The 117,936-nt window shown below is 35.8% G+C and overlaps 1 protein-coding gene and 2 long non-coding RNA genes across 3 annotated transcripts; 2 read left to right on the forward strand and 1 right to left on the reverse strand.

Annotated features, from left to right (window-relative positions):
- Positions 1–12,160: 12,160 nt before the first annotated feature.
- LOC149797302 (uncharacterized) lies at positions 12,161–21,666 on the forward strand. The gene is made up of 4 exons (XR_016421512.1): positions 12,161–12,262; positions 13,600–13,772; positions 14,295–14,362; positions 21,460–21,666. It is a non-coding gene; the product is annotated as an uncharacterized LOC149797302 (long non-coding RNA).
- On the reverse strand, positions 12,758–14,484 carry LOC149797303 (uncharacterized protein KIAA1958-like). Its single transcript, XM_089960389.1, has 2 exons — positions 13,508–14,484; positions 12,758–13,019 (listed from the first exon to the last, which is right to left on the reverse strand). The coding sequence occupies exons 1-2, from the start codon at positions 14,275–14,277 to the stop codon at positions 12,794–12,796; spliced, it is 996 nt and encodes a 331-aa protein (XP_089816515.1). The 5' UTR covers positions 14,278–14,484; the 3' UTR covers positions 12,758–12,793.
- A 15,476-nt stretch (positions 21,667–37,142) lies between the features above and the next one.
- LOC149797304 (uncharacterized) lies at positions 37,143–97,395 on the forward strand. Its single transcript, XR_016421513.1, has 5 exons — positions 37,143–37,417; positions 40,529–40,571; positions 83,181–83,282; positions 90,991–91,074; positions 93,923–97,395. It is a non-coding gene; the product is annotated as an uncharacterized LOC149797304 (long non-coding RNA).
- Positions 97,396–117,936: the final 20,541 nt, after the last annotated feature.

Raw genomic sequence — 117,936 nt, forward strand, 5'->3', positions numbered from 1 at the left:
CGCGGGGTATGGTTCTTGTGCAAAGAGTGGAAGTTTGGATCGTTGTATTCCTTGCAGAGACGGAGGAAGTGAGAGGGAAGGATCTTCCTCCTGTTTTTTTCTTGCTTGCTTCTTCTTTTTCTTCAGGTATCGGGGAAGGCTCACGATGCGCAACAGTAATAAAAGCCTGTTTTTTTCTTTCCTTTTTCTTTTGTTCTCGTATTGTTCGTTGCAGTTCTCGGTTTTCTGTCAGCGCTATTTGTCGTTTTTTTCGTTTTTGTTCCTCTTCTCTTTGCTTTTGTTATTTCTCTTCCTCTTGTTGTTCTTTATGCACCCTATTATAAATTGTTATCCCTTCCGAATAAATTTTATAATCAGTACTTGTTTTGTCTATACGATCATCTCCCACTCGATATTTTTTATACAACCCGTCATACCATGTGGCTCTATCTACTTTAGTATATTCGGGTTTTGAAATGTCACCTCTGGAATTAAATCTTTCGGCAGCAACTCACCAAAATTGGCTTTATCCCGCGTTGTTTTTAACTTATAACTTCGATTTTCTTCTATACCCGCTTCAGTAAAATTCTCCCTAAAATTGATTATCCTTTTTTTCTTTTTTGGTTTTTTAACAGCACCTACAGTTTGAGGTTGCACGGCAGCTATTTTTTTCAGCAGTTTCTTTTAATACCTGACTAAGACTTTCTTGTTTCTCTCCCGGTTCTTTTTTAGGCCCCCTAATGGGAGTTAAAACCTATCCAGTAACCGCAGTAACGGGTTTAAACAACTGTTCCGTTTCCGCTGCGTACTCAACTTGTGCTTCCTGTCGCGATTGCACATTTTTTTTTAACTGCTCTTTTACAGGTATATATTTCTTAAGTGCCTCTCCTCGCTCTCTGGCTAGTTTAGCTGTGTAAGATTTTGAAAATACCATTATTTGGTATAGCAATTTTTAATTCATAGCAGTAGGGAATGCGATATTCTCAACTTGTCACCGAATAATCGCGCACGTTCCTTCGACCCCCCCCCCAAAAAAAAAACCAAAAAAGAATAAGAAAAAACCATCAGTGGTAACAGGTTAGCCAATTTTTCATTGACAGAGTTGTCTTACGCTGAATATCGCGTTTTTTTATAAACGTTTTTTGTGATCTCGTAGGAAGTCTTATTTTGCGAAAATACGGGTGAACCATTTAGAGGTTGTTCTCCCTCCCTGCTGTTTGAGTCATATCCCTTGTAAATTTACGCAGGCTATGTTTTGTTAAACGCGATGATACTTTTTGTCTTGTCAAAAAAACAAAATCCTGAAGATTCCATTCCAAACAAACCCTGTCTAATAACCGCAACAAAGGAAGGACCATATTTTAATTTCGTCAAATCCTTACACAACAAACAATAATCATACTATTCCATTCATGAATCTGTATTGTCGAATAATCTGGGGTTACTCTTTGATTAATAATAATAATAATAATAATAATAATAATAATAATGACAAAAATGATACTTATAATATCTTTTTGTAAAAGATAACTCAATGAATAGTCTAATCGTCCGTAAGACTTTATTTCCTTATACCTTAATATTTAATAGGCTACCAAATCATTATACATATACCTATAGATATAAATAAACCTATTTATTTTTAAAATGTCATCGTCATATACCCATCCATATGTATGCACAATAGTGTGCGTATCATTTTCTCACGTCCTTAACACACACACACATACACACACACACATGCACGCACATAAAACACTATTACTTGATATTTTTAGTGTGACAGTTCCTCGGCCGGTACTCCAACCATACATTCTGAATCTTTGCAACACAACATTAAGGAAAAATATTAATGCAAAAGTTTGTTTCTTAGAGGTCAACTAGTTAAGCCAGTACTCTTTTATACATTATTCTGTAATTTTATATTACTTCGGCACCACTTCTTTGTATTCTTATCGTTGCTGACCTCCAACAAGCTATGGGTCATATATACTGAAATAAAAGTCATTTGGTTACTGATTGTATAGTCTTATAACGGTAGTATTGTATTTTAGGGCTTGTACTTATGATTACAAAAGTGACAAAACTCTTATTCAATAGTTCCCAATTACCTTTAAGATTACCTAAACGACAGGGTGCTGGGGTGTACGTAGATGATGCTGGGGTAAATTCCACAGTCCATGAACCAAACATAACAACGTAAATGATATTAACATGCCTTCAACTTTGTTAAAATTGGTTGCTTCCAGACAAGACGAGACGAATTTATAATAAATCGATTAAATGATACACCATCGTCATAAAGTCTCTGACACTATTTGAATTCGAGAGGTTGTGAACTTTGTAAGTTATTGTTACGGCGCACTTAATTTAAACAGGCTGATTAAATACTTAAGTGCCTAAATACGGTACAATATATGGTCGATAAATTGAGATCAACATGAAATTGTATCAGAGTGCACTTACTCGATTGGGTAGAAAATATTTATAATAAGAGTGCCTCCCAAGGAGTCTTAAGCTGCCCCTTTTAGATTAAATGACCACAATAAACCTCCTATAGGTCCCAATTTGGGTTCATCAAAAAGAACGCTCCAAGTGCTGATTAAATCGTCACCCATATCTCATATCATAACACAGAAATAATTTAGGCGTCTTCATTCCGGCTGCTATAGTGGCGATGCACTTGATTAAGTAGTTAATCCGTATGGATATGATGGCTATGTTTTAAGGACCTGCTTTTTGTCCCCCAATACTGCAGACATTACCCAATTCTTTTGTTTTACTTTTTCTTGTAAAGTTCCCCGCAAAAAAAGACTCAATTTCTAAGTGAAAAACAAATTTCGGAAAAGTGATCCAGTCTACGCGTTACATGCACCCATTGCACATTGACATATCTACGCGTATTATTAACAGTTGGCTCTAAGTAATCAACGGAAAGGAAAACAAATTGTGTATAGTATATAAAATGAAGCGCTTGTAAGTTGATTCTTGTCTTCTTGCAAATAAATGGATATCACTTATAAGACAATTCTTCATAGATGTTTGCTCAATTAACACGAATTGTGTGATACTAATGACATAGGAAATTATGTTTTTTAAACAATCCTCGCTGATCAGTGTAAACAAGATCGCATAGCTGTTTTGCAAAGGTTGATACATAAACAAAGTTCTAAAATTGATAAACTAGGCATCCAGTTCGATGAATTTAATCAAATTTCCTAGATAGAAGGTGTACATAAACGTTTTGAAACTCAGGCCTTAAAGGAAAATCTGCCTTGAAACTAATTGGTGGAACAAAATAGCACGCAAAGATGGCAAATGTACCAACTATCATATCAATGTTTCGTGCGACAATTATAATACCTCTATCAGTCTAAAATAAACCATCAGCTAGACTAAATTTCATCTCTGAAACATGATTCCGAATATTTGGAAATATCAGCATTAAATCACAAATGTAACAAATAAGTGTTAAAAGCTAATCATATACATTGCTTAAGATATGCTGATTTCTTATATGAACCGATTGCTCCCCTCTCTTTTATTAAGTTAAGTAAATCTTTTCTTTTTGTTGAATTTACTGATATTGCTTTTGTACTTAAATCACATGAATCACTGGAAAGGAGAAGTTAATTTTCTTTAGATATTCTTTGAACTTCCACGCTACGTTTGAGACAATTATCAAATATGTCTAGATGTAGTATCTAAGTAAACCAATATGTTTGTTCACACAAATTCACCAATTCAACGAAATTTCACCTCGATATGATCTGGAACCTTGTTTATTTAAAATCGCGTGCGATTTGTGTTGTGATAAACTTTATGGACACACCCAACACGCATTTTAACCTAAGAACCGATCGAAAACAATACAGCACAAGCGATTGTCATTGGAATGGTCTTTGCACCAAATTCATCATCATAATCATATCATTTTGCTAGGCGCTGATATCGTGCGAGATCACAATATTAAATTTTGTAGGGAAAGAAAAATCTATACGGTCAGTGGGAACAAAGTATGAGAAAATCAGTTACCTTACTTAATCATTTGTATAAAATACTGGAGGATTGGGAGAAGGAACAATTTTCCTCCTCCAAATCCAGCGGAAGTCATATTGCCGCGTCCTTGAGAAGCTGTCGAACGAGCCAGAAAGATAACTTGTTGCGCTGCGGTAATAGGTCACACCAGTTCTAACTGACGTCTTTGGGATGAAATATCACTGTTAGAAGCTGGTAAGACTCGACTTTGACCTGTAGCTAATAACAGTCACGAAACAAATAAAGTTTCAGCTTCATATTTTGACTTTATATAAGGAATGCATACATTATTTTAAAATAATGATATTTTTGTTATTTCCTAAACAAACCTTCACATTCGTCTCTTAAAGAAAACAATAACTCATCAGAGGAACCCAATATTTCTCAAATGATTTCAATATGGAATACATGCAGTACCCTTTATGTAACCTGGTCAATCTTGTTTAGAAGTTGTGTATTTTTCTTTGTTTCGTTGTTTCCAACGTGGTCTTTTTTTCTGATCTTAGCGACAAACCTCGCTGTAGAAACTACACAGGGGCACATTTTACAACCAGGTAAAGTTAGGTCAAACTTGATAGTGTGCTTAGAATCCCAGTATTATTACGCCATAAATGATAACGATTTTTTCGCGCTTTGCAGTGCAGAGAGGCCACAGCAGAAAGATACCAATAGACCAAAACCTCCATCTTGCACGGCTGAAATTTGCTTAAGACACCGTATTCTGAAAGGTGAGTAATTCTTTTCTTGTGCCTACAATATTTTTCTCTTATATGATGTAGCTGCATAGCGATGGCTTTGAATGCTGTAGTTATTTCTTCCCGCGAAATCGAGGTTCTGTATATTAAACAAGAGATGATGATTGCAATCCAGTCTGGCGAAGCAATACGGCGCCCTGTGCGATGCAGACATGTGACATTCCCACCACAAACATCTCCACCTTCATTTAATATTCGCTGATAAGAAAGCTTGTAAGACTTTTATGTAAGGGTATGAACATATACAAGGTTTTTCATAAAAAGAGAAAAATATAGGTTTTGTTTCATTTTAGCTTCCTTTTCCGACTTTTGCAGCCCTTTTCTTTTCCGATTTTGCGCACCTCTTTAAACGGCGTTATGTGCAAGCGCACTGCTTGCATATAGCTTGCACCAGCCCTAACTACAATGATAATGACCGCAGGAGCGGTAATGAGGTTTTGGCGAAAAATAAAAATATTAATAATAATAATAATGCAAAAAGACAATGATTATAAAAGTGAATTTATTATGGACTTTTGAAGTTTTTAACGGCAATATCATGCTCATGGAATGAAAGATTGTAACACATATAATCAGCTAATCCGGGCTGCCTTGCTCGAGTACTAATCCTGACACCTTTAAACTGCGAACCAATCACTCTTCTAACTGAACTAACGCGTTTTCCTATATAAGTGGTGTTAAAAAAATAATTACTTACACTATCTCATGCAGCTATATCTGGTTTCATGGTTAGTATCTCCCCTTGAAAACACCAGAGGGCATATCGGTGCAACTCACTTCCGGATAGTTCAATAAATTAAGATGGCAGCTGTAGATCAAGAAAATGTGACATCCCGCTCAAATTATGCAAGCAAGATAGATATCTCTCTATCTTAAAAAGAAATTCTATTAATATTTGATCAAATGTTTTTACATCTTTTATTTATATTTTCACTAACATGCGCCCATTTCAGAATTTCAGTATCTTTCCATTACTACCTTATGATCTAGTTTGTATTATTTGATTGTGCGAAAGTGTATCGCTGCGTAAAACGTTCTTGCAATTTATCTTGCTTGAAGAATAACGAAAATAGTTTTATGTTTTACAGCTTCAATCATAGCAGTTAATAGAGGTTGGACTGCAACTGCGATTACTTTTTCATTTCCTTCTTCTTTTTTTAAACATTCCTGCTTGACTGGATTCATCATCTAAGGGTGTTGTTTTACAGGCTTAGAATCTACAATTTCAACATCATGGTAGATTTTGTTTGTACTAGATGAAACATCTGGTAACTGCTTCAAATCATTTGTATGTGTATCTAGATGAGGGTTTATTGTACAGATTATTTAATATTTCAGAATTTAAAAACTGGTTGAAATAACGCCACTTATTTAAATCGTCACTGTGTGGGATAGGATAACTACATTTACTGAATGATGTATATGGCTCTTTCGATACTCCTTTAATATATTTGTATGACTGCTGGCGGAGGGATTTTAGTTTCTGTCTCTCACGTGTGTTGACATAATTTAAATCACTTCATAACTTTAGAAGAACTATAGTATCATATCTGAAGAGGATTTTTAAGTACTGTCAAGAGAGATAGGTCTTTATCTCCCCGTTGATTAGTTCTTGCCTTTGTAGTTTTAGCCTGCCTTGTTTGTATTTTTAGTGAGTACACTAGAGATTACATCTTGCTACTTCAAAATCAAAGACATAATTTAAAATATTAATGTTGGTATATACTGTAAAAATAGTTTTTTCTTCTAACAATTTAAATGGTCTATGGACAATAAGTCCACAAACTATTTAAAACAACTAAAATTGGGCAATTGACAAATAAAACAAGATCTACAATATTTTGAAAGAGCACTTTTAATTTCTGGCCGATACAATGGTGTAAGATTTTGTGAAAGGATTTATTAACTCCTATATGACAAGCCAAGGAAGTTTCGTGAGCTAAACTAAGAATTTTCTGTCTATACGACTTAGGACAACAGTTCTATAGCTCGCTGACCACTCGTCACCAACGGATAAATCAGCTGATTTCCATTCTCTCATAAGGACCCTATTTTCACAAAAAAGAAAGTACATCTGCAGAATCAGCTTTGCTAACAGCCCTCTGAAATAGAAAGGAGATCGCAGGATCTTTTGCTTTTTCGACAAGTGATTTTTGTTTGTCGCCCAGATTAGAAATAAGAGTATTAAAAGGGAAACTCATTTTTGATCAGTATATTTTGATTGATCATGAATAGGAGTAAACTTTATCTCATCAAAAGCATAACCAATACATATGTCAGCCAGAGGAATAATTTCCTGATCAACTTAATTCTCAAAAGATTTTTTTGACATAGCTATAGTAACTTCACAATCAATGAATACAATCTGCATTTCATTTTCAATTGGAGAAACAATAAGTGATACATAACCTATCGACATGAAAGGTTCATAATTCTCCATAATAAAATAAGATTGGTTTGCTTGACCGTACAAATGAATTGTTTTCAATACTTGACAACGATCTTGCCATCTGAAAAACCAGCACATTTGGAATAGCGCTATCTTTATTATGTTTCTTATTTTGTAATCAGAAATAAAATGCCTTAATTTACAGCAATAAGTGCACGTAGGAAGAAATAACGATATCTGATCAGTTTTATCAAACGTTTGATTCTTACAAGGTGTGCCAGACTGAAAAGTGTAAATAATTGCTTGAGCCTGATGTGGTTTCTTACTGGTTTCGTACTAATCATCTGATGAGATGAAGACTTCTTAATAAATTAAATTTCCTGAGTCAAAGGATATTCGTCATAAGAACGAGCAGCAAAGTATCTTATCTGTGTTCATTAATGAAATTTTTTATGTCACTATGGACACAGTTATTGAACTCTTCAATTTATATGATTCGTTTAAGTTTTGTCATACACTTTATCAATCTTTTTAGACTTACACCAAATGTGAAACAGCGTTTTTTTGTCCCTAGTAAACTCAAACTGTGTTTGTCTACTTTCTGTTTAGCTATTTTTGAAACTCTATCGAGATGCATCAGGTACAAGCTCATAACCCTTCTGAAACTCTATCGACATGCATCAAGTACAAGCTCATAACCCTTCTGAAACTCTATCGACATGCATCAGGTACAAGCTCATAACCCTTCTGAAACTCTATCGACATGCATCAGGTACAAGCTCATAACCCTTCTGAAACTCTATCGACATGCATCAGGTACAAGCTCATAACCCTTCTGAAACTCTATCGACATGCATCAGGTACCAGCTCATAACCCTTCTGAAACTCTATCGACATGCATCAGGTACCAGCTCATAACCCTTCAAGATACATGTCTTGACCAAGTCATAATCAGCACGTCCTTCTACGGAAAGTGAAGTAAAAAAAATCATGAGCCTCATCAATACGTGCACTTTCTAATAATAAAGTAAGGCGCTCTCATGGCCATTTTAAATTCTCGGCTATTTTATTTAAAACGTAAAATGTATCGATATACATCTAATTCTTTAAAAACGGTAATTAGTCTAGTATATATTTTTCGTGAGTGTGTTGTTTTATGCTTGCCAGTTCTAATTGTTTTAAATTTAATTCCATTTTCATATCTGTTTGTTCTTCTTGGATTTGCATCATCATTTGCCGATCTTCCTTTGCTCATTTTTCCTTTTGTATATGCAATTCATCTGCATCTTTCTTCTCTTTCTATTTGCATTGTCATTTCGATTTATTTTCCTTCTTTTTGAATTTGTCTATCTCATTCCTCAGTTCACTTAGATCATAAAAGTTTCGTTTACAGCTTCTCTAGTCTGATTTCGAGTCAACCTTTATTTATTTCAGATTCATGCTATTATGTTTATTTATCATAGATCAATCAGAATCGAAAACAATATAATCGTTTTCTGTCTGTCTTAGAGGGTACCAAAAAGATTTTTACAAGCTTAGAAAATTAGTGCCTTTCAGATAAAGAATAATTTCAAAATTCAAGCAAAATTTCCCCTTGTATGAATTTTTACTGATTGTGCGGAAGAAGCCACCTTCATTTGAACTATCTTAAACAATAAGTTTCATATTTGGACTGAGAAGGTAGTGGTGAGCAGCTCTTAACTAGAGTGGTTCCATCTAAGCTTTCTCTCGAAAATGTTAATATAATCGGAGATTTATGTGTCGGCTTCATATTCTAGAAACATACAAGGAGACTCTTAAATCTCCGATTCCGTGTGACAAATTTCATCAAATTCTTTTCATAGGGAAAAACTTCCATAGAAACAAAATAGCAAAGAACGGTCCATGTCAAAATCCTAAGAGGAGGGTATGTTAAAGCCCATAGGCGGACATCTTATGTAATTTCGCTTTATGGGCATTTAACAACTACGATAGATTTAGCCTGCCGTCTGCTCGAAACTCTCGACATGAATTTTGTCTGAACTTTGTGCGCTGTTTGATCAGATGCATGGCCAAAAAAGTTACAAAGAAGGGATAACACTAAAATAAATTAAAAGTTCGCTATAGTCCAAACCGATGACTGAATATTTCTTCTCTGCTTTATATAGCCGGTACCTAAAAGGAAACCCTTGTTTGTTAGATTTGGCTCGACTACTTTCACCGCAGCTTATTTAATTGGTCGAATTTGACCTTTGGTAATATTGCCAACAGATTTACTCAACTGTTATTTGCATTTTGTCACTGTGTGAAGGGTGAATAACTTCATGAAAAAACATTAGTGTGTTTGTCATAAAACAAACTTTAATATTCCTCTCTAAATGATAGCAGTAGTTGGTTTGAAGAACTCAATAGTTAAGTGATTTTATTATGACTAAGTAATCAATCTGATGTCGCCGTTGTGCTCACCTGGTGGGGAATATATCGAGTACACATGATATAAAGCACAGTCTTTCACTTGCTAGCTTTCTAATCATTTAGTTTGAGAAATATTTTGTTCTCAGTAGCAATATAAACAAAAGTAGCACATTCTTGTTCCACGTAATTGCTTTACATGGATCCTGAAATATTCCCAAACTTACCTACATCTGAATGTGGTACTCTTCTTCCAAACATGTCTGTATTTAGTTTGTTCCCATTGTAGTGTGTTTTGATATCTTAATGACAAACCTTGCTGTAGAAAAAATGTACAAGGGTGCTATTTGCATTGTTGTGTGGTCAAAGAAGATATAGAGACTCATCAAGCATGGATGAAGAAGATCAAATAATACGTTTTCTGGGAGGGGACAGTTACCTTTTGTAAAAACGTTATTATAATTTTTCTTTTATAATATGTGGCGTCATTGCGATGGCTTTGAGTGAGTTTCAAATCATTATTTTCTTTCAATTATTTACTTTCCGCGAAATCTGTAATTCAAATAAGTGGATGATGATGATGATGATGATGATGATGACGGTGAGGTGTAATTATCGTAATGAAGGTGATGACAATAAGGGTTTGGGGAACGGTAATAATACCAAGAAGAAGAAGAAGCTAAACAAAATGCGTTTATTATAATAGTGATTCGTTTGGGGGCGTCTGTTTTTTTCTTTTTCTTTTTTCTTTTATTCTTTTACATTAACTGCATTTTATTATTAAATGACGGTATCATTATCAGGAAATGGTAATAAATACTTTTCTCAAGCTCACGCAGAACAGCCGAACTAGTCTGTTCTGGCCTAGGCGATTATCAAACTTGCAACCCTTAAATCACAAATGCAACGCTATCACAACTGAGATACTGCAGATTCCGCACACTAATAACATCTGACAATGACCAATATGATGATTATGTGTGCACTTTTTATAATAACACTAATAGATTAACAGTACAATTTAGGACTAAATAAAAAGGATGCATTTCCACTATGGAAGCATATAGCAGAGAAACTGGATGAGAAGAGAAATGGCGTCGTTAGGGTGGAGGTACTAAATAATAGACATAAAGAAAAGAAAACTACACGAGGAAAACTATTATTTTGAATATTATTGTTTACACTGCAAGACACCAGCACAGTTAATTTCAGATTTTAAAAATAAATTATTGCGTGTTTAATCCACCAAAGTTAGGATTAACGACAGCAGGATCAAATAATGCAACGAATCACACTTTTTCAAAGTAAAATAAAGTATACGTTCCATGGATGTGTCGAAGAAGATTAAAGTATTTGCAATTATACGCGTGCTATGGAGTCTAAGTTTCAGAACAATATATGGAGCGAACCATGCAAGCGCTATATGGAATAACTTAGCAGGCCAAGAGACAATCAAATATGTTTCGTCGATAAAGAATTATCAGAATAACGGCAGGGGCAAGTCGTAAGTGGAAAAAGAACGAGGCGTAGCCGAAGAGACTCCCGTCCCACTTACTCCCCACAAAAGTGGAATGAATGCAAGATAACCACAGAGTTTCCGAGAGGATGCTGTCTTCTTAGTTGGATAGGAACTTTCGAATTGCAACAGCTACGAGCTTTGCCATTGTGCCTTAATCTTGGACTCCGTCAGACACAACTCTGCTTGTTTAGCCCAACAGTCACCCTCACGATAATTAATGATCCACACCTGAACAAAATTATTACCAAAATATGCCAAACAGGCACAAAGAATATATAGAGGATATTTGCTTGAAACGAGTGAATAACGGATATATTTCATCGAGTGGATGAAAAACTCAGTATTTTCACGAGTGGCGAAGCCACTCGTGAAAATACTAGAGTTTTTCACCCACGAGATGAAATGTATCCGTTATTCACTCGTTTCAAGAAAATATTCTTTTTATTTCATGCTCACATACTTTTGGCTACCTAAAGTTTGTGACACAGTGAATTGGCAGATTTCTTACGGTAATGTCAGCTGTTTACCGTACATGTTCTGCTGTGCTAAGTGTACCTGCGCACAAAATTAGTTCCACATCAGATTCATTAAAATTAACTGACATTTCCAGAATAAAAAACTTCAATTTTCAAGGATAACAGGCAGTGATTATTAATAAGAATACAACCACAAGTAATTCATCAATGTATAATTTTTTTTTATTAGCGCGCAAGAAAATATTAAAAAAGTTAAACCAAAGTGAAATTGACGAGACGCCATTTTTTAACATTCGAATCGGTGATAACGGTTAGTGAATGAAGTTGAATTTGGCTAAAATAACAAGAGTACAGGATCATGTGAGAAACTTTAAAACATATATGCAGGATCTAGTGGACATTTCAAGTGTATTTTATTCACTGTCGGTGTCACTGGAAATAATACGTCTCCATTTCCTCGGCTGTGAAGACACACTCCCGCTGCTCCTCGCATTTTTACCACTGACGTACTGTGTAGTCTGTGAAAGCGACTGAGTTTCGCTTCTTTGCTGAAAGTGTATATGGACGTCGCCGTGAATAATTGCATTTGTAAGAATACCAGGGAATTCATGTCCAGGAATTGATTGACATTCTTTTGTAGAGGAGCTGACGGTCGCTGATGCCATTGGTGGGGCTGTTTCACGTATGGCAGGCTGGAGGACATATGATAATTCAGGTACTTTAGACAAAATGTTTGAAATATTTCTATTTTGGACAGGGTTTAAGTTACTGTAGTTATTTAATGAGTTGATGTTTTTGTGTCCTGATATTTGAACTATTTGATTCGCTGGAATTCCTTCATCACTGAGCTTCTGGATGAGGTGTATCCGAACACTATAAATAGAAAGTGTAAATTGTAAACCGTATAATTACATGTATGCAAGTGGTATGTACATGCACGTGTTCATAGCTTACAATAGTTTTACATTTTTCTTTACTTACACAGTTTCACCAAAGTACTTGCTATGATACAGGTTAATTGCATTATTACTGTATTTTTTAACTTGTTACAATTGTCTTCATATTATGCTAAGGTGCAGATGAAAATTTCAGATTAGCAAAGGTTATCTATGATATTTTTAATTGAACAGGATTACTTCAATGAGAATGCATCTACTTAAATGTAATGACATTTGCATGTGATAAATAAGTATTTAGAATTTACCTGTAAGGAGTTATACGCTTGTCAGTAGGAGAGAGACCTGTATCAGTCATCATTTTCTTCATGATCCCATATAACTTGTTGATCCCCATTGGTGTCTTTTTGTACCAGCACTGTCCAGGTTTGGGGTTTGCCACATTTATTGAGAGGAAAAAAGGGACTCTCAGAGACATTCATATCAGCAGGACGCTTGTTTCTATAAAGTTTGTGAAGACCTACAGGGTCTTTCTGAGGTATGTCAGGTATGGCATATGCTCTTGGTTTTGCTAGTCTGAAAAAATAGAATGAATGACTTCATTAGATTTTATTCACTTGTACACATGTACAATCATTTGTCTTAATGACAAATTAAAAACTTGATTGATTCAAGGATGATGCATTATTTTCTTTTCAGATCTCTTCAACTCGTTCAGCTTTTACAAGGATAATGAACTGAAACCTATGCTTGCTAACTTGAGTTTTTTGGGGTACTTTGCTATTTGATTTGAAGTATACCAGGAACTCAATAGCCAGCATAGTGTTTAATGTGCAGCACTGACATTGAGTTTTGACACTTCTTGTTACATCAGAGTGATGGAAGAAAATAAAAGGTTATTTATGTTTTCTAGCAGGTAAAACTTTTCAAACTGGCTTGCTTTATACACTAAGCAAATTTTCAGAAATGTATGACATTCATTCTTTTTACATTCATGGTAATTCTATGTTTTAATTATTTTGACATTATTCAAAGTATTTGCAAGGATCCATAACATTCTTTACCTTATATTTCTTTCATTCACTCCGGTTCTTGTTTTTGTCTGTCTTTCAGTATTATAAACAATATACTCCTGGTTGCTGTCATCTACTTGCAGGGAGATGTCACCCCACTGCAGGTTGTGTGTTTCCTTTCCTGTCCGCATACCAAAGTGCATGGTACAGATGAGCCACATTGAATGTAAAAGAGCAGTCGGATTGTCAGCACCCAGAATCTTAGCCTCATACATCTTCTGTAGGTCCTGGTCAGAAATTGGGTCTGATGCCCTCGGTTTGTTGCCTTTTCCCAGCTTCTTTAGATCCTTCAGCTTCATTTTTAGAACAGATCTACTCTTGTCAAATTGAATGTCATTTATTATGGATACACCATACAACTTTGTGCGTAGATAGCGATCAATTGATGATATCATAGCTCTAAGTGATGATGGTTCAAATTCATCACCTCCTTTTTTCCTGACAGATAAGATGAAATGAGAAATGTGTTGGTTTAGATCTGTTGGTGGGATAAACTCTGAGAATCTTTGTTCCCCTTCACTCTGAAGAAAAGCGATGAACAATTTCAAGTCACCTTCAGTTTTTTTCTTAGTGTTGATATTTGCCTGTTCTTCCAAGAAAACATCCACATCTTCAGAAGTCACTTTCTTAAATCTGTCACATTGAAAGAAATTTTTTGGCTGTATCATTTGAAAATCTATTTCTTGAATATTTTCATCATCACTTGTCACATCTGACAGTAATAGTTCCACTGCAATTTCATCAGTACTCAGTTTTTCCATTTTAATTTTGGTTGCAGACGCCACAGAGATGACAATGACATGTACATTAGGAAAAAGTAGTTCACTGACAGAAAATGAAAGGGAGGTAAGTATGTTCCGACCCAAAAAAGTAGTTCCTGTAGTGAAAAAATATTGTCATTTTTTCACTACAGTGAAATATCAACATTATTTTAATTAGAAAATCAAGTAATTCACTGCTTAGCATAAAATAAATGTATATATAGACTGACATTGGTTAGATAGATCGACACAATATTATTTATTTCTACCTCGTACCTATTTGATGTAGAGAAAAGGTAATAAACTCGTATATCGTATCTATTTTAATCTAGAAAAGAGGTAATGAACTCATATATTTTGACTAATTTACTGATCTTTTGTAATTCAGGAAATATATTTTAAATATTCTCTAAGTAGACAAACGATAATTCTCAATATTGGTTGTTATATCTCACAATCATTCTTTCAAAATCTTGTTGTGAAATCTCCTCATCGATTGGATGCGTCTATTTACGTTGAACAAACAGATCAAACAAAATTAAAGAAACACACTTATTGGTATATGGAAAGGTAGATTGAAAATGCATGATAATGTCAAAAGTGATTAATATCTGTGAGTGACGGGCTAAGTAAACTGATGATAAATGATGGGAACTTTCATCAAGCTCTGTATACTTGTATCACTGTGAAGAAGCTCCATCAGTTGATCCTCTCCGGTTTTAAAGTTTTTCGTTCGCTATTTTGCTTTAGATCATGATTTTACGCTGTATCAATACGTATTTACGATTGTTCGTTCAAATGTTGTAGAATAACGTTTCCTTTCCAAGAATCGCGGGAGGACAGGGTCATAGTTTGTCGTTAGAGGTACATATTTCATGCTAAAGTCAGCCCGTTAAATTCATATAACAAGTTGCAGAAAGCTTTCCCAGGCACGCAATCGTATCACGTATCACGGTTTGACAGCAGAGTATATCTGGTTTCATTTCAAGTTCCTTAAACGTGTTCATGTCTAGATTAATTATAAACATGCTACTATTATGACATACGTACTTGCCTAATATAGTTATGCAAGCTGAACCAAAGCTGTATTTGTCGCAAACAAAATATAAATCTCAAATGTCTGTAATACACAGTGAACACCCTCTCTACATCTGTTTGTAAACACACACACACACACACACACACACACACACACGGCAAAAAGGGGAGTTTCAGTTTACATTGTAGATGAACATAGGTTAAAACTTACGGAAAATATTCAGCTGTTGCTATCTCGATGTAATAGAGATATTGAATGGTGGTATTTTGACTGTAACCTAATAATTTGTCTTAGATTCGTGGTATAGACGCGAATCAAGGTGTGCAATGACACATAGGTGCTCATGCAGAAAAGTCGAGTCAGGTGAATGATGATGTTGTTTTTGCTGCTTATTCTGCTGCTGATGCTGATGACGATGATGACAATGAGCATGAATAACAATCAGTGTCACTTGCTGACTCAAAAGGAAGCAATAGATACCCGAGTCAGTGGGATTTATAAACTGACGTAGACATTTTATTACGACGCTCCACTATCTAAAAAAGTTGAAAATGAATTAATACAGTTACATGTAAATAAACATGCAAGCTATCAATACAAAAATGGAATGCAGATAGATTAATAAACTGATGGATACATCATGTATCATGCCGTAAATGGCGATTATGATATGTTTGTGAAGTGATATGTAAACTGATAATAAATGAGGGACATTTCATCAAACTCTGTTACCATCTTCCACATGCCCTGTCAGTAAATGCAGTCAATCCATTACCCAGGACAACGTTACAATCGTGTCCCGGTCTGACAACCGAAGATAACTGATTCCATTTCAGGCCTCATACGCGGATTCCTGTGTAGATTAATCACGAACACGCTGCTATATACAGATATGATATATGTTGTGGACAATTAAGTCTTTAGTTCAACGAGTTTACACAAATAAACAAGTTGTTCAGTCCACACTAGGAGCTGCCGATTACTAATTGTTCCTATGATACACGGTTTTCGGTCGAACATTTTCCGCAATAAATATGCCCTGCAACATGGTAATTCTTTTGAACTGGTACAGAGTGGAATAAAATGAAATCAAAGATAGAATTTAGTTCAGTGACAAAGTATATTAATAATGGAATTTATTTCACTCACATATAGAGAAAGAAAGAGTGTTTAAAACTCTTAGGTGTTTAATAAAATCATCATAAAACAAATATATGTATTAATACACTTGGCATGAACAAGCACAAACCAGATATAGATTTTGATCTAGAATAATAATGAACGATACATGCGATTATCGTGCTGACGCAGTTAGAGTTAATAATTGCCTTGCTTAAAGACACGGTTCTCAACCTTGCCTTGGCTGGGCATGATTCAAACAAGCAACCTTCAGATCGTGAGTCTATCACGCGAACCATTAAGCCATTGTAGTTGCAGTGGGGGATGTTCGGAGTGGGTCTTGTCATGAGTCAGTTTATGTGCTTGCCATTTGTCTACAAGAAAACAACTGATCGGAGGTCCATGGGAGAAAAATATATTGTTATAAACCTTAATTAAGATAAAACAAATTGTCAACTCACACATGTATCAAACATGTGAAAATTATTCCTCCCGTTCAGTGTTCTATACTTAAAATTTTCCTTGCATCGCCTGTCTTAGGCTTTCTATTAGTTGCGATAAACCCGAAACAAACCTATCGCCATAGCCAAATAACCCTTATTCAAAGGTATAACATTTTATTTAAAGATACAAAAAATAATTTACATAGCATTGGAAACAAATCTAGGTTTCTTAATTATTAAAAATTAACCGTAGCCATATTAAATAATAATTTGTAACATTTGCACGCTCTTTAGGAACAACGCTGAACTGCCAGGGTATAAGTGAAAGGCCATATCAGAGAACTATAGATGCTATGAAACCCATATTTCGTTACATAATGGTATCAAAAAACCAGCGCTACTTTCATAAATTCACTGTCAGTCAATCTTTCTTCCAGATTTTAAATAAACTGGCAAAATTCGTCCAGTACAAAGTGTGACAATTTGTACCTTGAGGTGCCAAATATATCTTTGTTTGAAGCTATTTGATTCTGCTTATAGCTGAATTATGAAAGCGATATATTAAATACTGTAAGACCAACAAGATATCTTGCCTAAAATTATCAGCAAGGATGAAACCTTCCTACGGTCAGAGGCTGTACGCGTTATACTAAACGAACAAGCGCGCCATAGAGCGATGGGCTGTTTTGACACTGCACTGACATATGTGTCTCTGGGAACCGGTGTGCCCGGGATTAGAGGATTATTAACTATGTTTTGCTACATTTAAAATCAGAGTTTTTACGCCAAAGCCTGACTTTTGTGCCAGCACTTCAGTGTTTCATTCTTTACGGATTTTAAGGCCGAACTATAATGTCTGATTGTATACTGAAACATTAGTTGTTCTTCGTTATTTTCTTTTCTTACCTCTATAGTAGTGACATTAGCAGAGGTATTAGTTGTAGTACAGGCAGCAGCAGCATTTATTTATTATTTCTGAAGGTCAAGCATGGAATTAAGAGGCATAAATTCCTAATTTTAGCAACATTTATTTAAAGATAAAGAAAATTCATCATAAATGGAAGCATACTATTGTTGTAATATTTTAACTCTGAAAGGTTATCAAGTTGGAATACCTAAGTTATTAATTTGAAGCTGTTGAAAAATGAAACCAAAATAGCAATCAAAGCAAAGCAGAGAGTAATATAACGTTGTAGTATCCTATAAACGAATTTGTATGTAAACAAAATCTTTATTCTTCTGGAAATAAAATAACTTTTGCATGTCTCTAGACATACATTTGTGTTGCTTCTGACGATAATTGCCTATGCTTGAAACATACAAATGAGCTAAATATGAATTTATAAAATCACACAATTGCAAATAAAAGATCATTCACGTTTATCTTAAAAGTTAGAACTGTAGGACTCACTTCTTGTAGGTCTTGTTCGACTTCTAAAGTTGTCCAAGTTTGATTGTAAAAGCAACTGTTAATTGTTTCCGTATGTCCCCAGTCAAACACCCATTAAAGGTGACCTAATAATTAATAGAGTAAGCCTCCATTTTCTTTACCATCTGCTTCCAACATGCTCAGAAATTAAATTGCATCTTGGCCAATCGTACTGATTCAACAAACTTAGTTCGTCTACACTTTTTAATGATTCTCCACTGCACACAAAACGGTAGGATCCAGATTTGTAAAGATGTTGGACAGCACAATAATATTATAACTTGAGTTATAATCATTCATGTTTATTACTTTGTGTACTGCTACTAGTATAACAGTCCGACTTCTAAGCACAAGAATTAATCTGTCCGTTAAGAATTTTTTTGCACTTGAATAACATCTACTTTTTATCACCTATTTGCTAAGTACAAAACCTTCCAGTAAAATCCTGATTGATCTAAATCACCTAGACCGCAAAGAATTTTAGCATCCGCAGCGTTTAGGATCTACAAATCATCGGATGATGCAAATATTTCTGTTAAGAATACGAAACTGTGTGTACAAATATAACCATGGCTGGCAAATGGGAATGGACCGTTACCTGCCGCTTAAATGTATTTCATTACTGTACTTGGTTTAACAAAAGTACAAATATCGACAGTACGTACGTATGGACATACATACATACATACATACATACATACATACATACATAATAATGAGGACTTTGTATAACGCCTAATCTTTAAAAGCTCTAAGAGCTTTACAACATTAGACAACACCTATAAGATAAAAAAAACATAAAATGATATGATTACAAAAACAAACACCATGAAATTAGAAAACATTTATAATAAAAAAAACATGATGAGAATATTTAAGGTAGGAAACATTATTAGGTCTTTAAGTTTGTTCTTGCAGTCGAAATAAGTGAGGTTTGAGAGCCCTCTTGAATGTGATTACTGTGTCTTTGTGTCTAAGTTCAGTGGGCAGTTCATTCCACGTTGCTGGACCCTGGTATGCAAAAGAACGCTGTCCATATGACTTTGTTTTCATAGTGGGAATAATGAGTATAGGATTGTCAGAAGAGGAGCATAATTATCTTGATGGTGTGTACACATGGGTGAGGTCGGATAGGTATGTTGGACTAGTGTCCGACAGTGAAACGTAGCACAGAGAACAAATTTTGTGTTTGATTCTGGATCGAATGGATAGCCAGTGTAGGGTACAGAGCAGCAGGGAGGTGTGCTCTGATCGTGGTATTCTAAGTATGATCTGAGCAGCTGTGTTTTTAACTTTTTGAAGTTTCTGGAGCAGATATTGAGATGAACCAGACATAATTGAGTTACAATAGTCCAGTCTTGAAGTACTAATGAACACACAAGTGTTTTAGTGGCATCAACTGAAAGATATTTGCGAATTGAGCTGATGCGTCTCAGCTCAAGATATGCAGCCTTGCATATGTTCATGACATGTTAGTGCAATGTTAGAGTACTGTCCAGAGTAACACCTAGGTTTCGTACTGATTGTGTGAATTTAATGTTGATGTTGCTGATATGTATTGTTTGAGGTAAAGGATGTGAATGAGAAACTCTTTGTGTTGTGATCAGAAACATACATACATACATACATACATACATACATACATACATACAGACATACATACATACTATTACGTAGTTTTAATTTTGCATTGTGTGTTGGATTTTGTTAATGATTATATATTATCTTTATAATTTGTATTGTGTCATTGAGCTTCATATATAATCGAGGGCTAATATCGTGTAAAATAAACATGTATAATTGATTATGAGTTCTGGAGACAGCCTTGATTAAGATTTTAAAATTTTCTAGAAACACAGCTTGTTTGCTGTCGATGCACATATCCATTAAGTTGACAGTCAGCCTGGTTCTCAATTTATGTTAATGGTTTTATAGTTACGGTTGATTATATGACAAGTACTCGGTTTTACCTTAACTTCCAAAGTAGAATCAGTCTTATTGTTGTGCTCAGCTTTTATTTGAGAAGATTTATATATTTGAAATATTCACTGGAAATGCAAAGTGTTCATTAATACTTCTTGGACTAATTCAGTATTTTGGGTTTATTGTAAATTCATTCAGGACATTTTAGATTATATCACTGTGTTACATTTGACCGCAAAGCAGCGTCGTGTCTGGATTTGATAGCATTAACAAGCAGGATAGACTGATTACTTACTTTGAAACGATAAGGATGCTGCAACTAATATAACTACCAAGCAATTATTTGAATTCTTAAGTCTTTTTAGTCATTCTAAGTCTTTAAGAATTCGCCAGATTGATAAATCGTTGTTTGATTCTCAGTTAATAATAGTGATTAGGAAAAACGAAAGAATAGGCCAAATTACCATTAATCACGATAGGCCAAAATATTTGGAGTGTATAACATGAACACGTATGCTAAAAAGAATTATAGGGATAATCTTCACGTGTATCTTTCATATCCTGAGACAAAAGATCTAAAATCATTTTCTGAAAACCACTAAATCACTAAAGAAACAATTCCTTCAAATTCCGCCACCCACCCAACCCGCACAAACACACACACCGAAAGTTGCAGTTAATAATGTTTCCTTTTGCTTCAGTAATGAGAAAATAAAACGAATATTATACTTCGTTTACAGCAACTACTGATTGTAATGCTTCCCTCCCAATGTTTTTTAAAACAAAGATGTTTTGCTGAGAAAATTGCTGTGTTATCTCCACCTGTACTTTTAGATTTATTCATGCTGGGAAACGGCGATGCAAATGAAATATATATATAATTCGACGACAAATATATCAATGATATTGGATGTTTCGAAACATTTGTTGAAGTCATGAATAGTGTCAATGTGAATCACATCTCTCTCTCTCCAATAATTGCTTTAATATGGGTTTTTGCTACAATGTTGCCATGTTGAGATATTTGTATCATGTATATATATGGGGATAGAGCCAAGTAAGTTGTTTCGTGTTTGTGCCCTACCCATTCTTTCATAATGTGTCGATAAAAAACATGCTTCAACTGAATTAAATACTACCACCTAAAACGATTATTATGCTTTAGAAACCTCATCATTGTTTAATGGATTTGCTGCTTTTATGTATGGTCAGTTCTTATTTATTTGCAGATCAAAGACTGAAAAGTCTATAACATGTAACATATCATAAAATACCTGAGAGAAATGCTGTCGGAAAATCGACGTTTCCTGCTTCAGATTGTCCCAACATTGCAGCTAGATTGAACTTGAGTAGCATTCACATTCATCTATTTCGGGTAGAAAGCCGGGCTGATGTTGATTGCTTTGATTTAGATGTTTCAATAATAAATCTCATTTCATTCACCAGTTGAACCTAAGACTGTATGGTCAAGCAGCCCTCATATCAAGACAGGTATATTTTAAGTTTTGTAGTTTGGAAGCGGTCACCTTGCGGATGAGCCAGTAATTTGTGCCTATTTCATAAACAGTGACGGAATTTTAAGAATTGTGCGCTCTTAAATTGAGATCGCTAAAATAAATCCTGTAAAAATGTATCATCTGCTGAATCAAGTGTGGTATTTTTATTATTTATTAAAACTTATTGACCGCACCTATTACGAAAGTTGTTAGAGCGTCGGCTTCGGATGCGGGAGGTAGCGGGTTCAAAACACCAGTCGAGACACATCAAAGACATACAGTGGTAGTAACAGCTGCCTTGCTCGACTCTCAGCATTAAGAGGTTATTGATAGAACTTGTCGGTATGGAGTCAGGCTAATGTGACTGGACGAGACATGATAGTACATTTATGCGGCATGATCGCCCACCAGTATTAGTAATCACTATAAACTGCGATACTGCAGACATCCTAGCGATATGACTGAACTATTCTTAAAGCTACACTAACATTTTATTTAACTGACTAGAAACTTAAAAACAACTGGGACAGAAAAAGATGAAAAGAATGACTTTTGTGACCGACAATATGTATATAAACGAAGTAGTGATGTAAATATTTAAGAAAGGAAAAATGGATATGCCTCTTCTGCTGTCCCATATTATAGCTACCAACGGATCAAATACCTCTTGGATTACAAAAATATATTTCTGTTTGCATACAAGCCTTGCAACCATAGATTTTCGTATGCTACAAGTAGTATATGCGATCTTAATTCAGAACGATAACCGATTTCCTACATACTTCCTAGAATGGCCAGGAATTACACATAAATAAGGCATCATTCCGAGGATATCTTTCAATTGTTGGAGTATCGAAGGACAAGTATCATCAACAAAATTTAACAGCATTTATCTCAGCAAATATGATAAATTAAGGTTAATATTGGCGTCTTTGAGATTATTTTGAAGTTTGGAGTTTGGAATTTTGCTCAAATATAGTTGTCAACATTTACCTTGTCTGCTCAAAGCCTCCGTCAATCGGTAGGCAATGTTTTTATACCTCCATGTACTATGTTTGTAAATCTAACACATGGAAACTCACACATATATATTTTCTCGCACACATAAAGATCATTGATGTTTTCCAAATTAGAATTAATAATCTTGGTGTCACAATCTTAAACACAACCTGACCGATTGGTGGATTTTTTGTCACAGAGGATGGGGATGAGTGATTAAATTCTATTTTCAACAGTCATTTTCACAAGGTCCTTAATAAAGTTTCGTAACACAAGGAAGAGGAATGTAATTAGCCAGGGTACCAAGCCATTAGATGACCTATGCTAGCTGATAAAGGTTCCCTCCAATAATCATGGCTAACTCACCCCACGTCACCAATCTGAAAACTGCTCGTAATTTCTGTTATAGAATGCAAATATTAGGTGAATTGATCAGATTAAATTTATATAACAAATGATAAAAAATATATTTCTATTCTAAACCATTTGGTCTAATTCCTTCCTTGCCTTCATTTGGCATATCTGTTACACCAGTAATTTCTGATCAAACTTATAATGATATGTGAAATTCGAATTATTAATATGGGATGAGTGACTTTCGAAGTAACGTCAAAAAGGAATGTATATATTGCTTTGATATGATTGAATAGGAGAATTATTTACTTTGTGACAGTCTCAAAATCATCGGATGCAGCTATCATAGGACCTCTGATATATAATAAGACATAATCAGCTGGATTAAACAAGTTTAGCTTAAATATTACATTCATGTCAGGTCAATATCTAATATAAATGTAATATTGTTAGCTATTATGAAATAGATAGATAATCGATTGATTTATATCCCTACAAATTTATTTTGGCATAGTTCCTAAAGTTGGTTATGTTCAGTCTTAACACGCCATAAACCACTGGGTCAAACCTGAAGATGCCATTTTAAACATACCCAGAATAAGAACCCGAGCAAAGAAAGGGAAGTATTTTTATTTCGTAATCGCCATTTTTGCGCCATTCATGGACTACGTCCAGCATTAGCATAATGATCACATAATAGAATTAGGTGACATTTGACTACCTTGGTACATAGAACTGCGGCTGATCAGACACTAGCATTGCACTTAAATTCAAAAAGAAACAGAGCGATGGAACACTTGTACAAACAGTCAGAGTGAATAGGTGGAAAAACAGGTATTGCCTTCAGAATATATGCTGCTTGGGAAGGGTGACCAATAATGGTTGATTTGTAAACAAGTTTGTTTGTATGTATATATGTATACACTCTCTAATGGTATCCTAAACTAATAGGAGTATTTGTATGTGTCTTATTTATTGATGGTTCATAAAGACTTGGACACCAACAAATCAAATAATAACAGTATAAAGATTTTTCGTCCTTTGATTCCAATAGTCTTTCCTGAAATCTGCTCAGCTATGAAAACCATACATACATACATACATACATACGTACCCCACACACAGATATAGATACATAGATACATACATACATACATATGTACCTACATACATACACATATGCATGCATACATACACCGCTCCGGTTGCTTAAGTGTTTACAGCACCCAACTCGGATGCGAGAGGTCGCAGGTTAGATCCCCGGCAAAATCATACCAACAACTTATATAAATGGCCTTAGAAGCTGCATTGGAGAGCCGCATTGAGACACTAGTGTTAGGATTAGGTGGACTGGTGTTAGGGGAACGAGAGTGGGTGGGACATGATGTTACATGTCTGTGGCATAATGCATCAGTGATAGACATCACTATAAACTGCCACGCTGCAGACATCATTGCTAAAGCTGCATTAAAACATCAAAATCATACATACATACATACATACATACATACATACATACATACATACATACATACATACATACATACATACATCAAAACTTAAATACACTCATACATACATACATACATCAAAACTTAAATACACACTAGGGTATCATGTGGATTTGTGCTATGGCCGGCTGTGAAATAAAGCCAGAAAACATGTGGGCCCATACACTCAAAGCCTTCATCCATTTTCACACATGTGAATACTACCCTGTCAGGAACAGATACAGCAGTCAGCCATCTTGACCCCATATTTATTGTATCTTTGTTTGTTCATTGAAATTAAGTCTACATCAGATGTTAATGTGCTTATATCTCTATTTGAAATACAAAGACAAGAAAAGAAGATGTGAACAGGACATTTCCAATAAGGAAGGGATGAAGATGGTACAATGCACAAACATTAAGAATTTAAGGAATGCATGTATTGAGGAGATAAAGCATTCAGTTGACAGAGTTATATCTAAATCACGCATAACATGTTCATGATATCTGCATTTAGGTAATGTCTTTATTGCAACCTTAAAGAGTGTCTCCGACAATTATAAACGAAAGGAACTTTTTTCCAAAAGGTTTGATCCTGTTCACAACTTTGGTACATTTGCAATGGGAAATGTATTTGCTTGCTATCTAACAAGTGATTGGGTGAAAACGTTTAGATAGAATAATGTAGCATGTTGATAAATTATATTAGTATTATGTACATATATTACACAAACGGTTGGTTAGTCATATATTGTTTGAATATATTTTATAAAAACTTATATTTTATTTACATACACATGGATAAAAGAAATAATTTAAAACAAAATAGTAGCCAACTGATAGTGACAGAAATCGCAAATTAATTGTGTTTACTGTATCCAGCAGAAAATGTTTGCAATAATTGCTTGTAAACTCGATACTGAAATAGGGGTGACAATGGTGAAAAGAAAAAGAGTGAGTAATAAACTGAATCCTCAATGAAAAATATTACGTCTATTTTATTTGAATATCAATTGGGTTATACACGAAAAGCATCCACTTTACAAACACAAAAGTTCAAGGATTCACCTGAATATTATCGTTTTATGAATCATAAGGATGTTCGAAAATTCAAATGAAAGCTATTTATTTTTCAAAGACAAAGCAGAACCACAAAACAATTGACAGCAGTGCAACTATAATAGTTTACAGTAGCAGATCCATTCATCAACATAGTTTACACGCTACCTTGGAAAATAATTAAAATATGATTTACATTTCGAACTTCTGACATATACATATGTTTCATTGTCTCCTTCCAGGCATCTAGGAATACTCCAGAAGTTAGACATTTAAATGATATTTTAATCAATTTTCACAATCACTCAAACGAAGACTCAGACTGAAATGCATGTTTGTTAACCGTTCTCTATCATAGTTTGCAAAGGAATACATATGTGAAGACGTGATTGTTTTAATATACTTTATACGTATCAATTCTTACCAATTTATCTTATTTGGGAGGGGGAGACAGAATTGCATGAAAGGATTTACATTATACTCGGAATCTAATGACATAATATGTAGTCATCTAATGAGCTGACTTCATTATATATATATATATATATATATATATATATATATATATATATATATATATATATATATATATATATATATATATATATATATATATATATATATATATTACACGTTGGGAAAGGTACCCAGTAACGGTTGTTTTATAGCAGGAAAAACAAATACCGGGTACTTTAACAGTTCCTTAGTCATTTGTTGTTTGCTGCCTCGGATGTGGGAGGTCGTGGGTTCGATCCAAAAATGGTACTAACAGCTGCCTCGCGTGGCGTTCAGCATTAGGAGATTAGTGTTGGGACTGGTCGCCCTGGTGTCAGAATAATGTAACTGGGTGGTACATCATGCTACATGTCTGCGGCATGATGCCCCAGTGCTTGACATCATTATAAACTGTCACACTGCAGACATCGTAGCGATATTACTGAAATTGTTTTAAAGCTACGTTAAAAATCCAAATCATGCACACACATACACGTTTGTAGTTTACTTATTTAAGTGCAGCTCATCAGCTGATTGCACAATACAGTATATATTTATATTCCTTAATCTATCTGTATCTGATTTTGATCTATATTTATTAGCTAGTCAGAATATCAGATGTTGATACTTGGATACATATAATGTACATATCTGTAAACCAAAAACGTTTGCTATCATTGTTTTAGTTCTGTATTGTGTAAATTTGAAAGGAAATGATACTATAATTTCCTTTTATCTTGGTCTGTTTAACAATGGAACTGACTGCGTGCTTCATTTGCTCCCTCAAATTTATTTGAATATTTTGTCACATATATATTGGATTCAAAGTTGAAAACAAATGTATATATCTTAGCAATAAACATTGTTGCTATAATTTCTTTTAGTTATGTATTTTATCAGTTTGTAACGAAATGATACTATGATAACATTCTATATTGATCTGTCTATTAGGGAACAATTGTGTGATATTATTTTGGCCTGATGTGTCTGATAGCAGCATAATTATTTTCAAGAAGTATTGTATGTTAATATTTTCTCTGGATCTGTCTGTTTGCAGAATTCTGCTGACGAGGAATTGTATGACATTTTCTCCGTATCTGCATGAGAGCACAGTTCTGCTAAGGAGGGATTATTATATATTTTTTATGGGTTTCTCTGATTGGAGAATTGTGTTTTGGAGGGATTGTATGATAGTTTTCTGGGTTTGTTGGATCCTTTCTTTCAATAGTTGTTTTGCATGCAACAGTTCATGTTAATTACAAAGTCTGTGTCTTAATCATTAACTTGCAGCATATCCTGGCACCCAAAGAGTATTTAAGAAAATCCTTACTAAACTTGACGATATGGAAGCAGTCAGATGCAAATGTAAGCTTTTTTCCAAGCTGTTTAATAAATGCAATAAATGTTTTTTGGTTTTCGTTATTGCTGGTTCTTCCTGTCTAACCTCTAAACATTTATCTCCATTTTTTCAGTTCTTCAATTGACTCCCGTGTCTATGGAGCTAGAAGACGGTAATTTGCACTCTGTTATTAAAACCAGAATCTATAGAATGGGACCAACATAACCATTCTTAATTTAGCAGGTGGTTTGTGATAGGATCAAGTTAAAAGACAATCAGTCTAGACTCAGAGACCAAAGCTTATCCATCCCAATGCACCTGCTACAATTGATATTAGATTGTGCAATTTAAATTTTGACGAACATATGTGTCATTAGGATTCCGTGCTTGTAAAATTAAATGATACGAAACGTAAACCAGTAACTCTCATCGCCTAACCATTGGTTCGTCTTATATCTGAAAATCATAATTTCTATGCAATTGACATTTACTCTGAGACATCTAGTGATTCTTTACAAACTCAACATGATCCATCAGAGTCTGTGAATAGTATGGGTCTCTGTCGGTACAGTAAGGCCAGGACAAAATGAAAGTCATTTATTTATCTGAATATTCTCAGACGCAATCAGTTACATTCGAACTACTGAAACTCAGACTTGGAGACTTAGAGACAAATTATGAAAAGCACATCATCACACTGGATTTCTATATTGTAACTGAAAGAAATATGTTACGATACAGTGTACATTGAGATAAAGAACAAGAACTATAATAATAATAATAATAATAATAGTGATAATAAAATAATAATAATAAAATAATAATAATAATAATAATAATAATGATAAAGACAGTATAATCATATAAAAGTAATTACTTGGGAGGATATTAGCGCAAAGTTTGCGTTCGGACCAAAACTAATGACTGGTTGTAAGTTTTGGTAAAACTTCAACGAGAAGGTTAGATTTTTCTCGAGGCAAAACTCACCATGAGTTTTCAGTAGTATCCAGCATAGTTCCATAATAGTGCGTTCTACGTATGTCCACCCAAGGTTAGATGCAAACGGTTACATCTCGAGAGATTAGATTGAATGTCTACTCGAGGTGAAGCGTTTGGCGACTTTCTGGTTGGTTTAGCTGTAAACTTAGTGTTTGGGACTATTCATTCCGTTTTTAAATTGTCTGTTTCGTTAACATATTGAATGGCACATATCTGGCATATCAGAAAATAGATTCATAATTGACTCGCTATTCTAACTTCTGGCTGATCGTATAGTTAATTCCTATTGTCGAACTTCTGCAAATAGTCAACGGTTGTCTTTGCATCGGTACCTACCTGAATCTATTATCTTGTTTGATGTTACCTGGCACGTGCCAGATGGTTCTTGAGACGTTTAGGTCAACGGTACGTAACCATTAGAACTTCTTGAAATAAACTTTTGAGACGTTCGGACGTGGCCAATGATTGCATAAGAAATACGTTTGGGGCAATGGGTTGGAACGTTAGCAAGAAGGATACACGCTTGTTAGTTTAATTAGTTTATATTCGAGGAGTATAGTTTTGTTACTATCCTCCTCAGTGTAGCTCCACCTGTATTCTCCCCTTCTAAAGTATCAAGTGAGCTAGGCTGGACTCTTCCCAAAGGTGGCAGGATTAGAGCATATGCGTTTGGTTCGAAAAGAAGCTGTTGTACGAATGTTGTTTTATCTAACATTCATTTAGCCTCTTAGATCCAGCACCTGGCTGAACAAATTTGTACTTATCTCTCTTTAATATTGGATCATATCCTAAATCTCAAATTGCCAAATATGGATTTCAATCGCGATCAAGATAATGTACGGGTTCACGTGGTCCAAGATAGTGATATAATAGGTCTTCTCCCTACCCTGCTTCTATTTTCGATGCACTTAGGTATCCTGCAATTCGTATATGCCGTTTCCCAATTTCGTTCATAGTTGTTCTACTGTTTGAGAAAATCACACGATACCAAGTCTCAAGGAAGGGTGCAAGTCAAACACCTATGCTGAAGGGATTCTAAGGCATGTAGTTTGACTTGACATCAGTTATCCTTAATAGCTTTGTTCTGCCTACAGAATATTTTGACTCTGATTTCTTGAAATTGGCAGGCAGATCTTACATAACTTTCACTGTTCTTACAGCAGCTGCATGACTTGAAACTTTCAAAAAGTTGTTTAAATCAAAAAATTTTAAACACCGGTTCATCTTCTGATTTGGATTTTTAATGTAGCTTTAAAACTGTAGCAGTCATTTGGATACCATATCTGTAGTGAGCCAGTTTATAGTAAATTCTAGCACTGGTGCATTATGCCGCAGACATGTAGCATCATGTCGTACCAAGTCACATTATTCTGACACCAGGCCTACCAGTTCAGACACTAACTAGCAGGTATATTTTGGTCATACCTGATAATTTTTTTAGAAGACCGATAACAAATATACTATAAATAAGAGAGCATTTCGCGCATTGCAGTGTAGTTAGCTTGCAGCAGAAAGATACAGGTAGATCAAATCACCATCTAGCGTGACTGACCAATCTGTTACAAAGCCTCTTCTTGAAGGTGAGTGCTACTTTTCATGAGTACTCTATTTTAATTACTCAGCATAGAGATGATTTTGAATGAGTTGCACGACCTATTTATGTTCTTTATTGATCTTATTCATACGAGATACGAGATCGAGTTTACCCATCTTAAACAATAGATGATAATGAAGACGATAAGGATGATGTATAATGATCGTAATGGTGGATGTGGTGATGAGGATTTCGTGAACAATATCAACAACAGCATTAAGGCATAGAATATATTTGTTTAGTGTTTTAATTATTTTGGTTGTTTGTTTTAATGACACTATTAACAGCTTAATTGGCTACAGCATGCCCAGGAAATGAAAGTGTGTTTCCAAAAAACACATAGAAGACAGCTCATCTCGGTTAGCATGAGCGGGAATCGGACCTAATACCTTTAAATTAATAATCAAACGCTCTCTCATCTGAGCAGATAATCTTCCTATAAAAGTGAAGAAAATGAAAGTTAAACCTTATCATGAAGCTGCAGAAAGAAACTCCTTGTCGCAATTGGGGTAATGTATAAATGACTGAAGGCAAAATAACAGAACCACAGAAGGTAAAACGGGAACTATAAAAATCAAGTTAATAACATATGAGTGAAAAAACTCACAATCTATAACTGTGCATTGTTTATAATAACCTATGCACCAACAGATCAACGGTAGAGCTTAATATTGTATCAAATCTAAGCATTTCCACCACATATTGCAGAGACATTCATAGATAAGAAATGAGTGTCTTTATGATGGAAGTTCTAAAAAAAGAAGAAAAAATCCAGCCACATGAAGAAAAGCATTATTTTAAATGGTATTATCCATACCATTTTCCAAGGATTCTGCCGAAAGATTAGTGTTTGCAGTTTTATACATGCTATGATGGTCACGTGTTTTTGAAGCATTATATGGTGCGAAGCATGCTAGCGTAAGCGCAACAGGGCACGGCTGGACAGGGTCAGTTGAATATCGAATATTTTGTATCGACACAGAAATATCAAAATAGCAACAGGGACAAATCGGGAATTGCAGGATATATTAAGGCGGAGCCGATGCCAGCACTACCCACAAGGCATTTTCAATAGCAAATTTCCTTGACTAATTTACAGTTAGATAGTTAAAATAATTCCCTGGAAACGTTTAACGTGCAGGTCATGGGTGTGTGTGTGTTCGTCCTTGAGCCCTTGCCGGGGATGCCGTTCAATGTCCCCAAACAATAATAAGCAATATTTCTTCATCCGGTCCTGAACAAAGTCCTTAAGAGACGAGTTATGAGAACAGTTTCAAACAATTCCAGAACAGGCACATATAAGTTTTATAGATAGATTGACAGTGGATGGACTGGAAGACACTTAAATAGGTACATACAATAGTTTTGTTCTGATTATTCCCCTTTTTCATGTAGCAAAGATGTAATCCTCACATACATGTTGACTGATTTACGGGTCTGTAATAACTTCATTATCTAAATGTAGACCAATTAGAGACAGCTTTATCAGTGTGACAAGCAATATAATCATATCCATCAATTGGAACTTTGCTTCAGGTATTCTCTGCACAAACAAATATAGATCACTAATATATGTGATACCGTGTAATCACCCTCTCCAAATCCTGATGCCAGAACTCTCCATGTGATTTCAGAATCTGTTTACTTTGTATATACAACTCGATGAAAGCGTAAGGTACAGAATTCAACTTCAGCAGTCTCGATGTAACGATGACACTGGCTTAGATAGTGATGGTCTTAGCTCGTCGTTTTCTTTTCAATTTAAAAATTGTTGAAATCTATAGAAGATAAACAGTTCCAAGGAAACGGAAATATTGATTCCTTCAAGATAAAAGAAAAATGTTAGCTATCCGTAAAAGTACATAAAGAAAAGACAAAGGTAGAAACGATAAAAACAGCCGATAAGTGTAATGTTTATGATTCAAAACATTGAATTAAATTTATTCATATAATCTTCATTTCTCGTTTTAGATTTTTAATGTTACAGCTTGTATGCCGTTGGGAAAAGCAACACAATAGCTCCATACTTTTTTGAGGATATTTCTTTGGAACTGTATACACCGCTTGGTTTTAAACATCGCGAATGTGTGAATATGTCGTTGAACCTTATTTTTTAAGCTTTGACACAGTGGTCAACATGAACGACTGTGTCAAACTGATTGCGCCATTCATGCATAACCATGCATTCAATCTAAGCCAAACGTTAAAAGCAATTTAATTTAATGTTTTGTAAAATCATGAGAATGCAAGCAACAAAAACGACAAGTAAAATTTTCCATTCAAAATAGCAATAATTCGCTAACATACGGCAATCCTTCTCGTCTACTAGAATCAGATTCCTCCTTGAATACTACTGCTACTAATAATAATAATAATGTTTCCCAAAGGTAACCCAAAGAATGCCTCTAATGATACACTAATCTTCTTTAAGGTCTTCTTTTATTTCACCTTAATCTTTTTTACGCTACAGACGCATAATGCATGTATCAAATAACTCAAATAAACATAGCTACAAAAATATAAACAACGCATTCAGTCACATCTTATTCACATGTATTCACACTAGCATTTTATAACATTTTTAAGATTATACACACACACACACACACACACACACACACACACACTATTAACTGATATTTTTAATATGACATATCTAGAACTAACATTAGTACAACGGGCTTTAAAAATCGAGATACAAAACTTTGGAAAAATACACATGTATAAATTTGTTTCTGAGAGGTCAGACAATCAAGTCAATTCTCGTTTACTGTTTGTTTTCTATTTCAAACTTACTTATGGACTACCTATTCTTTCCATTCGCATTGTTCTTGATCTTCAAATGACCTAGCTATAAAGTGAGTAATTAAGTAACTAAAAATACTAAAATATAGTATGTATGTATGTATGTATGTATGTATGTACTTGCTGGTAATGTATGTATGTATCTATGTATGTATGCATGTATGTGTGTGTGTGTAATGGAGCCGCATCACTCGAGGTCTTAGTTATGTAGCATATACTTAGATGAGAACTTAACACGGAAATTTATTTTTTATGCTTACAGTAGATTCCCCAAATGCCCTTGACAAGGTATTACGCAAAACTATAAGGTTATCTTTCATTTTCTAGGACTGCGAAGAACAAATATCATCGAAAATGGATAACAATATTTATCTCATCGCATATGTTAAATTCAGGTTAATGATGTGCTTAACCTGGACTACTATTTTCAAAGTCTTCGTCAATCGGCAAGCATTGGTTATTGCATTAAGTCTTCGAACGTGCATGCCAGTGAAATATACAATGATACTCTTTATTCCAAAATTCATATTTCATCGCACAGACCTAGATCGCTGATGTCTTTGAAGTTTAGATTAACAGTTTTTCCGTCCCATTTTTAAGAAGAACCCGTCGGATTGATGGTGGTGTTGTGGGTAGCGAGGTGGGTGGATGATTAGAATTTTTTTTCCAGTCAACGAACAGGTCAAATTTCCATCGTAACGTTTCAAAATGGAGGAAAGAGGGGTGGAGTTGATCAGGATACCAGATTATTGAAATATATGTGCTGTAAATAAGTTTTTACTCTAATGACCAGGATCGCTCCAGTATTACCAAATTTACTCGTGCTCTTGGTTATTCCTTAATTCTAAAATGCTAAATTTGCACACACTAATCACATTTAATTAACCGTTACTTGTGTTGAAAGTTAAATTGATGTGTGAAATTCGGGTTATTGATATGGGACAGGTGGCTGTTGCGCATTCATGTTTAGGAACGTAAAAGCATGTAGCATATGCCTGAATAAATACAAGAAATATTTGCTGTGCTTATTGTAGCACGATCAACGTTTTCGATATAACTATCATTTAACTTTTAATATTTAAAAGGATACATGTCATCAATTATATATAACAAGTTTTAATGAAAACACGTGGTCGCTTATAGTATATATTCGACTCGCTGCAGACCATGAATGATGCAAGAAGATGTTGATTTCATCTGAGTCATATCCCTTGTAACTTTATGCAGGCTATGTTTTGTTAAATGCGATGATACTTTTTGTCTTGTCAAAAAAATCATGAAGATTCCGTTCCAAGCACACCCTGGCTAATAACCGCAATCAAGGAAGGAATATATTTTAATTTAATTTCGTCAAATCCTCACACGACAAATAACAATCAACCATTCCATTCATGAATCTTTATTGTCGCATTATATGAGGTTACTCTTTGATTAATAATAATAATAATAATAATGATAATAATAATAATAATAATAATGATAATAATAATAATAATAATAATAATAATAATAATGACAAAAATGATACTTATAATATCATTTTGTAAAAGATATCTCAATGAATATTCTAATCATTCGTAAGGCTTTATTTCCTTACACCTTAATCTTTAATAGGTTTCCAAATCATTCTACATATACCTATAGATATAAATAGACCTAACCACGATTTATTTTTAAAATGTCATCGTCATATACCCATCCATATGTATGCACAATAGTGTGTGTATCATTTTCTCACGTCCTTGACATACACACACACACACACATGCACGCACAGATAACACTATCACTTGATATTTTTAGTGTGACAGTTCCTCGGCCGGTACTCCATCAATACAATATGAGTCTTTGAAACACGACATTAAGGAAAAATACGAATGCAAATGTTTGTTTCTTAGAGGACAACCAGTTAAGCCAGTACTCTTTTAAACATTATTCTGTAATTCTATATTACTTCGGCACCACTTCTTTATATTCTTATCGTTGCGGACCTCCAACAAGCTATGGGTCATCTATATTGAAATAAAAGTCCATTGGTTACTGATTGTACAGTCTTATAACGGTAGTATTGTATTTTAGGGCTGGTACTTATGATTATAAAAGTGACAAAACTCTTATTCAAGAGTTCCCAATTACCTCTAAGATTACCTAAAGGACAGGGTGCTGGGGTTTACGTAGATGATGTTGGTTAATTCCACAGTCCATGTACCAAACATAACTTAAATGATATGTTTAACATGCCTTCGACTTTGTTAAAATTGGTTGCTTCCAGACAAGACGAGACAAATTTACAATGAATCGATTAAATGATACACCATCGTCATAAAATCTCTGACACTATTTGAATTCGAGAGGCTGTGAACTTTGTAAGTTATTGTTACGGCACACTTTGTTTAAACAGACTGATTAAATACTTAAGTGCCTAAATACGGTACAATATATGGTTGATAAATTGAGAGCAACATGAAATGGTATCAGAGTGCACTTATCCGATTGGGAAGAAAATATTTGTAATAAGAGTGTTTTAAGGACCTGCTTTGTCCCACAATACTGCAGACATTTCCCAATTATTTTGTTTTACTTTGTCTTGTAAAGTTCCCCTCAAAATAAGATTCAATTTCTAAGTGAAAAACAAATTTCGGAAAAGTGATCCAGTCTACACGTTACATGCAGAATTAGTCCGCATCCATTGCACATTGACATAATTGCGCGTATAATTAACAGTTGGCTCTCAGTAATCAACGGAAAGGAAAACAAATTGTTAAGTACAGTATATAAAATGAAGTTCTTGTAAGGTGATTCTTGTCTTTTTGCAAATAATTGGATATCACTTATAAGACAATTCTTCATAAATGTTTGCAGAAATGACAAGAATGGTGATGTTAGTGACATAGGGACTTATATTTAAACAATCCTCGTAGATCTATGTAAACAAGATCTTATAGCTGTTGATAAACTAGGCATCCAGTTCGAAGAATTTAATCAAATTTCCTAGATAGAAGGTGTACATACACGTCTTGAAACTCAGGACTTCAATGGAAAATCTACCTTGAAACTAATTGAAGGAATAAAATAGCAAGCAAAGATGGCAAATGTACCAACTATCATATCAATGTTTCGTGCAACAATTATAATACCTCTTTGAGTCTAAAATCTACCGTCAGCTATCTCTGAAACACTATTACAAGATTCCGAATATTTTTAAATATCAGCATTGAATCACAAATGTAACAAATAATTGTTAAAACTTAAGCATATACGTTGCTCAAGATATGCTGATTTCTTATATGAACCGATTGCTCCCCTCTCTTTTATTAAGTTAAATAAATCTTTTTTGTTGAATTTATTGATATTGCTTTTGTGCTTAAATCACATGGATCATTGGAAAGGTAAAGTTAATTTTCTTTATATATTCCTTGAACTTCCACACTACGTTTGAGACAATTATCAAATATGCCTAGATGTAGTATCTATGTAAACAAATATGTTTGTTCACACAAATTCGCCAATGCAACGAAATTTCACCTCTATATGATCTGGAACCTAGTTTATTTAAAATCGCGTACGATTTCTGTTGTGATAAACTTTATGGACACACCCCACACGCATTTTAACCTATGAACCGATCAAAAACAATGCAGTACAAGTAGTTGTCATTGGAATGGTCTTTGCACCCAATTAATCATCATAATCAAATCATTTTGCTAGGCGCTGATATCGTGCGAGATCGCAATATTAAATTTTGTAGGGCAAAGAAAAATCTACACTGTCAGTGGGAACAATATATGAGAGAATCAGTTACGTTACTTAATCATTTGTATAAAATGCTGAGGATTGGGAGAAGGAAAAATGTACCTCTCACAAATCCAGCGGAAGTCGTATTGCCGCGTCCTTGAGAAACTGCCGAACGAGCCAGAAAGATAACCTGTTGCGCTGCGGTGATTTGTCACACCAATTCTAACTGACGTCTTTGGGATTAAATATCACTGAGTCAGAAGCTGGAAAGACTCGACTTTGACCTGTAGCTAATAACAGTCAACAAAAAAAAAAAAAAAAATTCAAGTTTCAGTTTCATATTTCGACTTTATATAAGCAATGCATACATTATTTTAAAATAATGATATTTTTGTTATTTCCTAAACAAACATTCACATTCTTCTCTCAAAGAAAGCAATAATTGGTTCGAGGAACCCAATAGTTCTCAAATGATTTTAATACGGAATACATGCAATACCCTTTATGTAACCTGGTCAATCTTGTTTAGAAGTTGTTTATTTTCTTTGTTGTGTTTTTACAAACGTGGTTTTTTTTTTTTTTTTTTTTTTACGGATCTTAGCGACAAACCTCGCTGTAGAAACTACACAGGGGCACATTTCATAACCAGATAAAATTAGGTCAAACTTGATAGTTTGCTTAGAATCCCAGTATCATTACGCCATAAATGATAACGATCTTTTCGCGCTTTGCAGTACAGAGAGGCTACAGCAGAAAGATAACAATAGACTAAACCTCCATCTAGCACGGCTGACATTTGCGTAAGACAACGTATTCTGAAAGGTGAGTAATCCTTTTATTGTGACTACACTATTTTCTCTCTTAAATGATGTAGCTGCATAGTGATGGCTTTGAATGTTGTAGTTATTTTCGTCCAACGAAATCGAGATTCCATATATTAAACAAGAGATGATGATTGCAATCCAGTCCGGCGAAGCAATACGGCGCCCTTTGCGATTTATGCATGTGGCATTCCCACCACAAACATCTCCACCTTCATTTAATATTTGCTGATAAGAAAGCTTGTAAGACATTTATGTAAGGGTATGAACATATGAAAGGGTTTTCATATAAAGAGGAAAAAAAGGTTCTGTTTAATTTTAGCTTCCTTTTCTAAATTTTGCGCCCCTTTTCTTCTCTGATTTTCGCACCTCCGTAAACGGCGTCATGTGCAAGCGCACTGCTCCCACATAGCTTGCACCGGCCATGATTGCAATGATGACAACCGGAGGAGCGGTGATGAGGATTTGGCGAATAATAATGATAATAATAATAATAATAATAATAATAATTCAAGAACACAACGATCATAAAAGTGAATTTATTTATAGAGTTTTGAAGGTTTTAACGGCTATATCATGCTCATGGAATGAGAGATAGAAAACCCATATAATCAGCTAATCCGGGATGCCCTGCTTGGGTATTAAACCTGAAACCTTTAAATCGCGAACCTATCGCTCTTTTAACTGAGCTACCGCGTTTTCCTAAATAAGTGCTGGTAAAGAAAATAATTACTTACACTATATCATGCAGCTATAGAAGGTCTCCTGTTGTAATGGAGGCAATGTACCAAGCTCTAAAGGAGATGAACAGAAGATAAAATGGGTACTATTAAAAACATAATAATTACATCTGAGAAACTAAAATGATGTACACGTGTGCATTGGTTATAATAACCTAAGCACTGACATATAAACAGTACATTTTAACATTATATACAAATCAAGTATTTCTACCATGGACACATTGCAGAAAACATGGTGAAGAAGAAAAAGGATGTCTTTAAGATGGAGTTCCTATAAATAAAGATCATCCACTCGAACAGGAAACTTTACTTGAAACAGTTATATATACAACGTAATACAGTGGCAAAGGTGATATAATATTAAAAATAATAATTGGATGGTTACTCTGCAAAATTCAAGATTTTCAAGATTACCAATATCAGAATCAAACAATGCAGTGAATCATACATTTAAAAAGCAAAACAAAGCAGATCTACCAAAGATTTCAGGTGGAAGATTAAAGTCGTTATATTTCTATGCTTTTTGCTGTGGAGGTTATTTCTGAAGCAATATATGGAGCGAATCGTGTAAGCGTAAGGGAAATAGGGTAGACCTAGATAGGGACAGAAGAGGATCAATTATGTTGCGGAATGAAAACATTATCGAAATAACAAAAGAGACAGATCTTGGTGGGGACGAAGAGGGAGAAATGAAGGCGGATTAGCAGCAACGTTTCTAACAGAAAAGTTTACATGGTTTACATGGTACTGGAAGTGTTGCAAAAGCCTCCGGGGTAGTCCGTAGCCTGGACCATCATCATAGATTCCATCTCGCAGACCCTCGCCTACTTCTTATAATTTTAGTGCTTGGATACAGTAGAAACGGATGTGCGGTTGGGTATTGGTTATGTTTTGCACCCGCGCATTCAAATGGATGTTTAGCGTTGTTTTGATATGATCAGACCTCAAGTACACCTTCTATCTCTAAGCCAACACCACCTACAGGTGAAAACTTTCAAGTGGATGCTTAACATACGGTATTTATCTGTCAAGTGACATAGATTACGTATTTCCGTTTTCAGGGAAACAAATGTGTAGATTACTTTGTCTCCTGTTATTTGATTTATTTATTTTATTGCTCAGACTTACGTTCCTGTAATGTTCAATATTAAATTTAATCGAGATCGCTTAGAATAGATGCTTCCCGATATTCTGCCCATTTTACCTGAACGATGGGCAACCTGGCAGTTTTATCCTATATGTGATCACCAAATTTTACGATTTTTAATAAGGCACACTGAACCAAAGTCAACTGATAAATCCGAAATATAGATACTAACAGAAAGCCAAATTTGTGTTCTGTTTCTTTATGTAGGTTTCGTAAAAGAATCTTGAGATTCAATGAATTTATTTCAATTCCCAAACACCATATAAAGTCAAGTCTCGAAAACCATATCATCATATTCTATCTGTCTCAGAGGACACCAAAAAGGTTTTAAAAAATCATAGAAAATTAATGCCTTTTAGATAAAGATTCATTTCAAAATTGAAACAAATTTTCCCTTTGTATGAATGTTTACTGAGTATGAGGATGAAGCCACCTTCATTTGAACTACCTTAAACAATAAGTTTAATATTTGGACTGAGAAGGTAGTGGTGAGCAAAAATCTTGCACACTGGCCCCCAAAAATGTCAAATATATCATTATATTTGTGTTTATGTCTCTTTTGTCTCTGATTAAAGTATTTATCAATATATATATATATATATATATATATATATATATATATATATATATATATATATATATATATATATATATATATATATATATATATATATAACAAAGACATTCAAACATAATCACCACCTGGTGGATCATGAAAGCAGAGCATCGATACGTAGTCCAACAATGAATGTAACCTTTTTATTTTAGTCTGGCTAATGGTTGGAATACTTGGTGTCACTTATTCATTCCCTTTGAGCATCATATGTACAAAATATGTTTGAGTCACACATACATACACATGAATACTTGGTTTTGTCGTCCTATCATAGCTCATATGTGTGAATGTAGATCATTTAACCTTCTGGCTACAGTAAATAGGCGACAAAAATACGTTTTCCGTTTCGTTTATTTACCCATTGTGTATGCCTTTTCAGATTCTTTCCAGTATTTCCCACATATGCACTATACTAAACAAAAATGTCCCCGGAAATTAGTATTAAATTATACGCTGTCGTTTTAATGTTGGACTTGCGAAATAGATAGATAGATAGATAGATAGATAGATAGATAGATAGATAGATAGATAGATAGATATAGATAGATAGATAATATTACGTTATTTCACGCTATTCAGAAGCAACCTTATTTTTACCTTTTGCAGAAAGGGCGTCTGGAAATCAACGGAGAAAGATATAGCATTGAAGGTTAGTCAGTGAGAGAGAAAGGTTATCACGTTATTAGTAACATTAGAGCGCTGACATTCTATGCCGCATGACCTTGCATCCAGTTTATCTGGATACTCTGTAGGCAAGGTTTACATTCTATGTTTCGAAATACAGATTCAAAACAATTTACCACAGCACATGGTGTTGGATTTATGGATAACATTTAATTAACGTTCTCTTTTGCAATTCTCATGCAAATTTCCATGACAGCATGTCCCTGTCTCCAGCAAAATATCAATCGAAAATAAAATAATAATTGAATGAATAAATGAATCAATAAATGGATTAGTGAATGCATTAATCAATGAGTTCAATGTCTTCTGGAAATTTTCTAATGGCATCAGATAAGCGGAAAGTATTTTTTATAAAATTAGGACAAGTTTTTTTTTATATATTAATCTCATAACAAAGAGGTTAGGCTGAAACTGGTCGTTGACATAACTCACAGACACATTTCTGGGGCAATGTTTCTTTACTTGCAAGTGAAGTATGTTAGTGCTTTGTCGAAAGAAACTCTGAAAGAAAGGTCCATGGCACAATCCTTTGAGAAGGAGATGTTATGGTCCTTATGTGGGCGACACCTGTAATCTTTTTCCGTGCCATTTTATAACTTTGTTGTCTTGCCCTTCCGATCTCTAGAAACCTTTCCTGGAATGAGACCTCTTTCCTAACTTCAACCTTCGAAAATAAGGTTGACGTAGTCCAACATGTTGATAAATTTGGTTTTCTCTGCCCCACTTTATATAGCCGGTACCTATAATGACCCATCTACTGATATGATTTAACCCGATGAATTTCGCTAATGCATAATCAAGAATGGAGGGAATGGGGTATATGTTTATACAAAATCTCAAAGAAGGGGTGATGTCGAAATCTTTTGAGGGAATTTTAGGGGCCTTTGGTACCTCAGGAAGAGGTAATGTCATTATGGCTCATTAATACATACCGTACATTTATATTAACTTACCCTCTGGTGGATCGGAACCGGCTAGATAAATTTAGCATAAGCTTTCTATTCTGCTGAGTTGATACTTGATTGCATCCTATCAAGGAACGGTTCAAATAAATATACTAGAAACAGCGGTTCATGTAGTCAGAGGTGATGATGTATTCTCTACTCTGATTCCCCCCAAACGAATTTCTTCATTATTTCTTTTATCGGTTGAACAAATTCCTACGTAACAAATTCTCAAAGAAGGGTCCACGACAAAAACCCATCATAAACGGATTTTAGGGTCCATAGTTTGAAGTGAGATACAATTTCTTTATTTTCCTTTTTATGACTACAAAAGTTTTAGCCTCTGGTGTCTTGAAACTAGGTAGACGGATTCCATATAAGCTTTGTATGTTGATAGGGCAGCTCTTAACTAGAGTGGTTCCATCTAAGCTTTCTCTCTTGCTAGAGCAGCTGCTTAGCAAGTTCAGCTAAAACTTCCTGTCATAAATGTTAATATAATCGGAAATGTATGTGTCGGCTTCATATACTAGAGACATAGAAGGAGATTTCTATATCTCCGATTCCGCGTGACAAATTTCATCAAATTCTGTCCAAAGGGAAACAAATTCATGGAAACAAAATCGCAAAGAACGGTTCATGTCAAATTATTATGCGGAGGGTATGTTAAAGCCCATAGGCGGACTTCACCTTAATTTGCTTTGTGAGCTTTTAACAACTACGATAGATTTAGCCAGGTGTCTGCTCGAAACTCTCGACATAAATTTTGTCTGAACTTTGTCTGCTGTTTGATCAGATGCATATCAAAAAAGTTCCAAAGAAGTGAAAACATTAAAATAAATTAAAGATTCTGATGGTCCAAACCGATGATTGAATAGTTCCTCTCTGATTTATATAGCCTGTACCCAAAAGGAAACCCCTGTTTGTTAGTTTTGGCTCGACTACTTTCACAGCAGCTTATTTAATGGGTCGAATTCTACCCTAGATAATAATGCCAAAAGATTTACTCATTTTGTCACTGTGTGAAGGGTGAATAACTTCATGAAAAACATTAGTGTTTTTGTCGTAAAACAAATTTTAATATCCTCTCTAACTGATAGCAATAAATGGATTTGAAGAACTCAATAGTTCTTAAGTGACTTTATTATGACTAATTAATCAACCTGATGTAGCTGTTGTGCTCACGTGATGGGGAATATATCGAGTGCCCATAATATAAAGCGACCGTCTTTCACTTGCTACTTTCTAATCATTTAGTTTGAGAAACATTTGGTTCTCAGTAGCAATATAAACAAACGTAGCACATCCTTGTTCTGCGTAATTGCTTTACATGGCTAATGTAATCTTACAAAACGTACCTACATCTGAATGTGGTACTCTTCTTCCAAACTTGTGTGTATTTAGTTTGTTCCCATTGTAGTTTGTTTTGATATCTTAGTTATAAACCTTGCTGTAGAAAAACATGTACAAGGTGCTATTTGCATTGTTGTGTGGTCACAGCAGAGATATAGAATGATCAAGCATGGATAAAGAAGATGAAAGAATAAGTTTTCTGGGAGGCGAGTGTTACTTTTTTGACAACGTTATTGTAATTTGGCTTTTATAAGAGTTGGCGTCATTGTGATGGCTTTGAGTGAGTTTCAAAACATTTCTTTCTTTCAATGATTTACTTTCCACGAAATCGATGTACTATATATTCAAAAAAAGTGAATGATGATGATGATGACAATGACGACGGTGAGGTGTAATTATCGTCATGATGGTGATGATGATGAGGATTTGGGGAACGGTTATAATACCAAGAAGAAGAAGAAACTAAACAAAATGCGTTTATTATAAAAGCGATTCGTCTAAAAAAAAATTCTTCTCTCTTTTATTCTTTTGCTTTAACGGCATTTTAATATTAATTGACGGTATCATGATCAGGAAATGGAAATAAATACTTTTGTCAAGGACACGCAGAAGAGCCGAACTAGCATTGTCTGACCTAGGCGAGTATCAAACCTGCAACCCTTAAATCAGAAATCCAACGTTCTCACAACTGAGTTACTGCACATACCGCACACTAATAACATCTGACAAATGACCAATATGATGATTATGCGTACATTTTTTATAATAACACTTATAGATAAACAGTACAACTTAGGACTAAATCAAAAGCATGCATTTCCACTATGGAAACATATAGCAGAGAAACTGGATGAGAAGCGAAAAGGCGTCTTTAGGGCGGAGGTACTAAAACTTAGAAAAAAGAAAAGCCAGCTACGCCAAGAAAACCATTTTGAATATTATTGTTTACACTGCAACACATAAAGCATAGTTAATTTAAGATTTTAAAAAGAAATTATTGCGCGTTTAATCTGCCAAAGTCATGCTTAACGACGGCAAGATCAAACAGTGCAACGAATCACACTTTTCAAAGCAAAATAAAGCATACGTACCAAGGATGTGTCGAAGAAGACTAAAGTACTTGAAATTATATGCGTGCCATGGATTGTAAGTTTCAGAAGAATATGTGGAGCCAACCATGCAAGCGTAAGGGCAATATTGAATAACTTAGCAGGCCAAGAGACAATCAAATATGTTTCTTCGATACAGAATTATCAAAAAAAGAAACGGCAGGGGCAAGTCGTAAGTGGAGAAAAAAGGAGGCGGAGCCGATGAGACTCCCGTCCCACTTACTTCCCGCAAAAGTAGAATAAACGCAAGATAATCACATAGTTTCCGAGAGGATGTTGTCTTTATAGCTGGAATAGAAACGTTCGAATTGCATCAGCTACGATATTTGCCATTGTGCCTTAATCGTGGACTCCGTCCCACACAACTCTACTTGTTTAGCCCAGCAGTCACCCTCACGATAAATATGGATCAACACCTGAACGAAATTATAACCAAAATATGCCAAACAGGGACAAAGAATGTGATATGTATCTATAGACTGACATTGGTTAGATAGATCGGCACAATAATTATTTAGTTCTACCTCGTACCTATTTTGATGTAGAGAAAAGGTAATAAACTCGTATATCGTATCTATTTTAATCTAGAAAAGAGGTAATGAACTCATATATTTTGACTAATTTACTGGTCTTTTGTAATTCAGCTATCTAAATGCAAACCTATCAGAGACTGTTTTATCCGAATGACAAGCAAAATGTATTTAAAATCATTCTGCAAGTGGAAATATACTTCAAATATTTTCTAAGGACAAAACATAAATCTCAATATTGCTTCTTATATCCCACAATCATTCTCTCAATATCTTGTTGTGAAATCTCCTCATCGATTGGATGAGTCTATTTACGTTGTACAAACAGATCGGTCAGAACTAAAGGAACACAATTTCAGCTGTTGTTATCTCGACGTAATGATAATATACGATGGTGGCACTCTGACCTTGGCTTGAGAGTGATGTTCTTACTTTACCATTATTTATATGTTCGTTGTATAGACTCTAATCTAGATGGGCAACGACAAATCAGTATTCACTCACATGTGAAATGAAAAGGTGAAGAATTTGATAATGCTAATCATGGTGATGATGACGGTGTGATAATGATGATGATAAACAACAATACATATGTAGCATTATCTGGATAGCAGACTAGCATTATATATAAAATTTTGTGGGATTCCTAAACTGACAACTAAATTCATAAAAGTACGCTAGTATATTAAGCTATGGAAACTTATTACTTAGCCCGTCACTCACAGATATTAATCACTTTTGACATTATCGTGCATTTTCAATCTAACTTTCCATATGCCAATAAGTGTGTTTCTTTAGTTTTGAACATGAATAACAATCAGTATCACTTGCTGACTCAAAGGGAAGCAATATATACCAGAGTTAGTGCGATTTATAAACTGACGTAAAAATTTATAACGACGCTCCTTTATCTGAAACATTTGAAAATGAATACATTTACATGTAAATAATCATGTAAGCTATCAATACGAAAATGGAATGCAGATACATTAATAAACGGATGGATACATCATGTATCATGCCGTAAATGGTGATTAATATATGTTTGCGAAGGGATATGTAAACTGATAATAAATGAGGGACATTTCATCAAACTCTTTTACCATCTTTCACATGCTCTGTCAGTAAATGCAGTCAATCTATTTCCCAGGACAAAATTACAATCGTGTCCCGGTCTGACAACCGAAGATAACTGATTCCATTTCAGGCCTCATACGCGGATTCCTGTGTAGATTAATCACGAACACGCTGCTATATACAGATATGATATATGTTGTGGACAATTAAGTCTAAAGTGCAACGAGTTTACACAAATAAACACGTTGTTCAGTCCAAACTAGGAGCTGCGGATTACTAATTGTTTCCATGATACAAGGTTTACATTCAAACATTTTCCGCCAGAAATATGCCCTGCAACATGGTAATTCTTTTGAATTGGTACAGAATGGAATAAAATGAAATCAAAAATTAAAATTAGTTCAGTGACAAAGTATATTAATAATGGAATTTATTTCACACACATATAGAGAATGAAAGAGTGTTTAAAACTCTTTGGTGGTTAATAAAATCATCATAAAACAAATATATGCTTTATTACACTTGGCAAAAACAAGCACAAACCAGATAGGGTTTTTGATGTCGAATAATCATGAACGACACATGACGATAACAAAAGTGATATCGTGCTGACGCAGTTAGAGTTAATAATTGCCTAGCTTAAAGACACGGTTCTCAACCTAGCCTTGGCTGGGCATGATTTAAACCAGCATCCTTCAGACTGCGAGTCTATCACACTAACCACTAAGCCATTGTGGTTGCAGTGGGGGATGTTCAGAGTGGATCTTGTCATGAGTCGGTTTAGGTGCTTGTCATTTATCTACAAGCAAACAACTCATTGGAGGTTCATGTGAGAAAAATATATTTTCATAACCCTTTTGTACGATAAAACAAACTTTCAACCCACACATGTATCAAACATGTGCAAATTAATCGGCACGTTCATTGTTCATAGGGGCCCCGAGTGGCCGAGTGGTCTAAAGCGCTGTTCGTTACGGACCACTGCCATCTCACCTCTGTCTGCGTGGGTTCGAGACTCGAATTCAGCCAATGTGGGTATGTGAGAAAGCTTGCCAGTAGCTTCTCGTGGGTCGGTGGTTCTTTCCGGGGTTTTCCCGGGTTCTTCCTCCACCATTGATACTGGCCGCCATATATGGCCTATCGTGTGCTGAAAAATGGCGTTAAACCCTACTACAACAACAACAATCAGTGTTCATATACTTACAATTTTCCTTGCATCGCCATTCTGAGGATGAACTAGTGGTTGCGATAAACCCGTAGCAAACCTATCGCCATAGCCAAAATAACCCTTATTCACTGGTAGAACATTGTATTTAAAGATACAAATAAGAATTAACATAGCACTGAAAACAAAGCTAGGTTTCTTTATTATTACAATAATAACCTTAACCATATTAAAGTATATGTATTTATTTCTGATGGGAATATAGTGAAAGAATAATAATTTCTAACTTTTGCATGTTCTTTAGGAACAATGCTGAACTGCCAGGGTATCAGTGAAAGGCCATGACAGAGAACTATACATGCTATGAACCCCATATTTCACTACGTAATAACCTCACAAAACCAGTGCTACTTTCATGAAGTCAGTCAATCTTTCTTCCAAATTTTAAATAAACTGGCAAAATTCACCTCGTGTAAAGCGTGATAATTTGTAAACAGAGGTGCCAAATGTATCTTTGTTTGAAGCTATTTGATTCTGCTTACAGTGGACTTATGAAAACGATATATTAAATAGTGTAAGACCCACAAGACATTTTGCCTAAGATTAGCAGCGAGGATGAAACATTCCTACGGTCAGAGGCTGAACGCATTATACAAAGCGAACAAGCGCGCAATAGAGCGATGGGTAGTTTCGATAGTGCAACTCACAGCTGTCTCTCTGGGAACCGGTGTGCCCGGGATTAGACGATTATTACCTATGTTTTGCTACATTTAAAATCGAAGTTTTACGCTAAAGACTGACTTCTGTGCCAGGACTTCATTGTTTCATTTTATACTGATTTTAAGGCAGAACTCTAATGTTTGATTGCTTATTGAAACATTAGTTGTTCCTCGTTTTGTTTTCTTGCCTCTATCGTAGTGACTAGCACAGGTAGTAGCTAGAGTACAAGCAGTAGGAGCTTGTATTGCTGTTAATGTGTTAGTTGCTGCTTACCGCGTGATCAACAATTTTGTATCTAATTAGGTTATAACGTGAGCTACAGGCGAAGTAATTATAATAAATATATGATAATAGTAACCCATTATACAACTGACCAAAATGCATAATACATAAGCGAGGACGTAACGCATTATGAAAATTATCTTGTTTTTTTTGTGGAAATATTTAAGGTTTCATTGATCGAGCTAATCGTTTCAAGCTTCAATGAAATAATTCACTTTGAGTTGAAATTAAACGTGGGAAATCATCATGTCATTATCTTTATTATTCCATCATCTTAAATAATTGGTTATGGCGAAACCGTTTCTGACAAATTTTTAAATAGGAACAGATAAGAGCTTGTTTCAAAATAAATAGAAGAACTCACTTAAGCTTATTATCATTCGAGAATACTTTAATATATGCAAATTGTAAAGTTAATTTATGATCCATTCCAATTAATTTTTCGAGTAGCTGATGTGGTTGCCCATGCTGGGTCAGCCAACCTCGTGTTTCTCTAGGCAAGATACTTTATTCAAATTATCCCGGCACGATATAAACCTACACGTGTTAATGCGATATTAAAAACAAAACAAACGAAATTAGATTCGAATACTCTATTAACAATTTGTTCAAAATTCACATAGATTATTATATATGATTGTTTCTAAACAAATAGAGGTCCACAAGCACATGAAACTTAGTACGGCTTCGTTGGTAAGAAGCCTAAATCAAATAGTACTGAACATGATTCATCTGGAATTTATAGAAGAGGTCACGGAACAATTATGACTTCTTTCTACCTTTGAACTCTCTTTCCGTACCACAAGTCACTCTTGCAACCTTTTATTTCAACTATTGGGTAGTATCAATACTAAAAGATTTATGATTTTGGATGCTGCTGCAAGGACTGATGTCATCCTGATTCAGAAGCATATCGCGCAATCTGATTTCTGAAGGTCAAACATGGAAATAAGAAACATAAATTCTTAATTTTAGCAACATTTATTTAAAGAAAAAGAAAATTCATCATAAATGGAAGCATATTATTGTTGTAATATTTTAACGCTGAAAGGTTTTGAAGTTGGAATACCTAAGTTATTAGTTTGAAGCTGCTAAAAATGAAACCCAAATAGCAATCAAAGCAAACCAAAGAGTAATATAACGTTGTAGTATCCTATAAACGAATTTGTCTGTAAACAAAATCTTTTTCTTCGGGAAATAAAATTAACTTTGCATATCTCCAGACATACATTTGTGTTGCTTCTGATGATAATTGCATATACTTAAAACATAGAAATGAGCTAAATTTGAATTTATAAAATCACACAATTTCAAATAAATAAGACCATTCACGTTTATGTTAAAGGTTAGAACTGTAGGACTCACTTCTTGTAGTTCTTGATCGGCTTCTAAATTTATACAAAATTAAATTCTTTCCATGTCCAAGTTTGATTGTAAAATCACCTGTTAATTGTTTCCGTATGCCCCCACTCAAGCACCCACAAACTATAACCTAATACTTAATAGAGTAAGCCTCCATTTTCTTTACCATCTGCTTCTAACATGCCCAGAAATTAGATTACATCCTGACCAATTCTTATGATTGAACAAACTAACTTCGTTGACACTTTTTAATAATTCTCAATTGCACACATAACGGTAGGATCCATATTTGAAATGATGCTGCACAGCATAATAATAGTATAACTTATTATCACACATGTTATGATCATACATGTGTATTACTTTGCGTAATGCTACATTTATAACTGTGCGACTTCTTAGCACAAGAACCAATCTGTCCATGAAGAATTTATTTACTCTTGAATAGCATCTACTTTTTATTATCACCTTCTTATCCTCACAAAATCTTCCAATACAATCATGATTCACCTAAATCATCTAGTCCGCAAAGAATTTTACCATCATCAGGATTCAGAATATACACATCGTCTGATGATGCAAATATTTCTGGTTAAGAATACAACACTGTGTGTACAAATTTAACAATGGCACACACATCTGAATGGACCGTTAGCTGCAGCGGAAATGTATTTCATTACTGTACTTGGTTTAAGAAAAGGACAAATATCGACAGTTTCCATACCTACATACATATCTACATACATACATACATACATATTCATACATACATACATACATATATACATAGATGCATACATACATAGATGCATACATACATGCAAATGCATGCTTACATACATGCATACATACATGCAAATGCATGCTTACATACATACATAATACATACATGCATGCATGCATGAATGCATGCATGCATACATACATACTATTACGTATTTTTAATGTTGCATTATGCGAACTTAATGTTAAGCACATAACACTATAGACGTATTAACTTTTCGAAATATTATCATCATCAAGCAACTGTTAAAAGATTAGTGCCTTGCTCCGCCAAATGACTGCAGATTTGCATAATTGCAGGCATTGAGATATTTCGTTTTGTCCATACGGTAGCTGACACAGTATTACTATTGTATTTTTGTCAATTTTCTGTTCTATTTATGATCTTGTATTATCATGAATTTGTTTATTCTGATGTAATCTCTTTTTTAAGAGGAAATAAAGTCAGTCAGTCAGTCAGTCAGTCATACATATTCATTCATACATACATACATACATACATACATACATATATACATAGATGCATACATACATAGATGCATACATACATGCAAATGCATGCTTACATACATGCATACATACATGCAAATGCATGCTTACATACATACATAATACATACATGCATGCATGCATGCATGCATGAATGCATGCATGCATACATACATACTATTACGTATTTTTAATGTTGCATTATGCGTTGGCTTTTGTCAATGATTATATGTTATCTATATAATTTGTATTGTGTCATTGAGCTTCATCCATAATCGGGGGCTAATATCGTGTAACATAAACATGTATACTTGATTCTGCGTTCTGGAGACAGTCTTGGTTCTGATCTTAAAATTTGCTAGAGAAAGAGCTTGTTTAGTGTTTGATGCAAATATCCGTTAAGGTGACACTCAACTTGTTTCTCAAATTGTTTTTGATGGTTTTTAGTTAAGGTTGATTACATTACAAGTACACATTCTTACCTGAACTTCCAAAGTAGAATCAGTCTTACTGTTGTGCTCAGTTTTTATTTGATAGGATTTATATATTTGAATGATTCACTGGAATTACAAAGTGTTCGTTAATACTTCTTATTCTAAATCAGTATTTTGGGTTCATTGTAAATTCATTCAAGGATATTTTGGATTATATCACTGTGTTACGTTAGACATCAAAGCATCGTCGCGTCTTATTTGATAGCATTAACAAGCAGGATAGACTGATTACTTACTTTGAAACGATAATGATGCTGCAACGAATATAACTACCACGAAATTATTTGAATTTTCGAGTCTTTTTAGTCATTCTAAGTTTTTAACAATTCGCCAGACTCAGTTAATAATACGCCAAATTGCCTTTAATCACGGAAAGCCAAAAGATTTGAAGTATATAACATGAACAAGTATGCTAAATATATTTATATGGATAATCTTCACGTGTATCTTTCATATCGTGAGAAAAAAGATCTAAAATCATTTTCACAAAAACACTAAATCACTAAAGAAACAATTCCTTCAAAGTCTGCCTCCCACCCAAACCGCACAAACACACATACCGAAAGTTGCAATTAATACTGTTTTCGTTTGCTTCAGTAGTGAAAAAAGAAAATGCTCACTTATTAATGAATATTTTACTTCGTTTTCAGCAACTGTTGATAATAATGTTTCCTTCACAATTTTTTCAAAACAAAGGTGTTTTGCTGAGCACATTACTGTGTTATCTCCACCTGTACTTTTAGATTTATTTATGCAGGGAAAGAGCGAAGCAAATAAAATAAAAATATAATTATACAACAAATATGCAAATATATCAATGATATTGGATGTTTTGAAACATTTGCTGAAGTCATGAATAGTGTAAATGTGACCCACATCTCTCTCTCGCCAATAATGTTTTTAATATGGGTTTTCGCTACACTATTGCCATGTTGAGATATTTGTATCATGTAGATATGTGGGGAGAGAGCCAAGTAAGTTCTTTCGTGTTTGTGTCCAACCCATTCTTTCATACTGTGACGATAAAAAACATGCTTCAAGTTAAATACTACCACCTAAAACCACCTAAAAACTATCTAGTAAAATGACGAGTGGAAGAGATGCCTTTGTTCAAAAGCAATCAACACAGAAGGATAATAAGTTTAACTTGTTTCATTTGTTTTAAATACATCACTATCACCACCGCTGTATGTCCTTTTATTGAATATTATGCTTTAAATAACCTCGTCATTATGTTTTACAAATCACATCACAGGTATTAGATGGGTCATACGTGGATTTGCTGCTTTTATATATGATTAGGTCTTGTTGGTTTGCAGATCAAAGACTGGAATGTCTATGGCATATACCATATCATACAATACATGAAAGAAAACTCAGTTTGTTTTAAATTCTGTCGGAAAATTCACGTTTCCTGGATCAGATGTCACCAACATTCCGGCAAGATTGCCCTTGAGTAGCATGCAATTTCATTTATTTGTGGTTGAAAGCCCAGATGATGTTGATGGCTGCTTTGATTTAGATGTGTCATTATTACATCTCGTTTCTTTCATCAATTGAACGTAAGACTGTATGGTCAGGCTGCCCTCATATCAAGACAGGTGCATTTTCAATGTTGTAGTTTCGAAGCGGTCGCCTTGCGGATGAGCCAGTAATTTGTACCTATTTCGTAAACAGTGACGACATTTTAAGAATTTTGCACTTTTACATCGAGATCACTAAAATCAGTCCCGTAAAAGTGTATCATCTGCTGTAACAAGTGTGGTCTTTTCTTTATTATTTATTAAAAGGTTGTGACCGCTCCTATAACCTAAGTGATTAGAGCGTCCGCTTCGGATGAGAGAGGTCGCGGGTTCAAAACACAGGCCGAGTCACACCAAAGACACAAAATGGTACTAGCAGCTGCCTTGCTTGCCTCTCAGCATTAAGATATTGGTGTTAGGACTGATCGGCCTGGTTTTGTGTTAGGACTGATCGGCCTGGTGTCAGGATAATGTGAATGGATGGGACATGATACTACATTTTTGCGGCATGATCCCCAAGTACTAGACACTATAGACTGCGATAATGCAGACATCGTAGCGACATGACTGAACATTTTTTTAAAGCTACGTTAAAAATCCAAATCACACACACATACTAAACCTTGGAATTATAATGCGATGAAAGATATTGACAGTTTATTATTCAATTATATGCAGCTTTAACTGCTTATGTCTTGGTGGGTTGTTTTTGTTACCGAGGATGGTGACGAGTGATTAAATTATATTTTCAATAGTTGTCATATTCACAAGGTCCTTAGTAAAGTTTCTTAGCATAAGGATGTGGAATGTAGGTGAACAGGGTACCGGGCCATTGTATGACCTATACTAGCCGATAAAGATTCCCTCCAATAATCATGGCTAACCCACCCCCACGTCACCAGTCTGAAAACTGCTCGTAATTTCTCAGTTCTAGAATGTAAATATTAGGAAAATTGATCAGATTAAATTTATGTAACTAATCATAAAAATCTATTTATATTCTAAACCATTTGATCAAATTCTTTCCTTGCCTTCATTTGGCATATCTGTTACAGCAGTAACTTGTTATCAAAGTTATAATGATAGGTGAAATTCGAATTATTAATGTAGGATGAGTGACTTTCGAAGTTACGTTTAAAAGGAAATTATGTGTTGCTTTTACATGGTTGAAGAAGAGAAATATTTACTTTGTGTCAGTTTCAAAGTTATCGGATGTAGCTATCTTACGACTTCTGACATATAATAAGACATAATCAGCTGGATTAAACAAGTTTAGCTGAAATAATACATTCATTTGAGGTCAATATACAACGTAGATGTGATATTATTAGCTATTATGAAATAGATTTCGGTTGATTTATATCCCTACAAATTTATTTTGGCGTAGTTGCTAAATTTGATTATGTTCAGTCCTAACTGACCAAAAACCACTGGGTCAAACCTGAAGATGGCATTTTAAACATACCCAGACTGAGAACCCGAGCAAAGAAATGAAAGTATCTTTATTTAGTAATCGCCATTTTTGCGCCATTTATGGACTACGTCCAGCATTAGTTGTCTGTCTCCTTCAGATTCATCAAGAAAAGCTACATCGCGTGTCTATATATATATATGAAGCTCATTAAAATCTGATATCATTTCATTTTTGAAAAGTAAACCTATGGATGGTGAAATGTTAGTTCCATGTTTAACACCTGTTCTGCATCCAAACCAGTCTGTTACGTGTCCACTAACCTTACTGATTTTTATGTATATTTGTATATTGATTGTCACAGAATTAGGCAAAGAAATAACTTGGTTTTGTCGTAGAACTATTCGACTATTTCTCGTTTGTACATGCGTACAACGTTATCTAGGGTAAATATGTGTTTTTCCAGGTAAGCGGCTGTATTAACATGTACCTGGCCAGAGATTACTTGTGACGAGGTAACATGACTAACATGATATGCACGGGTATTCTACCATTACTTGTACTCACTCTCTATGGATTTAAGTAAGATCAATTTCTAAAACCGACAATGGTCGTTTTTGGATCACGTCAAGGAGTGTACGCTCTCCATTGTTCTCCAGCCATAGGGATAAGTGTTAAATTTACATTTTAATTTGATATGCGAAGCTTATTCGGTTTGTAATGTCTTAGCGCGTAATAATGCATTTATTACAACGCAGATTTGAACTTTGAATTACAAATCACTGTTAGGGGTTAAAGTATTATCATATATCTAGAGATTATACAGAAACTATTATTATGACCAATTTGGTTTCATTGTAGCTGATTGTGACTGTCGCTGTGATTGTGTCTGTCGCTGTGAAGTGTGATTGTCAATGTGACTGTGAATATGACTAGAGCTGTCTGAAGCTGTCTAAAGTTGTTTAGAGCTGTCTGTGGAGTTTCCAGTATATTTAATGCTGCGTGCTGTCGATAAGTATGTATGTACGTATGTCTGTGCCACGGACGTAGACGTAGCAAATTAAAAAGGGTGCTGTATGCTGTCTGTACGTGTGTATACGTATGACTGTACACGTGGTGGATTCATAAAGGGTGCGAGCGGCCGCTAAGAGTGTGGGCCAACCCAAGGAATCGTGCGACTGTACAATGGGTCTAGAAGCATACGTTTGGATCAATTGTTGTTCCATTGCGTTTTTATATTCATAAGATTATTTTGAATCTTAGTTGTGTTCATAAGATTATTTTGAATCTTAGTTGTGTTCATAAGATTATTTTGAATCTTAATAGAATTCATATTCGAGATTATGTGAATCTCTCTTATAGTGTAAAATACTGTTTGAAGTGTATCTGCAGTCCATGAGGTTTCTTGGATCTGTATTTCATTTTGATTTAATATTTTTGGTTTATTTTCGATGTATGAATGTTGTGTAGAGTGATCTAAGTAAATCGTATGTTGAGAGCGTGAGAGAGAATCATTGTATTTTTACATCATATATTTTTCTTTATTAATTCATTCATAAATTTCCATCTTTCTCACATTGTCTTTGTCTTATTCATTTAGTCCAAAACCCCACTCGGTTTCTATTCCGCGACATTGATTTTATTAAAATATACACGTTACCATCTAATCCTGGCATTATAACCTTTCGCTGTCAATAAAGTTTAACGCTTTAAATAAATGAATAAATGTTGCGAACACAATGGGATGAAAGATTGGAAGGAATATATAGTCAATGCCCAATAGTAGTTAAGTGGGGTACATTAGCGACAATGGGAATTAGCATTACAGAGACCCCTGGGTCAGATTAGCGACAAGGGAAATTTAACATGGTGAAAAATCGTGGGTCAGATTAGCGACAAGGGAAATTAACATGGAGAAAAATCGTGGGTCACTCTAGCGACAAAGGGAATTTAACATGGAACTATAGTGTGGGTCTGTCTAGCGACAAGGGGAAATTAACATGGGGAATAGAGTTTGGGCTTTTGGGATTTTTTAAAAAATTTTTAAAATTTAAATTTAAATTTAAATTTAAATTTTAAAAAAGGGTAGGCAATGGAAAGGCTATCTCTTTTCGAGAAATATGGCTGGCCCTGAAAAGGGCCTTTGGGTTTATGTTAATGTATTCATTAACATAAATGGTACCGCATTGGTCTTCTTCTTGTCCTTAGGCTACGTCTCACTGTTGGTCCGTAAATCAGCACTCTTTTCAGGCATCCTTGTCTTTCAACGTAGATCCTACGTATCCACAGGCTGGTGTTTGTCCTGTGGACAACGGTCCACTTGGCTCGGACATACATGAGCATGTCCGTCCGGAGCATCATGGAAGACACAAGCGTAGAAGATTGCACATCGGTCCACATCTTGAAGCGACGAGAACAAGTGAATCAATGCAGTGAACTGCGCTTATTTATAGGTACAGGAAGGATTGAAACGGATTGAATTCATTTACCAATCCGAACACGCGTTACAAAATTCAGTCAGCTCGCATCCAATCCGAAGAGAGCAGTCTGTGACGTCACGTGGTCTATATAGATTCGTTAGCGCTTGTGTGCAGTCAATCTATGCGACAGTGATTCAACATGACGGAAACTCAGAAAACGATCCATTGGGGTGCACCAGCAGGGGAGACTGCCCAAGGGAACCCGGACTTACTTTCAGAAGAGGTACATTGGGATTTTGTGGATTTTCTTACCTCGCAAGAATTTGTTCCGGAACCTTCGTTACCTTCTTCATTACCGCAAGTGGAGAATTTTAGACAGAGACAGAAAGAAGAATTGGAGAAATTTATGCAACGACAAAAGGAAGCGGAACAAGCTTTTCTCCTACAGCAACAGCAACAGCAACAAGAAGAGGTAAGAAAAAAACAACAGCAACAACAGCAAGAAGAAGTAGCAGCAAAGAAACAAGTGGGTGAAAATCAAACGGCTACGGTACTGTTGGACATTTTAGCGGAGTTAAGAAGTCTGAAACAAATGTATCAGACTTCTTTATCACGACCGAAGAGAATACGACCTTCCCGAGCTAAACACGCCAACCCTGTGACTAAGCCTGTCGTACCACCCTTAGTGATTTCAACCCAATCATCAGAAGTAGGCCTTGGCCGTGGCAAAGGCTTAAGGCAGTTAAAGTTGATTGGTTAAACTCACACCTACACCAAAAATAAAAAGGCCCTTTTCAGGGCCACCCACATTTCTCGAAAAGAAATACAATTTCAATTTGCCAATAACTCAAGAATAAACCCCACCCATTTTACCTTATAGTACGTGTCTGTGTATGAGTGCGTGAGTGTAGCTTCTTATTTTAAAATCAGAACTCAAAGACACTTACCTTCTATCATTCATGTATTCTTTTATCCATTTTTTTACAATCCAATTCACAATTCACCACAGAACACTTTAATTAAAAGTTCATTGACTTCTTCTTTCTCCTTGTTTAGTCTCTGTTTTTTTTTTAATTTCTTCACCGTTTTTTCCTCATTTTCTTCCCTTCTTCTTTTCTTCTCCTGTTTCTTTACTTCTTGTAAATAGAATTGTCTTCTTTCTTCTTCTTCTTCCTCTGAAGAATCCCTCTCTTCTTTCGAAGAATCCCTCTCTTCTTCCGAAGAATCCCTCTCTTCTTCTGAAGAATCCTTCTTTTCTTCTGACTCCTCTTGTTTCTTTTTTGGGCAATCTGGAGACCAATGTCCTTTTTCTTGACAATAATAACAGGTATCTTGACTTTTGTCTTTTTTAGCCCCTGTTTTTTTTCTTTTTTTGACGGTCTGGACACTCTGAAGACCAATGCCCTTTCTTCTGACAGATATAGCAAGTATCTTGACTTTTATCTCGAAAGGAAGGAGAGTAGTCCGTCGGCTGGTCTGAAGAGAATTTTCTAATGACCCCTCGCAAAGCTCTGACGAAACGTTCCATCTGGGTAGTCTCTTCCATTGTTGTGCTCAGCTTGAGAGTGAAATGAATAGTGAAAGGACAAGACACACACCCTTTTTATATACGCTGGTTTGCCAAGACTATAAATTAGTCTATGGTGTTTAAACTTGAGTCATTTGACGTTTTGCACTCAAGATGAAACGATCCCATTCATTCGAGAAGAAAGAAGAAGAAGAAAGTAAGAGGCAGAAACGTGATCTATCGCCTCGTACCAGGGCTGAAATCTTGGCACAAATTCATGCCAGTGATTTTGAAGAGGACATGAGTGAACCAGATTCCGAACCCTCTAAACCAAGTTCACCACCCTTAGTCAACCCTGAAAAGTACTATTCCATTCGAGAGACGGAAAAGCGCTCCTCTAGAAAATTTAGAACCACGGCTTACACCTACACGGTGAAGTTTAAAGATTTCAAGGCCGACGTACCCTTGGAGAAAGCAGAAGGGTTTATCACCGAGATGTGGGATTCTTTGCTCACCGCACTCAAGCGACAATGTCAAGCCAAAGAAGACGATCGCTTGACACTATCCATAGATCACGACGGTTTGAAATCCCCTGTTTGGATCGAGTTTAGCAGACCCGCAGAACTGACCCCTTCCAAAGTCATGGACAAGATACAACAGGTGCAACAATCTAATGACCAGTTTGACATCACCGATGGTAAAGCCACACTGAAAATGGCCCACGTCTCTCCTCCTCAAGGAACTGGATGCAAAAAGATGTTATTGGTGGACGACCTTCGCAACACCAAAAAGAGTCTCGTCCGAATTAACAACCCTCAAGACCAGATGTGTTTAGCCCGTGCCATCGTGGTGGGACGAACCTATGCCAACAAGAACGACACGGTAGAATGGAAAAGAACCTGGAAAACTATTCAACGATGCGATCGAGCCAAACAACGAAATGAAGCAGAACTCCTGTTGCAACAAGCCGGACTGTCCAAAGACACACCCTGTGGCATTCCTGAGATGCAAAAATAGCAAGATGCCCTAGCTCCACGCTACACTTTGAAAGTGCACCCTCAAGAAATGCGTGGAACTCTGTTGTTTCGAGGCCAAGATTTTAAGGACGGAAAATACATTCATGTCTATCATCACGATGACCATTTCGATACCATTACCAGTATCACTGGATTCCTGGGATACAGTTATTATTGTGAGAAATGTGACTATGGTTATAACAATCGAGAGCAACACAAGCATTGTGGAATGAAATGCCCAGGATGTTTGGCCTCTCTACCCTGTCTGAGCGAAGGACCAGTGCCTTGTTCGACTTGTTTGCGCACGTTTGTCAGTCCTACCTGTTACCAACAACATTTGAAAACACAAGGTTCACAGAAGAAATGTGCTTGTCAACTCCTGAGGTTGTGCCCTACCTGTGGACAAGGCATACTTACCAATAATGCCAAGGCACACGTATGTCGAGGAAAGAAAAAATGTCACATTTGTCACCACATCGTGGACTTGGAACACCAATGCTACGTGCAAAAATACCAACCACCACCAGAGGAAGAGGACGGTCACAAGAAGAAAGGCAATTTCATCTTTTTCGATTTCGAATGCATGCAGAGACCGGCATTCACATTCCTAATTTCTGCGTGGCTCATCGAGCGTGCGAGAAGTGCATTCAAGAACCTATCTTCAGTCATTGCCCTCACTGCAGCAAGATTCCTGGAGGACGTGAAAAAATCTTTCGAGGACCAAACACGTTAGCCGATTTTGCCCGATGGGTCTTAAACCCCATCGACAAGACGTGGAGCCAAGAGGACATCGAACGTTACGGAGATTGTCATCGTCATGCCACGGTGATGGCTCACAATTTCTCCGGATACGATGGACAGTTTCTTTTGAGGTACTATACGGAACATGGCACCGAACGTCCTAAAGTGATTTTGAACGGAGCCAAAATCATTTTCATGCAAGTGGGACAAGTACAGTTTAAAGATTCGATGAGTTACTTAGCCATGCCTTTGAGTCGAATGCCTAAAACGTTTGGAATGACAGAAATGGCTAAAGGGTACTTTCCACACTTTTTCAATACGGAAGCCAATCAACATGCCGTTCTACCCCATTTGCCTGAGGCTCACTATTACGACCCCGACAACATGCGTACCGAACAACGAGAAGCTTTCTACGCTTGGTTCCAGGCTCATGCCTCTGACCCCTTCGACTTTCAGGAAGAAATGTTAAAGTATTGTCGTTCCGACGTGGACATTTTACGGCGTTGCTGTGGAAAATTTCGAGAACTGTTCATGGAACACGGAGGGGTCGATCCTTTGAAAGAATCTTGCACCATTGCCAAAGCGTGTTCCTTAGTGTACCGCCAACGATTCATGCCTGAAAACACCGTGGCTGTCATCAGTCCTCAAACGACCCACTAAGTCAAGCGTCAATACTCGGTCAAAGCCAAACGTTGGTTACATTACTTGTGCGACAAGGAAGACAAATGGATTCAGCATGCCCGCAACGGAGGAGGCGAAAAGACCATCGGAACGTATTCGGTCGATGGCTGGGACTTAGAAAACCCCAAGATCGTGTACGAGTTTAACGGTTGCTTATTTCACGGATGTCCCGTCTGCTACCCTGACCGTGACACTAAAAATCAGTTTTTGCAACGAACCATGGAAGACTTGTACCAGGACACTTGTCAGCGACGCCTAAAGTTAGAACAGCAAGGATACCAAGTGGTGGAAATGTGGGAACACGAGTACGATCACCGTTTGAAAACCGATCCCGAGTTTAAACGCCTCGTGGAAAGTTACCAGTTCATGGACCCGCTGAACCCGAGGTATAGTTTGTACGGAGGAAGGACCAATGCCACCTGTTGGCTGTACCAAGCCGACGAAGAGAAAGGAGAAGAAATCAAATACTTGGACGTGTGTTCGCTGTATCCCTACGTGTGCAAATATTGTCGCTTTCCTGTAGGACACCCGCAATTGTTGACGGAACACATCGACCTGAAAAACATTCGACAATACGAAGGCTTGATCAAGTGTAAAGTTTTGCCTCCCACGAACCTATACCATCCCGTCTTACCTCACCATTGTCAAGGCAAACTGATGTTTCCCTTGTGCCGTACTTGTGCCGAAACGTGCAACCAGGACCAACCTTGCCATCACAGCCAGGAAGAACGTGCCTTGACGGGAACCTGGGTCAGCGTGGAATTGTTCAAAGCTCTGGACATGGGATACCAACTGTTAGAAGTGTACGAAATTTGCCACTTTCCCAAGACACAACAGTACCACAAGGGTGACCCTACTCAGAAAGGCATTTTCGCCGACTACGTGGATGCCTTTATGAAACTGAAACAAGAAGCCAGCGGCTATCCTTCCTGGTGTCACACTCCCGAAGACCAAATACAATTCAAAGAGAAATACTATGCACAAGAAGGTATCTCTTTAGACCACATCGAAAAAAAACGAAGGCAGGCGATCGTTTGCCAAAGTGATGTTAAATTGCTTGTGGGGTAAAATGGCACAACGACCGTGTTTACCCAAGACGGAATATTTGACAGAACCTTCCCGCTACTTCCAGATGATTCACGACAAAACCAAATACATGAAACACGTGGACGTCGTTCGAGAGGATTTGATCTTGGTCAATTACGAAGAAGATCTGGACTTTGTACAAGACGACCCTTTTGGAAATGTCATCATTGCGGCTTACGTGACAGCTCATGCTCGCTTAAAATTGTACGAAGCTTTAGAACTGTTAGAAGAACGCGTCCTGTACTTTGACACGGACAGTTGCATTTACATCCATCACCCGATTCAACAGCACCCTGACATCGAAGGAGACCGTTTAGGAGCCTGGACAGACGAGCATCCCGACGACAAGATTCTAAGTTTCGTCAGTGGTGGTCCCAAAAATTACGGCTACGAAAACTGGACAAACAAGGAGAAGTGCACACGACGTGCAAAGTGAAAGGACTGACTCTGAATCATCGTACCAGTCGAGTGGTCAACTTTGGGGTATTGAAAGAAGCCTTGCAATCGGGAGAGGATGGAAACTTTAAAGTGACCACCTATCAACCGAACAAGATTGTACGTTTACCCACTCACCACATCGTCAGTCGACCCTTGGAAAAAGTCTATCAAATTGTATACCAGAAGCGAGTGCGACTTCCCAATCACTTCACCTTACCGTACGGTCACGTCGGTATTGGTCTGTATATGAAAAGGAACCCTAGGCAAGATCGATAGTTCATTGTTCATTGAAGTAACTTACCATGTGGTTGACGAAGAAGAAACCAGATTGGTTAGGAGTCAAATGTTGGACATCACCGAGACCAGGGTTTTGAGGCTTGGACACAAGAGGTGGCCCAGTATGCACGAGAGTTATTCCAGGAAAAAAGTTACTTTTCAACCTGTGTTAGTGACGGTGCCAGAAGAACCCGTCACCCAGGACAGGACTGTCGTGGACAGGCCTGAAAGACCCTTTCGGGAGGACACTTGTGTGACCTTACCCCCTACTATAGAACTGGTTAGAACTTTACCCAAAACATGTTGTACAGACACTTGTGTTTATTCCACGTTCATGGTTATCATGTGCCTTTTATTCTTGTACTTAAGCCTTTGGCTTTTATGTATTTTTGTCTTTCGTATTCATGTTTGAAACATTCAATAAACGTGTTCTGAAAAAGTATATAAACTCTTGTCTTGTTTGTTTTTCGTGTCACAAGTGACATTTCTCACACCATGGCTACCTCTGCTGTCTCTGCTCCCTCTTCCTCTACTGTCAAAGTCATCGACGAACACTTAGATCGTGCCAGTTGGGAGGCTTTGTATCTTCGCCATCCCTTTAACATGCTCATTGCTGGACCTAGCGGTTCGGGCAAAACCGAATTCGTCAAACGTTTGATCGAACATAAACATCATTTGATCGATCGACCCCCTCAACAAATCGTGTGGTGTTACAAAGAGTGGCAATCGGCGTACAGCCTCTTGCGAGAAAGTCAAGGCGATTCCATCGTGTTTGTGGAAGGCATTCCTAAAGAAGACGACGGCATCGTCTCTGACTCCCGTCTAACCCATTTGGTCATTTTCGACGATATGTTAGGAGAAGACGAAGAAGAAATTAAACTGTGGTTCACGCGCAAAGGGCATCACCGTAATGCCAGTGTCGTTTACATCACCCAAAATTTTTTTCAACAAAGTAAAGCCCATCGCACCATCGGTCTCAATGCGCATTACGTGGTCTTGTTTAAAAGCCCTCGAGATAAATCGCAAGTACAAGTCTTAGCCAAACAGTTAGGAACGCCTTGTCTGACTCAGGCGTACGACGATGCCACTCAAACTCCACACGCCTATTTACTCGTCGATTTGAAACCTACGACTCCCGAGGATTTGCTTTTTCGTACCCACTTGTTTCACCACTGGTGCCAAGACGGAGGGCCTGTCCTGTACACGTCTCCGTCCTCGACTTCATTTCACTCCCCATAAAAAAATCTATAAAAACCTCAGACCCTTTTTCGTCTGTCTCACTCTCAGTGCGAACATGACGTCCCTTCAGTCGCATCTTCCCGTCAAATTGATTCGTGCCTTGTATGGCATCAGTCGAGAAAAAGATCCACAAACACGAGCTCGTGTCTTAGAAGCTAGTCTCAAAGAAGTCTTACGATGGTTCACGGTGACGGCACGTCAATTACTCCAAGGAATCATTCAGATTCCTCATCAAACCAAACGCTTTTTCGATCGAAACAAAGTCGCTTTGGTCCAACTGGCCGATCCCCGCATCGACACTCAAACCAAAAAACAAATCATTTTGAAACCTGGAGGGAGCGGTACTCTAGGAGGGGTCATCATTCGCTCACTCTTAAGATGGGAATCTAATGCCCCCAAAGTTATACCCAAGACAAAAGTCCAACGAAGCCCCAAGAAGAAAAAGACCAGGTCCCCAAGGAGAACTTCTCCAGTGGCAGGACCCTCCTCTGACCAGACACCACCCCGGAAAAAGAAAAGAAGCCCCCAGAAAAAGAAAAGTCCACAGAAAACTAGTCGCAAGAGAGGCACTTCGGCCAGGACGCAACCTTACACTCGCAAACCACGACCTGCCACGGCGGTGGCTGCGTCTCCGGCAGCTTCACGTTTGTCCACTTCTCCGTTAATGACACCCAGAACTGAAGAGTACTTGGAGACGTTGATCACACCAAGAACTTCTCCGTTGATGACCCCCAAAAGAACTTCCCCAGTGGTAGGACCTTCCAATTTAGTGGCAGTGGCTGCTGCTCACAAAGTACCTTCTCCCAAAATCAAAGTTCAAGAAAGATCGGGCATGTTACAAAGTTTACTGGATTTGTCCAAGCAAGAACTGGCTCGATTTAGTCCGTTGCGTACCCCTGCACGACGTGTCATGCCTGTCCTCAAACTGATACGACGTAAAGACAATCAGTGGCGACGCGTTCCAGTATAAAAAAGGCCTGTGACCAAGTCGGGTATCAGTGTTTTTTCGGTGCTCCTGAAGACTCAAAGATGTCACCCTCCAGAAAACCCCAAGGAAAGAAAAGGAAAGGACTGCTACCACGTTTAGCCAAACATGGGGACATGTTATCTGTCCTGTCCAAAGCTTCTCCACCCCTACGAAAAAAACTCATTCAAACGGCCTCCAAAGAGGTCATCGATACCGTGTGCGAATGTTGTTTGAACGTTTTGAAAGGCACGATCCCTTTGTCCAAACACCAGACACAATGCTTAAGCAAACATCGTCACGTTCTTCGCCAAATGGTTCGAAAGAAAATTCCCATTCGTCAAAAAAAGAAGATGTTAGTGCAACGTGGAGGTATTTTACCTCTCTTGTTAGGCCCCATACTGAAAGGAGTCTTGGGAACCATGTTGGGAGGACTGGTGGGAGCAAGATAAAAAGGCCTTCGGAAGTCCCAAGATCTCAGAATCGACCCCTGACAACCCCATGGAAGGACGAAAACTAGCTTTAGTGCCTTACAAACGATGGATGGAATACCATCGGTGGCAAGAACAACGCACCCCGCATTTACCTCCCAATCCCCATTTGAGCGAGATGTCCTAGTTACAACACGAATTGCAGTCCTTGATGGATCGCCAAGATTTGTCCGAAACAGAAAAATCGCAAAAGTACGGTCAACTCTTGCAACGACTGCAACTCTTTCACCAGAAAGCTTTAGACGAAACAGCTCTACCCACTCTGAAAGATTTTAAGACCTTGATGAAAAGTCCAGCACCATCACCAGTACCAGTACCAGTACCAGTACCACCAGTACCCGTGACCAAGACAGAAAAAGGAGAAGAAGAGGAAGGGTTTCAAACTCCACCAGAAAAAGTACGCAAGTTAACAACACCACCTACCTCCAGAATTGGATGGATTAAAAAGATGATGGCCACCCCTTCTTCCTCACAAGAGAAAAAGAAAGTGAAGACAGAAGTGAAGACAGAAGTGAAACAAGAACCGATATCCCCCGCTCAGACATCCTTCTCCTCTTCGACGCCTATTGCTGGCCGCACACGCAAAGCATTGCAATCCAAGAAAATACCCCAAGAGAAAAAGAGTAGCACCCTCCAAGAGTGGGTGTCTTATTAACACACCAACCAACACAAAAAAAATGGAAAAAGTCTTAGCCAGCATTTACTACGATCCCTCGCATCCTGCAGGTTACGCAGGAGTTCAAAAATTGTATCGTGCTGCCAAAACTCGACTGAAAAGTCTCCGTTTACCTCAAGTGCAACGATGGTTACAAGAACAAGCTACCTACACATTACACAAACCCATTCGACGCAAGTTTGCCAGAAGTCGCACCCGAGTGGAAGGCATCGATCATCAATGGCAAGCCGATTTAGCCGATGTCTCTCATTTGGCCAGCTACAATCGTGGCTACAAATATTTGTTTTGTGTCATCGACGTCTTTTCCAAATTTGCCTGGGTCGTGCCCTTGACTTCCAAATCGAGCAGCGAGTTAGTGCGAGCCCTGCAACGAGTGTTGAAACAAAGCGGTCGTCACCCTCTTCGATGGCAAATGGACAAAGGTACCGAATTTCTGAACCAAGCTTTCCAAAAAGAATTAAAGAAACGTGACATTCATTTTTTTACCACCGAGAATCCCGAAACCAAAGCCAGCATCGTGGAACGTTTTCAACGCACTTTGAAAGAACGCATGTGGAAATATTTTACGCATCACCACACTCTGAAGTACATCGACATCTTACCGCACCTGGTGCAAGCGTACAACCAATCTTACCATCGAAGCATCGGACGTGCCCCGCAAGACGTGACTCCCGACAACGAAGTGTTGGTGTTTGAGCGCCTGTTTGGTACGTCCCCGACGAGGGCTGTCCCCAAGAAAAGTGGAGAGTTGGTCGTAGGAGATTGGGTGCGCATTGGCAAAACCAAACGCACTTTCGACAAAGGTTACTTACCTAACTGGACGACCGAATTGTTTCGCGTCACTGGACGAGTGCATGGCCGTCATCCTGCCGTCTATAAATTGGAAGACATGAACGGAGAAGTGCTCAAAGGAACGTTTTATTTGCCCGAGTTACAACGTGTCACCAAAAAAGAAGACGACGTGTACGACATCGAAAGCATTCTCGAACGCAGAACCCGTAAAGTGGGCAAACGACGTGTCAAAGAAGTCAAAGTACGTTGGAAAGGATATCCACGCAGTTTTGATTCTTGGATCGACGCTTCGCAAGTCATCGACTATAAAAAGAAGTGACCATCATGCCTTTTCACACAGCAGACGCAGCTACGTCGACCACTCCTCCTTCCCCTAGTTCTTCTGTGCAAGATTTACAAAAACAACCCTTGTGGGTGTGGTGTGGAGAACGTGTGCCTAAAACGCAAATCGTCTTTTTCTGCCAAATCTTCGTGGTGTATTGTGTCATCGGGGCAGCCATCGCCAATTTGAGTTTGCAACAAGGAGACAAACAATTGTGGACCATTTTATTGAGCAGTTGCATCGGTTACCTGCTTCCTAATCCCTCCCTGAAATTCACCTCGAACGGGAACCCCGGGAACCTTGTGTCCAGTGCCAGTGCCAGTGACCACTTCAATCACAACCAGAACCCCATTTTAGACGGAGACACGCCTCTGACGTCCAGTAATATCCCCTCGGACAGCCACAGAACTCTGGAATTATGAGTCACCAAAACCAATTTTACTTAACTTTACCCAGTGACAGTTCCATGGAGGTGTTTCCCAAGAACACGTTGTGCTGTTACACGGCCAAATTACCTCAAGCCATCCAGTTAGATCACGAAGCCCATTGGGAAGTGGCTTTAGTAGAAATGATTCACCCGACCCAAGTCCTCAATGTCCTTCCCAATCAAAATTTTTTTGATGTGGAAGTTCATGACGAGCAAATGCAACAGTGGATGGATAGCAATGTCAAATATGACAAGAAAACCCGTACACAAAAGTACACCACCTATCACTTGTTCATTCCCCCAGGCTATTATTTTAGTGGTCAACATTTGGTCAGCACCATAACCTCCAGGTTTAATGTCGTGTTTCTGAAAGCTTTGGAGCATGTCAACAAAAATGTCACCATGGAGTACCACAAAGCAGCTCGTCGCTTCTTGATGAAATTTGAACGAAGTAAAATCGTGTCCATTTTATTTTGTCCTGAATTGTTTGACATGTTGGGCGGAGACATGGACATGAGAAAGGCCATGCTCAAGAAAAACGAATTACCCATCGTTTACGACAACGAGTCTTTTAGCAAGTTATTTCGTGCCCCGGTAGAACTGAACCAAGGACTGAATTTGATGTTCGTGTATTCCGATGTGGTGGATTACAACGTGGTGGGACACACCTCCGTACCGTTACTGCGTGTCATTCCTTTCAAAGTGGATTCTGCCACGAACGCTGACGAGGAAGGTGGAAACACTTACCACGTCCACCGCGAATTTGTCCATCCTCACTATTTGCCTGTCAGTAAGTCGTATTTGGACACGGTCAACATTGCTATAAAAGGAGATCTGGGACAAAATATTCCATTCACCAAAGGAAAAGTCACGGTGAAACTCCATTTTCGAAAACGGTTCTCTCACGACTCGTAAGTAAGTCATGTATCCAGTGTACCGAGGGGTTGCTCGACAGCGAGGACACGGTTTAGGAGACATGTTAAAATCGGCCTTTCGTTCGGTGGCCCTGGTGTTGAAACCGATGGTGACACGCGGATTGCACGCCTTGAAAGATGCGGCACTGACGCAAGGCAAAGAATTTCTCCAAAATGTCATCATCGACAAACAAAACCCTAAAGAAGCCTTCATGAGGGCAGGCAAAAATGTCTTGCTGCAAACGGGCAAAGACATTTTAGGCCAACGAGAAACACCTATAAATGCCCTGCACGCTAACGAGTCAGGCATTCAGCAAGGACAAGGCAGAAAGAGACGACGAAGAAAACACCCTTTCACCAGACTTCAAGCGAGAAAGGCCAAGAAAAGAAGAACCGTTCGAGACTTAGACGTTTTCGATCATTGAGAAAAGAGAAGAAAAAAAAATGATGCACCGAGAATCTTGCGCTTGTTCCAAGACGGAACTGGATCTGTTTGCCATGCCCCCTACCATGATGACCATGCAAGAATCCCAGTGGGTGGAATTTCACCCCGTCTCCTCACTGACCGATTCCGCTCCCATCGAGTTTGAAATCAAAGGACAGCCCGAAGATTACATCGATCTGAATAGCAGTTACTTGTACCTGAAAGTCAAAATTCTAGATAAGACTGGAGGTGCTATAGACGATGAAGCAGTAGCTCCCGTCAACAATTTCATGCATTCCTTGTTCAGTGGAGTGGACTTGTACTTGAATAACAAACTGGTCAGTAGCAGCATGGATACTTACCCTTATCGTGCCTACCTGGAAAATCTCTTGACGTACGGAATAGATGCCAAGAACACTCATCTCAATGCCTGTGTGGTATGGGAAGCTGACGAACCTACCAAGTTTGAAATATTGGAAACTGATGAAAAGAAAGACAACAATGATGGATTTCTAGAACGAAGAAAGAGAATCACGGGAGCCGACACAAGTTTAGAACTGATGGATCGTTTGCATTTGGACATGTGGTTGCAAGAAAAGTATTTGCTGAACGGGGTGGATGTCCGCCTGAGACTGAATCGTAGCAGTGCCGCTTTCCATTTGATGGCTGATAGTGACGGTTACAAAACCAAAATCCTAGAAGCCAGACTCTACGTACGCCGTGTGGAAGTGTTACCTAAAGTGGGAAACGACATCAGTCAGACGTTGAGTAGAACGACCGCCAAGTATCCCATACGACGCGTGGAAGTGAAAACCTTCACCATTCCCAAGGGACAGCGATCCATGATCGAAGATCATCTGTTCCAAGGACAGTTACCCAAACGTTTGATCGTTGGTATCGTCGAGAATACAGCCTTCAACGGAGCTGCCGAAAAAAATCCTTTCTACTTTCAACACTTTGGCGTGTCCAAAATCGAAGTCAGTCGCGATGGCAAGACCTTGTGTACCCGACCTTTCGAACCTGACTTTACCAAGAAGAATTACTTGAGATCGTACTTGTCCCTGTACGAAGCCACCGGACAGTTAGGAACCAATACCAGTCACGGTATTACGTACGAGGATTATGCAGGAGGCTACGCTTTGTGGGCTTTCGATTTCACTCCAGACCAAGGCAGCGACGAGGGACATTTCCACCCTATAAAATCCGGCCAGATTCGTGTGGAAATTCAGTTTAAAGACCGAGACCCTGATGAAACGGTGAACGTCATCCTGTATGCAGAATTCGATAATACCATAGAAATCAACAGTTTGAGAGAAGTCATCCTAGATTACTAGAAACCATGGAAGACTGTTATCCCTCTTTACCTAGTGGAGAAACTTTTAGTGTTGGATTATTGTTAAAAAATGTTAGAGTTCTTGTTGTTTAGTGTTAAGTGATTTTTGAATTAAAAAATGTTGTGTTTTGAAAAAAAATTGTTTGATGTTATATTGTTGGATTATTGTTAAAAATGTTAGAGTTGTTGTTTAGTGTTAAGTGATTTTTGAATAAAAAATGTTGTGTTTTGAAAAAAATGCCTTTGTCTTTTGTTTAGCTATAAGAATGTTGGATATTGATGCTCTTTCATTTCTTACTATCCCTCTCATGACACTCACTAAACGTTGCGACTCAAAAACCGTGTGGGGGATGTTTTCCTTCACGTCCGCGCTTTAACTTTAAGAACCGGGTTGTTTCCAGTCTAACCATCCATTGTCGACTCATCCTCCTAAGAAGATGTGCTCCAAACTAGCTAAACTCAACGAAGCCTACGTGAATTTGCATAGGGTCAGACACAGTCTGATACCGAAGCCAGAAGAAATAGAGAATGTGAGAATGTTAAAAATCACTGAAGACCTGATAGAAGAGCTCTTCAGAGAAGAAATGAACAGGGAAAAAGAAGCATGGACAGAGAAGTACAGACTTCAGAGACAGCAGCAACAACAACAACAAGAGCAGCAGCAGCAGCAACCTGAACCTGACAGAGGCTTTGTCGATTGCCGTATCGACACCAAAGAGTTCTTCTTTTCTTTCCGAAGAAGCAGACCTATCGCCAGAAAGTCTATCCTCAGAGGACATCGCATTCTTAGAAACTAAAAAAAGAATGCCATAGCAAACAAAAAAACTGCCCTTTTCAGGGCTACCCCAATACTCTACAAAAGAAATAACGATCGATTTGCCAATGTGTGTAGGTAGAGTAGTGTGAAAATAACCACTAACTCTTTTTTAAAAAATGTGAGGGTATGTGTTTGTGTGTTAGTAAGTGCTTAAGTAAGTTGGTATGAATAGTAGATTAAAATCATGTTTTTTTGGTGTTTGAGGTGTATATTTGGAGTTAGATTGGATTGCTTTGCGTATGTGGATAGTCTAATGAAGTGATTTATAAAAAATTTTAAAATAGTGATGGGTAGCATAAAAAAGTGAGTGAGTGTTTCTTTTAGGTCCGCGCGTTGTTGTTTTTGGTCATGATGTAGGTAACATCAATTTTATGTTTTTTTAGGGGGATGTTTTCCTTCACGTCCGCGCTTTCACTATAAATTGAAACTCGCTGGGCAGTCTAGCTACCCTTGTTGATTGATCAACACCAAAAATGAACACGAGACTGTCTAAACTGTTGGAACTTCATGTGCATCTGGAATATGCCAGGCGCCTGTTGAATGAACTGGCCGCGGAAGCCATTGTGGAGGAGGGAAGGATAAGAGAGGAGGAGGAAAGAAGAAAAAAAGAAGAGGAAGAGAGAAGATATAAAGAAGAAGAGGAAAGAAGATACAAAGAGGAGGAGAGAAGAAACAAAGAAGAGGAGGAGGAGAAGGAAAAGAAGAGAAGAAGAAGAATAAATTTCAGAATCCCAGAGAGCGAAAATTGGGATTCTGAAGCGACATATCCTGCCTCTGCTCTCTCCCCCAAAAAAGTAAAAAGTAACTGGGGGATAAGATGTGTATGTGGCGCCAGGCCTGGAAGGTGCCACCATTAACCAGGTGTCCATGAAGTTCCAAAAAAACAGCCCTTTTCAGGGCTACCCAATACTCTAGAAAAGAAATAACCATCAATTTGCCAATGTGTAGGTAGAGTAGTGTGAATATAAACACTAACTCTTTTTTAAGATAGTGTGAGGGTATGTGTTTGTGTGTTTGTGTTTGTGTGTTTGTGTTTGTACCCGCTCACGTACGATTGTGTGGATAGTAGATTATGGATTTGTTTATTGTTTCTTAGCGTATGTGTTTGTGTTTGTGTGTTTGTGTGTTTGTGTTTGTGTGTTTGTGTTTGTACCCGCTCACGTACGATTGTGTGAATAGTAGATTATGGATTTGTTTATTGTTTCTTAGCGTATGTGTTTGTGTTTGTGTGTTTGTGTTTGTACCCGCTCACGTACGATTGTGTGGATAGTAGATTATGGATTTGTTTATTGTTTCTTAGCGTATGTGTTTGTGTGTTTGTGTTTGTGTGTTTGTGTTTGTGTGTTTGTGTTTGTACCCTCTCACGTACGATTGTGTGAATAGTAGATTATGGATTTGTTTATTGTTCTTAGCGTATGTGAAGAGTATAGTTTGGGTTTTGTAAGCGCTCACGTAAGATTGTGTAGATAGTAGATTATGGATTTTGTTTATTGTTTCTTAGCGTATGTGGAGAGTATAGTTTGGGTTTTTATTATATGAAATGAGAAAGTATAGTTTGGGTTTTATTATATGAAATGAAAAAGTAGGGGGATGTTTTCCTTCACGTTCGCGCGTTGTTTGGTCATGATCTAGGTAAGATCAATTTTACGTTTTAGGGGGATGTTTTCCTTCACGTACGCGCTTTAAGTATAAGAACCCACAGTATTCGTCGTTCAAACCATTCTGCAAAGAATAAAAAAGAAGATGGCTTCTAACCAAATGGACAAAATACAAACATTACAAGACGTTTTAGACAACTTAGGAATGATGGAGCAGATGTTAATAAGACTGGTTGAAGACCATTATTCCTATAGTCCCCATCGTGTAAAGACGGAAATTAATAACTTAAAAAAGGTAAAGGACAAGATTAGTGGTGTCATGAAAGAGATAAAGGAGGAGAAGGAGGATGAAGAGGAAAGAATAAGAATAAGCAAATGGAACGAAAAGATTGAAAAAGAAGAAGAAAATGAGAAGAGGAAGAAAGAAGAGGAGGAAGAGAAGAAGAAGAAAGAAGAGCAGGAGAAAAAGAAAGAAGAAGAGAAAGAGTGTTGGAGATAAAATAAGAACTTGGTGGAGAAAAAGAAGAAATTAGAAGCAGAAGAAGAAGAAAACCCAAAGGCCCTTTTCAGGGCCAGCCATATTTCTCGAAAAGAGATAGCCTTTCCATTGCCTACCCTTTTTTAAAATTTAAATTTAAATTTAAATTTAAATTTTAAAAAAATTTTAAAAAATCCCAAAAGCCCAAACTCTATTCCCCATGTTAATTTCCCCTTGTCGCTAGACAGACCCACACTATAGTTCCATGTTAAATTCCCTTTGTCGCTAGAGTGACCCACGATTTTTCTCCATGTTAATTTCCCTTGTCGCTAATCTGACCCACGATTTTTCACCATGTTAAATTTCCCTTGTCGCTAATCTGACCCAGGGGTCTCTGTAATGCTAATTCCCATTGTCGCTAATGTACCCCACTTAACTACTCCCAATGCATCAATCGTTCGACACGAGATTTGCAAATAGATAATGTTTACGCAGTATACCTCATCTAAAATGTGCTCGGGTTTTGTTTCCGCGTACAGTGTTATCCGAGATTGGTTTATTAAGTGCTATGTAATTTCAAAATACTTAGTTTGGTTCACTCCATGCTGCACGAGCAAATTGCTTGCAATGAGAAAACTGATATACCTTGAGCTCACTGGCAGTGGATTGCACCATAGCCAGGGTAGTTATAGACTCAAGATAGACAATAACTTTACAAAACAGAACGTCGTGTCAGTGAGTTGTCCACAGTATGTGATCAAACTCTTTAGCTGTAGAATTGTTTTGGGGTGTTGGGGTGTGAATACATATTGAATTAGGAGGTGCTATTTTAACTGTATATCAGATAGGATGGATGCAGAGTCCAGATAATCGGTTGTTGAACTTGTGGTTTGTGTAGCTGGGTGTAGGATGTTTTGAAGCAAATGGTCAAGCACAATCTCTAGCTGGGCAAGGTTGGAACAAGCGGATGCGATGAGGGCGTGAATCCGCATAGGAAGCAATGGCTTGGAAACTCGAAACCTGTTGGCGCGAAAGGGACTCGGAGATTATGTTACGTGTACCAGCTACATGTTTTGCCCTAAACAAGACATTTAATTAATTAAACAAGAGTACAAATTTGCCAATGAAATGCGTGATTTTTGTGTCCTTAGAGGATTGTTTGTTTATGATTTCAACTAAGGCTTGATTGTCAGTGTGGAAATAGATACATTTATTGGATAGGTATTCTCCATAGACCTCAACTGCCGGAACGATATGGTAGAATTCTTGAAACGTTATATTTTGATATACCCATGTCTGATCTTAAATGAAATAGAAATAGAGTGTGCGTAGGACCGCACCGTATCCGACTGAAGCAGAAGCATCTGTGTACAAGTCCAACGTGTCGGAAGCCATCCAAATGTCGGGTAAGAATACTGATCTACCGTTAAAACAGATTTTTAAAAATTTCAAGGAACTTAAATCGTCTTTTATCTCTTGTTAGTCTAATGTGGTGACGCGGTTTTGAGATGCCAATTGTCAAATTGATGAGTCGCCTAAGAAAAGCTCGTCCCGGCAAAACTACTGCGAAAGCAAAGTTAAGAGTACCTATGATGGATTGCAACTCCTTGAGAGTAATTTTATTTCGAGCCAGATATAAATGTATGAATTTATTACATTTTCTAGTTAGTCCGTGGGAAGGCGAACCGCCATTCGCAAGGAATCCAATTCGTATCCGAGGTACGTTATGGTAGTTGACGGGGCAAATGTTTTATCCGCAGCCATAGGAACGCCGATGTTGGCACATACAGTCAGGAAGCGATCAAGCTTATGCTGGCATTGGACACGAGTTGCATCTAGTATAAACAAATCGTCTAAACATGTCATGCATCTTATACATAACTCTGTGCTCGTTATTCATTGAAGATAATTGCTGCATGTCTCAAATATCTGGCAACTGGAACTACAACCCAATGGCAAGCATTTATCAAAATATTCTCTCTTCCGCCACAAAAGGCTAAAATAATGATATTGCATGGGACAAATGGGAAAAATGCGAAAAGCATTTGATATGTCTGTTTACGTCATAAACACCCCCTACCCAGCTGTTTTATACACGTGAAGGCATTTTCAATGCCTTCGTAATGTACTGTTGATCGTTGAGTTAGAATTTCATAATTAACCGAATCGCCCGTTGGGAAGGAAAGGAAAGACCCAGGAATTTTCTTTTCGACTAGACCCAAGGGCGAAATATGCAAATTGGGAAACGGTTTTGTACGAAAAGACCCTGCAAAGAGTCTCGCTTGCCAATTCTTTCTGTATCTTTCTTCGGTAAGTTGGTTATTAGTATGAAAAACCAAAAAGCAGGTATTCTTTTGTGGCAGGATCGAAATCGTGGAGCCAGTATTGCAAGCGGCACTATTTGTCGACAGGTTTCTTGTTGTTCGGGTGGGTTAGTGTTTCGAGGTTGTTCGGACTGTTGGAAACGAAAAAGCTGGTTATTAAGTAGCTGCGGTTGATGGCTGTATTGTGGAAGTACTTTAAAGGGATGAGAAATTGGTTTGGGACACCGAATGAATGAGTGTCCCCTAAACATTCGATGCGCATGTGCTGAAATTGCTTGAAAATGCCGAAGAATAGCGACCGCTTCGATAATTTATGTTTGTAATTTGTGAGGGCTTGTTTAGTGTTTAGTTAGTGTGACCCGACTCAAACACAGCCTTCAATTAGAGTTCTGAATGTGTGGTACCACATTTAGCTTCACCCTTTGCAACCAATTGTTCAAAGATTTTATCATAGTAACTCCAATCTGCGTGTCTTTCCTCAAACTAGAGGACAGTTTATATGTGGTGGGGAAGAAAAGTACTTACCAGGGGATATTTTTCGCATGGGACACTAATAAACATGCTCCAAGCAAGAATCCACTGTCCTATTGTGAGTTGGATGTTCCTAATTTTCGGGGCAATGCTAAGTGCAGGACCACTACTGTGTGCATCTAACTAAAATTTGAAAACCGCATCATGCAAGTTATTCAGAAGGGTAACAAAATCGCGCGCGATTTTGTGTGTGTGTGTGTACATTCTTGGTATGGATTAACGTGTTATTGATGCACATGAAGACATTTTAATCAGTTTTCGCAGCTGAAAAGTTTGTGATTTTCCTGTTTGATTGTTCAATCTAATAGTAGTAAAACAGTGGTGTATTTGGGAATACAAACCTCATGCAATAAGGGAAAATACTATGGTGCATATCTGGCTGCTCATAATGGAACTTCCTTACTTTTCAAGTCATTTAATATAAACTCTAAAAAATTAATAAATGCAATAATATGGCACAGTTTTCTCCAAAAACAAAATATAGAGCCCTTCTTGATTATATGAACTGGAGAAATTTACATGTTTAAAAACAAAATTACAAATCAAAGAGATAAATATGAGCAAATTATTGAGTGCTGGAGCAATCGTGTTTGTATTAATCTGTCTGTATGTTATTACTTCCATCCAATCTGGAGTCATACGTGATATAAAACAAGACACCAATTTTTTTCATTCATCGTCTTGACAATAAATGTATCAAAACGGATATGCTCGATGGGTGAAGTAATAAAACAGTGTTATGTAAAACAAGTGTCTCACATGCTGTATAGTTTATAACATCTGTACTCCCTATCTCTCTCATACAATTCGTAGATATGTTCGGCTCATTCAACATCAGAAGAAATATTTCTTTTCCATTTATCAATAAACATAAAGTAGTTCCCCCCAAGAAACTGCATTAACTATACAGCCTTTTGATCTTTTTTTTAATTTTTATCAAATCACTATATCAACGTTTGGTTCACGTATTAATGTGTAAACTTTATGCAACGCTATTTTGTGAAGAACATTATCAACAAATACATAAACGGAATAGTCTTGGGATTCTGGCATAATTTTAACAGCTAGTGAGCACTAAATACAAAACTACGAGAAAACTTTTTAACTGAAAACGAAAACAGGTGTCAGAGGTAATCAGCAAAAATTAATGAAAATATATACATCGTTTAGACATGTTGCAAAATCAAAATCTAGTTTTATAAACCTTTTCATTGAATATTATACATGTTGAGATGAAATACATAATTTAAAATGAATAGTTTCTGGCAATTTGCGTGATAAGAGCTTTTTCTGCAAAATATCTATAATTCGCAAAATTAGTTAACAAATGGAGACGAAAACTATTGACTATTCAATGGTTAATTTCCTTTATTAAAAGCGGTCATGGAACAAAATCGCACATATGTTTAAGGAAGAGAGAGAGAGCATATTTTATCTCTGCAAGTTTCATTTCGGTCTGACTAGGGGCCTAAATTGACACGTACACTACATACCCGTTTGCTTCCACTTATTTCTTATAGTTCCCCATCTAAATCCTTCCATGGCATGGGTATGCAAACGTCAGCCCGCGGGTCCCTCTTTTTATCCATTAATTTACACCGTAGGATATAGCTTTAAAAATTACTTATCCGGCCACCGCCTTGGTAAAGTTATACAGCTGTTCTAAGGTCATATATTGACACATGACAATCATACAATAATTGCAATCCATCTACAAATTTAAGAATTTTGGCTTCCTCTTGTCATACTCTACAGGAATTTGGAATTCCTCGTGGCTATTCACACGATATTCATAATTAGCTTCTGCACAGAGAATGGGTATCATAGATATTCACTTATGCCAATGCAAAAACATATAGTAATATTAATTCCACATTTTAATTTAAAATATATATTTTTGTGTCATTCAAAAGGCATTCAATTACCTTTATGAATATCGTTTTATCTGCGTTATGAGCTCTTGATTTTTCTTAGTCTGCGCTTTATTTTTCAAATCATAATAAATTACTTGGGGTATTTGTTTAAATTGTGTTAATACATTTTTACATCTTATAACATAGCCTTTCCTTCCGGCACAATGTATATGTGAATATATACCTGATAACACCGCTTTTGATGTTTATAAAACTTTAACAGAGTGTTAAAAAGATCGAACAGTTTTAATGATGTAATACAGTATGTCAAATCAACGTACAAGTGATGATACAATATCTGGATGTCTTTGTAATTCCACAATATCGGCAATTTCTGTCTTTGAAGTCGGAATGAATGTGTTAAAAAATTACAGTCAGCACTTCTACACGATTTTCTTCCCTGTTGTTACTCTGTTTTTTTTAAAACATACCGTCATAATTTCTTCACTCTAGGCATTTTGCCACTATTTTGAAGACGTTGAAATTAATATAAAATTAAATTTCGCAAATTTTATATTGTCTTCCCTTCCTTGAAACGAGACTTTATACTTGCGAATACTATATATAACTATCTTTCACATATTTTCTGGTGTTATTGACATAGATAAAAATGTGCATTTATCTGCTATAATGATGACAAATTTTTGTGTTTTATCCCTGTGAATGAATCAATACAGTATCATTTGCTGCAGTGCGTATTTGTCCAAAATGTTATGATTTGATTCAAATAAATATGCTCAAGGTGAAATATTCATTAATCGTTTCTTGTTTTGCCTATGGAACCCAAGAACATGGTTACAAAGATTTTTCAGTTCATCATGTCATAGAATGTGAAGCTGGTGTTAAATATATCAATTTGTATTGTCTTCGTGAAAATATGACCATGGAAGATATGCGCATACCCGTTCTTTCTATTATTCGTCATAGTTAAACATATCAACATCCCAATAAATTATATTAATGTTTTTCCCATCGGCAAGCACATTAACTAAATTGTATAATTTAGTTTTGATCTTTCCAATGAATACTAAATTACTCGTAACGTACTTGAGTAGGAAAAGTCATTTTGGCCTGCATATAATGTAAGTCACCATTCGCTATATCTTCAGTTTCTATTCCGTACATGTGCTTAGATCCCTTTATGAACTGTGTTACCTTTCCGTTAAACAATGCATAGCATTTTTTGGAATGCTTCTGTTTCAGCTGTACAATAAACTGCGTTAGTTTTGCAAGTAAAACAATAATACTCTGCAAATTACAATTTCACTTCATTTCTCTTCCCGGTATAGCCATTGTAACGTACTGCTTATCTTATTTACAAAACCGCGACCATATTCTTCGCGAATAGCAGCAAAACTGCAAAGAAAGTATGAAATTACTTGTTACCTGTCCAATCTATGTTTCAGTAGTTACGGCAGTCAACTATTGATGGACGTTAAGCAAAAAATAAGAATGTAATGTAAATATAAAGCCTGCCAAGTATTTATCAAAAGTAATTGCATTATCCTTGACCAGAGTGATCCTTGTCCCTTGGGCTACTAGGTTTCTACAACGTATTCAGTTTAAAGGAGACAAGAAAAGCAATGCCGGATATTTAGCCACTGCTTGGAATAGATTACAAACGTAATTTGAGAGACTTCCACGTGTAATTATTGAATCCACAGTCCATGGTTTTCCTGGCAATAGAGAATAATGACTGAGTTTCCACCTCAGCTGAATGAGCAATCACTCGAAATCATCGAGGAGGGATGTCAAAATTGTCATCTATCACGAATAATAAAAGTGGTTGCAATATATCGTTGTTATGTAAATTACTATAGAATGACAACAAATAAAATATGTAAAAGACTAATAATTTTATTCCAATAAAACAAAAGGCCTTTTTTCTTATATACACATACAAGCAATATATAATCACCCACACACCTTTAATAATCTGGAGATGATGCACATCGTTCACACAGACACAGGAAGAATCCATCTTTATATCAACGAACACCAACAAATTCGCATTTATTAACAAAGCTCGAGATAAACATTACATGCGTATACACTTGGTGGCGATTTGAGAAGATGTTGGTTATTTACTTTGTTTTGTTTTCCAAATAATCGATCTGTATTTTGTGTGTAACAGTTATCATTGTCAGAGGATGAAGCCGGGTTGGGACTGGATTAGGGAAGACACTAAAAGCAACTGCGTTTACAAGATGTTTATTTATAAACGCAATTTAAATATTATCAAATCTGACACCATTATAAACAAAAACACAAGGAAAATGATAAAGTTCCTAACATGGAACTATCAAAAACAATTAACTCAACGAGAAAAAAAATTTAACAAATGGAATTTCAAAACAAACGTGAATTCCTATCACCGATCAACAAAATAAAAGTGATCTACACCCCAATATAAAGAGTCTTGAATGTATCGTTCAAATAAAGATTTAGAAAAGAATGTAATTATGAATGTATCGTTCAAAGAACGATTTTGAAAAGAATGTAAATTTGAACGTATCGTTCAAAAAGCGATTCACATAACGATATAGCAATAGGAATGAATGAAATCATGAACTTATCGATCGTTCACATAACGATATAGCAATAGGAATGAATGATATTACGAACCTATCGATCGTTCACATAACGATATAACAACAGGAATGAATGAAATTATGAAATGCAATTGTGGAAATAACATGGAAAACTATAACTATCGAGGCGCCCATTTGACGTCCAAGATTTTCCGGTTCCACGCGCTCTAGTCTATGGCCAGAGAATCACCCACGCACGGTCCGCTCCTCAGTCTGTTGAAGGATCCCTCGAGAGCCTTCACATCACAGACCCGATGGTCGCGAAGCCAGTAAGCCAGTATACTCTTCCGATCCAACGTCACCATAACACATCGTATACGTCACACGAAACCACACAAGAGTTTTGTGACTAAACATCAAACCATTATAAGGCGCGGCATAAGGCATGGCGGTATGTATAAGGCAGCTAAAATTATAACAACTAAACCGTGTAGTACATATGACACGGTTAAGTACTTCTGCATTGATATATGTTGCGCATGCGCGCACATGAATTAGTTACCCATTCCATTAATCGTTTAATGCATGCAGCGTATAATTAAATGTATTGACTCTGTAGAATTTAGAATAAATATATGTTTCCTGCTCGTTAGCTACTGCATTCAATGAATATGTTTGCAGATACAAGCCTTTTTGAAACATTAATTAAGGTTCTAAAACATCTAAAGTATGAAAACAATTATGTCATATAAACGAATAGTAATAAAGAAAATTACATTACCTCTACAGCTGGAGATTTGCTTCCGTAAATGGGTAAGCTTCCTGACAAGACTGGACGTAATGTGATTTGGATATAGAGAATTTGCTCTATATGTACAGTAGCTGTGACAGATATGCGCAGCTAGGTACTTAGGTTTGTCGCTGTAGGCACTTTGCACTTGCAGGGGTCTGAGTTTCGCTCAGGATTTCGAAATAACTAAGCCGAAAAAATATACCACCCTCGGGTGACGCTGCACGCGGCAACGAAACCCGAGTACATTTTTAACAACATATACATATTGATATAACTCATACACAATTCCGTGACAATAGCTACATATTACATTTCTCACGCTTGCAATTTTAATGGTGAAAACTGCAACAATTACATCTCATGTGTTTACATAATTATATATTCTAGTACGAAATTTGATGTATGCATATTTGTTTTAATATTTTTCCGACAGTGAAATATTGCATATTTTTAAATGTTATACAAACCATTGATTACTTCCATGACTTGATTAACGTTCTATGAACAACGCATTACATGAAACTCCAAAGAATAGCCATGAGTTCCACATTAATCCAAAATTGCGTGTGTTCTAATTGCCCCAATACGTCCTTCTTTTTGAGTGAAAAAACTTCTTTTTCCATCTTCAAACTGAATACTTTCAGGATTTTGTTTTTCGAACATAGTAATATATCTTCGTTAATTCCTCCATTCGATTTTGTTTTCAAAGATGCACCAGTCATAGTCAGATTATAGTTGTGTTCATTGTTTTGTTTTTCTTACGCAAATTCAAATCTCCTTACGCACTTGTCTCGAAACATTTCTCTGCAGTGGAATCTTCTCAACAGTATCTGTACTTGAAGAGGTGTTCCCATAGCCCAAAGAGTGCAAAGAATTGGCCATCTCTGAAAGGCCATAAAGGCCCTCCTATGTGTCCTATTCCTCTCGACGAATATCACCGGCCAATACTTCGTCTTTCAGGAGATGTGGTGGATTGGGTGGTTGAACAAATTCATAGATAATATGTATCAAAGAAGGGTTAATGTCAAAATCCTTTCTGGAGTAGATGTTAGAGTCAATATGAACTATAGGTAGACATATAATGTAATGTCCTTACAGGTTTTCAATAGATACCGCACATTTGCATACATTTGGAGTGCAATGGATCAATACATGGTCTACGAATTTAGTCTACGCGTTTATTCCCATTAGCGCTGATTTTTGACATAAAGTAGTTCAAAGTGGTTACGTAATCGATATCCTCTGTCCTGGCATCATATATCCAGTCCACATAAGGACTGTTCCCATTCTCCATTGCCCCGTACAAATTCATGAATATTCCTTCTAATTTTGAAGAAATACCTAGACAAAATAACTCAGAGAAGGGACCTTGTATTAAGCATCTGATTTCTTGAAACGGCAGGGATGATTTCATTTAAACTTTCTCTGTTTGTGGAGGAGCTCCCTACCTAAAAACGTTCAAAGTGGGGATGAAATTAAAATAGCGTTAGAAGGGGTTCACCTAACATGTTAGTAGAATTTTTCATTTCAATATTGTCTTCATATACTGGATATATAAAAGGACAAACCTGTGATTCCGATTTTTTGTAAAAAAAGACTTTTCACACTGACTCAACAAATCCCTAGATGCAATGTAGCGAGGAATGGTCCATGACAAAATCGTATGAGGACGGGATACTACAGTCCATAGGTGGACGTTAAATTGAAATCTCCTGATGTGTTATTACAGATTTAGCGTCAGATTGCTCAAAACTCTGTGGACGAATATCTTGTAAACGTTTTCTTCAGTTGGATCATTTGCTTAGCGCAACATTTTCATATAATCGTTGAAAATACAATACATTAAGCAGCGATTCTCATAGTCCAAACTGTTGCTTGAATCCTTCCTCTCTGCTTTATATTGACTTTAACTACAATCGCGTTGAATCTTCGAAGTTCGTTTCGACATATTTTAGGGGTTGTATTCGCCCTATAGCTAATATCGTCCTCCATTATTTTCAGATTTCATTTTCCATGTTTTGTCATTGTGTAAAGTATTGATAAATTAGGAACAAATATTGCTATTATTGTTATTTAATAAAACAATCGTTATTATATTTCCCTCAAAGATGTCAATAATTAGTTTCATGAGTCATATTCTTCTCTAATAATTTATTGAAGCAGGAATAAGGGATATTAAACTTGATGCTGTTGTTCAGCTCATTTGACGGAGAATACACGCGGTCCACTTCATATAACATGACTGTCTTTCACTTGCTACATTTTCGACATATTAACTTAAAAATTATTTTTATCTGTGCAGCAATAAAAACACAAAGTCATACACTCTTGTTTTAGTTTCCAAACGAACTAATAGCTTTGCATTGCTGCTATTGTCCTTCCATACATACCTAGTCTGTATTTGGTACTTCTTGTGTCGAGCTTGTATGCAGTTTTCTTTCTTACCTTGTCTGTTTGTCTTCATCGTATTTTGTTTTCATATCTTAGTGACAAGCCATGGAATTAAAACTAAACGTGGGTGCACTTCCAAATCAGGTATACTTATGTCGAACTTGATAGTCTCCTTAGTTGCACGACTACATATACAATAGCAATTATTTCAGGCTCTGCAGTGCAGTGTGGCTACCGTAGAGATACACATTGACCAAAACCACTATCTAGCATGGCTGAATACAATGGAAATGAAAGGGTACATCTTCTGAAAGGTGAGTGCCACTGTTTTTGTGACTACGCTATTTTAATTTACCTCTTATATGATATGGCGGCATATCAATGGTTTTGACTGAGTTTCGAGATATCTTTGTCTTCCCTCAAGCATTTTCTTCCGACGTAATTGCTGTTCTATACATCAAACAATTGACGATGGCGGTGATAATAACGAGGAGTAAGAGAAGTGATGCTCTTGATGGTGGTGTTGGTGGTGAGGATTCGGGGAATAATAATAATAATAATAATAATAATAATGATAATGATAATATTATTATTATTAGTAGTAGTAGTATTAGTAGTAGTAGTAGTAGTAGTCTTCAGTCTAAAACCAAACGAACAATTTTTTCGAATGCACCCTAAAAGATTTGTTTTAAATGCACATTGATCCCAATACAAGACATTTTGTTCTAAATAAATATAAATTTACAGGCACATGGTAGCTAATTATTAACAAACAAAAATCAAACATTTGAAATATCATTTTGTATCACACATGAAATTTAGACTTATTTCAACCATAGGGTGTTACCAATAGTAAGAGGTGCTTGATCTTTGATGTTGCTACAAATGTTGCTTACAATTCGTACAGATGTATGTTAGGCAACCTGATTTTTGTGCGTCATGCTTAGTATAAATATATTTACTAAATCTCAGCTTTTACATTTATTTAAAGACAGAAAAATGTCACCATAACTTTAATAATATAGTAGCCTTATTTTCGACATAACGAAAAGATTATTAATGACGTGGGAATCCTCAGGCTATTAACTCAAATTCTGAAAACAATAGCATTCAAAACAAAATAGATAGCACATTAAAGGTGCGTAGTGTTATAAATAAAATTTATTAATAAATTTATTAGTGTTATAAATACAAATACCTATTTGCAAATTATAAATACTATTATATCTTCATTGAATTCATTACCTAGGCATACCTCTACATCTAATATTATTGTTTTCTTTTGTTACTTGCATATAATATAAGTAAACCCATAAGCAGCTAAATTTGAATTTATAGTGAAGTATTTAAATGTTCACAGCATTTTTAACAGATATTGCATTCAAATGTATATCAAAAGTTAGAGCCGCCTGTCAAAGATCTTTTTACCTTTGAAATGTATCATAAATTCAATCTCTTCCATATCCAATTTAATTAACTCTTTCTAAAAGAATACACGTGTTGATTAATTCCCTATGGACAACCATGCTCTACTATTTCCTAAGTAAACGTAAAGGTTAGTTCAGTATGCCTCCATTCTCTTTACTACATGTTTCCAACAGGTCCAGAAATCAAGTTAATTGATTTCGATATCTAACAAAAAACACCACGAGAGTTCGCTCACATGTTTTCATAATTCCTCGCTGATCACAAAACGGAAGGATCCAAAAAGTGTAATGACATTACACAGCACAACAGTAATATTTCTTGTGATTTTTACTTTCTATAATACTCCTAGTGCATCTGGTAGACCTTCAAACATAAGTTGAGTGCAATCCTGCAGTAAAGAATGTGTTTACTTTTGAAGAGGATATACATGTATTCTTTATTATCACCTATGGCATATTTTCCAACAACATCGGACATTTAAGTCACCATAACCTTTTCTCTCACGTGAACTTGCTAATATTTTCAGTTAAGATACGTAACTGCACAGGTAAAGGGAATATTAAATGCACATAGTGATATACTGTAATGCGAATTCCTACGCGAAATAAAAAAAAATATATAAAAAGGCAAAATAGACTCAAGCATGTTAAACTCAGTTAGAAGATTATAGATCAAATCGGGAATTTAACGATAGTCTTCCATCTTTATAAGGATCTGGAAATATTTTGTCTAGAAACTTTTTCTATAGTTTGCTACAGGTTGTTTCTTTCAGGTAAGGAATGTAATAGTGTAACATGTAAAGTCGATTTTGGCGAGAAATATAACAGGTTGAACTTTGCCTCCCCTCTAACTGAAATGAATATTACGCCGTATGTTTATTAAGAATGGGGATCTCTAACCTGCAACAGTAGATGCTGTGATGAAACTCCACCTACAATTCACTCATTTACTTACCAAACATGATAGGGAGTAAAATAATGGGTCTAAGAAAATGTAATTTAAATCTCTAATCATAAAAATATCCTCCTAGTACACTAGCATGATATGAACCACATCGTGTGTGTTGACTTCTGTTCATGATGAAATGTTATGTACATTTAGTTTGTATTGTGCGATTAAACTTTATCCATAATCAATGATTGGAGTAAGGCCTACATGTCTAATAACATATAGGATAAACATGTTTACTTGATTCGGAGTTCTAGATGCATCCTCGAATCTGAAATCAGAATTTTCTAAAAAGAAATTTTGTTTACTGTTTGACCCTCCTCCTGCCTGATTCTTTAGGAAGTTGATTATATTAGAATTGCTCATTTCTACCTAAGAATCCGAAGTGGAATATTTTGTATTGCTGTTTTTAATTTTTATTTGAGAGGATTTATTTATCTAAATCATTCACTGTAATTGCAAAGTGCTTGTTAATATTTCTTGGATTAAATCAATATTTTGGATTTATTGTGAATTCACTCAAGTACATTTAGGATTATTACAATTGTGATACATAGGGACTGTTGACATATAAACAAATGCGAGGTTATCGGCACATCCACACGTTCACTACTGGAATGTATTTGTAACATCACTGGAATTCATCTTCAACTCATATGAACTTGTGATATAACTCATAGGAATATGTGGGAGTTTACTCACAATACTTCAGTGAAACCATCAAGTCTTCATAATGTCATGGAATGTTATGTTAAATCCCACCCAGAAACGGTTACTATCCTTGACAAAAGACGAATTGCTCGATCTTACCAAACAACATTATCCTTCTGAAGCGAAGGTTTCATTAACGAAGCAGCAAATAAAATATATTTTGGTCCAGCATTTGTCGTAAAATAATGTTTTGGATAAAAGTGATCTGCACTTTGATTAGTAGGTCTCTTTCTGGCTCTAAAATGAAATGCAATGAATTGAAATAAAACACAGATGTAAACTGAGAAAAAGAAACATAATTGTAGAAAGAGGTAACATATAGGGGAGAGAAAAATGCGGATGCAAATGTGACTAGAAAAATAAGAGAAGGAAGTGCAGATGCATACATAAGAGAGGAAATGGAACTGAAATTCAATTTAAAAGAATCAGACAAGGTAAGCGGAAAGCACTGAACCAAGTTCAGATTTTCATTTTATAAAAAAAGGTGAGATTAGTACACACTTTTAGAGAAGAAGTAGTTCCTAAATAATTTTGTTCCTTTTGAGAATATTGCTGAAAATTTGCAATGGCAAAGAGAACATTGGACATGAATATTACGTAGTGTTCATAATGTCAAAGTTCATGATCTCGGCATTGTCGGTACAACAAAGTGTTGATTGTGATGTGATTAAGAAATCTATCTTGAAAATTTTTGAGTTAATATCTGAAGCATATTAACAATTGTTTAGGAACTGTAAAAAAAGAAACTCTACAGACCCATCTCGAATTTTCAAAGGAAAAAGAACAATTATTTGATTGGTGGTGCACAGCCAGGAAGGTTGAACAAGATCAAGATAACCACAGAGAACTCATTATAGTTGAAATGTTTTAAAATAAGGTTCATAGTGACGTCAAGACTTACCTTGATGAGCAAGATGTCAAAACTTAAAAAAATACTACTCGTACAGTTGACGGCTATTCCTTGATTCACAAAGTTTCATTTGTCAATATGAATTCCTCTCAGTAGCTTTTGGTAAAGAAACCCAGCTCAGTATCGTATAAGTACTTCCAAATTTCAATCTGGCGTAACTTGTAGAAATCAAATCTCTGTCAAGATGGGGCAGAAATCAGTATCTCTTCCAGCTTGCACATATTTCAAGAAGAAATGGCACGTTATTTCTGACTGCTACAGATTGAAAAATAAGCAGCAGAATAATAAGTCTGCGCTATTCCAAATGTTCATATTTCTCAGAGGTCAAGATCAAGGCCATGTACTGAAAGCAATTTGTTGGATCAAACAAACCCGAGCCTGTTTTTATTACGGAGAATTATGGACCATTCATGTCGAAAGGTTTTATGTCACATATTAGTAATTCAAGGTAAAACCAAAAAGCAAAATAATAATTTGTCCTTCTAATTATCAGCTTCTTTTCATGTTAATGTGAAATAAAAATAAAAATTCCTGTGTGAACATAAATCATATTTGGCTTGATTTTAGAGTGTATAAAAAGTGCAACAATGGCCAGAGTAATTATCAGCTTGAATTAGAATGATCTGAAAATGGTAACATAAATTATAATATAACCTGAGTACACATCTATTTTGTATATTCCATGGACATACTGGAATTCCCAATTGTTTGGCTGCACACTAGTTCATCAAGACAATTTGCGATTACTTTCTTTATCTTTATGTGATAATTACTGTCAATCAAACAACTAAGTTTTTGTGCTTTTTTATTTCCTCTTTTGTCATGACATTCCTTTTCTACTTCCATCCCTATACAAAGAAATTAACTTTCTATCTATCAATCTTTATATTTATTTATTTATTCCTTAATTTCCCATATAAAGGTTATTGCCAGAGTGTTTTGGCTCATTGCCCACAAACAGAACCTATTAGTGTTTAGGTTCATAATTGGTGACCCTCATCTTGACCTTTCGCACCCACCACCATTTTGATCTTGGTGTCAAACAAATTCTTCACGAAGTTCTTTACAGTATAAACATGTCATAATCAGTCACACAAAGTTCTGACTCAGCACCAGATATCTTTAAATTTACTCTATGAGCTAGTCCTGTTGCACTTAGATAGTAAGCGGGGCTACATTCCTATATTCTTCAAAAATGTCCCATCAAAGTATCGTTTTTCACCTAATAGTCGATTGGTTTCAGGTTAAAGTGTAACATCACATATATCTACTAATAATCGTCAGTAGATATGTTTGTATAATTAAATAATTAGCACAACCTTTCTAATGTAGATCACTTTTCAATCGAATATATCGAAATTATCGGTGTACTCATATGAATGGAGGTCGTATCTAGGAAATGTAACGTTTCTGCTCATAAGAGTAGTATACCTGAAATTTGCACTCCCGTGAGAGGAAACATTTAAATTTCCTGATTCCTTTCTACTCTGCAATCATCGTTTGTACTTCGCTTTGATTCTTATTTCTTTGGTGGCTTTCTGTCACATCTTGCATGTTACACATACAGTTAAGTGTGCTTTCGTACATTAGATGTACGATTAATTTTCTTTTATTTATCTGTTTATTTATTGACATTTTCTGTTTCAAAACCCATGGGAGTTATATTTCAATCGCTGCATGAACATATTGATATGCCTTTCTAGTGCCCATCTTTAGATAATGTGGTGGGTCTCCGTTATTCTCTGTACTACTTTGCTTATATAATGTCCTTGTTAAACTTGTGACTCAGTTCGATATTTATATTTTGATAAAATAGCTTTTAGATTATAAATCCCTTTTCGGACATTCATTTAAGCAAAGGAAGCCCAGATAATAAGTATTTTATTATAATTTTTCTTCCTCTTCAATAGCTTCATTTGTTGTTCTAAGCTTTTCAAACATTATAGAAAGAAAAAACTAAAGGTTTGATGCTCGTGAACTGTCACATTCATATTACAAATAACAAGATATATAAAACATAACAACATATCCTGCACAATCAGATGTTTTCTTATGTAACTATTAGTTATCTGATTCAAAACTTTCACTTCACTGTTTTATAAATTGTTTGTCGGTAATAGAACCAGATCACCTAAATATTCTATGGTAGAGTGAATACAAAAACAAGGCAATATAATATTTTTTCCAGCCTTGTGTACGATGCGTTGAAGACTAAATTGTAAAAATTATTATCTTCGCAGAGGAAGGCAAAATACATTTTAACTCAACACATGAATGCCATATATGTGGAAGAAACTGAGTTAGCGCCATGATCACTTGACTTATAAAGAATGCAACGTTCATTACAAATTTGTCATTACTTATTCGAAACATCTCTGGTTATTTTTTGTTGTTGATTTTGTTGTTGTTTTGGGGTTTAATGCCATTTCTCAGTCAAGATGGGCAAAGTAACAATGTTATGTCATAATGATATAGATTTTACAGCACATATATAACGTTACCGATATGCATCGCAAGTAATTTTTGTAAGAACGACACAATTATAATAGAGATAATTTTCAAACAGGCAAAAAAGTTGCTTGAATGATTGTTAATAACGTAGACTACGATTTCAAATCATTAAATCATCATCTTTCTAGACCTCTTGCTTTTCTCATTCGTACACGCTACCATCCAAATTCTGCGCCAGATATTTATGTACACCGTATCATCTGCTTTCAAGGTCACGTGCTACTTTTATTTGTACACCAAGCCATACAACTTCTAGACCCTCTTTTATTTTACCCACCCTACCATCAAATGTCTTAACCAGGTAGTTTTGCGGTGTTTATTTGCCCTACTATTGCATTTATAAGGTACATGATATTGTCTTTTAACAACAATGCTTATTGAGGTAAAGAATAGGAGAATTCCAGGAAATCTGACGCCGATATTAATTTTTCTATTTCACGAATTATATTCTCATTTGTAGTTGTTAATTTGTATGTAGTAATTTAAAATTTTATGTTCGGTGATTTGGGTAAGCATTGTTGAAACTGTAGAACACAAATGCAAATTAATCCGATATCAATGGAAACGCATATTGTATACTCCTAGCACTGAAGAGACTGATGGGATGGACGGACAAAATAACAAGCTATACTCCAGCTTGTGGCTGCCATATCAAAAGGTGTATGATTTGGTTTAATCAACATAGATTATACTGTATACTGTTATCTAACTCAGATATCTTCTTCGTATGGAATAATATTTAAACATGTACGAATGGGTGGCAATCTTTTCGAAATAAACTATAACATATGGTGTTATTAATAGACATGTATTCATTCTATCACATGCATTTATATTAATGGTTTATTCTTAGCATGAACACAAATACATCGATTATTTTGATAAGTCATAAGTACTTTTCAAATAAGATGTGTCATCTGTTTATCAAAACGGACAGAAATAACAGAATTTTGAAATTTATATGCATCTTGTATTATGTTAATGGTCGAATTAGAGAGGAAAACTTTGAGTACCCATTAAAAAATATCTTATTTAGTTTAGACTTTGCGAGTGTATGGTTACAACAGGTTACAACAAGGGTTCTGCCAAATAAACAAGATATGTATATATATATATATATATATATATATATATATATATATATATATATATATATATATATATATATATATATATATATATATATATATATATATATATATATATATATATATATTCATTTTCAGATTTGACAATAGTAACCAAAATTAAGCATAAATATCTACATGTTGGGATCGATCCAATAAAGTCATGGAAAAGCTGGAAAACCAATAGATCAAAACATAATATTCAGTGCTCAAAAATGCTTACATTGTTGGGGATCAATCCGGGAAAAACTTAATAGCATGCAGATCAAAAGCTAATACTCATTGCTTTAAAAACTCATGAAATATTGATCTCATGTGCAATGTATCGTTGTTCAAGTGTTAATATTTATTTTTAAAGTAAAATGTTATGATTTTTATACAAAACAGGGCTTGAAAGTAACAGAATACCAGACCCTGTCCCCAGTTCCGAAACGAACATCAACAGTACGAAGATTTCAAGAAGTATTCTTGGTAAAATAGTATATTTCCTTAATGTAATTGTAGCGCTAGAATTCTAATCACAGGTATTCATTTATGTGTATATAACGAAATATATGTTAGATGAAAACTAGAAAGCTATGTGCAGTCTAAGCTATTGTAATTTACGTATTTGATGTATATAACACCAACAAAATTTGCAATGCGATTCTGATTTACGTATTATCGATAGAAAGTTCATATTTCCTCTAACATTAAAAAATCAATGCATGAAACGGAACCTTATAAAATCTTTTATAAGCCCAAGGTAAACGGTTTAAACAACCAAATGGAATGCATAATACGTAAAATAACTAATAGGCAAGAGTGAGTAGCAAAACCTTTTGTAAAATACAACAAAAATAATTTATTTTCTTAGCAAAGGAACTTACTGTATTTGCCAGTGTAGACGTATGTATTGAATATTATGTTGTTGTGCAAAATTTCCCAGAAGCTATGCAACTTATAGTTTGCTAAATTAAATAAATAAAGTTTCAACAGGGTGTTAACTGAGAAAAATAAATCATAGAGTGATATTACCCTGAGACTAGAAGACCACAGTGCATTATAACTACTCTAGCACAATTTTTCTGGGCGGAGGAGAAATCAGCAGCGAAAGTATACATGGTCATGGCGTTAGGCAAAAGTGTATGAATCTTGGACATTCATGACATCCCGGCATTATTTCATTCTGTGAATTATTTATTACTTGTAATTTAACAAACGAATTTCAGATAGATTTGATCTAAAAAAAACAACAAGACAGGTAAGGTTACGAATATTTCGCAACGTATGTTCAGTCAATATGCCATATATTTGGTTTCCTTAGATAAGGCTAACACTTTGCTGGCATCTCAGAAATGGAAGTGGCGATACATTCAGGTGTTTGTCTGATTTGACTCGTAAGGAAGATTAAAATTTTTCCAACATTACATAAATTGTGGCCAGTATAATTAATATTGTACAGGATTACAATATAGTAAACACAAAGGATGATATCAAGCAAGCCTTTACCGGGCACAATATTATGTAAACAATAATTTGTGCAGCTTTCTTGCATATATATATTATTAAATTTAATATTGTCACAATTATTGTTAATCTTTACAAGAGTTATTTACATACATGACATCTTTCTGTCTACCTTGGTATATTAGCTTGCTATATTTTGTCATTATTTATTTTGGCAGCACGTATATTGGTAGTAAAGTATACTGTTCGTGCGTTCACTACACGGACTGCACTGCGGCAAATGTTAATAACCCTCACGTTCATACATGGTGTGCACTGTTTATAATATCTTATAAAGACCTATCTCTCGAATTTGTTCTACTTTCTCATCATTGCCTGATATTATTGAACCGTTCAAGGATCTATTGTCTGCATCTTTGTTTGTATTATGCTTACACAGGGGTTTAATCAAAGTCTAAGAAATGTGCACTACATACTCTCTCTAGAAATGAAATTACAGCACTGTTGTGATCTTTCGCTGTGATTTTACTTAAACGATTATGATGTTTGGAGACAGGGCATTTTTAGCATCCCAAGACCTTTTAATTATCATTAGTCAATGTTTCAAATTTTCGCCTTCGTTGAATCTTGACTTTTTATCGATAATCAAATTGTTTATAAGCATTTGTGTACTGTTGAATCTCGTCTTTGATTCACCCTTTCACTAACTCTCTTAGTTTCTCTGTTTTGATATTGTGACATTATTTTGAATACTTATGTCGATTCCTTTTGCATACATGACACCATCTTTTAGTATGTCACATTCACCAATGGGGCATCCTGGTTCTACTATTACAACAAATTTATCTCTCTCACTCGCTTACTCTCTCTCTCTCTCTCTCTCTCTCTCTCTCTCTCACACACACACACACACACACACACAAACGCTCTCTCTTTCACTCGCTCACAGACACACAATTATTATAATCCCTCCCTTATATTTGCTATTCTTTCTCATACTTCTCCGATATTGTTAAAACGTTGTTGGATTTATGTATTGTCCACATCTTCATTTGTTTATGATTTTCAAAAGATTTGAACAAGGTCTCAGAATATCATACTTCCTTCTCGTCATTTTTACGATGCTTTTGTCTGTTCCTTCTACGTTTCAGTTTCTGTTCATATATCGTTTTAAAACACTTATGTGGATAGTTATGGATTTCAGCTGTTCAAGACTTCTACGTCCTTGATATAAGTTATATTTAATGCCTCCAGTCTGCCCAGTTGGCCAAAACTCCATTAAAACCCTCTTTTTCTCCATTTGTCACTGCAAAACAATTAGTGCTTTAATCTTTACCATTGCCACAAAAAATATTAAATACGTTATAGTTAGTATTTAAATTAAAACATTAGTATTACAAAGTTAAGGAAAAAAAGCTACAATTTGAATGTTATCATCACAGTTTATAGATAGCAATACACTGTTTCGTAACAGGTCTTTAATGAGATAGCGTCCCAGATTATATCACTAAGTATTTCAGTTCCGTGATTTAGACAATGCAAGACTCTTTCTAACAGCTTTTGACATGTTTAGTTAACCACCCGGGCGGATTGCATACAAAAATCTAAGAATATATATAGTTTATCTCTCCGTTATTAAAGAAAGACTTATTAATTAAGTCTTATTAATTAATTGATGACAGTCAGATTGTTTAGCATGAAATATCAGTAGAAATATGTTTTGCTAGTTTCTGCAAATCAAATAATGTATCAGCCTTTGTTTCATCATGATGTATGTTACACATTTGCATCAGCTACAGTAATAGTAGTAGTATGTCTATGTAGATCATTGACGAACCTGCTCAGACCAATACTTTACTTTTTTCTTTAGGTGAGACTCCATCGATGACTTCGTTTGTGATGATAATATTGTTTGTGTTCGTCGCTCTAGTTTCGCCTGCAACCATTTTGGAGATCACACAAGACATCAGAGAAACAAAGGACCAATACCTTTCAGATTACATGAAATTAGGACTAACTAGTTTTACAATTTTTGTAATGTTTATTATTCAAATACGGAGTTGTAAACGTAGTCGAGACTTGACAGAAACCGTTACTTTCTCTCAAGTCATTCCAAGATGGAAGGTTTGTCTATATTTACTTATGGGCATTCCCGCCATAATCTCTTTTGTTGAAATGTGCACGGCTGCAATTGATAACAAAGCTGAATTCTGCATGAAGATGTCACGCTTGATATTTGTGTTTGTTCAATACGTTTTCTTCTTCACTTTTAGTAAACTAAATTATTTAAAGTGTGAGTTTCGCCTGCCAAAACCCCTCTGTCTTCATTACTTTCAAATAGCGATTGCGATAGCTTCTAATGTGGCCATTTGCATTGACCTCATCATTGAAGAAGACAGAAAGAAATCACAAAATGATTGGACGGCATACGTGTATCCATTCCGTTTCGAATTCATGTTATTTTCAATTTCAATGTGGCTCGAATTCTTTCCTAAATATGAAAGTGAAGATGATTCTCGTTCCGAAGGGTCAGATAATTCTTTTGAACACTTGGAGGAAAGCAGATGTTGCAGCTTTTGGTCGTTTAACTTCATATGGTCACACGGCTTTTTTGCATATTATGTTATACAAAGTTTTTATAATTGGCTTTACCAATGCAGCAACTTTAAAAGTACACCTTCCAACCATAACAATCTTTCAAATACTACTAATACAACATCCGACATTCTGAAAGATAAGACAGGTTTTACGTACTTAAATATCGTCCTTTTTATCATAGTTATTATGTTTGAACTTTTTATATTGCGAAAGATTTTGCTTAACCCACCAAATACAACTTCTGCGATGCATCGATCTCTAAAGCCCAATGAAATTTTGTTGATTGTTTGTGCATTATCCTTTAATGTCTATCAAGTGGGCATTATAATTCCAGACATATATTTCTTAGCGAATAAAACTCATGATCACTGGCTATATAAGTTTACAGTGGCTGAAGTTATAGAATCATTTATAGCCATCATTTACATCTTCATTCAGACAGCCTTAATTTTAAAACTCGCAAAACTAGAACATAACGACATTGGATTTAATATGTTCTCATTTGTCCCAATTTACTACCCAGCATTAGTCGTAAATATGGTGATTTGGTTATTGAGTTGTTATGAGAAACTGAATGACTGCATAGCATGGGAGTCCAGCACGGCATACAGCCACTATTGGCATATGTTGCAAAACAGTCTTTTCCCAGTTGGCATTTTTTTCCAGTGGCATTCGGGAGAGTTACTAATTGAAATTGGTTCTGAATTAAGATTATTTAGAATTTACAAACAAGTTTGGGGTTATTTTGTTTGGCGTCCAATTTGCAAATGTATCCAACAAATTCGATATTGTAGGAGTGGTGTCAAACAATATCATCTTCATGACATGGCACGAGTATTCAAAACACTGGAGGAACAATATTAAGGGGACATTGGACACTACCTTGAATGCAGTTACTTTAATAATTTAATATTTTTTCCATTTTGTTTGGAGGTTCAGCTACACTATCAAGCAATATATATCAGTGATGTTACATAATTTAAAGTATACATATGTTTTACACAACATGTATTATTCAATCTAATTTACTATACAGGAGCATGGCGTTCCAATCGCCTCTATTGTCAGTAAACTTGTTTTTACAATAAGCACATTTCTAAGCGAAATCACAGGTGAGAAGGTATAATACAACCTTTTGATGTATTTGTCTACATTGTCTCATAAGTTTGAACTCCTCTAATTGATAGCAATCTTAATTAAACCGTAAGCTGCACTCATTCATATCCTAGCACTCATATACTCTCCATGACCATAGGGTAATGTCAAAGTTATTTTAAATATTTAGTTAAGTTTTCTATCAGACATTTTATGCCTGATATTACAATATAGTATATGTAAAATGGTCTTACATGGACTGTGTAGTTAGTAAGCCGTGTCCGTTCATATCTGACCACAGGTAGAATCCCTTATAACCTCATTATTTAAAATGTTTGGTTAAAGTTCTTCCTTCATGGACATGGAACCAATTACCAGAGAGATAAAACGAATTGTATAATCAAGCTTTCGCTTTCATTTCAAACAACCCCTATCATCATAAAATATGTGCAAGGTCAAGGTAATTTAACACTCGTGGATATTATTTTTTTTATTAAAGCTTTTCTGTACAGCCATGGATCCCAAACCCTCAAGGAAGAAGCTACGATATTTGAAATGTTTCATTCGGTAATATGTCACTCATATCATCACATCTTTATCCTCCATCTGCCTCTCAATCGCAGTCAAGGTAATATTAAAATATAAATATCTGTATCGAGCAGAAGAACGGAAGAGACCTATAATTCCATACATTTCATATTATATTCACAGACCCTGAAATCGGAAATTTTATGAGTCAAATGTGACAGGAATGCAGAATGAAAGCAAATGAAATGCAGAATCATTGCTGCATGTTATGCATGCATTATGATAGTAGAATGCAAATACGGAATGCAGATAGATGAAAGTTAAAAGGAAACAGAACGGAGTCCGAATGCATTTTAACTCTTTTTTATTTTATTTTGGGGTTAATGCCATGGTTGAAAACCCTTTTACATGAACTCTAGGATCAAATTCTTTTTTCTTTACATTAACAGACAATTAGGCACTACTTAACAAACCCTTAAATTGTTCTAAAATTGCATCTGAACAATTTTAATTAAACAAAACAAAGGATGAAATATAATTCTTGACAAATTTTCTACTATTATATTGTTATATTCGTTGTATTTAACGTTATGTATTATTTTATCGTACAATCGATACTGTATGTTAAATCTTTGCATTTTCTATTTTTTTTAAATACGCTTGTAAGACAAGAGAAGAATGTAAATTATTTCCGTTTAATGCTATTGAAAACAGAAATCCTGGTTCTGGTACATGTATTCAAAATGAGTGAAAGTCAAAGGAAAGGACCTATAGAAGCAAAAAGAGTAAAATGGAAATGTATCTCTGAAACAGCAAATAAGAAAAAGATGATAATAGGTGTCCTTAATAAAAAATATAATTAAATAATAATCTGGATAAATAAAATATCGTACAGGTTAGATAATTTTTAATTCGTACGCTAATGAGCTTCGAACCCAGGTCCGCGGGTAAACGGCACCCATCGCTTTGCCTGCACACACGAGCCCATATTCCCTCATGACTAAGCACACATCTCCTAAAAATGGTGTTACTCAATCGGTGTTATCTGCACTCGTGTTCATTCTCATCTATCTATTTTTCTATCTATCTATTTTCCTATTTATCTAACTATCTCTCTCTCTCTCTCTCTCTCTCTCTCTCTCTCTCTCTCTATATATATATATATATATATATATATATATATATATATATATATATATATATATATATATATCACATATGTTCTAAAATATTATTTCAGTTTGGACTCGCTCATGTGAAGTAGATGAGGTTTTGTATTCTCCTCGGTCGTTTGCGTCTGGAAAATACTTCAAAGAGTACAACATCACTTTCACATGGGTGGGACATTATGATGATCTATATATATATATATATATATATATATATATATATATATATATATATATATATATATATAGGATAGATGAGGGCGCTGTGACCAATATTTTGTTTTCTTCAAAATATTTCTTTTATTTTTTCGTTTGTGTTCAGTGACTCGTCTAATAAGAATCATGCAATCTGGTGATTGTACACGATCCTGTTCACAATTATAAGAAAAGAAAATCACCATAATCTATATATTATACGGCTCGCTCATTGCTGTTATAAGCGCTATTGGAAAAAATGTTAAGTGTACTCTAATTTGTAAGTGGTTTGGATTATAATTCATGGATCTAATAGAAATTGGAGACTTCCGAATTATGTGCAGAGCCGAACGAATTGATCAAATTTTGAGTTATATGAAATGTGTAACGGACATGCCTGAGAATTATAAAATAGGGATTTTAAAAGAAACTCAAACCAAAAGAGCAGATATTTGTTCTTAACTGACAATTTGTTTTTTTTTTATATTGAACTAAATAATGTGCAAACTTTATATATTTTTTCATTTTAAAAATTTATCAATATTGCTGAATTTATAACTGACATTTTGTTTTCGAAAATATTGATATGAGAGCTAAACAATAATGTTAGAGCATTTTTGATGTGTCATTTAGTGTCCAATTTTTACGACACAACTATTGCAGTTGAGTAAAATATTTTGGTAGTATCAATCATTATGTATTATCATTATGCTTAATTTATACATAATAATATAAGCATGTATAATGTTTGTCATCTTCTTTATGCTATAATGAATATTGCCTTTAACTATTTTTATTTAAACTAATTATATCTGCATTACATTCAGGCAAAATAAATAATTAGAATTATTTTGCAATGTCTGGTAGAATGAATACCAAAATGTGTAAAATTTTGAAAATGTTAATTGTGTTCTTAAAGTTTTAATACGATGATTATAAGAAATTTGTGTACAATTATGGAGATATTAATGTTTTCAAATTGACATTAGAGCAATTACAACAATGTTGTGCACATGTATGGAAAGAGGAATGCAAGGCTTTTACTAATGATCTTAATTATCTTTATTGATATCGCTAATTTGTGCCATATGTGTGACCAAAATACAAAATTTGTAGACATCTTTCAAAAATTATTGATGGTGTATATTTTATACATACTTTGATGTAATAAATATATTTGTTATTGATGAACTGAATAAATAGCTTAACAACACATAGTCGTGTGACTGATTTTAAGACAATTTTAACCAAGTGTTTATTGAAGAATCATTCATAGACATAGCACTATGTGAAGTAAATCTCTGAGAAAACAAATACAAATTTGACAAACTAGCCCCGTTACATCATATATAACAAAGGCTAAAGTCATTAACGTCTAATCCATTGCTAAACTTCATGACTCTCAAATAACAGCATTAAAGAGGAACCAAACTACTTCAAAAGTCTTTTTCAGTATGAGATTAAAGTCCTGGTGACCGTTAATTCAAATAAAATCACAGATCATAGTGATATAGATCCTTTCACACGTTACATCCACATTATAAGCAATTTATTTCCATGGTTAGAATATATGTACCCAGTACATGAATACAAGAATATATGTGCAACTCCTGCAACCATTTTGCATCGGATTATGCTGACAAACATTTATCATGGAGGATAGTATCTGTCAAACATTTATTGGAATAACTACGTACTTAGCCATTAATCCAAATACAAAAGGGTTTAATAAACAAAATCTATATCACAGTTGTCCTTGGTAAGAATATTTGTCATTAGTAGAACATTCCTATTTGGGGATATCGTATGCAGTAACCCTTTATGTTTATAGAAAACACGTCTGTGCTTTAATATTCCAATGTAGGATATATGCGACCGCGGTTCATGTTCCAATTTGGCATCTCGAGCGATATTATAAGTATTACAAAAATATCTGACATGAAGTCGAACAAATAAAAATTAAAAACAAATAACGTCTGATAGTCACAATAAACATTATTATTGTGTTATTCATGATAACCCATGCACTCATCGAATCAAAAGATACTACAGTTAATATCATATTCTACTCGAAATTACAGCCAATAAGTACTTGTGGATGAAGAAAAAGTCCCTAACTTAAATTATTGCTTAGAAATATCACTGAAAACATCTTAGATAAAGCAAAAGCAGTAGAATATACAAATAATTAAGACCCAAAGAGTAAAATCGTTTTTTTCGTTTTCAAAATTGAAGGAAAATACAAATGATGCAAATGGATTGACTCATACCAATCACTGGTCCAGTTGGGGTAATATAAGCTATCTGCTATATTACTAACACCAGGAATTTTCATTGAATACAATTTACAAGAATATGACATGTACTGTTACAAAGTACATCAACTCTGCTCGATTATTTTGGATATAATGCTTTACATAATGACACAGCGATTGAAATACACATGAAAGATTGTAAAGTTCAGTCGTTTTTTATAATATCACCAATGTACCAGATATAAAAATCAACACCTATTTGACAACATATCATTGTACATGAATGTAGCTTTGAAAGTAATGTCGACAGTGCATTTTGCTCCTTTGCTCTCTGACCTATTTATTAGTAACCTAGCTGATCAGGAAATATGCTATTCTAATCCAAGGAATTCACATATGTAATTATTGGCAAGAAAATTATCACAACATAAGAACCCACTTAAATCAACTAGCACTTACGTCACATGAAGATGGTGATTAAGAAATAAAAAATATGGATAATTTGAAGAAGCTGGAAAATGATTAAGTGACTGGACAAGAGAGGTGTCTTCTTTAGGTTAGGCGACCTCCATATAAGTTTCAGAAGAATGTAATAAAATTATTGATAGGTAAACGTAATTAAAATCAGAGAGGCATGGTCACTCGACATACGGGAGTAGTACTTTAACAAGCTATATGACTAAGTTTTAAAATTGAAAGATAAATAAGACATCTAAAACAACTTTACAAGAATCCTATGTAATGCACAAATTTGTGGGACAGTGGCCTGTTTTGCAGAAGTCTTGCTACTAATTCTTTCATAAAGTTAGGAAAACCTTGAATTTTAGAAATTTATTTTGAGGCAAGCAAATACATCCGAAGCCCTATCTAACAACTTACGCTCATTTCCCAACACTGATATTCACATTACTCCCACTGTGAAAGGACTACCATTGCTTAAAACTAAACAATTTCAGAAGACTCAAAAGAAATGTTGTCCTTGTAAAAACATAACTTTCTGCCCCATAAAGTACCTGTCAAACATTTGGATCGGCATAGATAATCTAAGTCAATCTTCCATATTTCTAAAACAGTGACGTTGATTTATTACTTCTGTAAAGAGCGTACAGGACAAATGTTGACATGTTCAAACAACTGTTCTTGTAGAAGATCAGGGTTCCATGTAATCGTCATGATTATCAAAGACACACATCGATGCAGAAGAAATGTGTTTCGCAGAAACTCCGTACATACGGGATTATTGTGATCAAGAAGACGGAGAAAGAAGAAATAGAAGATAGGACAAATATATACATAGGAGCTAGACGCTTCCAACCTATATGGGAAATGGCTTAAAGTACGTTAATATTAGAGAACTTGGGGCGTGTCAAAACCATTACACAAACGCTGGATTATTAATGCTGTAGAATTTTGATGGTCCATAATTTCCAGTCGATGCTTTCAGCAAATTTAAATCACAATGATACTTTATATTAGTGATGCAGGAATTTATGGGCATTAAATATAACGAATAAATTTCTCATTACTGGACATTAACATGGATAGTAAAGATGTAAATATATGGTTTCATCCATTTGACCTTTCAATGAGTGCACAATTGCGGTGCACTCTACCTAAATAACTGAATATGTTTTTATGTAATTGCTATTGCATTATTAAATGAACTGCTCCTGATAAACCACAATTCAGTTACTCAAAAGTACTCCTGAACAGACCTCGATGAACTAGTGTCTTGTGTTGTCACTTGGAAACTGTTGAGATCCCCGGCCAAGAACAATATAAGCTTAAAAGGAAAGTGGTAACAGAATTAGACAGATGTCCAGAAAGGAACATATGTTGTGCCCCTGTGATTGGGAACTTGAGAATGGCTCATAGCATAGAATTTGCTAAGATCTCTATCCCATACAAATTATATATATATATATATATATATATATATATATATATATATATATATATATATATATATATATATATATAAAGCGGCGGAACCTGTTTAAACTGACTAGAGAAGGGATGACAGGCGAGTGTCTGGCGCCTCAAAGCCATACGCTTCTGGCAGATGAGGCTAGTTAACCTTGGGTGGTCGCCCATCTAGGAGAAGGTAAACTCCGATTTCAACACTTCGCCGCCTTGACACTATACTCTCTGATGGGAAAGGCTAAGGGAGTAAAATGCGACAGAAACTCCGGAGACGGAGTCCCCAAGGCGACTTGGTATTGCTTTCAGTGTCATTTCGGCAACTCCTGCGACGCAGCTGGTGCCATGAAGTATCGGCGTGTCTTTTCCCTTGGATCCATCAGCTGCGTGGAGAGGGGGGATCAGCTGCATGGGCAACAGTTGATTCTCCATATCACCCCGCCCAGGCTTGCGCCCTGCATAGGACAATCCAGCGTCGCTTCACCGCGTCGACACAAAACGGGAACCAGCAGTTTAAGGGTATTAGTCAACGCCCGATTGGCGTAGAACCAGACGCCAGGGGTTACTTTAGCCAGTAGGAGAAACCAACAGGTTTCACTGGACAGCTGCAGCCCGCCTCAAACTGGGCAGCTCCCAGCCAATAAGATGCAGTACCGCCACAGTTCGCCTGCCTTGCTGGGTGAGTAAGGCTTAAGGTACGTGAGTACCTGATAAGCGGACTGCAACTACTGCACCAAGAAATAACAAAAGAAAACCAACAAGGAAACCTCACATCCTCAAGCTAGGTACCTCGTATATCTGGACTATGCTGACTGGGCTTTCAGATGATCTCCAGACAATCAGTGATGTTTCGAAAGACTTCAGTCATCAGTGACGAACTTGCAAGACTCCAGGTCGACATTGGCTCGCTACAGGAGACAAGACTACTAGATTCCGGGTCCCTCAGAGAAAAGAACTACACGTTATTCTGGCAAGGAATGGACGTGGACGAAGCCAGATAGTTCTGTGTTGGATTCGCTGTCAGAAACACTCTGCTGAGGATGATAGAACCCTGCCAACAAGGAAATGGAAGACTGATATCCCTCCGCCTCCACAAAACAGCGGGGTCTATCAACCTGATCAGTGCTTACGCTCCCACACTAAGCGTCTCCACAAATACCAATGATGAGTTCTACAATGTGTCAGACTCGCTGATCGACAAAATTCCTAAGGAAGAGAACTTTTGCTGGGCGACTTCAATGCTAGGGTGGGTACCGATATTGACTCTTGGCCTTCCTGTCTTGGCAAGTTCGGCGTTGGGAAGATGAATGAAAACGGGCAGCGCCTTCTAGAGATGTGCTCGTACCATGATCTCAGCATCACCAATTCATTATTTCAGACAAAACCACAGCATAAAGTGTCTTGGAGGCATCCTCGGTCTAAACATTGGCACCAGCTGGACTGTTGGATTGTTTACAATTTTCATTTTCCGTACCTTGTTGCGAATAATTCAAGAAATGTATACAAAAAAAGAGCATGTATTTCTTCAAGAATGTTTGTGACTACAACTTGTGATGGAAGTGCTTACTGCGTCTGATTGACATGGAAGGAAAAACTGCTCTACATTTGTTATTTAAATTCCTTTTTGTCAGATGCAAATGTTGATACATTACTTTAATTACCCCCTCCTACACCTAACAGAAAGTAAAACTCAATAAGATTGTTGATGGTTACATGGCTTAAATTGATACTAGATGGGGTTAAAACATATACACTACATTCTCCACCGTGACAGGCGCAAACTCCTGCTGAGTGGCATCTCAGAAAAGATATGAAATCTTGCTGAAACAAGTCCAATTACACTTTCTTCAAGTTCCGAGATAATTTTAGTGGGGAAATTACGCACGCTAGTGTCGAATGCACATGATCTTAATTGACAAGCCACAAATTACACCTCACCCCAATGCACATGGTCAATCAGCAAGTGTCTCAGAGGCACTTCTACAATTGATTTTGCATCAGTAAGTTTACTCCGACAAGTTATTAATAAAACAATATGTTAACACTGGTGAATTTGAGTAGTTAAATCGTGTGGTGAAGCATACTTAACTTTTGACAATGGAGAAAACGTGTACCTGGGAAATTTTAAGTCAGACGATAAATTTTAATTCACTCCCAAAATCTCTTCGACGTTTCCAGAAATACTTGAGCTGTATTAAGTTTGTGGTCGTAATAATATCAACTGACTTGAAAATAGTTAACGGAATTTACCAAATGCTTTTGTGTGCATTCAAACCGGAGATAAATATACATTAACAAATCTTCAGATATGCACTTTTGACCTAGTTAATGAGGGAAATATTTGCTCATTATGTTGTTTGGTATTTAACATCAAAATGACAAATAAGCACATAAAGAATGTAAGTGCTACGAACATCCCATTCCGCTTGAAATATGCATAATTGAATATTCAAATATTCGGTGTATGAAATCATTAAATCAAGGATATTAAGCACTCCTTCATACAATCAATATGTCCAAGGTTTTGATCATTTTGTACTTTTTCATTTATATACATTTTTCCAATAAAGTATGTCCCATACCTTTGCTAAGCACATTTGGATTCGACATTAAAAAAGGATCTCTAGAATGTTATCATTCATATTTGCTTTGTTCTTCAAGTGTGACAGTTTGGTAAATTATATTTATCTTTCTACAAAATGTCAGTGATATACAAGGACAGTAAATAATTTGAGTGCGTGTATGCATTTAACCTGTCTCTCTGATTTCATTCAGGGAAACACCGGGTGTCGAATCAAATAGGAAATAATGAACATACACTGTGATACAAACGGCTTTTCAATCTCGACTAGCGACAACAAGATTAGGGATGAAAAAAAAAGACAATTGAATGTTGTATTTTTGAAACATTATGAATTCTTAATGTTCCATAAATGCTTGTAATTCTTTTGGTTGTCTTACACATGATTTAAAAGACCCAAACGTTGTGTTTTTAAATGTATATATTTATTGAATGTGGAAATTGCATGGTAGATAGCGCTTTTGTGATCTAGTCCCGAAATGTCAACATAGTTCTACTGTTTATGTATAATTAAAGCCAAGCCTAATCTTTGCTTAAACGCAGGCAGGAACATAAAGTCATTCTAGTAGTAAAATTATCAGTTGGAAAAAAGGAAATATTAAGCTGGCACTTATTGAGCCTAGACTGGCCTAACCATACTTTTCAGATAAATGCAGGCACGACACCAGGCAAAATTTACGGCCATGTTTTAAAAGGGATCAACTGAATTTCATACGTTCTGGAGAGTAATTGGATCAACAGTGATGTTACATAATCATAACCAAAGAGTTCTGGAATATCTAAATTTGATTTTCGCGTGTTTAGTTGCTTTCAGACAAATGTTTGCGTTTGTACTTACCTCGATCAATAAAACGGATTAGACATAACGAATTATGCCAGTTTTAGAGCTTAATTCTTTATTCTTTATTTCATGATTTGGAGAAGATCTATTTTCATCATGTAGACAATAGATATAATTTGTATATTATTACTGATTATTGCATGTTTCCATTTTATAAAAATGGGTATATTCCTAACCTGTTGTTGTCCATTTATGGTGTACAAACTGTTATAGGGTATTTCAAATAAGACTGGACTAAATTGGTAGTACCTGTAAATCTCTAAGACATTAACGTGCTTGAATAATCGAAGAACTCTTATGATGATATTTTTGGTAGACCATGGCATAAAAAAGTATTTAACTCAGCAATAAGATTCACTGACACAAATTGTGCATTTAACAAAGATCCTCTCTTACTAAGCCACATGTTGAATATGTTCTAAAGGAGCAAGAGTTCGCTTTTTATAAATATCTTTGTAAAATTAATATTGGTCAGTCAAATTATAGGTAACACCTGCGTAATGTTCTTGCATTCCTGCTCATATGAAATACATATATAAGCTGTACACTCTCACATCAATACATAGTCTTCTCTAATAGACAAGTTGGCACACTCTTAGCATGCATCATATATTTCCCGCCTTTCAGGATCAGATGAAAAAGAAACTATTACCATCAAGAGACCCAGATTGCTACTCGAAAAACTCCTTGATGTATCCAAACATGCTGAACATACCCCAAAACGCCATGCTATCAATATTTTTCTAAGACACAATTATAATTTATTTCCAAATGCATACAATGTTAATTAGATCACCGACACTCAATTTAAGATTCCTCCTACAACCACCACCATACTGTGAACTGCTATTGCATACCCAAGTTTGCAAAGACATAATTTAACTAGTTCAAAATCATTTGATTGACAGATATTTATATGCAAACTTAGTTTAGATAGTGTTCACCTGAACCTTTGAAATAATAGCAAATATATAGCAAGACAGGTTACCTAATGGACGACTGCATTTGAAGAGTCATAAACAATGATGGAAGACAAGAATTCGCTTGAACTGACTTTAAACAGTTAAACCGGAATACATTAGAAAATTGGGTATTGACTTAAGTTCTCTTTAAGTTTATCGATCAGACTATCAGAAAAGCTTTTTGTTTTTCACGCTTTTATGTTACTTATTTTAAGACCATCGAGTCGAAATGGAAAATTGGAAGCTGGTCCGCGGGATACTAATTTTTCTCAAATGATTCAGAAAACTTTATTTTTGAAACTTAAATTCGCCTAATTTCGGAAATTTATAAATCCCGGGTATTATTTCACATTTTAGAAATATATAGCGAAACCAACAAGCACATTCAGTGTCATCTAAAGTGAAACATTTTATTTCAAATCCTACCAAGAAATAGTTTGACGCCTTGATTAATGATGAATTGCTCCACCTTGCCAGAAAATATGATCTGTCTGAGGCAAAAGCTTCTTGAACGAAGAAAGAAATAAAAATATTTTAGTCCCATTTTCGGTGGGAAAGAATTGTTTTGATAAAAGTACTTTAGATTTGATTAGTAAGTCTGTATCAGACTTAAAAATGAAAGTTAAGGAACTGAAATAAAATTATGATCTAGTTAAGGAATGTATTTTGAAAGGTTGTGAGCTAATACCTGAGCCTTGTCGACAAATGTTCAGGAACTATAAAAAGAAACTGGACAAACCCATGGTGAATTTGCAAGAGACAAAGTGCAGTTATTTGATAGAAGGTGCACAGCCATGAAAGTTGGACAGATTATGGAAAACTCAGATAACTCATGTTAGTTAAAGAATTCAAGACTTGCGTCAATGGTGACGCTAAGACTTACCTCAATGAGCATATGGTTGAAACTTCAGAAAATGCTGCTCGAGTATTCCTAGTTTATAAAGTGTATTTGTCATTAAGACTTCGACTCAGTAGTCTTCTGGAAAATACAATTTTACCTAACACGAGCGATTCCAAATTTCAAACTGGCACACATATTAAGTTTTAAATTTCTCATACGATTTATCAGACTTCCTTATCCCTTCCTGCTTGTACCTATTGCAAGTAGAAAGGACGCGTTATTTCTGATTGCTACAAATTGCAAAATAAGGACCAAATCAAGACAGAACTATCTGAAATGCTCTTACTCCTATAAGGTGAACGTCACGGTCATGTATGGAAAGCAATAGCAATTTGAGTTCTACAAGCCCCAGTCGGAATTTATCATGGTTAATGATAAGCCATTCGTGTCGATGGGTTGTATATAATTATGTTTGATTATGAAAATCATATCTTCAGATTTGCTGGAGAATGATTTTGTAGAAGCAAGTAAGAGCGAATGGAGTTCAACCTGTACTCTTGTACCCAAAAAAGATAATACTTTCCGCATGGGCATAGACTATATAAAGGTGAATATTGTGACTATAAAAATTTCATTTCCTTAGCCAAGAATCGATGACTTTATTGAAAAAATTGGAAATGCAAATTGTGCCACCAAGTTTGATCATTTGAAAGGATTCTGGAATCTTACACTTACGGAAAGGGCAAGGGAAATTTCAGCATTCCTGACTCCAGTTGGACTTTATCAATATAAAATGATGCCTTTTGGGATGAAAGGTTCACCTTTCACGTTTCAACGTTTATTGAACATGATTATATCTGGTCTAGATAATTGTGAGTATTTCATTGGTGTCATCATCTACAACGACACCTAGAAAGATCACTTAGAGACAGTTCGGAAATTCTTTGACAGACTGAATAATGCAACTTTGACAATTAATTTATCCTAAAGTGAGTTTTGTCGTGCATGTGTTATATTTCTCAGACATATCGTGGGAGATGGACAAGGTAAACCAGTAGAAGTTAAGACCAAGGTTGTCTCTGAATTCCCTGTACTTATGAACCAAGAAAAAATTGATGCGAATTTTTTGGGTAGGGCTGGATACAATCCGAAATTTTGTTCCAATTTGTCCATAATTGCTGAACACTGTCAAATTATCGAGTAATAAAATAAAGGTTAATTAGTGTGAAAATGCAAGAATGCTTTTGATAAGGAAAAGGTCATACTAAGGTCGCACCAACTCCGAATTTCAGTCATCTAAATCATTTAGAATAGCTATTAATGCAAGTGATGTTGGAGTTGGTGCAGTATTGATTCAAGAAGGAAAAAAATATTGTGTAGATCATCAAGTGTGATATTTTCCTAAGAAATTAAACAAGTAAAAGAGAAATTATTTCACTATCGATAACGAATGTTTGGCTTTTTTTTTATTAGATTTGCAAATCTTTGAATTATATAGTTGTTCAACTCCTTCTCCGATTATTGTATTTAGCGGTAATAATGCCCTTCCTTCTATTGGCAAGATGAAAACAAAAGCCAGAAATTATTGAGGTAGAGATTGATGTTGCTGGAATACAAAATTGATATCAAGTACATCAAAGGAAAATATAATCTAATTGCAGATGCCTTGTCACGTGTATAGAATCATTATATTGCTTCACGTGTATTTTGTGTCATTCAGAAGACTTCATCTTATATAATTGTAATCACATGCATATTTGACTATAAGTTAAAATAAAGTTTTAATATATACAACCTTCTTTTTATGAGGGGACATGTTTTGTAAATTTAATTTCTATTTGTTAGCTTTCTTTTTCCATGATTTTATATTATATATTATTGCATTTTGGACTTGACCTTCTCAATAAATCAATTTCATTGTGGACCTGACGAAAAGATTTTCTTTTGTAAGCAAACAATATATAGTTAATATTCGTCAATGATTGTGGATTTAATAGCGTGATCATTGTCAATGGAAGAGAACATGTTTATCATCATCTAAGTCTATGACATTGTAATTCCTCCAGGAGAAACCATGTCTACCTGATATTTCCCATGGTTTTTTATTACAATTTTAGTAATCTACCTTTTCTTTTCGACAACTTAGAATTTTCTAGAAGTGAACTTTTGACCGTTTTCTGATTCTACTATTGTATCTTGGTTTTTTTATTTAATGTTATCTGCTTGAGAAATTACTCATTCTTGCTTTAATATCTTTATCAGAATCAGTCTTATTGTTGTGCTCAGTATTACATAGGGATGGAATTATTTAGTCAAAGTATTATTGACCGGAAATAATACATACCCATCAATGAAATTTTTCAATTGGAACATTTATTTGTAAAGTATAGTGATTCCAAAGAAGAACATGTTTTGATTATATTATAGTGATACTGCAAAAGACTGTTAGCACATCACCACACTACATGTGACTGGAACATTAGAATATTCGAGACTGCAGGCACGTCAACACATTCAGTCTTGGACGACCACTGGAATTAAGTTGGAACATTATACATTTGGACTTGTGATAAATCTTGTTAAGACTATTTTGAATTTAATTTGTTCTTATTATTGTAATTTCTTTTTAAATTTTCACTTTTTACTCTAGGAAAATAAATTATTTGTTGAATTTTACAAAACATGTTGGTGTTCGCTCTTTTCTGTTATTTAGTTTAAGACTATAGAGTCGTAATAATATCAACATTTTCCAATTTTGAAGTCTAAGGGACCTTTCAAAGAAGTACAGTCAACTTGTCTATATTAATTTTCTCTTTCTTGAGGATAGTCTGGTTCAATAACCTTTTCCTTGCACTTTCATCACTTTCGGCATTTTCCAATATTTCACCGATGTTAAAATGTATATAAAATTATCTTTCAAGTTTTTCAATTTTTCATATTCTAATGGGACATCTATCAAAAGGGTCCATATAATTGTGGATTAGGGGTGGGTGCCAATAAATATTTCCAAAAATACCGGGATATGTACCAGGATATATTTTTTAAACACTTTAACTTGTCCAGAATATTTTTCACAACATCCAATTTTGCCACCGCGTCAACATGTGTGGCATGTGTCAAGGATGTGACTAAAGGATCTTGGATATAATCATTTTTCTAGAATTTCAAATTAATTTGTGATAAATACATCTGTGTCGTGAAAACAGTACCAATTATGGGTTTTTGGATCATGAAAAATCAAAACATGATATTAATATCATTACATTCTTCACATGATTATTTTGGCATTTCAGTACAGTACCGTGGTACATACCACCAAAAATAAAAACGGGACACACATCAACGTTCATTACCATATTTAGACTGTCCTTCTATATACGTTCATGATGAGTACATCAAATAATCAACTTAATTAAAACAAAAACAACTGCCTTTGTTTTCTACACTGATGAATAGTGTTTTGGGCCTGAGCGATGTGGATAAATCGAATCAAAATATTCTGTTTAAGCTTGTGTATTTGTCCAAATCTAATTGTAAAGTGTATATGATGTCGAACACGCATCTTCTCCATTGATTTGAAGCCTCTCTATATCCGCCAATCAAAATGCTGAATAAACGTTTAATATCAATATCAATTTCACAAATATAATTTATATTTAGCAGCCTTTTTGTGGTCTATTTTGATTTGTTTGTTTTATCTTAAACTGCAATTAAAAGTATCATTTCTACCTAATTATTATACCTATGTAACATTATTGAAGGATAATTGGGTACATATAATCTAAAGCTGAAAAAGTATAAATATTTATGATATTTATGTGGAAATTTCAATTTCATATAATATGTGTGCTACAAAGAAAATATTAATTTTTTTATTAATAATTTATAATTAGTATTATTATTAGTAGTAGTAGTATTTAACAAAGAATAACCCTATAGCAGAAAATAATCATGATTGCTGAATGGAACAATATGATTGTCATATACATATTGTGTTTAAGAAATAAAAATAAAAATTCAACTGTTTGTTAAGATTATCAGCATGAATATGTTTGTAACGGCTTCTTCAGTGCTACCAGGGGGCTCAAACTCTAACCACCCTGAGGGCTGCAGGTGGACATTTTCTTATATCTCATGACACCTTGTGACACCAATCATTTTGCAGGCCACAGGACACAGTTTGGTGGGCCGCATGCGGCCTTCGGTCTGCACGTTTGAGACCCCTGGTGTTGACACAGTGGTTCAAGTTCACCAAATTTAACAAGTTTTCTTAAATAGAGTTCCAGGTATGTAAGTCAGCTGAACCCTACTCATTTTACAATAGCTACTGATATTGCAGCCAGTTTAAATATTTTCCTTGAATGACAACAGTATTTGGGTTGAAACTTCTTAAATCCATCCGATGATATGTGTCAAATCATATATGAGACAAGAAATTGTACTGGATGCCCTTGACCATAATATGTATTAAAAAAAACATATTTAGTATTAAAGCATGTAAAAGCTACACACATTTTCAAGGTCTTCTTTTCTTACACCTTTAATTGGGCTACTTATGCACAATACATTTATCTATTTAAATAAATCTTGCTACAAAAGTAAAAACAAAAAACACTAGCGCTTTTTGAAACTTCCCTACGTCCTATACATAAACAAATATAATATTAATTCATATTTGAGCATGATAGATACACAGATGACATTTTCTAAAAATCGGAATACATCATTACGGAAAATACCAATGCATAATTTTTTTCTGAGCAGATAGGCAATTGGGTAAATACTCCTTTATATTATATTCTTTTATTTCAACTTTTCTTCAACTCCGCTACTTATCTGCCTTAGTTTGTTCCTGATCCCTAACTATAAATAACAAAGTTATATAACAACTAATACAGTAAAAAGAAGAGTAGCACCTGACCTCATAGACTTATGGACATCAAATTGTATGCATGTATGTATGATTGTGTGTCTATATCTATATATATATATATATATATATATATATATATATATATATATAAAATCACAAAAGTTGAAACATTAGTCTTTAGTCCTTTGTCGTTGATGGGGACACCGACTTAACAGTTTATATTAAACTAATGATCTCCAGACAGATATATTTAATATACTGTAAATACCATGATTAATAAAATTTGTAGAAGATTTGCCCCATTACACTAAGGTTTAAATGAAACACCATGAACATTTTAGTTGCAAAACTAAGTACCAACAATACCTGGTTTTCCCTTGCACCCTGGAGCAATTGCTCCCACTACCCACATTCCAGCCTATAAGGACTATGCCAGTCTCCTCCAGAGTTGCAGTGGCTCAGTGGTTAGCCTGAGGGGCAGGACCAAATGGGTATAGGTTTGAATCCTATCTAAGGACCAGCCTGGGCCAGCTACCATGGTGAGCCCTTGCGCAAGGCACTTTACTTTTTTGTCATTGGCGACAACACTATCATGAGGTTCATATACAACTAAGATCAAAGCATTTATTAGAAAGTGAACATAAGACTAGTGAAAAATTACCACCCTGAATAAGGCCTGTCTTACACTCAAACCAGAGTGTTAACTGTCCATTTGGCTTCACAGCTTCTGATGTATTCATGTACATATATTTTACTAAGGGATACATGTTACCATTTATTCCACATAACAAAACCTTGTGAAACAATATGTTGCCATGAATAAAATCAAAACTTTCACCAAATATTTTCAAAATCATCCTTTCATTTTTAAATAAATGGTTCTCATCAGTGAGAAGGCTTCTGGAATTGTCATAAATCTCTATCAGAATACTGATTTTTCTGAGGTCCAAGTTGCTGAAGCTTTTTACTTGGAACTGGATAATCTCAAGTAACATCTATTAATATTCTTTGCACCAATCTGATATCATACTCTCTTTCACTCAATCCGTTCAGTTCAATTATACTGTCATATTTGATTATGATTAGGGGAGTTCATGTGTACTCAGTTAATAATGATGCTAACTTCTGCACATACTTTTCAGGTCACAGTTCATGTTTTTATGGTATATGGTTCATTTGCATGCATTTCTTTTTATCAAATATCTTTAAAAGCGTGCATGACTCTTTGAGATTCTTTATACAAAGTAGAAAAGCAGACACTTGAATACTTTAATTTAATCTTTTACCTATTTAAAGGGCCCCGAGTGGCCACTTGGTCTAAAGCACTCACCGTCACGGATCATTGCCATCTCGCCTTTGCGTAGGTTTGAGTCTCGGGTTCGGCCATTATGGGTATGTGAGACAGCTTGCCATTCGCTTCTTGTGGGTTCGTGCTTCTTTCCGGGGTTTTCCCAGGTTCTTTCTCCACCATTTGTACTGGCCGCCATGTATAGCCTATCTTGTACTGAAAAATGGCATTAAACCCTATAACAACAATAACTATTTAAAATCTCCAATCTTCTATTTAGAGTTCTGAAAAATCTTTTCAAAATTAGCCTAGGTCTTGGCTACACTAGAATTATCAATATTTAAGCAACTTACTTCATTAATAGGCATTATACTTCTGTGGCTCTTCTCAACCACATCATCATGTAGATTGATTGATTGACTGATTGATTTTATTTTTAACGGCGCATCAGCACTGTTAGGATATTTAGCGTCAAACAAAATGTTATTTGTATAATCTTTTAAAAAATTATAAAAGGTCCTATATCGACCAGAGACATAAAAGAACAAATGGTTGAAATTAAAAACGGTAAGATGGTAACGGTGCAAAATAAAGCCTCCCGATCAACGGGAGATGTAAATGTTCTATGTTAATGAAAAAAGATGAAAAGGTATTAAAATGGGACGGTATATATATTGCATAAAACTGCACAAGGTGATAGCATAAAAGTTAGAGTTTAGAGTAAATATTTACGGCTTTCAGGAATTCTATAATACGAGTGATGTTTATAGTATCAAAAAGTTCTTTCATGTCATGCACAAGGTTGCAGGTCAAAGCACTCTATCATAAAGTGCTTGACAGTGAATGGTTCATTGCAAGAAACGCACTCTGGTTGGTCTTCACCTTTTAGTATGTGGGAGTGGGTGATATAAGTATGACCAATTCGGATTCTTGCAATGACTATCTCCTCCCGACGAATGGTTCTGTAGGAAGGAGTCCATTTTTCTAGAGTTGGCTTGATTGCATGAAGTAAGTTATTTACAGCATCATTCCATGATGCCTGCCACTTCTGACGTAAGGACTTTCTAATGCAAGGTTTAAAATTAGTATACGGTATTTTAAAATCAGATGGTTCTAAAGTAAGGGCCATTTTAGCAGCGCGATCAGCTTTTTCATTACCTTTAATACCAATATGGCTAGGTAACCAGCAATATATTATATCGTGGGAGACACTCATCTCGGTATTTTTGACGAGTATGTTTTTCAATAATGGATTCTCCAGTTTTCTATTGTGTAGCGACTGAAGTACTGATAGTGAGTCAGAAAAGATAATACTGTTTAAAATAAGTTTGCTTGCTATATGTTGCAGAGCATGGTCTATTGCTCTGATTTCGGCTGAAAAAATTGATGTTCCATTTGGTAAGCGAACTTGCGTTGTGTGATTTCCACAAACGAAGGCTACAGCAGCCTTTTCCTCATCCTTTGATCCGTCGGTATAAATTCTTGTGTAGTTTTTAAATTCGGTGAGGAGTTCTTGATAACAGTTGTGGAAGACGGAAGGGTTTGTCTCAGATTTTTTTCCATCGTGTAGCGAAAAAAGTACTTTTGGTTGTTTAAGTAGCCAGGGTGGTGTTTCGGAGATGGACGTTTTCAGAATTTTAGAAAGATCAATTTTTATACGTACAAGGCTGGATGATATTCTAATGCCAAAGGAAGGTATGGCGTTTGTTTTATTTTCGTATAAGGTTTTGTATTTGGGTTGAAAGACAGCCGAAAAAGCAGGATTCAGAGGATTTGATTTTATTTGAGAGCATACTGTGCGGAAAGCATTTCTCTACGATGCGATAACGGTGGTTCATTCGCTTCAGCTAGTAGGCTTTCACAAGGGGATGTTTTAAATGCTCCCAGAGCCAGTCTTACTCCATGATGATGAATTGGGTCAAGCATTTTCAAATATGATTTTCTGGCTGAACCATACACAACGCAACCGTAGTCCAGTTTGGACCGTATAAACGTTCTATATAAACTGAGTATGACATTTTTCTCAGCACCCCAGTCAGTGTGCGCTACTACTTTAGGTAGGTCAAGTGCTTTTAAGCATTTAGCTTTCAAGTTCTTTAGGTGTGGAATAAAAGTCAGTTTTCTGTCAAATACCTAAAATTTTGTTTCCTCAACAACTGGAATAGGTGTTCCGTCCATCGTGAGGTGAGGTTCTTCGTGGTGTCGTCGTAACTGACAGAAATGCATGCATACCGTTTTTGATTTTGAGAATTTGAAGCCGTTTGTACTAGTCCAATTTTGAATCTTGTTTATATTTTGCTGTAGTTGTCTTTCAATTGTATGCATGTGCTTTGATCGATAACATATGAGAAAATCATCAACATATAGTGAGCAATCCACACCAGGAGTCAAACACTTGGTGATGTTATTAATTTTGATATTAAAAAGTGTCACAGATAAAATACTGCCTTGGGGCACACCCATCTCTTGCTCGTGCAAATCTGACAGAGTAGAGCCCACTCGTACCTTGAATTCTCTGTCTGTGAGGAAATTGGATATGAAAGAGGGCAGACGGCCTTTTAGACCTATATCGTGCAGGTCTTTTAGTATCCCGTACTTCCATGTTGTGTCATAGGCTTTTTCTAAATCAAAGAAAACCGCTACTAAATGTTCTTTTTTGATAAATGCATCGCGAATGAATGTTTCTAGTCTAACCAGATGATCGTTGGTGCTCCGTCCATAACGAAAGCCACTCTGGAAAGGAGATATTAAATTTGTTAGTTTCCAGGTACCATACAAGACGAGAATTGATCATTCGTTCCATTGTTTTGCACATGCAGCTTGTGAGTGCAATAGGTCGATAGTTGGTAGGATCTTCGCTATCTTTACCGGGTTTGGGAACTGGTATTACTGTTGCTTCTTTCCATATCTTAGATAGATTACCAGTAATCCATAAATCATTGAAGAGTTTCAAAAGAGATGTTAATGATGATTCTGGAAGATGTTTTAAAAACTGGTAATGTATTTCGTCAGTCCCAGCGCAAGTATCATGGGCCTAGTCTAAAGCCTCCATAAGTTCTGATAGTGAAAACAGTTGGTTGTAACTTTCCGAGTTGTTGGATGTGAATTTTAAACGTGACTTTTCTTTTTGAGTTTTCAATTTTTGGAAGGCTTCAGAATAATTACATGATGAGGAATTTTTAGAGAATTTATCAGCAAGAACATTTGCTATGTCACGTTTTGAGCTAAAATTGTTATTGTTCAGTTTCAGATGTTGGAAAGAATTGTGTTTTCTCTTTCCGTTTATTTTGCGGATCGTGTCCCAAACTTTCTTAATTGAGGAACGAGAGTTTAAAGAGGAAACATATTTCATCCATGATGCTCATTTACTTTCTTTGATTGTGCGGCGAGCTTTGGCCCGGAAAATACGATATTTACTTAAATTCTCGGGCGTCGGATGATTGTTCAATTTTTTCAATGCTTCTCGGCATTGTCGTATGGCTTCCTTACATTCCTTAGTGAGCCAAGGTTTTAGGGTTCTTTTACAGTTTGCTGAGGACTTGGGGATAGATTCTTCTGCAATGTCGGTTAAAATAGATGTAAAATGCTGAATGGGATCGTTCACATTGAAAACTGTATCCTCATTCAGCCTAGTTTTACAGAGTGTTTCAAACTTGGCCCAGTCGGCCTTCTTTAAATTCCATTGTGGAATTACTTCATCAATTGTAGAGTTCAGATTTACAAGGGAGACTGGGAAGTGATCGCTGCTGTGAAGGTCATCAGCGACCTGCCATTCATAGTCCAAAAGCAGCGAAGGAGAACAAATTGTCAAATCGATGCATGTGTATGTACCCTTGACTGGGTGTAAATATATCGGTGTTTTGGTGTTATATAGACACAGATCGTGTCTAGAAATAAAGTCTTCAACTTTGTGACCTCTGTCACTTATACGATTTGATCCCCAGAAAATGTTTTGGGCATTAAAATCCCCGAGTAAAACAAAGGGTGCGGGAAGCTGTTGAACAAGATTGTCGAGTTCGTTTGGTACTAGGTTAGTGTTTAGTGGTAAGTAAATAGAGCAAAATGTAATCACTCGATGTAGAGTGACGCTTACAGCAATGGCTTGTAAATTAGTGCTTAAATGGATGAAGCTATGAGGGGCTCTGTTGTTCACAATAACAGAGACTCCTCCTGAGGCCCTGTCAACATTCTGTGAGTAGGCGTTAAACAGGGAGTAGTTTTTAAGTGTGATGTTCTCCGTATCTTTCAAAACGTTTCCTGAAGACACAGTACTGCAGGATCATGTTCGTTTGTAAGCAGATGAATATCATGATAGTTGGCTTTAAGTCCTCTACAGTTCCATTGTATGATGGTGTTCTTCATTATAAGTTTATATTGAGGATTCTGGACCTAGGTTAGACCTTTCACGGAGGCAATCTGGTTATTTCTCTGGAGGAAGTACAGGGGTGAACTTTTTATTGTTAGGTCTGGAGCTACCTTGAGCGCATGGAGCAGATTCTTCTGCATCCATGCTCTCAATGTCTCCAAACCTGTTATAGAATTTGATGGGGTCATCTGACCCCTTTTGTTGTCTGTTTCCGTTCATCATGTAGAACTAGAATTTTTAAAATAGCCAATTTGTATGTTTAAATTTTATTTATTTTACATCAATTATACAACAGATTTTCACAACTTATTGAAAACTGAATAAACCATCGAAACCAACTAACCATGGATGTCTGAACACTTTTTCTTCTCA

This window comes from Sinohyriopsis cumingii, chromosome 6 (genome assembly GCF_028554795.1).
Source record: "Sinohyriopsis cumingii isolate HCF-2022 chromosome 6, ASM2855479v2, whole genome shotgun sequence".
In the NCBI taxonomy this organism is placed as follows: Eukaryota; Metazoa; Mollusca; class Bivalvia; order Unionida; family Unionidae; genus Sinohyriopsis; species Sinohyriopsis cumingii.

Bases quoted from the DNA above. Each gene is read 5' to 3' on its own strand.
- LOC149797303 (XM_089960389.1), bottom strand. From the start codon at position 14,277: ATGGAAAAACTGAGTACTGATGAAATTGCAGTGGAACTATTACTGTCA. The intron at 13,020-13,507 runs GTAAAGAATGTT...CTATTTTTTCAG, and splicing joins GTGAATGAAAGAAATATAAG to ACTAGCAAAACCAAGAGCAT.